The 143,354-nt window shown below is 44.6% G+C and overlaps 6 protein-coding genes across 12 annotated transcripts; 2 read left to right on the top strand and 4 right to left on the bottom strand.

The window, feature by feature from the left end:
- Positions 1–8,066: 8,066 nt before the first annotated feature.
- On the top strand, positions 8,067–39,138 carry LOC129832098 (unconventional myosin-VIIa-like). The gene is made up of 48 exons (XM_055895866.1): positions 8,067–8,592; positions 10,483–10,596; positions 10,753–10,905; positions 11,842–12,026; positions 12,128–12,249; positions 12,934–13,076; positions 13,286–13,399; positions 13,488–13,641; positions 13,759–13,835; positions 14,415–14,534; positions 14,616–14,758; positions 15,750–15,960; positions 16,973–17,108; positions 17,664–17,770; positions 19,687–19,824; positions 19,932–20,090; positions 20,384–20,476; positions 21,341–21,435; positions 21,584–21,668; positions 21,893–22,111; positions 25,051–25,134; positions 25,676–25,909; positions 26,065–26,268; positions 26,571–26,747; positions 28,257–28,346; positions 28,607–28,734; positions 28,827–28,953; positions 29,143–29,262; positions 29,425–29,598; positions 29,800–30,027; positions 30,493–30,660; positions 31,008–31,125; positions 32,735–32,861; positions 33,185–33,354; positions 33,427–33,617; positions 33,691–33,818; positions 34,228–34,385; positions 34,609–34,762; positions 34,959–35,114; positions 35,300–35,405; positions 35,743–35,856; positions 36,158–36,245; positions 36,348–36,454; positions 36,739–36,924; positions 37,141–37,257; positions 37,384–37,467; positions 38,110–38,229; positions 38,336–39,138. The coding sequence occupies exons 1-48, from the start codon at positions 8,488–8,490 to the stop codon at positions 38,426–38,428; spliced, it is 6,624 nt and encodes a 2,207-aa protein (XP_055751841.1). The 5' UTR covers positions 8,067–8,487; the 3' UTR covers positions 38,429–39,138.
- Positions 39,139–41,371: 2,233 nt separating this feature from the next.
- LOC129831583 (glycerophosphodiester phosphodiesterase domain-containing protein 5-like) lies at positions 41,372–53,138 on the bottom strand. The gene is made up of 17 exons (XM_055894935.1): positions 53,135–53,138; positions 51,823–51,883; positions 51,469–51,574; positions 50,638–50,741; positions 49,601–49,694; positions 48,555–48,614; positions 48,347–48,445; positions 48,114–48,207; positions 46,994–47,139; positions 46,491–46,573; positions 45,674–45,824; positions 45,346–45,564; positions 45,029–45,186; positions 44,798–44,942; positions 44,305–44,387; positions 44,080–44,159; positions 41,372–43,479 (listed from the first exon to the last, which is right to left on the bottom strand). The coding sequence occupies exons 1-17, from the start codon at positions 53,136–53,138 to the stop codon at positions 43,391–43,393; spliced, it is 1,776 nt and encodes a 591-aa protein (XP_055750910.1). The 3' UTR covers positions 41,372–43,390.
- A 10,984-nt stretch (positions 53,139–64,122) lies between these two features.
- Positions 64,123–82,756, bottom strand: LOC129832099 (serine/threonine-protein kinase PAK 1-like). Of its 2 annotated transcripts, none has more exons than XM_055895867.1 (14): positions 82,580–82,756; positions 73,546–73,758; positions 73,285–73,379; positions 70,210–70,357; positions 70,064–70,101; positions 69,214–69,324; positions 68,386–68,602; positions 67,289–67,352; positions 67,012–67,173; positions 66,615–66,732; positions 66,342–66,441; positions 65,957–66,153; positions 65,669–65,806; positions 64,123–65,105 (listed from the first exon to the last, which is right to left on the bottom strand). In XM_055895867.1, exons 2-14 carry the CDS (start codon positions 73,730–73,732, stop codon positions 65,019–65,021), a joined length of 1,662 nt encoding a protein of 553 aa, XP_055751842.1. In that variant the 5' UTR covers positions 73,733–73,758; positions 82,580–82,756; the 3' UTR covers positions 64,123–65,018. The 2 variants fall into 2 exon arrangements, with proteins under 2 accessions (XP_055751842.1, XP_055751843.1); XM_055895868.1 differs by having other exon boundaries at positions 73,546–73,752.
- A 642-nt stretch (positions 82,757–83,398) lies between these two features.
- On the top strand, positions 83,399–93,335 carry LOC129832096 (aquaporin-11-like). The gene is made up of 4 exons (XM_055895858.1): positions 83,399–84,025; positions 87,914–88,224; positions 88,317–88,433; positions 88,868–93,335. The coding sequence occupies exons 1-4, from the start codon at positions 83,703–83,705 to the stop codon at positions 88,954–88,956; spliced, it is 840 nt and encodes a 279-aa protein (XP_055751833.1). The 5' UTR covers positions 83,399–83,702; the 3' UTR covers positions 88,957–93,335.
- Positions 93,336–93,387: 52 nt separating this feature from the next.
- Positions 93,388–101,305, bottom strand: LOC129832097 (methylosome subunit pICln-like). Of its 5 annotated transcripts, none has more exons than XM_055895859.1 (7): positions 100,621–101,305; positions 99,248–99,384; positions 99,035–99,145; positions 98,657–98,767; positions 98,231–98,512; positions 93,776–93,842; positions 93,388–93,612 (listed from the first exon to the last, which is right to left on the bottom strand). In XM_055895859.1, coding segments are annotated over exons 1-7 (828 nt in total). In that variant the 5' UTR covers positions 100,740–101,305; the 3' UTR covers positions 93,388–93,611. The 5 variants fall into 5 exon arrangements, with proteins under 5 accessions (XP_055751834.1, XP_055751840.1, XP_055751839.1 ...); XM_055895865.1 differs by having other exon boundaries at positions 98,450–98,512; XM_055895864.1 differs by having other exon boundaries at positions 98,231–98,404; positions 100,621–101,304.
- Positions 101,306–106,953: 5,648 nt separating this feature from the next.
- On the bottom strand, positions 106,954–125,833 carry LOC129832094 (remodeling and spacing factor 1-like). 2 transcript variants are annotated; one of them, XM_055895857.1, is made up of 17 exons: positions 125,625–125,833; positions 124,375–124,466; positions 124,198–124,290; positions 119,475–119,680; positions 118,233–118,405; positions 116,581–118,096; positions 116,143–116,269; positions 113,504–113,698; positions 113,191–113,295; positions 113,041–113,120; positions 112,870–112,918; positions 112,664–112,770; positions 110,399–110,466; positions 109,685–109,859; positions 109,304–109,527; positions 108,991–109,164; positions 106,954–108,607 (listed from the first exon to the last, which is right to left on the bottom strand). In XM_055895857.1, exons 1-17 carry the CDS (start codon positions 125,776–125,778, stop codon positions 108,072–108,074), a joined length of 4,074 nt encoding a protein of 1,357 aa, XP_055751832.1. In that variant the 5' UTR covers positions 125,779–125,833; the 3' UTR covers positions 106,954–108,071. The 2 variants fall into 2 exon arrangements, with proteins under 2 accessions (XP_055751832.1, XP_055751831.1); XM_055895856.1 differs by having other exon boundaries at positions 112,664–112,767; positions 125,625–125,805.
- Between the last annotated feature and the right edge of the window lie 17,521 nt (positions 125,834–143,354).

The raw sequence follows: 143,354 nt of genomic DNA, 5'->3' as shown, positions 1-143,354 counted from the left end.
TGTGAGCACATCCTGGCTAATCATTATACACTCTATATACATCTCTCTCTTCTATCAGTTGATACATTTATCAGAGTCTGACAGTTTTGGTGTTGCGTGAGAGTGTTGATTAGAATTTCGTTTTAATTGGAGCAGTGGGGGTTAGCCTAATATCCTGTATCCTGTCTCTCTCTGTCTCTCTCTCTGTCTCTTGGCCTCTGCCTTTCTGTAGAGTTATTTCAGGAAGTATAGGGTCTCGGGGGCAGTATGTACAGCTGAGGAGAGCCCAGAGTCAGTCTCTCTTCCTCTGTCTATCTCTTCCCCTCATTCCGTCTCTGACCAATAAAACAAAAAAAGTCTGGGTCCTCACTGGTGGAGGCGATGGAATTACAGACAGGCTGTTTCTCAGAAGCCCACACTCAGGTGATCAACAACAATGACTGGCGTCGTTCAGAGAACGAAGGGAAAGGATTATATCTTCTTCTTTCCTTCTCTCTCTCCTTCTCTCTCAAATTTTATTTTCATCTGACTTTCTCTCCTCCCTTTCTTTCTCTCTCTTTTCTGTATATGTATGTTGTACAAGAAGCTGTAGATATTCATGTTTTCCAGAATTGCTGTTCTATATCTGTATTTTCATATTCAAACACATACATACACACTTACGCTAGGCCTCCTTGGCTGCAATCTTTATCCCATACCGCTTCTGTGGAAATTAGATGCTAAAATATTGACGGAAAGCCGTTACCCTTTCTAACCATACCGCACGTGTTTGTGTGTGTGTTTGTTCTCAGCAGTGGTTAAATCAGAGAGGCTTGGGGGCATAGAGCCGACATCTATATACTGCAGGAAACTAACCAATGAATGGCTTTTTCCTGTCTCCCCCAAACATCCCTCCATTCCCCTCCCCCTAAACCTCCCTGTCTCCCCCAACCCTCCTTGTCTCCCCCAAACATCCCTGCCTCTCTCCAACTAATGCTGCAGAAATTTGCTTTAAAGCAGTATCCAAATCCATTAGATGTAGGGATCCCATTATAGTAGCCATATGTAGGAAAACCAAAGTTCCAAAGGCTGGGCCTAATATACTGTACAGTAAGTTTTGTAGTCATTCCTATCTTGTTGATGTAAATACTATTTGTTGGTCTGTGTGTAATGAGGAGCAACCAGACGCTGCACTTGACACATTTATGAAATTGCTTAACCCAGTTACTAATAAGCACACACCCATTAAGAAAATGACTGTAAAAACTGTTAAATCCCCGTGGATTGAAGAGGAATTGAAAAATTGTATGGTTGAGAGGGATGAGGTAAAAGTAATGGCAAATACGTTTGGCTGCAAAACCAATTGCCAAACGTACTGCAAATTGAGAAATCATGTGACTAAACTGAATAAAATGAAGAAACTATACTATGAAACAAAGATAAATGATATAAAGAATTAATGTAAAAAGCTTTGGGGCACCTTAAATGAAATCTTGGGCAAAAAGGCAAACTCAGCTCCATCATTCATTGAATCGGCTGGCTCATTCATCACAAAACCCACTGATATTGTCATTTACTTTAATTATTTTTTCATTGGCGAGATTACCAAACTGAGGCATGACATGCCAGCAACAAATGCTGGCACTACACATCAAAGTATAACTGATCAAATTATGAAAGACAAGCATTGTAATTTTGAATTCCATAAAGTGATTGTGGAAGAGTTTAACAAAATATTGTTGCCTATGAACAATGACAAGCCACCGGGGTCTGACAACTTGGTTGGAACATTTCTGAGGGTAATAGCGGACGATATTGCCACACCTATTTGCCAGATCTTAAATCTAAGCCTACAAGAAAGTTTGTGCCCTCAGGCCTGGAGGGAAGCAGAAGTAATTTCGCTACCGAAGAATAGTAAAACCCCCTTTACTCGCGCAAATAGCCGACCAAACAGCCTGTTACCAACCCTTAGTAAACTTTTGGAAAACATTGTGTTTGACCAGAATGCTATTTTACTGTAAACAATTTGTCAACAGATTTTCAGCACGCTTATAGGGAAGGACATTCAACAAGCACAGCACTTACACAAATGACTGATGATTGGCTGAGAGAAAGTTATGATAAAAAGATTGTGGGAGCTGTTTTGTTAGACATTAGTGTCTTGAGTAAAGCCAGTGTGTCTATGTGTGCTACTACAGTTAATTAAATCACTGCAACACAGGAATAAGTTAATCCTAAATATTTCAAAAACTAAAAGCATTGTATTTGGGACAAATCATTCACTAAACCCTAAACCTCAACTAAATCTTGTAATAAATCATGTGGAATTTGAGTTGAGGTGACTAAACTGATTGGAGAAAGTCTGGACTGTAAATTGTCATGGTCAAAACATATTGATACAACAGTAGCTAGGATTAGGAAAAGTCTATCCATAATAAAGCTCAGCTCTGCATTTTTAACAACACTATCAACAAAACAGGTCCTATAGGCTCTAGTTTTGTCGCACCTGGACTACTGTTCTGTCGTGTGGTCTGGTGCCACAAAGAGGGACCTCGGAAAATGAACAATGGCTCAGAACAAGGCAGCACGGCTGGCCCTTAAATGTACAAGGAGAGATAACAATAATATGCATGTCAATCTCTCATGGCTCAAAAACGAGTTGTTTTTGTAAGAAGTGTTGACAAGCTGAATTCACAGAGCTGTCTGTTTAAACTACTGGCACACAGCTCAGTCACCCATACATACCCCACAAGACATGCCACCAGAGGTCTCTTCACAATCCTCAAGTCAAGAACAGACTATGGGAGGCGCACAGTACTACATAGAGCCATGACTACATGGAACTGTGTTCCACATCAGGGAACTGATGCAGGCAGTATAATCAGATTTTTAAAAAGGATAAAAATACACCTTATGGAACAGCGAGGACTGTGAAGAGACACAGACACACATACACATGATAAGACATGCACTCTACACATGTACACATGGATTTTGTGTTGTATATATGTGATAGTAGAGTAGTGGCCTGAGGGAACACACTTAGTGTGTTGTGAAAAGTGTTTTGAAATATAATGTCATGTAATATTTGAAATTGTATGTAACTGCTTTAATGTAGCTGGACCACAAGAAGAGTAGCTGCTGTCTTGGCAGGAACTAACAGGGATCCTTAATAAATACAAATACAAAGCCCCTCCCCCTAAACCCCCCTCTCTCCCCCCAACTCCCTGTCTCCTCCTACTGCGTGTGTAGCAGGAGGGGTGTATCAAAAGCTTAACTAAAGTACAGTTAGGGTGGGTGAATGCTTTTTCTACATCTACAACACATTGACAGAGGTGGGAACACAGTGACACTGGTCGTGTCATGCGGGTCATGGAGGACCTGTGAAGGGTGTGTCTAGGTGGATAAAGGATGGGGGTGGTGTGTGTGTTTTATGCAGTGAGAATGTACATGGAATTTCGAGTGAGTGGCCAACTTCAATACAAAGGCAGTTTCAGTAACCTTAATTAATATGCATATGAAAATGTAGTTGGTCATTTTCCAGAGTAGCCGACCGACCGACTGACTGGCTGTGTCCCAAATGGCACCCTACTCCCTATGAAGTGAACTACTTTTGCCCTGTGGGCCCCGGACAACAGTACTATACTACATTGGTAAAAAGGTGCCATTTGGGACACAACCACTGTTACTGACTTTGTCATTGTGACTTGACGGCTGGCTGAGTTGCTAGCTGCTAACAATATAATTTTCTCTCTTTCTTTTCCCCTCTCTATGTTTGAGTTTCTGTCTCTCCTCTCTCTCTCTCTGTCTCAGGGTGGAGTCTTCTGATGTCCAGGAATAAGCTCAGGAACCAGAGTCATGGTCATTCTGCAGCAGGTGAACACACACACACACACATTCTCTCTCTCTCNGGCTACAGAGGAACTAGGAGGACCTAGGAGAACACAGTCTGAGGCTCTGGGGGACTGTGACTATGAGAAGGGATCATCTGGCTACAGAGGAAGGACCTAGGGAGAAACAGTTGAGCAGGTCTACTGAAGGTTGGGAGATTCTCAGACAGGCAGCAGCCCAGAAGAAGGAGCTAAAATTGTATAACAGTGAAGTTGTAAGAATCTTGTGAAGAGATCAACAGGAGGCCACGGTAGCAGCCAGAGGAATGTTGCTGAGAGAGGAACAGATTGAACACACACACAGCCTGATATGAGTTTACAATGGCGAAATTAGCAACGACTTCAGCAGAGCCTTGGCCAATCGAAGGCTGGGACAGCAGTGTCCGTCGCCTCAGCTACATATGCCCCACCCTCATACAGGTAACTATAACTACCCTCATACAGGTATTGTTACCATGGACACAGTAGCCATCAGACCTGAGTCAAGCACTGTCAAACACTGGCAGATTTATCACTCCTGTGACTATTAAAGCCAAACCAAGCTCAGCTAGTCAGAATATGGTGCCATGTGAGGTTTATATTGTAGTTTATGGTGACAGTGTGTTGTCACCATGGTAACCGTGTGCTGCTCAGTGTTGTTGTTGTTGTGTTCTGCTCACATTCTTCCCTGATGAGAGACTGGCATCCATTAATCTCTCTCACTGACCAAACACAAAAGAGAGGACAGGAGAAGGAGGACTCCGACTGAGTGAGTGAGTGTATGTGAGTGTGTGTGTGTGTGTGTGTGTGTGCGTGCGTGCGTGCGTGCGGTTGATCACTCTGCACAGGTGGTGTTGGGGGGCTGACGCATGAGTATGGTATCTGCATTGAGAGCTGTGTGTGTGTGTTAGACCAGCAATAACAGTGTTAAAAGTGTGTGTTGGATGTCTTGTTGAGTGTTTTTAGATGATATATGCAGTGTTAACTGAAGCAGAAAGCAGAAGGCTGGCTGGTTTTATTGACCAGTGTTAACTGAAGTAGAAAGCAGAAGGCTGGCTGGTTTTATTGACCAGTGTTAACTGAAGTAGAAAGCAGAAGGCTGGCTGGTTTTATTGACCAGTGTTAACTGAAGCAGAAAGCAGAAGGATGGCTGGTTTTATTGACCAGTGTTAACTGAAGCAGAAAGCAGAAGGATGGCTGGTTTTATTGACCAGTGTTAACTGAAGCAGAAAGCAGAAGGATGGCTGGTTTTATTGACCAGTGTTAACTGAAGCAGAAAGCAGAAGGATGGCTGGTTTAATTGACCAGTGTTAATTGAAGCAGAAAGCAGAAGGATGGCTGGTTTTATTGACCAGTGTTAACTGAAGCAGAAGGCTGGCTGGTTTTATTGACCAGTGTTAATTGAAGCAGAACGCAGAAGGCTGGCTGGTTTTATTGACCAGTGTTAATTGAAGCAGAAAGCAGAAGGCTGGCTGGTTTTATTGACCAGTGTTAATTGAAGCAGAACGCAGAAGGCTGGCTGGTTTTATTGACCAGTGTTGATTGGTGTCAATTGTCTTTTCAATCAGGCAATCAATGCCTTTTGCTGTGGCCTTTGACTCTATCTAAATGCAAATGAGCTGAGGTCTCATTGCCTGCGTAAATCACCTGTTATTGAGACATCACTCGAATGTCGTGGCCCAGGGTACCAGTAACATGGTTGTGTTACAATAGCACCCTATTCCCTTTACTATGCTCTGGTCTAAGTTTGACTAGAGCCCCTATGGGACCTGGTCTAAAGTAGTACACTAGGGAATAGGGTGCCATTTGAGAAGCAAACAGTGACTCTTGGCTTGGTAGCTCAGGCCCTGAAAATACATATATTGGTTTGGACCAATGTTAATCTGGTAATTTCTTATGCTGGAGCTGTTTATTGTAGTCAAATGAGCTGTGGTTTGTGGTGTAATACTACTGGAAACCCCAAGGGGGCAGAATGGTACCTGGTCTTCTCTGGAGCGTGGGTCTGTAGGGGGTAGGGTTGTTATGTGTCTCTAATAAATGCAGCGACAGCTCTCAGTGAATTATTTACCGGCCTGGGAAGAGAGCGGGACACCCGTGCCGTGTGAGTAGATGGCGATTGTCCACACAGTGTGATGTCAACTCTGACATTACATCATCGTCCCGCCGCACACAGCACCCAGTCACCTGTCGCGCCCGTGTCCAGTCCTGATACGGTCCCCGGGTGCTGCCCGGTTCCCCAGGTGCCGCCCGGGTCCCAGGTGCCGCTCAGTTCCCCGGGTGCCGCCCAGGTCCCCGGGTGCTGCCCAGGTCCCAGGTGTTGCCCAGGTCCCAGGTGTTGCCCAGGTCCCAGGTGTTGCCCAGGTCCCAGGTGCTCTGTGGTTAAGTTGGTAAAGATAGAATTCAAAAAAGGCTCTTGGTGTGTTTTATATTGTTTGTTCGGGACATTGTGGCTGTTCCCCTTCAAGCTCTACAATGTCCATCTCAAAGCTAGTGAAAAAGTCAACCCTGATGCTGAATAGAATTGTCCCACATTAATATTACTATTGCTATCCTACTGTATGTAAGACACCTATCTGATAAGGCAAATAGGAATGACAGAGAGAGCGGGGCGAGAAGAAGAGAAAGAGAGAAATAAAGAGAGAGAGAGGGCGAGAGAAGAATGGAGAGGGATACAGAGACACCCAACAGATCTGCTAGGCTTCATGAATTATTGAGACTGTCATTGCTGATAGTGGTTTTGGCCCTGGTGACAGGTGTGTGTGTGTCTGTCTGCCTGCGTGAGCATAATTGTGCGTGTGTGACAGCTGTGTTCTGTGGTGTAGTGTTCAGTCCAGCCCCAGGTCATTTATCAGAGGGGTATTTCCCTAATTAAACAGACATATAACACACAGAGGGAATGATGTTACCACCCAGCCCCCATCTCTCTCTCTATCTCTCCACCCAACACTCCTCCCCCATCCCTCTCTATCTTTCCACCCAACACTCCTCCCCCATCCCTCTCTATCTCTCCACCCAACACTCCTCCCCCATCCCTCTCTATCTCTCCACCCAACACTCCTCCCCCATCCCTCTCTCTATCTCTCCACCCAACACTCCTCCCCATCCCTCTCTCTATCTCTCCACCCAACACTCCTCCCCCATCCCTCTCTATCTCTCCACCCAACACTCCTCCCCCATCCTTCTCTCTACCTCTCCACCCAACACTCCTCCCCCATCCCTCTCTCTATCTCTCTACCCAACACTTCTCCCCCATCTCTCTCTCTATCTCTCCACCCAACACTCCTCCCCCATCCCTCTCTATCTCTCCACCCAACACTCCTCCCCATCCCTCTTTCTATCTCTCCACCCAACACTCCTCCCCCATCCCTCTCTATCTCTCCACCCAACACTCCTCCCCATCCCCATCCCTCTCTCTATCTCTCTACCCAACACTTCTCCCCCATCCCTCTCTCTATCTCTCCACCCAACACTCCTCCCCATCCCTCTCTATCTCTCCACCCAAAACTCCTCCCCATCCCTCTCTCTACCTCTCCACCCAACACTCCTCCCCCATCCCTCTCTCTACCTCTCCACCCAACACTCCTCCCCCATCCCTCTCTCTATCTCTCCACCCAACACTCCTCCCCCATCCCTCTCTCTATCTCTCCACCCAACACTCCTCCCCCATCCCTCTCTATCTCTCCACCAACACTCCTCCCCCATCCCTCTCTATCTCTCCATCCAACACTCCTCCCCATCCCTCTCTATCTCTCCACCCAACACTCCTCCCCATCTCTCTCTATCTCTCCACCCAACACTCCTCCCCATCCCCCTCTATCTCTCCACCCAACACTCCTCCCCTCCATTCCTCTCTCCACCCAACACTCCTCCCCTCCATTCCTCTCTCCACCACTCCTCTTGCTGTCACTGCTGTGACAGGTATTCAGAACCATTGACCACATGTGCTGTGGAATGACACGTAGAGAGAGAGAGAGAGAGAGAAGGAGAAAGAGGAGGGGAGGGACAGAGAAAGAAAAGCGAGAGAGGGATGAGTAGAAATAGAGAGAGAGAGAGAGCAGTGATGGTGTGAGTGGATCAGGAAGACGAGAACAGACGGCTACACAGCACCAGGACCTAGATAGAGTTTCCTCAGGAGCAGAGGAACAGAAAGAAGAGAGGAAGGAAGGAGGAGGAGTTGAGCTACCCAGGGGTCTTGTTTCATCCTATAGCTGTGTCTCTCAGGAGGTCCTCTACCCAGTCACACAGACAGCCTTCTCTCTCTCTTGTTGCTGTTGTTTTTATCCCTCTGTGTGGGTCTGAGCCTGTAGGAGCAGTGTTGGCCGGAGGCGGGGAGGACAGTGGATTGTTATGTTTTTATTATTACTCGCTCCTTTTCTCAAACTTAGAACCAGAGAGGAAGAGGCAGAGCCAATATTCATTGCACCATCTTTGATATCAGAACACATCTGGACAGGAAGTGACATCACATTACCGTTGGCAACCACTTGGTGTGGAGTTAGTGGGATGTGTATAGGACTTGAGGTTTGGACTACTGGGCAAATTAGGGTTGGATGGTGGAAGACTTTGAGAAGGTGTGTGTGAGGAATAGAGTACTGGAGGACTGGGGTTTGGCCAGTGGAAGACATTGAGGGTTGTCTGTGTGTGTGGACTAACAGTGACGATGTACAAACGTCGTGACTATGTGGACCTGTATGAGAAAGACCAGGCTAAATGGGCTCTAGTACGAAACGTCAACACTGTCTTCAAGCACTCTACACTGCTACCGGTAGGACTACAGCACTGTGTGTGTGTGTGTAGGACTGTGTTTAGTATTGTGAATGGATTGCAGGTAATCCTCCCTCTATCAGAGGAGTTTAGACAGTGTTATAATTGGTTTACCACATAGAAGCCATGTTTACAATACAATAAAACTTTGTCCCCAACGGAAAGATTGTATAAGACACTTACTTCTGCTGTAAATGAAAAAGAAATCAGGTACAAGAGGCAGAGGTATATTGTAAATAATACATCACAACTAAGGGCTGTTGTTAGGTCTGATGCACAGCTGTTTGTGTGTGACACTGATGATGTCATTGTTTAATATTGATTATGACACTGAACCATGTCAGTACTGCTCTAGGACATCATCTCTATCAACCATATCCCCACCTCTTATATGTCTGCTATACATCTTCTGCTTTAATAATTCTTTGCCCTCTCTCTCTCTCTCTCTCTCTCTCTCTCTCTCGCTATCTCTCTGTCTCTCTCTCTCTCTCTCTCTCTCTCTCTCTCTCTCTCTCGCTCTCTCTTTCTCTCTCTCTCTCTTTCTCTCTCACTCTCTCTCTCGCTATCTCTCTGTCTCTCTCTCTCTCTCTCTCTCTCTCTCTCTCAAATTCAAATTCAAGCTGCTTTATTGGCATGAAAAACATTGTGTCAATATTGCCAAAGCAATATACATTGTAATAAAATTATAAACAATGACAAATAGTAATATAGAATTGCAGTAAATAATAATACAAAATTAAATATAAAAATAGTAACAATAAAATGGTAACAGTCAATAATCGAATGTAATGTAATAAAAAAATGAAACTATAACTAACTTATAACTAAATAACGGTCATCTTCACCATTACATCGGTACTACAACTACTATCATCATTACCACTACTACCACCACCACCATCATTAAACTGCTATCATTACCATTACCACCCATACCATTACTACTTGCAATGATAAACAACAATAACAATAATAATAGTAATAACAATAACAGTAATAACAATAATAGTAATAATAAGTAAGTTACTGCTTACTATGCAGATGTTATTATTCAGTGTCTCTCAGGCTATGGCAGGCAAATACATATTTGGCTGCAAGAGGAGCCATTGCTCCTTTGCCCATGAGTATTTTTAGTTTTTCCTCTGGGTTTAATAAGTTAAAATTTGGAATAAATGTAATCATTTCTGTGAATAATGAATCTCCTGATGAGGAATATTTATTACAGTAAAGGAGAAAGTGCATCTCTGTTTCTACCTCTCCTGTCGTGCAGTGACCACATACACGCTCCTCTTTGGGTAGCCATGTCTTTTTATGTCTGCCGGTTTCTATTGCCAATCGGTGGTCACTCAGCCTGTACTTGGTAAGGATCTGTCTCTACTTCGTATCTCTGACAGAGTAGAGATATTCAGCCAATTCATATTCTCTGTTTAGGGTGAGATAGCAATTTAGTCGGCTTTGGGATTTTGTTTCGTTTTTCCAATGTTGTATATATGAGTCTCTCTCTCTCTCTCTCGCTATCTCTCTCTCGCTATCTCTCTCTCGCTATCTCTCTCTCTCTCTCTCTCTCGCTATCTCTCTCTCTCTCTCTCTCTCTGTCTCTCTCTCTCTCTCTCTCTCTCTCTCTCTCTCTGTCTCTCTCTCTCTCTCTCTCTGTCTCTGTCTCTGTCTCTCTCTGTCTCTGTCTCTCTCTCTCTGTCTCTCTCTCTCTCTCTCTGTCTCTCTCTCTTTCTTTCTCTCTCTCTCTCTTTCTTTCTCTCTTTCTCCCTCTCCCTCTCGATATGTGGACATGTAAATATACTAGCTCCGTTCCAAATGGTGCCCTATTCCCTACATAACAAGTGCTCCATGTATTGTGTTGGTTTGAGGGGTTGTTGTATATCTCCTCTCCTAGGGGGACTATGTGTGGTTGGACCTGAAGGCGGGCCGGGAGTTTGTGGTCCCCATCGGAGCCGTGGTCAAACTCTGTGACTCTGGACAGATACAAGTTCTGGATGATGAGGGGAACGTGAGTCTCAAACATCCACACAATACATTTATACAACATTCACACAATAATTTACACAGCATTCTCTCAACTTTCACACAAAATACTAATTTGTGGAGGCTAAAATGATGCAGGCATTTGTTCCAGCCTGACAGAAACAGCCCCTTCTTTCTCCAGGAGCATCGGATATCCCCCCAGAATGCCACCAACATTAAGCCCATGCACCCCACCTCCATCCATGGGGTGGATGACATGATCCGCCTGGGAGACCTCAACGAGGCCGGTATCCTCCGCAACCTGCTCATACGATATAGGGAACACCTTATATATGTGAGTGATACTTCTGTACTACTACCATACTAAACTACTATTGTAATACAACCTGCTCATACGATATAGGGAACACTATATATGTGAGTACTAATACTGTACTACTACTATAATACTACTGCAATACTACTACTATACAACTACTGCTAGGATCTGTAGCTGTCACCCAGAACCCAGTCTGAGGCCCGCCCAGAGGTCTCTGTTCTCTCTGTTCTCTCTCTCTCTCTCTCGCTTTCTCTCTCTCTCTCCTTCCTTTCCTTCTTCCTTCACTCTATCTGTTTGAGTCTCTCCTGCTCTCAGTCAACCTGTGCTTTTGCCTTGATTTTCTCTGTTTCTCTCCCTTCTTCCTCCCTCACTCTTTGTACCTCCTCTTCCTCTTTCCCCCTCTCTCTCTTTCTCATTTTCTCTCCTCCTTCCTTTCTGTAGACTAACTGTGGTGGGAGAGTAAGTACAGGGGCATCATGCATGGTTGCCTGAGAAACTCACCACCAGTGTGTGTGTCTGTCTGTCTGGGTGTGTGGGTGTATGAGTGCATGTGTTAGTGTTCGTATGAGCTACTAGTTTTACTCATGGCTGTCCGGGCTCCAGTGACCGTTATTGATACTCAGTTGTCACTGACTGCACCCTCTGAGAGATGAACCCCACGTCACCTCTGCTCCCATCACACACGTACACACAGACTTCATCCTCCCCTCATTTTCATGTGGCAGGTAAATGAGAACGGCCAACTATAAAGTACTTCTGTCCTGCTGCAATGTGCCCTGTGTGTCTGTCCATTTAAACTGATCACAGAGTGCAGAGTTGATGTACTAACGTGCATGTCATCTCTACTGCAGCACTGCACAGCACTGCATGACCCATCTTCGCTTTCCATTTGTAGGATCTTTGATTTGGTGTCCTACCTTGCCCTTTGCCCTCTACCCCCGTCCCCTCCAGACGTATACAGGCTCTATCCTGGTGGCAGTAAACCCCTACCAGGTGCTGCCCATCTACACAGCTGACCAGATCCGCCTGTACACCAATAAGAAGATAGGAGAGATGCCTCCACACATCTTTGCCATTGCAGATAACTGTTACTTCAACATGCAGAGGAACAACAGAGACCAGTGCTGTATCATCAGGTGTGTGAGAGGGAGAGGGGTGTGCGTGTCTGGGTGTGTGTGTGTTCTTAGAAGCGCGTGAGAACACCAAGTCGGATCTAATTTGATGTGTGTGTTCTCAGTGGTGAATCTGGAGCAGGGAAGACCGAGAGCACCAAGCTGATCCTCCAGTTCCTAGCAGCCATCAGTGGACAACACTCTTGGATAGAACAACAGGTTCTGGAGGCTAATCCTATACTGGAGGGTAGGGCACACACACACACACACACACACACACACACACACACACACACACACACACACACACACACACACACACACAGTCTTGTACAGCTTACCTTGTGGGGACATACAATTCGGTCCCATTCAAAATCCTATTTTCCCTAACCCCTAACCCTAAACCTAACCCTAATCTTAACCCGTACTCTTACCCTTACCCTAACCCTAACCTTAACCCTAACCCAAAAACCTAAACTTTATCCTAACCCTAAACCTAACCCTAGCTCCTAACCCTACAACTAACCCTAGCTCCTAACCTTAATATTTAACTTAATTCTAACACTAATTCTAACCTTAACCCTAAACCCCCTAGAAATAGCATTTGACCTTTGGGGACTAACAAAATGTCCCCAGCTGGTCAACTTTTTGTTCGTTTACTATTCTTGTAGGGACTTCTGGTCCCCACAAGAATAGTTAAACACGTCCACACACACACACACACACACACACACACACACACACACACACACACACACACACACACACACACACACACACACACACACACACACACACACACACACACACACACACACACACACACACACACACACACACACACACACACAAACACAAAAACAAACAAAATAATAAACCCTATAGTAGTTCTAGTCGTGAGTGTTGAGCGCTTTGTGTTGTCTGTCCGCAGCGTTTGGTAACGCTAAGACGATCCGTAATGATAACTCTAGCCGCTTCGGGAAATACATTGACATCCACTTCAACAAGAGAGGCGCCATAGAGGGGGCCAAGATAGAACAGTACCTGCTGGAGAAGTCACGAGTCTGCAGACAGGTATGAATTCAAGGGGTGGGGTTATAGGGTCTGCAGACAGGGTTGGATTCATTAGTGTACACCATAGCAAAACGAAGCAAAACGTTTTGGAACAGGCAGTGTTAGCTAGCAGAAGTAAGCAACTGTCCTATATCCTGTGATACAGTCTACAAGCTGTGTTATTTTGGTCACTATCGTGTCATCTCTATTCCCCTCCCCCCTCCCTGCAGGCTCGTGATGAGAGGAACTACCATATCTTCTACTGTATGTTGAAGGGCATGCCTTCAGACCAGAAGAAGAAACTGGGACTAGGGAAAGCCACAGACTACAGCTACCTTACCATAGTAGGACAACACTTAGCTCACACTTTAACAACGCTATCAGAACAGTAGTGAGAAAATATCATTCAACTAAAGTTCTCCTCTCCTCCAGGGGAAGTGTACTGTGTGTGATGGTCGTGATGATATGAAGGAGTATTCAAACATCCAATCAGCCATGAAGGTGTTGATGTTCTCTGACACTGAGAACTGGATGATCTCCAAACTATTGGCCTCTATACTACATATGGGGAACCTGCGTTATGAAGGTAATAGGTACACACATACACACACACTCACACATACACACACAGACATACATATTTGAATGACATCATACTGACTTCACTGTCACCTACCTCCAACCTCTGACCTCTGACCCCTAGCTCGTACTTATGACAACCTGGATGCCTGTGAGGTGGTCCGCAGCGTAGACCTGACTTCTGCTGCTACACTGCTGGAGGTAACACACACACACACACACTGTATCCATAAACCTACCGTACATATACACACCTACTCTATCCACTGAGTGGTTGTACAGCAGTAACCTGAACTAGTTATGTCACAGCTGCTGGAGAACTACAGGTGAGTCCTAGACCACTGCGGGAGGGAGGGAGAGGGAGGTGGAGGGGAAGACAGGGAAAGACAGGGAGGGAGGTGAAGGGAGGGAGGGAGAGCGGAGGAGGAGGGAGAGCGGAGGAGGAGGGAGGGAGGGGGAGCGGAGGAGGAGGGAGGGAGGGAGTGGGAGAGAGCTAACAGTGTTTAGTGAATAACACGGCAGTGAGCACCTCCTAGTGGCAAACTGGTGAAACACACAAACTTGGACTGTTGTCGACATTGGTTGATGGTGTGAAAGAAGTGTGTTTTCTGACTTAATGTTGCTGTGTGTGTGTGTGTGTGTGTGTGTGTGTGTGTGTGTGTGTGTGTGTGTGTGTGTGTGTGTGTGTGTGTGTGTGTGTGTGTGTGTGTGTGTGTGTGTGTGTACGTGTGCGTGTGTGTGTTTGTGCACGCGCCCGCCTGCCTGCTTTCGTGTGTGTAGGTGGACTGTAAAGACCTGATGAACTGTTTGACCAGTAGGACTCTGATCACTAGAGGAGAAACAGTCTCCACTCCCCTCAGTATAGAGCAGGCACTGGACGTACGGGACGCCTTCGTCAAGGTAACATACACATTAACATGCTCTCTGGTGTGTGACACACTGTTTCAAACACTCTCTAGCATATGTATATTGTGTGTGTAGGGGATCTACGGTCGTCAGTTTGTGTGGATTGTAGAGAAGATCAATGCAGCGATCTACAAGCCTCCGTCCCACGAGCCCAAAGCCCTCAGACGCTCTATAGGACTACTAGACATCTTTGGCTTCGAAAACTTCACCATCAACAGGTACACACACACACACACACGCACGAACGCACGAACGAACGAACGAACGAACGGAATAGAGACACACACCTGAACACTGCAGTTTGTGTCGGTTTTCCTGCCCTGCGTTCATATAAGAAACATTAATGTGTTGAAAATCCCAAATTGTTTGCATATGTCAGGCTGGTGGGTGTATAAAGTCAGGCGCAGGAGAGCAGAGAGGAGTGAAACAACGCACTTTACTCGACAGCACAAAGTAAACGATTTACAAAGTGCAAAAACAACCGTTGCCAGAAAGCATGGGTGATAAACAGCACCCGGTACAAACCAGACGGAACATTCCGACCTGAACAAAGAACAATCACACACAAAGACATGGGGGAAACAGAGGGTTAAATACATGACCAGTAATTGGGAAATGAAAACCAGGTGTGTGTGAAAACGAGACAAAACAAATGGAAAATTACAAATGGATCGGCGATGGCTAGAAGACCGGTGACGTCGACCGCCGAACACCAACCGAACAAGGAGAGGCATCAACTTCGGCTGAAGTCGTGACAGCATAGTCAACTTACACACGGCTCTGACACACAAGCTTACCCCACCAGACATGCCACCAGGGGTCTTTTCACAGTCCCCAAATTCAGAACAAGTTCAAGAAAGCGTACAGTATTATGTAGAGCCATTATTGCATGGAACTCTGTTCCATCTCATATTTCTCAAATAAAAGGCAAACCTGGTTTCAAAAAACAGATGAATCAACACCTCACGGCACAACGCCTCTCCCCTATTTGACCTGGATAGTTTGTGTGTATGTATTGATATCTAGGCTACGTGTGCCTTAAAAAAAAATGTAGTTCTGTCCTTGAGCTGTTCTTGTCTATTAATGTTCCGTATTATGTCATGTTTCATGTTTTGTGTGGAACCCAGGAAGAGTAGCTGCTGCTTTTGCAACAGCTAATGGGGATCCTAATAAAATACCAGAAATGTGTGTGTCTCTCCCTATCAACAGTTTTGAGCAGCTGTGCATTAATTTTGCCAATGAGAACCTGCAGCAGTTCTTTGTGAGGCATGTGTTCAAGCTGGAGCAGGAGCAATACAACCTGGAACACATCAACTGGCAACATATCGAGTTCACAGACAACCAGGACGCCCTGGACATGATCGCTATCAAACCCATGAACATCATCAGCCTCATAGACGAGGAGAGCAAGTTCCCCAAGGTATTGATGATAGTATAACCTCGAGGTAGATGAGGATAGGGGGTGGGCGAGAGAGGGACGAGAAACATGATCGCTATCAAACCCTTGATCATCATAAACCTCATAGACGAGGAGAGCATTTCCCCCAATATAACTGCATTATAGATAGATACGGTACATATACAGATGTAGGATCTTAATGTCAAATGTGTAGTGTATTTGAGTTTCAAAAAGACTTCTGAAGTTTTTAATTTCCAGATAGAAATTTCAGACCTGATTTTCCCTTACGAAAAATGTATCAATAGCTACAAAAATGGCCATTAATTATAATGCACATGGCCACCCGAGTGTCTCTGCTGGTGTTGCAGCCGGTCGCAACCGGGAGACCCATGGGGTGTCGTTCGGGTTAGGGGAGGGTTTGGCCGGCAGGGATGTCCTTCTCCCATCGCACACTAGCGACTCCTGTTGCGGGCCGGGCTCAGTGTGTGCTGACACAGTCGCCAGGTGTACAGTGTTTCCTCCAACACATTGGTGCGGCTGGCTTCCGGGTAAAGTGGGCATTGTGTCAAGAAGCAGTGCGGCTTGGTTGGGTTGTGTTTCAGGAGGACGCGCGGCTCTCGACCTTTGCCTCTCCTGAGTCCGTACGGAAGTTGCAGCGATGAGACAAGACTGTAACTACCAATTGGATACCACAAAATTGGGGAGAAGAAAAATTATAAAAAATATAAAAGAAATATGAAAAAATAAAAATTTATTATAATCCACATAATAATTCACATTTCCTGTTGCTGCAGGACTATTTTCCTGCTGTAGCAAACTGACTCAAAATAAGATGCTACATCTGTTGTCCCCTGACGTAGAAGGAAAATGAGAGAGGGAAACATGGATACAGTATAATGGGGAGAGAACAAATATCTAAGCAAATATTTGTGTAAACTTACTCTGTCAGTTCCCAGGGTACTTAGTTAGATCATATCTCCCTAACACATCCCTCTCATCCACCCCCCCCCCCCCCCCCCCTTCTCTGTCTCAGGGTACAGACACTACTATGTTGAATAAGTTGAACTCTCAGCATAAGTTGAACACCAACTACATTCCTCCTAAGAACACTTATGAGACCCAGTTTGGCATCCAGCACTTTGCTGGGGTGGTTTACTACGAGACACGAGGTACGTGACAACATTATGGCAACATGATTATCACATACTGAATGACTGATTATCATATACAACATGGTGACCAAAATCATCAACTCTTGGAGGACAGTGGAAATTGATAAAATGCTTATTTAATGTTAAAACCAACATGCTTTGATTTTGTAATGACCAACCTCAATGAAAAAGTCACTGTAAAGGGTTCTTCTCAGGACTAATAGAGGATAGGACACACTAGACACAATGTCCTAAACAATAACCGATAGCCTTATCAATAACCAAGAACCAAATCAAGAACCAAGAGCCATATCAATAACCAAGAGCCTTATCAATAACCAATAACCAATAGTCTTATCAATAACCAAAATCCTTATCCATTACCAATAACTAATAGCCTTATCAATAACCGATAACCAAGATCCCTATCAATAACCAATAGCCTTATCAATAACCAATAACCAAGAGCCTTATCAATAACCAAGAGTCCTATCAATAATCAATATTCGTATCAATAACCAATAACCAATAGCCCTATCAATAACCAATAACTAATAGCCTTATCAATAATAGGTTTCTTGGAGAAGAACAGAGACACCCTGCACGGTGACATCATCCAGCTGGTTCACTCCTCCAGGAACAAGTTCATCAAGCAGATCTTCCAGGCCGACGTTGCCATGGTAATGCACCCTCCGTCACCCAAGCAACCATTCGCCCTAGCACCACACAGTCACTCAACCCACCACTCCTCACTACACCTTGATGACATCACAGATCACTCATTACCTGTTGTCTAGTTTCTCTGCGTGGTCATCATGAAGCGTTCCAGACAGACGGCTGTGTCTGTTCTGGTTGTCTCGTGGTTTGCATCCCAAATGCCACTCTATTTACGTAATAGTGCACGTAGGGCTCTGGTCAGAAGTAAATATGGAATAGGGTTTTCTCTGCATGGCATGTTGCTTGCACTCTTCTCCTCCATCTGTCTCTTCAGTAATGTTTTATTTTTATTTCACCTTTATTTAACAAGGTAGGCAAGTTGAGAACATGTTCTCATTTACAATTGCGATCTGACCAAGATAAAGCAAAGCAGTGCGACACATACAGCAACACAGAGTTACACATGGAGTAAAACAAATAATACAGTAGAAAAATAAGTCTATATACAATGTGAGCAAATGAGGTGAGATATAAAGGCAAAAGATATGTGGCAAGATGCTAACATTACTCTGTCTTTCCTCTGTCTGTGTGTTTGTATCTGCATGTCTGTGTGTGTGTGTGTGTGTGTTTGTATCTCTGTGTGTGTTTGTATCTGCGTGTCCTGTGTGTGTGTGTGTGTGTGTGTGTGTGTGTGTGTGTGTGTGTGTGTGCGTGCGTGCGTGCGTGCGTGTGTATGTATGTGCGTGTCTGTGTGTGTGTCTGTGGGTCTGTGTGTGTTTGTATCTGTGTGTGTGTTTGAATCTGTGTGTATGTGTGTGTGTCTGTGTGTGTTTGTATCTGTGTGTGCGTTTGTATCTGAGTGTCTGCGTATCATATGGGCATGCACACATATTTATGTCTGCCTTGGTCTCTGGTTGGCTACTTGCCGGGTGATAATATGGGCCAACCTGACACTCCGCTGAAGGTAAAAGAAGAAAGAGGAGGAATAATCTCCTTCTCCCTCCCTCCCTCCCTCCCTCCCTCCCTCCCTCCCTCCCTCCCTCCCTCCGCTGGCTGTGTATAGCAGACATAACGTCCATCGTTCAGTGGAGCCCAGGTTGCAACTCGCTCTCTCTCTGTCCATAAACTTGGTGGCCATGTTTTGGTGACATCCCTTCCTGTCTACTTATTGGTTCCCTCTCACCTCTGCAAAGATGATGGATAATGAAGATGTCGCATAATGGCCGTTTACCATTGACAAAAATGGTCAAGGTTCTTGTCTGTATAAGGGCAAAGGGGGGGGGGGGGGGTGCAACTCAATATTAGGAAGGTGTCTCTAATGTTTTGTACACTCAGTGTATTTAGACATTGAGTTTTAAAGAACAATAGCTTTGATGGAACTGTTGTTGGCATTACTTTAAAACAGTTCTAACCTTGACACAGTTCTTTTTACAATGAGACATGTAGAACATTTTAAACACTGTCAAAATATATCTGTCACAATATGAGCTACATTTAGCCAGGTTTCCTGTAGAGGGAATTAACGGGAACTTAACAGAGCGAAAGAGAGAGTGGAAAAAGAAGAGTGAGAGAGAGAGGAAAAGGGATAGAATCCATTGTTACTAACCCATGTTGATGTGTGTGTGTGTGTGTGTGTGTGTGTGTGTGTGTGTGTGTGTGTGTGTGTGTGTGTGTGTGTGTGTGTGTGTGTGTGTGTGTGTGTGTGTGTGTGTGTGCGTGTGTGGTGCGTGTGTGTGGTGCGTGTGTGTGGTGCGTGTGTGTGTGGTGCGTGTGTGGTGCGTGTGTGGTGCGTGTGTGGTGTGTGTGTGTGTGTGTGTGTGTGTGTGTGTGTGTGTGTGTGTGTGTGTGTGTGTGTGTGTGTGTGTGTGTGTGTGTGGTGTGTGTGTGTGTGTGTGTGTGTGTGTGTGCGTGTGGTGTGTGTGTGTGTGTGTGGTTGTAGGGGGCGGAGACCAGGAAGCGCTCTCCCACTCTGAGCAGTCAGTTCAAGCGTTCTCTGGAACTGCTGATGAGGACTCTGAGTGTGTGTCAGCCCTTCTTCGTACGCTGCATTAAACCCAATGAGTACAAGAAACCCATGGTGAGTGTGTGTGTGTCTGCATGTGTTTATGTGTGTGTGTTTGTGTGTAAAAATGTAATTGTTGTATGTGCGTCTGTCTCTGTGTGTCTGTCTGTTATCTCTCCCAGCTGTTTGACAGGGAGCTGTGTGTTCGTCAGCTGAGGTATTCAGGCATGATGGAGACCATTCGTATACGCAGAGCTGGTTATCCAATCAGATACACCTTTGTTGAGTTTGTGGACCGCTACAGAGTCCTCATGCCAGGAGTCAAACCTGCATACAAACAGGTACGTGACTGTTAGAGTTTAGATGTGCCAGTCAAACTAAAGGCCTTCTATGGGGGGCTCATCTGGGTAAAGTCATCTAGTCCAAAAAGAAAAGGTGATGGTATTTCCCAAACTGACGGCAAAAACAACGTGTTTTCAATGCATGGTGCTCTTATTTATTTAAAAAAGATCTTCATCAGTCTTCGCCAAAGCTTGCCTTGTCAGTGACCGTTGTCAATGGTTACTTGCCCACTGATGTCCGATCCCTGTGTGTGCGTGCGTGCGTGCGTGCGTGCGTGCGTGCGTGTGTATAGGAGGACCTGAGGGGAACTTGTCAGCGAATAGCGGAAGTTGTTCTGGGGAGAGATGATGATTGGCAGATGGGAAAGACCAAGATCTTCCTCAAGGTAACTAACTCCTGGGCTGAGTCCCAAATGGCACATTATTACGGTGCCTGGTCTCTGTGTGGGCGGCAGGTAGCCTAGCCGTTAAGATCATTGGACCAGTAACTGAAAGGTCGCTGGTTTGAATCCTCGAGCCAACTAGGTGAAAAATCTGCTGATGTGCCCTTGAGCAAGGCACTTAACCCTAATTCCTCCTATGAATTGCTCTGGATAAGAACATCTGCTAAATGACAAAAATATTCAAATAAAACATGTAGATGGTCAAAAGTAGTGCACTATATAGGGAAAAGGGTTCCATTTGGGAGAAGCTCTACATTTTTGGATAGGGTTTTTTAATCTGAAATATGCAAGTTGTCTACAATACCCTCTCTTAGTAACAGGGAGAGCAATTTGCTATGAAGTGGAACTCAACCACAGTTGTGCCTCTGTTGACAGTTAAACGGGGACAGCACTAGGAGTGGGGTCAGTGGTGGGCTGGTTGCCACGGTGATGGTTATCATAGCTGAGGTCGTTATCAGAGTGACCAGCTGGTCGGACAGGAAGTAAAACAGGAAGTAAAATCAGTTAAGTGAAGCCAGGTCAGCGAGGGCAGTGCCCACACTTCCCTACAGGAAACAGACAGATCAGAGGAGGAGAGGAAATGGACAGAAGTGAGGGATGTCATGAAAATAAATCAGAGGGTCTTTAGAATGTCTGTTTGGAATCTATTGATGATCACATCTGGTGTGTGTGTGTGTGTGTGTGTGTGTGTGTGTGTGTGTGTGTGTGTGTGTGTGTGTGTGTGTGTGTGTGTGTGTGTGTGTGTGTGTGTGTGTGTGTGTGTGTGTGTGTGTGTGTGTCTGCACATGTGTGCGTGTGTTTGTTAAGGACCACCATGACATGCTGTTGGAGATAGAGAGAGACAAGGCCATCACGGACAAGGTCATCCTTATCCAGAAGGTTGTACGAGGCTACAAGGACAGGTGAGGCCGTAGTCATAGCAACCCGGTGAGGCTGTTGGCATAGCAACCTGGTGAGACTGTAGTCCTAACAACCAGTTTAGACTGTTGGCAAAGCAACTAGTTGAGACTAGTCATAGCAACGAGCTTTGAGTTAACTTGGTCTCAACAGGTCCAACTTCCTGAAGATGAGGAAGTCGGCCATGATGATCCAGAAGACGTGGCGAGGATACCACTGTCGCAAGAACTATGGAGCTGTGAGTTTTAAAAACTTGATCACTTGAACTGTTCCTTGTATCATTAATCAAATTACAATTTCTCCTCCATGTCCTCTCCTCTTCCCCTCCCCTCCCCTTCCTCCCCTCCCCTCCTCCTCCTCCCCTCACCTCCTCCTCCTCCCCTCCCCTCCTCCTCCCCTCCCCTCCTCCCCTCCCCTCCCCTCCCCTCCTCCTCGCCTCCCCTCCTCCCCTCCTCCTCCTAGATGCGGGCAGGGTTCACCAGACTGCAGGCGTTGTATCACTCCAGGCGGCTGTACGTAATGTACCACGTGGCCAGACAGAGGGTGATGGGTCTGCAGGCCAGGTGTAGAGGCTGTCTGGTCAGAAGGGCCTTCAGACACCGCCTATGGGCCGTCATCACCATCCAGGCTCACACACGGGGCATGATCGCACGACGCCTCTACAAGAGACTGAAGGGAGAGGTGAGAAAGAGACAGACTCACGCAGTGCAGACTGAAAGAAAGCCTCAGTCCCTTTCACTCTCTCATCCTTTTCTCTCACTCTCTCACCCTAACCCTCTCTCTCACTCACTCTCTCACCCTAACCCTTTCTCTCACTCTCTCATCCTAACCCTTTCTCACACTCTCTCACCCTAACCCTCTCTCTCACTCTCTCATCCTAACCCTTTCTCTCACTCTCTCATCCTAACCTTTTCTCTCACTCTCTCATCCTAACCCTTTCTCTCACTCTCTCATCCTAACCGTTTCTCTCACTCTCTCATCCTAACCTTTTCTCTCACTCTCTCACCCTAACCCTTTCTCTCACTCTCTCATCCTAACATTTTCTCTCACTCTCTCATCCTAACCCTCTCTCTCACTCTTTCATCCTAACCCTTTCTCTCACTCTCTCATCCTAACCCTCTCTCTCACTCTCTCACCCTAACCTTTTCTCTCACTCTCTCATCCTAACCTTTTCTCTCACTCTCTCACCCTAACCTTTTCTCTCACTCTCTCATCCTAACCTTTTCTCTCACTCTCTCATCCTAACCTTTTCTCTCACTCTCTCATCCTAACATTTTCTCTCACTCTCTCATCCTAACCTTTTCTCTCACCCTAACCTTTTCTCTCACTCTCTCACCCTAACATTTTCTCTCACTCTCTCATCCTAACCCTCTCTCTCACTCTCTCATCCTAACCCTTTCTCTCACTCTCATCCTAACCCTTTCTCTCATTCTCTCATCCTAACCTTTTCTCTCACTCTCTCACCCTAACCTTTTCTCTCACTCCTTCACCCTAACCTTTTCTCTCACTCTCTCACCCTAACCTTTTCTCTCACTCTCTCACCCCAACCTTTTCTCTCACTCTCTCACCCTAACCTTTTCTCTCACTCTCTCACCCTAACCTTTTCTCTCACTCTCTCACCCCAACATTTTCTCTCACTCTCTCACCCTAACCTTTTCTCTCACTCTCTCACCCCAACATTTTCTCTCACTCTCTCACCCTAACCTTTTCTCTCACTCTCTCCCCTAACCTTTTCTCTCACTCTCTCACCCTAACCCTATCTCTCACTCTCTCATCCTAACCTTTTCTCTCACTCTCTCCCCCTAACCTTTTCTCTCACTCTCTCATCCTAACCTTTTCTCTCACTCTCTCCCCCTAACCTTTTCTCTCACTCTCTCACCCTAACCTTTTCTCTCACTCTCTCACCCGAAACTTTTCTCTCACTCTCTCCCCTTACCTTTTCTCTCACTCTCTCACCCTAACCCTATCTCTCACCCTCTCACTCTAACCTTTTCTCTCACTCTCTCACCCTAACCTTTTCTCTCACTCTCTTATCCTAACCTTTTCTCTCACTCGCTCCCCTTACCTTTTCTCTCACTCTCTCACCCTAACCCTATCTCTCACTCTCTCACCCTAACCTTTTCTCTCACTCTCTCACCCTAACCTTTTCTCTCACTCTCTCAACCTAACCTTTTCTCCCACTCTCTCATCCTAACCTTTTCTCTCACTCTCTCACCCTAACCTTTTCTCTCACTCTCTCACCCTAACATTTTCTCTCACTCTCTCATCCTAACCCTCTCTCTCACTCTCTCATCCTAACCCTTTCTCTCACTCTCTCATCCTAACCCTTTCTCTCATTCTCTCATCCTAACCTTTTCTCTCACTCTCTCACCCTAACCTTTTCTCTCACTCCTTCACCCTAACCTTTTCTCTCACTCCTTCACCCTAACCTTTTCTCTCACTCTCTCACCCTAACCTTTTCTCTCACTCTCTCACCCTAACCTTTTCTCTCACTCTCTCCCCCTAACCTTTTCTCTCACTCTCTCACCCTAACCTTTTCTCTCACTCTCTCACCCGAACCTTTTCTCTCACTCTCTCCCCTTACCTTTTCTCTCACTCTCTCACCCTAACCCTATCTCTCACTCTCTCACCCTAACCTTTTATCTCACTCTCTCACCCTAACCTTTTCTCTCACTCTCTTATCCTAACCTTTTCTCCCACTCTCTCATCCTAACCTTTTCTCCCACTCTCTCACCCTAACCTTTTCTCTCACTCTCTCACCCTAACCTTTTCTCTCACTCTCTCACCCTAACATTTTCTCTCACTCTCTCACCCTAACCTTTTCTCTCACTCTCTCCCCTTACCTTTTCTCTCACTCTCTCATCCTAACCTTTTCTCTCACTCTCTCACCCTAACCTTTTCTCTCACTCTCTCACCCTAACCCTTTCTCTCACTCTCTCACCCTAACCTTTTCTCTCACTCTCTCACCCTAACCCTATCTCTCACTCTCTCACCCTAACCCTTTCTCTCACTCTCTCATCCTAACCTTTTCTCTCACTCTCTCACCCTAACCTTTTCTCTCACTCTCTCACCCTAACAGTTTCTCTCACTCTCTCACCCGAACCTTTTCTCTCACTCTCTCTCGCATTATTTTTCTTGTTCAATCTCTCACCCTAACCTTTTCTCTCACTCTCTCACCCTAACCTTTTCTCTCACTCTCTCACCCTAACCTTTTCTCTCACACTCTCACCCTAACCTTTTCTCTCACTCTCTCACCCTAACCTTTTCTCTCATTCTCTCACCCTAACCTTTTCTCTCACTCTCTCACCCTAACCTTTTCTCTCACTATCTCACCCTAACCTTTTCTCTCACTCTCTCACCCTAACCTTTTCTCTCACTCTCTCACCCTAACCTTTTCTCTCACTCTCTCATCCTAACCTTTTCTCTCACTCTCTCACCCTAACCTTTTCTCTCACTCTCTCATCCTAACCTTTTCTCTCACTCTCTCACCCTAACCTTTTCTCTCACTCTCTCACCCTAACCTTTTCTCTCACTCTCTCATCCTAACCTTTTCTCTCACTCTCTCTCGCATGATTTTTCTCGTTCACTCTCTCCCTCTGTTTCCGCCCTCTCTCTCTTAGTATCGGAGAAGGTTGGAGGCAGAGAAGCTGCGTCTGGCTGAGGAGGAGAAACTGAGGAACCAGATGAGCGCTAAGAAGGCCAAGGTCTGGAACACACACACATACGGGCGTCATGCACCCCAAAAATTGGAGGGGGCACAAAGTACGTGAGGATGGCTAGGGATGGTCCGTAGGGGGGCCAGGCCCTGCAATCTAGAGCCATAATCATTATACTTAATTCTATGTAAAGAAATATGTCAATTTTTCTGCATATCTAAGCATACCTCTTGAGCTGTCTGTATCCTCCTGACTGGTGGTTCTGAATTTAAAGAAACTAAATATGCTTCTCTGCATCTCTGCTAAAATCTGGGTAAAATATTGAGTACATTTAGTTATTGCTAGCTTTTCTAAAGTCTACCAACCTTGCCAGCATGCATGCCAGCTAAGATACTTAGATAAGCTAGCTACTCTAACTTGATAGCCTGAAATGGCTCCATCATAAAATTACTAGCTGGCTAGTAGTGTTACAGAAAATCAACAATTGTTTTTAGGACAATTCTGAGGGGGCACGCACGCACACACACACGCACACACACACACACAGGCACACACACACGCACACCCATTAACACCCAGTCTTCTGTAGGTAGAAGCAGAGCGTAACCACCAGGAGAGACTGGCCCAGCTAGCGAAGGAGGACACGGAGAGGGAGAAGAGAGAGAGGGAGGAGGTGCGTAAGAAGAAGGAAATGGTGGAGCAGATGGAGAAAGCCAGACATGAGCCGGTGAACGACTCTGACATGGTGGATAAGATGTTTGGCTTTCTGGGAACAACAAACTCCTTCCCTGGCCAGGAGGGGGCGCCACCAGCTGGGTTTGAGGTGAGAAGGTTGCCACCTGGTGGACAGACAGACACTGCTACAGTTAACACAATCTGCTCTGGGCTACTTTCAAATCGTTCACTGAGTGTCTTTGTGTGTGTGTCTGTGTGTGTGCATAAATGTGTGTGTTTGCGCATACGTGCATCTGTTTGTAGGACTTGGAGCGTGCCCAGAAGGAGCTTGAGGAGGAGGATTTAGACGATGTTGTTCCTCTCCCTGAGGATGAGGAGGATGACCTCTCAGAGTATAAGTTTGCCAAGTTCGCTGCCACCTATTTCCAGGGCACCACCACACACACCTATGTCCGACGGCCGCTCAAACAACCGCTGCTGTTCCATGACGACGAGGGCGACCAGCTGGTAGGTCACATGACCTCTCAACTCTGACCCCTGACCTCTAACCCCAGTAGACCATGGGTGTTTGTCAGACTGTCCTTTCAGGCAGACTCCTTCTACCCAACTGTACTTTTTATAATTGCAGCAACAACACTGTTAAGGGTTGCAAAGATCCAGTATTTTTCCCTACTTTCCCCGGTTGTCCAGAAATGCAGATAGGAAGATTCCTGGAATCAGGAGGGAATAAGCAGGAAATCCAGGATTTATAGAAAAAGTAAGTAATTCAAAGGTTGCAACCCTAACACTGATGGTTTCTCTCCACCCAGGCGGCGTTGGCGGTGTGGATTACGGTGCTGAGGTTCATGGGAGATCTCCCGGAGCCCAAGTACCACACGGCCATCACCGACGGCTCGGAGAAGATTCCTGTGATGACCAAGATTTACGAGACGTTGGGCAAAAAAACCTACAAGAGGGAACTACAGGCCCTGCAGGGGGAGGGAGAGGTGAGAGGAGGGGGGAGGGGAAAGAGAGAACTACAGGCCCTGCAGGGGGAGGGAGAGGTGAGAGGTGAGAGGAGGGAGGAAGGGGAGAGAGAGAGAACTACAAGCCTTGCAGGGGGAGGGAGAGGTGAGAGGAGGGGGGGGGGGGGAAAGAGAGAACTACAGGCCCTGCAGGGGGAGGGAGAGGAGGGGGGAGGGGAAATAGAGAACTACAGGCCCTGCAGGGGGAGGGAGAGGTGAGAGGAGGGGGGAGGGGAAAGAGAGAGAACTACAGGCTCTGCAGAGGGAGGGAGAGGTGAGAGGAGGGAGGAAGGGGAGAGAGAGAGAACTACAAGCCTTGCAGGGGGAGGGGGAGGTGAGAGGAGGGAGGGGAGAGAGAGAGAACTACAAGCCTTGCAGGGGGAGGGGGAGGTTAGAAGAGGGAGGGGAGAGAGAGAGAACTACAAGCCTTGCAGGGGGAGGGGGAGGTGACAGGAGGGGGGGGGGGGGGGAGAGAACTACAGGCCCTGCAGGGGGAGGGAGAGGAGGGGGGAGGGGAAATAGAGAACTACAGGCCCTGCAGGGGGAGGGAGAGGTGAGAGGAGGGGGGAGGGGAAAGAGAGAACTACAGGCCCTGCAGGGGGAGGGAGAGGAGGGGGGAGGGGAAATAGAGAACTACAGGCCCTGCAGGGGGAGGGAGAGGAGGGGGGAGGGGAAATAGAGAACTACAGGCCCTGCAGGGGGAGGGAGAGGAAGGGGGAGGGGAAATAGAGAACTACAAGCTTTGCAGGGGGAGGGGGAGGTTAGAGGAGGGAGGGGAGAGAGAGAGAACTACAAGCTTTGCAGGGGGAGGGGGAGGTTAGAGGAGGGAGGGGAGAGCGAGAGAACTACAAGCCTTGCAGGGGGAGGGGGAGGTGAGAGGAGGGAGGGGAGAGAGAGAGAACTACAAGCCTTGCAGGGGGAGGGGGAGGTTAGAGGAGGGAGGGGAGAGAGAGAGAACTACAAGCTATGCAGGGGGAGGGGGAGGTTAGAGGAGGGAGGGGAGAGAGAGAGAACTACAAGCCTTGCAGGGGGAGGGGGAGGTTAGAGGAGGGAGGAAGGGGAGAGAGAGAGAACTACAAGCTTTGCAGGGGGAGGGGGAGGTGACAGGAGGGAGGAGAGAGAGAGAGAACTACAGGCCCTGCAGGGGGAGGGGGAGGTCAGAGGAAATGTTTTGCTGTGCTGTGAGGAAAAATGTACTTACTATGATTGTGATATGTGGTTGTCTCACCTAGCTATCTTAAGATGAATCCACTAACAGTAAGTCGCTCTGAATAAGAGCATCTGCTAAATGATTAAAAGAAGATGAGGGGGGAAGTAGTCGATAATAACACTTAGCTATAATCTCATTAGGTTAGATGATAACTGAGTTACACCCTCATGGTCTGATACACCTGTAGTGTTGCTCTGGGTAGCACAGTACAGTCGTGCTTCCTCGAAGACGTTTCCTATCTGATTTATAAGCTGTGTCCTGCTGTAACCCCTCCCCTTAAGACCCCCCATTCAGACAGCAACAAGAAGAACAGTGTCCGACACAAACTAGTGTCCCTCACCCTGAAGAAGAAGTCCAAGATCACTGAGGAGGTAAGAGAGAGGAGAAGGAGAGGAGGAGGTTTTGGAGTTAAAAGCATTCTAGAAGTGGTGGCATTGCCCTTAGCATCTGGGCACTTTGTCTGCATCCCAAATGGCACCCTATTCCCTATAAAGTAAATTACTTTTGACCAGAGCCCTATGCTCCATGGTAAAAAAAGTAGTGCACTATATAGGGATAGGGTGCCATTTGGGACCTAAAGAATATGTAGATCAGATAGAATGTCCAGTGTTGATGATGTGTTTTCTGACAGGTGGCGAAGCGCCTGAACGACGGAGAGATTAGTCTCCATGGCAACAGCATGTTGGAGGACCGGCCCACCTCTAACCTGGAGAAACTCCACTTCATCATCGGCAACGGAATACTACGACCTGCCCTGAGGTAGACCCACACACACAAGCACACGCATACACACCCACACGCATGCTCGCCCACACACACTCTCTGACCTGTGCTGTGTGTGTACTCTGTAGGGATGAGATCTACTGCCAGATCTGTAAGCAGTTGAACCAGAACCCGTCTAAGAGCAGTCACGCCCGCGGCTGGATCCTCATCTCCCTGTGTGTCGGCTGCTTCGCTCCCTCTGAGAAGTTTGTCAAGGTCAGTCAGAATACACATACTACTATAGACTCTCTGTCTGCGTCCCAAATGACACCCTATTCCCTTTATAATCCACTGTTTTGACCAGGGCCCACAGAGCCATTTGGGACGTAGACATTCTTAGACTCTATACTTTCTCTATAATTACATCACTTCCTCTATAAATGCATCACATCCTGTCTCCTCCAGTACCTGCGTAACTATATCCATGGCGGTCCTCCTGGCTACGCCCCCTACTGCGAGGAGAGACTCAGACGCACGTTTGTTAATGGCACCAGAACACAGCCCCCGTCCTGGCTGGAGCTACAGGTACACAGACACACAAACACACACAGACACACAGACACATCCCTTACCTCTCTTTTTCTCTCCTCTTTCCACCTCTCTTCTTCTCCCCCCTCCCGCTGTCCTCCCACTCTCTCCTCCCCCGTCTCTCTCTCCCCCTCTCTCCTCATCTTTCGTCTCTCCCAGGCCACTAAGTCTAAGAAGCCCATCATGTTGCCAGTAACCTTTATGGACGGCACCACTAAGACGTTGTTGACAGACTCAGCTACTAACGCCATGGAGCTGTGTAACGCCCTGGCAGACAAGATCAGCCTCAGAGATCGCTTTGGATTCTCTCTCTACATTGCCCTGTTTGACAAGGTAATACACACACACACACACACACACACACACACACACACACACACACACACACACACACACACACACACACACACACACACACACACACACACACACACACACACACACACACACACACACACACACACACACACACACACACACACACACACACACGTGCAGTATTCCAGTATGAGCTATGTGTGTGTCTACCTCAAGGTCTCCTCCCTAGGCAGTGGTAAGGACCATGTGATGGACGCGGTGTCCCAGTGTGAGCAGTATGCCAAGGAGCAGGGTGCCCAGGAGAGGAACGCCCCCTGGAGACTGTTCTACAGGAAGGAGATATTCACGCCCTGGCACAACCCTGCAGACGATGCTGTGGCCACCAACCTCATCTACCAACAGACTGTACGAGGGGTAAAGTTTGGAGAGTACCGCTGTGACAGGGTGAGTTTTACACTTATACCAAATGACCTCTCAGTTACAAGGTGGCACTGTTTTTATGGTTCTCTGAGCCTGATAGGAACAACCTCTCTTCTTGCTCTTTTCCAGGATGAAATGACTATGTTGACTATGGGTCAGACCCTAACCTCTCTGTCTCTGTTTCTGTCTCTTAATTCAATTCAATTTAATTCAAATGGCTTCATTGGCATGATTAACAAAGCAAATGGAATAGACAATAAACAAAAGGGTAAATAAACAAGGGAAACATCAATCTCTCTCTCTCTCTCTCTCTCTCTCTCTCTCTCTCTCTCTCTCTCTCTCTCTCTCTCTCTCTCTCTCCCCCTCTGTCAATACGACGACTTGGCAGAGTTAGCCAATCCGCAGTACTTTGATGACTATGGTTCTGACCCTAGCTCTAACCTCTCCCCCTCTCTCTCTCTCTTTTTCACTCTCTCTCTCTCTCTCCAGGATGACCTAGCAGAGTTAGCCAGTCAGCAGTATTATGTGGACTACGGTTCTGAGATCCTGACAGAGCGTCTGCTGAGCCTGATCCCATCCTACATCCCCGACCGAGAGGTCAGCTCCTCCCGGAGTGTGGAGAAATGGGCCCACGTTATCATGGCTGCCCACAAAAAGGTACTGCTGGCTGGGGAACGGTTGGCCAGGCTCCCTTCTAGGGCTCTCTCTGGATGTCACTGGTTCTGATGTTTTATCTAGTAAACTACCAAACCTTTAAGAAGAAGGTTTTACTTTCAGTTATTTTGATTGTAATATGTGATTGTCTTACCTAGTTATTTAAATACACTGATTGTAAGTCACTAAGGATGTGTCCCTAATGGCACCATATTTCCTACATTGGGCAGTACTTTTGACCAGAGCCCTATGGAACCTGGTCAAAGGTAGTGCACTGTATAGGGAATAGGAGGCCATTTGCGACAACTGAACTGTGCGCGTCTCCCCCCTCTCTGTCATCTCCACCCCAGGGCATCTACACCCAGCAGAGGTTTGACCCCCAGAAGGTGAAGGAGGAAGTGGTGGACTTCGCTCGCTACAAATGGCCGCTCCTCTTCTCACGCTTCTATGAGGCCTTCAAGCTCTCAGGTACGTTACTCTACCTGCTGTAACGTACCTGTTGTACCTGCTGTACATGCTGTACCTGCTGTAATGTACCTGCTCTACTTGCTGTAATGTACCTGCTGTACCTGCTCTACTTGCTGTAATGTACCTGCTGTATCTGCTGTAATGTACCTGCTGTAATGTACCTGCTGTACCTGCTGTATCTGCTGTAATGTACCTGCTGTACCTGCTGTATCTGCTGTAATGTACCTGCTGTACCTGCTATAATGTATCTGCTGTAATGTACCTGCTGTATCTGCTGTAATGTACCTGCTGTACCTGCTGTAATGTACCTGCTGTACCTGCTGTACCTGCTGTATCTGCTGTAATGTACCTGCTGTAATGTACCTGCTGTAATGTACCTGCTGTACCTGCTGTATCTGCTGTAATGTACCTGCTGTACCTGCTGTATCTGCTGTAATGTACCTGCTGTAATGTACCTGCTGTAACGTACCTGCTGTACCTGCTGTAATGTATCTGCTGTAATGTACCTGCTGTACCTGCTGTAATGTACCTGCTGTACCTGCTGTAATGTACCTGCTGTACCTGCTGTATCTGCTGTAATGTACCTGCTGTATCTGCTGTAATGTACCTGCTGTATCTGCTGTATCTGCTGTAATGTACCTGCTGTACCTGCTGTATCTGCTGTATCTGCTGTAATGTACCTGCTGTACCTGCTGTATCTGCTGTAATGTACCTGCTGTAATGTACCTGCTGTACCTGCTGTACCTGCTGTACCTGCTGTAATGAACCTGCTGTAATGTACCTGCTGTAATGTACCTGCTGTACCTGCTGTAATGTACCTGCTGTAATGTATCTGCTGTAATGTACCTGCTGTACCTGCTGTAATGTACCTGCTGTACCTGCTGTAATGTACCTGCTGTACCTGCTGTAATGTACCTGCTGTAATGTACCTGCTGTAATGTACCTGCTGTACCTGCTGTACCTGCTGTAATGTACCTGATGTACCTGCTGTAATGTACCTGCTGTACCTGCTGTACCTGCTGTAATGTACCTGCTGTAATGTACCTGCTGTACCTGCTGTAATGTACCTGCTGTAATGTACCCACTGTACCTGCTGTAATGTACCTGCTGTAATGTACCTGCTGTAATGTACCTGCTGTACCTGCTGTAATGTACCTGCTGTACCTGCTGTAATGTACCTGCTGTACCTGCTGTAATGTACCTGCTGTACCTGCTGTAATGTACCTGCTGTACCTGCTGTAATGTACCTGCTGTACCTGCTCGACCAACTACCTTCTTTAATACCCTTCAGTCAGTCTGTTTGGTGCTGTACCTCATCATATCTCGGAGGAATTATTCTGAACTTGTGAAGGTTGTTCCTGTAAACTTGGTATACATGTGATGTAGGCTTAGTCCTAGTTTCCTCACTCCTCACAAAGTGTGCACTTGCACCCGTCATGGATTTACAAGCATTGGATTGGTGTACTCATTCACTGTAGGGAGTTTCCACCATTGTTAAACCCATGACAGGGCGTGTGAAATGGCACACTTTGGGAGAAGGACGGAGAATCGGGACACAGCCCTAGTCACGTGTCCATACTCTGATTCCGCCCTTCTCTCCACCATACAGGTCCAAGTCTGCCTAAGAATGATGTCATTGTGGCAGTGAACTGGACAGGGGTCTACTTTGTAGATGAACAGGAGCAGGTGCTGCTAGAACTCTCTTTCCCAGAGATCACTGCAGTCTCCAGCAGCAGGTGAGGCATGATGGGATTTGGAGTCCATCCTAACACTGTTGCCCTCTCGACCATAAACATAACGGCAACTCTGTTTCTTTTTCTTAGGTTTTCTGGTCTTTTCTTATATCCTCTTTTCTCCTGAGCTACTAATTTCAAGAAGCATACTTACTATGTTGCCTGTAATAATAATTCCTTTAATTTGTAGAGTTAGTTAGTCATCCTCCTTACTTGGGCTAGCTACTCTGTTTTGTTGGTGGACACCTCAACCCCCAATGGTTAGCTACACCGCACAGCGCATGAGCAATTCTTTGAGCATTTTTTCTTCCTCTGTGTGTCAATAGAGGTGGTAAGCTGCAGGGGCAGAGCTTTACGTTGGCGACCATGAAGGGCGATGAGTTTACGTTCACGTCAACCAACTCTGAGGACATCAGAGAACTTGTGATAACGTTCCTAGAGGGCCTGAGGAACCGGTCCAAGTACGTGGTGGCTCTGCAGGACAACACCAACGCTGGTGAGTAGAGTACACACACAAACACATAAACATAAACACACACCCCCACAAACTGTACCTTTTCCCCTCCAGTTGGGGAGGAGTCTACGTTCCTGTCGTTTCAAAGGGGAGACCTGATCCTATTGGACCAGGAGACAGGTCAGCAGGTCATGACCTCAGGCTGGGCCCACGGGGTCAATGAACGGACCAATCAGAAAGGAGATTTCCCTGCTGACTCCGTCTACGTCCTGCCGACTGTTACCAGACCTCAGGCTGATGTAGTGGTGAGACATACACACACACAGCCTACACTGTAAGGGCTCTATTTGCATGATCCTCAATCCTCTCTCTCTCTAGGCGTTGGTTACCATGACACCAGACCAGCGACAGGAGACGGTCCGTTTGTCTCAGCTGGTTCTCCCGGAAACTGGAGAGGAGAGAGTTAAACCTTACACACTGGAAGAGTTCAGCTATGACCACTTCAGGTAGACACGCACGTATGCATTTATAAAAAAACAAAACCTTTATTTAACTAGGCAAGTCAGTTAAGAACACATTCTTATTTGCAATGACAGCCTAGGAAAAGTGGGTTAACTGCCATGTTTAGGGGCAGAACGACAGATTTTGACCTTTGCAGCTCAGGGATTCGATCCACCAACATTTTGGTTACTGGCCCAGCGCGCTAATCACTAGGCTACCTGCCGCCCCGTGCATGCAGGCACACACACATACACACACAAATGCACACACAATACAAGTTGTAACTGTGTGGGGGTTTTTGTCTGAGGAAAATGTAACCTTATCTATACCTATCACTAACCTCTCTTTCCCCCTTTATTTCTCCTCCCCCTTCTCTATCTCTCTCTCTCTCTCTTCATTCCCCCCTCTCTCCAGACCTCCTCCCAAACACACTCTGAGCAGGGTGATGATTACTAAGAACAGAGGGAAGGCCTCAATGTGGAGCTGCACCAGAGAGCCTATCAAACAGCCTCTACTGAAGAAGGTCCTCAGCCATGAAGACCTGTCACAGGACGCCTGTATGGCCTTCATAGATATCCTTTACTGGCTACTAGCTAACACACACCATCTGTAGTGTGTGTGATTCAGACTCACGATCTTGTGATTAGGTAAATGTGCCTGCAACTTAAAATCCACCTCGGCCAGAGATGGAATTTCCTCTTGGTCTAATGGTGAAGATGTTGGTTTCCCAGGAGACGAGGGTTCAGATCCCACCTGTGACATTTGTGTGATATGTAAACTCCTTGACCGTGCCACCTATGATGAAGTATATGGGGGACTACCCGTCTAAGCGAATGCGTTCGGTCAACGAGCTGACGGACCAGATCTTTGAAGGAGCCCTGAAGGCCGAACCTCTAAAAGATGAGTTATTCTGTCAGATACTCAAGCAACTCACAGACAACCACGTCAAGTAAGATCACACACACACAGGAAATTTCTTGCAGATTCCGCTCTGTTGGTTAGCGTTCTGACCACCGTGTGTGTGTGTGTGTGTGTGTGTGTGTGTGTGTGTGTGTGTGTGTGTGTGTGTGTGTGTGTGTGTGTGTGTGTGTGTGTGTGTGTGTGTGTGTGTGTGTGTGTGTGTGTGTGTGTGTGTGTGTGTGTAGGTACAGTGAGGAGAAGGGCTGGGAGTTGCTGTGGCTGTGTACAGGTCTGTTCCCTCCTAGTAACATGCTGCTGCCTCATGTCCAGCGTTTCCTTCAGTCCAGGAAACACCACCCTCTGGCTCACGACTGTATGACACGACTACAGAAGGCCTTACGGTAACACACTCACACATACGTGCTCGCAAACACACACACATGTGGCACGCACACACACACACACATTCACATACACTCACCCACCTCACACAGCATTAGATACACTCTGTTAATGATACACTCCTCTACATCTCGTAACCTTGGTGATGTTGTTGTTATCATTGTTGGTGTTGTTGTGGCGACAGGAATGGCTTGAGGAAGTACCCTCCTCACCTGGTAGAGGTAGAGGCCATCCAACATAAGACCACCCAGATCTTCCACAAGGTCTACTTCCCTGACGATACTGATGAGGTACACACACACACACACACACACACACACACACACACACACACACACACACACACACACACACACACACACACACACACACACACACACACACACACACACACACACACACACACACACACACACACAAACTATCTTTCTAACTGTATTTTTGCTTGTGATTGACAGCCGTTTACCTTGATATGATTGGCTGCTGTTCGTGAATGACAGGTGTTTACTGTGCTGTCATTGGCTGGTGTGTGTGTTCTTGACAGGTGTTAACTGTGCTGTGATTGGCTGGGTGTGTTATTGACAGATGTTTACTGTGCTGTGACTGGCTGGTGTGTGTAATTGGCAGGCATTTGAGGTGGAGTCCAGCACCAAAGCTAAAGACTTCTGTCTGGCAATCTCTGCTCGCCTGCTGCTCAAATCACCCGAAGGATTCAGCCTGTTCGTAAAGATCTCCGACAAGGTGATAGACACACACACACATATGCACACTAACAGCTAGTTCGTCATTGCAGCAGATTTTGCAGGCAATAGCCAACTGAGTGATCTACATATCACCTTGGATCATAAATAACTACTCATTATTATTTGTTGTTCAATCAGTCAATCACAATTTACCCACAATATATCACAGATTTGATGCTCTCGAACATGCCCCAACTCTTCTTTGTGTGTGTGTGTGTGTGTGTGTGTGTGTGTGTGTGTGTGTGTGTGTGTGTGTGTGTGTGTGTGTGTGTGTGTGCGTGTGCGTGTTGATGGTGTAGGTGATAAGTGTACCAGAGGGAGATTTCTTCTTTGACTTTGTCAGACACCTCACAGACTGGATCAAGAAGGCCCGGCCCTCTAAAGATGGTATGTCACAAAACTATGATTTATAGTGAACTATCCCTTTAATATAAACGATTCCTTTAACATGATCTATCCCTTTAATCACTTTAACGTGCGTGTGTGTAGGTATCATACCGTCTCTGACCTACCAGGTGTTCTTCATGAAGAAGCTGTGGACCAACACTGTTCCTGGTAAAGACTCCTTCGCTGACTCCATCTTCCACTACTACCAGGTGTGTGTGTAATGGAACTGGTTCCGTTTGCATTGACTAAACCTTCCAGGTTCAAATACTGACAACGTTCATATACTAAGGCTGGGATTCAATCAAAGGTGCGTTGTTTGTTGTTGTGGCTTCAGCCGACACCTACAGCGTTTACCATGAATGTGATCTCCAGGAATATGGAGGAAATGTCTTTTAAAAGGCACATTGTCTGTAGAGCAATGCACTTGGCGCCTCTGATAGAATCCAGGCCTATTGTTCACTACTAAATGGTCACTTTGCCCTCCGGTTGCTAGGAGCTGCCCAAGTATCTCCGTGGTTACCATAAGTGTAGTCGTGATGAGGTGTTCCAGCTGGGAGCGTTGATCTACAGGGTGAAGTACGAAGATGACAAGTCTCACTTCCCCTCAATACCCAAGATCCTCCGGGAGCTGGTACCGCAGGACCTGATTCGCCAGCTCTCCCCAGATGACTGGAAACGGGTGAGACAAGACTTCTCCCATCTCTCCTGGGCTCTGATTGGCTGCCCTGGCTCTATTCTATGTCCTTATTGGTGGCCTTTCTCATGATTGACAACAACATTCATCTGTATCTGTGACCTAATCAACTGTTTTATGTCTCTGCTTTTTGGTGTGTGGCTGTGTGTCTTTGTAACTTTGCGTACATGCGTGCATGTGTGTGTGTGTGTGTGTGTGTAGTCTGTAGTAGCGTATTTCAATAAGCAGGCTGGTAAGTCCAGGGAGGAGGCCAAACTCCACTTCCTGAAGATCATCTTTAAATGGGCCACGTTCGGATCTGCCTTCTTCGAAGTCAAGGTAACCATGCCGCTCAGTGATGTCATTCTCAATCTCACCTTGGGGTCACGTTACTGTCTGTCGGTCTGTCTGTCTTTACAGTATTATGTATCTCCTCTCAGTCAGTGTGATATTCTCTCTGTTCAGCAAACCACAGAGCCCAACTTCCCAGAGATCCTCCTGATTGCCATCAACAAGCATGGAGTCAGCCTCATAGACCCAAAGACCAAGGTGTGTGTGTGTGTGTGTGGGGGAGGGGGGGGGGGGGGGGTCCTTTATTCCCAAGGGGAAATTTCCTGTGTGTGTGTTACCTGGTATTTCACTGATGCGTGTAAACATGTGTTACCTGGTATTTAACTGATGCGTGTAAACATGTGTAACCTGGTATTTCACTGATGCGTGTAAACATGTGTTACCTGGTATTTCACTGATGCGTGTAAACATGTGTAACCTGGTATTTCACTGATGCGTGTAAACATGTGTTACCTGGTATTTCACTGATGCGTGTAAACATGTGTTACCTGGTATTTCACTGATGCGTGTAAACATGTGTAACCTGGTATTTCACTGATGAGTGTAAACATGTGTTACCTGGTATTTAACTGATGCGTGTAAACATGTGTTACCTGGTATTTAACTGATGCGTGTAAACATGTGTAACCTGGTATTTCACTGATGCGTGTAAACATGTGTTACCTGGTATTTAACTGATGCGTGTAAACATGTGTTACCTGGTATTTAACTGATGCGTGTAAACATGTGTAACCTGGTATTTCACTGATGAGTGTAAACATGTGTTACCTGGTATTTCACTGATGCGTGTAAACATGTGTTACCTGGTATTTCACTGATGCGTGTGAATGTCTACTACAGGACATCCTGACCACCCACCTGTTCACTAAGATCTCCAACTGGAGCAGTGGCAACACCTACTTCCACATCACCATCGGCAACCTGGTCAGGGGCAGCAAGCTGCTGTGTGAGACCTCACTGGTGAGACAAACACACAATCACACACACATAAAAAACACACGTGAGCCCTCACGTAATCACTCACGCACGCACGCACTCACTCACTCAGATGTGTGTGTGTTTTCAGGGCTATAAGATGGATGACCTCCTGACTTCCTACATCAGCCAGATGTTGACCACCATGAGTAAACAGAGAACTGGGCGGGGCCACAGCAAGTGAACTTCCTATTGGCAGGAAGCTGCAGAGCTTATTAGAATACTGCGCCCTGTTGGCCAGCCCTGCAGCTGGGGGCGGAGCTTCTCTAACCAGGTGTGGAGGATGAGCCGGAGCCCCTCCTCTAGCACTGCCTCCAGCTATGCCCATAGCAACGTCTATAGCAACAACCCTAGCAACGATCCTGATGACGAGCCCTCCAGTGAGGATGACTACCTCTGAACCCCTTTATCCTCCCAGAGACACTGTACACACACACTGTACACACACTGTACACACACACTGTACACACACACACACACACACACACACACACACACACACACACACACACACACACACACACACACACACACACACACACACACACACACACACACAAAGGTTGTGAACACACATACAATGGGTGTTTTTAAACATTGCGTTTAGACTAAAGAATTAGCAGTTGGCAGTCTGTTACCAATGAGACGCTAGTTATTCATCAATCATAGGATGGACAGAATGAATGGAGAGCCATGTGATTGGGTACTTTAGCTAGACAATTAAGTAGTTACTGAAAACATTTATTACGTTAACTTACTGAGTAAAATAATCATAAATAGCTTTAATATATTGTTTTCTTCCAGGTCTGTTCATGACAGAGGTTTGCATGCTCTTACTGTAGCTGAATAGATTTTTACTGAACTGTCAATACATTTTTTCGAGTTTTGTCTAAAGCCTTAACAGTTTTTTCTTATTTAATGTGGCTTTTAAGCCAGTTGCCTCTGTTTGTAAAGCAGCATAGTAGTCTATGTGACAGACCGCTGCAGTTCTGGTCAGATGTCTGATGTTGTTTTTTTATATATTATTCTTGTGTCTGTTTTGTGTCTCTTATCATCAAAGTTAAAGCTAATTTATACATAGCCTATGCAAGTACACAACTCAAGCTTTGCAAAATGGCTGTTCTGCGTACTTGAGTAGAAAAAATATGCAAACCAGCAGCCTCGGAAGTTGTAAATCAACACATCAACGCAAGATCGCCATTTTGCACAGCTAATTATGTTATTGTGTTTCCTACTTGCGCATGGTATAATTAGGTTTTAGCTGAGAGGTCTGTCTGTGCTGTAAGCCTCAGGTGTGGACTTGCCTGCTGTGGAGTTTTAACATTTAGTGTTTGACCAGAAAGGATCATTATCTGTTGGTATTTGGCAGGTCTATGTACTGTAGCTCTATGAGACTAGTGTTTAACTCACCAATGGCCTTTGTCATACTCACTAGAACTAGGGATGCAAAGCTCCCTACATTCCTTAGTAGAACCAGGTCCAGACCTGACTCAGCTGGAAAACAACTGATCCATGGATGATTCTGAGTTCTGCATGAAGAGTTCTATACCCTGTGTCCCAATTGTACCCTATTTCCTACATAGTGCTCTTGTCAAAAGTAATGCATTACTAAGGGAATAGGGTGTCATTTGGGACGCACCCTATGCGTTAGTTGTTCAGACTGGATGCTGATGTTACTGTCTGTTTCTCCTGTTCTGCACAGAAGAGCTTGACATCACTACAAACACCTCCTTCCCGCCATCACTAACTAACCTGTCTGTTGAATTTGTTAAGTTTTGTTTAAGAGTTATGGTACTTATTTTATATTTACATTGTGTAAGGTATCTGTCCATGTAGTGAAATTAGGGTTTGTATGAGGAATCAGTCTATATTCTGCAGGCGATAGTTTACATTAACAACACTGGGTAAAGTTCTGGGTAAATTTGAACTAATTAGCTCAACCTATGGTTCACAACAGTGTGGATGTGTCCCAAATGGCATCCTATTCCATATATAGGGCTCTGGTAAAAAGAAAATAAGGCTCTGGGCAAAAGTAATGCACTGTTTAATTAAATAGGGTGCCATTTAGGATGCACAGTGTCCCCGGTCTGTCTGGGGGATATTACTACAGCATTACTACAGCATTACTACAGCTTTACTACAGCATTACTACAGCATTACTACAGCATTACTACAGCTTTACTACAGCATTACTACAGCATTACTACAGCATTACTACAGCATTACTACAGCTTTACTACAGCATTACTACAGCATTACTACAGCATTACTACAGCTTTACTACAGCATTACTACAGCAGCTGTGTTGCTCTACTGTCTGGACAGAAGATATGATGACGGTGGAGCTACTGTCAGAGATGCCGTTAGTCTAGTTTTCTTTGCCTCGCCCGCCTCTGCACCCCGAATGAGGGCCAAGATTAAATCGGAAACCATACTGTAGTGTGCTAGACATTTAAAGGGAATTTCCAATGCACCCGACACCTGCAGTAGTTACCTTGAATACGATCTCCGTGATGAGGTAACGTTGCCTTTAAAAGCCGCATTGTTGCCTCCAGAGTGGCACAGCGGTCTAAGGCACTGCATCGCAGTGCTTGAGGCGTCACTACAGACCCGGATTCGATCCCAGGCTGTGTCGCAGCCGGCCGCGACTGGGAGACCCATTTGCCCCAGCGTCGTCCGGGTTAGGGGAGGGTTTGGCTACCCGGGATGTCCTTGTCCCATCGCGCTCTAGCGCCTCCTTGTGGTGGGCCGGGCGCATGCACGTTGACTTCGGTCGCCAGCCGTACAGTGTTTCCTCCGACACATTGGTGTCAACACTGTGTTTCGGAGGATGCATGGCTCTCGACCTTCGCCTCTCCCGAGTCTACGGCAGTTGGAGCAATGGGACAAGACTGTAACTACCAATTGGATATCACGAAAAGGGGTAAAAAGTACCAAAAACAAACAAAACAAAGCTGCATTGTAGATTAGAACCCTCAGATTGGATCCTGTCTGTTTTTATAAAAACAATAAAGATGATTGGATGGAGACAGTGGCCGATGTCTTTTTATCAACTGGAGTAACAGAAGTAGCGTTATACTGTGGACATGGAATCAAATGGGTTAATCAATGAATGCAACCAACTCAATCCTTTAAAGATTTTTAATATCAGGTAATACCATTTACAGTCAGAAAATAGTAACAGAACATAGAGAAGGATCATATACATTAAAACAAAACGGTCGTCCTGTTATACAGAAAACAACCAGAAATACTATGTATCCTTTTGCTATTTAACAACAATTACATTCTGAGTTTTTGATACCTTTGAATCATTGTTGGGACCAAATGTAGGTTTCGATTCCTGATAGCATGGTATTTGTATAGCCTAGCGGTCTCTAATGCAAGCAAGGCGGAGTGCAATTCCACCAATGGCAGAAGATCATTATTTTACTCTCTGGTCATCAGGATGTCAACTGCTCTGTTAGTTGGCTTACTGTGAACATACAGATTGTCAACATGTATTTTCTGTCTTGGAGAGTTTTAGAATGGCTTGTGAGAATGTATTAGGACAGTTCTAGAATGTCTTTGCGTGTTCTAAAATGCCCTGGGATAGTTCTAGAATGTCTTGGGAGGGTTCCAGAATCTCTTGGAGAGTTCTAGAAGGCTTCAGATAATAACAAAAGTTTTGTAGAAGCCCATAAAATCTCTCTCCTCTCCTCTGTATGGCTGGCCAGTGGCTTGTGGACATTGTGTCTCCTATGGCACTTAGATCTCTTGTCTCCTGCTCAACACTGTCCGCAGAGCCATTACCAACCAACCAACCCACAGACTAACACCTGAAACCAGCAACTTTCCACACAACACTTGAAAGTCATACACAGCTTCTACAACCTCAAAATAAACCATTATGATTTAGGAGTAAATCTCATGATAGATAGATACGTGTGTTAGCAGAAGCAGACGCTGTATTCACTGCCATGCTAAAACCCTAGGCTATTGCTTGGTCATACATTCAAATATAAATAGCAACTCCTGATCATTAAAACCGTATCAAACTAAAACCACAGTACAGTCAGTGTTCACCTGCATCCACTCACTCACACAGAAAATATAAGACACTAGTTAATACATTCCTCTAATGCAGCTGATGTCATTACAGTTATGAGAATAAAAACAATATACTGAACCAAAATATAAACGTAACATGCAACAATTTCCAAGATTTTACTGAGTTACAGTTCATATAAGGAAATCATTCAAGTGAAATAAATTAATTAGGGCCTAATCTATGGATTTCATATGACTGGGCAGGGGTGCAGCCATGGGTGGGCCTTGGACGGCATAGGCCCACCCACTTGGCAGCCAGGCCCAGCCAATCAGAATGAGTTATTACAGACAAATACTCCTCATTACCCCTCACTCCAAACCCATCTCAGATAATCTCGCCGGTGATGAAGCCAGATGTGGAGATCCTGGGCTGACGTGGTTTCACGTGGTCTGCAGTTGTGAGGCCAGCTGGACGTACTGCCAAATTCTCGAAAACAACATTGGAGGCAGTTTATGGTAGAGAAATGTACATGACATTTTCTGGAGGACATCCCTGCACTCAGCATGCCAATTGCACGCTCCCTCAAAACTTGAGACATCTGTGGCATTGTGTTGTGTGACAAAACTGCATATTTTAAAGTGGCCTTTTATTGTCCCCAGCACAAGGTGCACCTCATACCTCTTGATATGCCACACCTGTCAGGTGGATGGATTATCTTGGTAAATGAGGAAATGCTCACTAACAGGGATGAAATAAGCTTTTTGTGCATATAGAACATTTCAGGGATTTTTTATTTCAGCTCATGAAATATGGGACTAACACTTTACATGTTGAGTTTATATTTTTTGTTCAGTGTATATTTCATATTCCAGCAATTCAGTTCTGCAGTTCCTGTGGTCACCAGAGGGGGTGTGAATGAGCTGGTCAGGTGAGGACACAGGAACAACAGTCTTAGTCAGGATTATCAAAATACTGGCTTATCTTTCACATTACATCAGCCTCTTCCTCTTTTTACACATTCAGTTCATCCTCTTGTTTTCCTTCCCGCTTCCCTATGCTCATTCTTGTGTGGTCACACTTTGTGTGTGCGTGACTGGGTGAGTGTGTGTGTGTGTGTTACTCCTCTGTGATGGTGTGGAGGGTACTGGGGGTCCGTAGTTCCGTTCGGACATTCCCACTGGATATGGACCAGACGTCGCTGAGCTCTGCTGGGCAAAGGTTAAGGGTTAGAGGTCAGGGGTGTGGTAGTTGGAGTTCAGGTGAGGGGTTGGTGCAGGGTTCATGTGTGGGTTGAAGTCCAAAGATTTGGGGTTTGGGAATGGTTCATGGGAGGTTCATGAGTTGAGTTCATGGGTTGAGGTCCAGAGGGAGAGAGATGAGAGCTCTAGTAGGTGACTCTGAGTGGAAGGGATTCCATCGACCCCACCCTGATTCCACAGGATCTGAGGCACAGACGGAACACAGAATCATTTATGATACGCCGGTATTCCGAGTAAAAGCTTAAATCATCCCAGAGGAACACGAATGTACACTGCCTTAAAAATGCACTAACATACTGCCTCTGATGAAACAGGCTTTTTAATGTCCAATAAACTTGAGGGTTAGAACAACACTGGCATTGAGCAGAGATTCTTTCAGAATTTGAAAAGAATGTCAGAAACTAACAGCTATTCCAGCTCATAAACTGTACAGTTTATGCAAGAGATGAAAATGTTGGTGCGCCTATGTGTTCCACACAAGTAGAAGATTAGTCCAGTGGGAGTGGGCCATAGTGATGTACAGTATGACGTTGTTGTTGTCCTTACCGGTCCTGAACTTGCTATAAGGCCCAGTCTCGTGTGTCTGTTGACTGCCTGACCAGAAGTGTAGGCCTCGCTCACGCCACCTGTAGGACAGGGAGACACACACACACACACACACTTTCACCTTACATACCTTACATACCTTTATCTAATTAACCCATTATATTTTCCACTGTAATCGCCTCAGTCACACACTTTTGACATGTATGTAGAAACGTGTGAACTCACCAGTGGAATATGAAGACACAGACGATAAGAGCAGCAGAGACCAGGTCAATCAGAACCCATATCACACTATACTGCTCTGGAGTCTGTAGGGAAACACGTGAAGACATTAGTGTGTGTTTGTGTGCCTCACCATATGGAGAAGCTGTGTGTGTGTGTGTGTGTGTGTGTGTGTGTGTGTGTGTGTGTGTGTGTGTGTGTGTGTGTGTGTGTGTGTGTGTGTGTGTGTGTGTGTGTGTGTGTGTGTGTGTGTGTGTGTGTGTGTGTGTGTATCACCATGATGAATAGCGATATGTGTGTATCACCATAGGGAGTAAATGTGTGTGTGTGTCACAGGAGGCTGCTGAAGGGAGGACGGCTCATAATGGCTGGAATGGAATGGTATCATATCATGGAAACCATGTGCTTAATGAGTTCTATACCATTCTATTTATTCCGTTCCAGCCATTACTACGAGCCTGTCCTCCACTTCCTGTGGTGTGTGTGTGTGTCTCACCACAAGGAGCAGCGGTGTATGTATATCTCTCAGCAGCATGTTGTTGGTGGTAACAGAGGATGCTCCACTGCACCAGGCCAGAGAGTAGAGCCACGGCTGGTTCACTACATACAGGTTCACACTGATGTTCACCGACCTGTACTTACTGAAACGCACACAAAACCCACATACATACATGGTGGGTGAGCAGAGAGACATTTTATAGTACATCATGTGTGTGTGAGTGTGTACCTGACGTGTTGTAGAGACATGGTGCTGTAGTGCAGGTTGAGGGTAGTGATGTGGTTGTCCTGTAGTTCCTGAATAGAGGCAGTCTGTCCTGCTGTCTGTTGCAGCTCTGAATCCACCTGCTGTATCTCCTCTCTCTGATCTGATGGCAGCCACAGCACCTACACACACACACACAAACACACACACACGCAGTATTAAAAAAGGCTGCCCCTTATAAGAGCAGGGAGACACCATTGAACGGCAGCAGGCCTTTCTAACATGGTCCTTTGAGTCGAAGGTAGGAACTACCACGGTGACCCCCCCATCCACACACGTGCCTGGCTGGAGTTGATGTGTGTGTGTATGAGGTCCAGGGTGATGTTGAGGTAGTTGTCTCTGTAAGGGTGTCCAGGAGGAGGTTGTCTCAGGTCAAACAGCACTATCCTGCCCGTCCGATTCGCTACATCCAGAACTTCATCCAGGGAGGGAACCGTCTGATTGGCAGCTAGCGCTCGCTGCTTTGGTGACAGAGAGGACAACGTGCCAAACGGATCCCACTGGGAGGGGGTGGAGAGAGAGAGAGTGTGATGGTTAAAAGAGATCTTTAATACAGTTACTAACTAACCGATGGTGCTAAAGTCAGCTACTGTGTGTGCGTGTCCTTACAGAGAGGAACCAGGCCCCGGCATTGAGCTGCTGTATATCAGACCAGGTGAACAGGGCAGCAGGTGTGTGTGTTCTGTTAGGAAACACCTCCTCTACGTTAGTGGTCCTCTGCAGGGTGAGGTCATGCATCACAAACGGAACGCCATCAGCACTAGGAGAGAGGGGAGGGGAGAGAGGGGGAGATTAGGTCCTGGCGTTCACATGGTCAAGACAAACATGTGGCAGGTCTCAGGTGAAGCTACACTAGGTCTGCTAGCTATAGTCCTGCTACCAGGCCTGGGTTCAAATACTATTTGAACTCTTTCAAAAAATTTGAGCGTTTGCTTTAGCCTGCCTGGAGTGCCTGATGGGCCAAGTTTGCAGTTTTGCAACTATTCTATTGGTTCCATTACACCAGGAAAACTCCATTACACCCTGGCCCCTTCTCTTTCCCTCAAGCCCAGCTAAAGTATCTGATATTATTCGAAATAGTATTTGAACCCAGGGCTGCATGCTACATGCTAATGCTAAAAGCCACATAGAGAACACAGCCAGCGCCAGGCTAGCAGGCCTGGACAGGAGTATTAACAGCTAACTGGATTAGCTAGGATGCAATCACATTAACTGGGAGGAGTGGAAGGACGCTAACGCTAATGTCTGATCTCTAGGATTATTACAAGGCTAGCCAGGACAGGACAGGGCAGGACAGGGGTCAAGGCTAGCCAGGACACAGGGCTATTACAGGGATCAGAAGGGGACAGACAAGACAAGATAGACAGACAAACGGACAAACAATCCAAGACAGACAAGACAGACAGACTGACAGAGTGGTGTGTACCTTATAGTGACGTCAGTCTCAAACCCGTCCACTCCAGCCTCCACTGCGCTCTCAAAAGACATTAGAGTATTCTCTGGGGCAAGCTGTTAGAGGTCAGACATGCACGAGAACAAACAAACAAACAAACAAACAAACACACACACACACATCAACAAGTGTATTTTCCAGTGTCAGACTTTAATCAGGAACTCTCTCTAACTGACTCTCTAAAGTAACATGAGGCCAGAGCCTCTGTGTTAAAGTTATGTGACTGAATTTACCTGTATATTGTATGTCGTAGTATTGATAGATAGTGAGGTTATTGATATATTTTTTATAATATTGATAATGATGTTATTGATAGATAGTGATAATATTGATGATGATGTTATTGATATATAGGGATAATATTTGTCTTGATAGTGTATGATAGTGTGATTGGTCATATCATGCTGGTCTGGGTGCTACTGAATCATTGAGTAGTATGAAGCTGTAATGATAGATGTATGATAGGTTGGTCATACCATGGGAGCTCCTCTGTGTCCGAGGAGTGTTGGTTTTGGCCCCAGGGTTCCAGCTTCTCTGATGCAGGGAGAATACATGGCCAGAGGAACCAGGTACAGACTGAACAATACACTCATGTACACACCCAACAGACACACCTGATGCACTTGAGAGAGAGAGAGAGAGACAGAGAGAGACAGAGACAGAGACAGAGACAGAGACAGAGACAGAGAGAGAGAGAGAGAGAGAGAGAGAGAGAGAGAGAGAGAGAGAGAGAGAGAGAGAGAGAGAGAGAGAGAGAGAGAGAGAGAGAGAGAGAGAGAGAGAGAGAGAGAGAGAGAGAGAGTATTTCAAAACAACCTCTTACTGGAACAAGTCTAGCCGGTCCAGTGTTCTAATTCCAGAGTTATAAAAGTCTTAATGATGAAATCAGAGCTTAAAGGGGAAATCTGTGATTGCTAGATCACGCTATTTTTTTAAAACTTTAAAATGTATGTTATTTACACATTGATTGCTTGAAGAATTTATAAATGCCTCATGAATGTATAAAAGCTTGGTCTATGAATGTAATGAGAGTGGTTACATTTCTCCAGCCCCATCCTTTAGATGTTTACCAAAATAGGTGGCGGGTGGGTGCTTTGTTATTGTGTGAACTGCAGATTGCCCCTTTAATCAGACTACTGTACACCTGATAGGGCTCTAGGTGTGTGTGTGTGTGTCATTATCCTCCACAGAGAGGCCAGACATGAGTCAGCTAGTCCACCTACAGCTTCACGTCACCACGACGACTCAGAACAGTGACCATGGAGATGACAGAGAAACAAGAGAGAGCGAGAGGCGGAAGGAAAAAGAGACAGAGAGAGAGTGAAGAACAGTGTGCGTAATGGCAGTGTCTACGCAGGCTTTTATAACTCTGAAAAGGTCCCACTCAGTCTAAGTCAATAGAGGTTGCGTTCCTCTGCTCAGACGTTGCATACATCAATCAATGGTTGCATGCCACGTCATTGACCATGCAGTCGGGCACTAGGTTGCTATAACATACATGTAGATGTGATTAGCTGATGCATACAATACCTGTACAGGCTTTGAACCACGACCAGAACCTGGACTTGTTTTACAGCAGCCAATCGGAGCACTTACCTCTCTTGTTCATACGAAAAAAGTGCAGCGCAATTGGCCAGGACAGGAGAGTCATCAATAAAACCCCGCCTACCTGAAGAAAGGGGGCTGTGACCTAGCCAATCAGGAGGGGGATAGAGAAGGGGAGGGCGAGAAAGGTTCATATCACAATGCAGACAACTGAACATACACATTTCACATTGTTCCTTTGGGTCGCTTGATGTGATTGGTCTGTGACGGCTAGACTGGCCAACCTGCAGGGAGAGGAGAAGGGTCTTCCACTCTTTACTCCACACCTCAGAGAGAACGGCCATGGCACTGACAGAGAAAGCCATGGTCACCACGATCCCCATCTAACACAGAAAAATAACAAAGGACTAATCAACATGTGTCATCCTGATCAGTCTGTGCTGCTTCACAGATGTTGAATGTGTGCTGTACTACATGGAGGATAGGAGATACCTTGTGACTCCAGTGAAGGTACAGCCTCTGTCCCTCAGACAGTAAACACACTGCTAGTACCTGCAAGACAACAACAGAGAGACGTAGATTAACAGAGCAGGAGTAGTACTGTTGTATAGTAATGTAGTAGTATTGAAGAGAGCAGGAGTAGTACTGTTGTATAGTAATGTAGTAGTACTGAAGAGAGCTGGAGTAGTACTGTTGTATAGTAATGTAGTAGTACTGAAGAGAGCAGGAGTAGTACTGTTGTATAGTAATGTAGTAGTATTGAAGAGAGCAGGAGTAGTACTGTTGTATAGTAATGTAGTAGTACTGAAGAGAGCAGGAGTAGTACTGTTGTATAGTAATGTAGTAGTATTGAAGAGAGCAGGAGTAGTACTGTTGTATAGTAATGTAGTAGTATTGAAGAGAGCAGGAGTAGTACTGTTGTATAGTAATGTAGTAGTACTGAAGAGAGCAGGAGTAGTACTGTTGTATAGTAATGTAGTAGTATTGAAGAGAGCAGCAGTAGTACTGTTGTATAGTAATGTAGTAGTACTGAAGAGAGCAGCAGTAGTAGTATAGTGATAGTACTATAGTTGTCACTAGCAGCAGTATAGTAGTTATAATATTATAGTAATAGTAGTAATATAAGTATAGTAGTATTTATAGTAGTATTACTAGTTCTCACCAACAGCAGAGAGATGTAGGTTAAATGAACAGCAGTAGTAGTATGGTAGTAGTGACAGTAGTAATAGTATAGTAATATCAGTAATATAAGTATAATAGTATTTATAGTAGTAGTATTACTAGTTCTCACCAACAGCAGAGAGATGTAGGTTACATGAACAGCAGTAGTAGTAACAGTAGTAATAGTATAGTAATATCAGTAATATAAGTATAGTAGTATTTATAGTAGTAGTATTACTAGTTCTCACCAACAGCAGAGAGATGTAGGTTACATGAACAGCAGTAGTAGTATAGTATTAGTAACAGTAGTAATAGTATAGTAATATCAGTAGTATAAGTATAGTAGTATTTATAGTAGTAGTATTACTAGTTCTCACCAACAGCAGAGAGATGTAGGTGAACAGAGCAGCAGCAACAACCAGCAGCACCAGAGACCAGGGGAACCAGAATCCCAGAGTCTCAAATTTAAACCTGCAATACATACATATAAACTCAATCCAAATAACTTCCCAGATCTTTCCCATGCTTGTTTATGAACGATAAACAATGAATGAACATGCACCTGTGGAACGGCCGTTAAGACACTAACAGCTTACAGACGGTAGGTAATTAACAGGTATGAAAACTTAGGACACTAAAGAGGCCTTTCTACTGACTCTGAAAAACACCAAAAGAAAGATGCCCAGGTTCCCTGCTCATCTGCGTGAACGTGCCTTAGGCATGCTGCAAGGAGGCATGAGGACTGCAGATGTGGCCAGGGCAATAAATTGCAATGTCCGTACTGATCTTGTTGTTGTTGCAGGCAATCTCAATACTGTGCGTTAAAGGGAAGACATCCTCCTCCCTCATGTGGTACCCTTCCTGCAGGCCCATCCTGACATGACCATCAAGCATGATAATGCCACCAGCAATACTGCTCATTCTGTGAGCTTGCAGGTGCCTTGGTGGGGTAACATCTCAAAGCAAGAACTGGCAAATCTGGTGCAGTCAATGAGGAGAAGATGCACTGCAGTACTTAATGCAGCTGGTGGCCACACCAGATACTGACTGTTACTTTTGATTTTGACCCCCCCTTTGTTTAGGGACACATTATTCCATTTCGGTTAGTCACATGTCTGTGGAACTTGTTCAGCTTATGTCTCAGTTGATGAATCTTGTTATGTTCATACAAATATTTACACAAGTTAAGTTTGCTGAAAATAAACACAGTTGACAATGAGAGGACGTTTCTTTTTTTTTGCTGAGTTTAGTACAATCAGTGTGTGTGTGTGTGTGTGTGTGTGTGTGTGTGTGTGTGTGTGTGTGTGTGTGTGTGTGTGTGTGTGTGTGTGTGTGTGTGTGTGTGTGTGTGTGTGTGTGTGTGTGTGTGTGTGTGTGTGTGTCGTGCGCTCGTGTATGTGTGTGTGTGACCCACCAGTCAAAGTCATTGTAATCGTTGTGAGCCTGGCTCCAGAAGTAGAGGAACAGAGAGGAGAGAAGGAAGGTCAGGACCAGGACTACCACGCTGCCACACTCCACCTGGAGGAGAGAGAGACGGGGGAGAGGGGATGGGAGGGAGGGAGGGAGGGGGGGGGGGGGGGGGGGGGGTCAGAGAGAGAGAGAGTGAGAGGGTGTCAGAGAAAGAGTGTGTTTCCTATAAAGACATAGTTCAGTAAAATGACAAACACACACTGCAGTATGTCAGCAGAGAGAGAATGATTGAGAAAAGAGTGGTTATCAGCTGATCAGAGCGAATGATGATGTAAATATGCTAGCTAGCTAGTTAGCTAAGCTGTCAAAACAAAATAGTTGTTACTTGATTTGACTTTGTTCTGCTGCTAACATCTGCCTCTTACTAACAAGCAGTCAAATTGCTCCATTTCCCGCCTGGCGCCCACAGACAGTCGCCCCTGCATGCAAGTCAGACACGAGCGCCCTCTAAGAGTGAGAAGGCAGGGAAGGGGGTATTTTCTGAGATTCAAGAGTTTATGAAATTAGCTATTTTGATGTTACATTTCAAATTACAACAACAGAATGAAAAAGTAGGCTGCAAGGACACTTTTTCATAAGAGGACACTGGTTGAGCCCTATCTGTGTGTGTGTGTGTGTGTGTGTGTGTGTGTGTGTGTGTGTGTGTGTGTGTGTGTGTGTGTGTGTGTGTGTGTGTGTGTGTGTGTGTGTGTGTGTGTGTGTGTGTGTGTGTGTGTGTGTGTGTATGTGTGTGTGTGTGTATGTGTGTATGTGTTTCTGTGTGTGTATGGCCTACCCTGCTGCAGCAGCTCTCCCCAGGCTGTGACTTGGCCCTCTGGTAGCGTCTCCATTGACAGCCATATAGACCAGCCAGACATGACACAAACGGCTGGTGCTCATACCTAGATAAAAGCACAATAATACTATAATATAATGCAATATACAAGAATATACTACAATAATACTATAATATAACGCCATGTACAAGAATATACTACAATAATACTATAATATCACCTGAGAACAACACACTATAATACTATAACGATACTATTATACCTGTTAACGACAGGTTATACTATAGTACTGTATCATCTATCATTTAGAATGGAATCTTCTACACAAGACAACACAGACACTAGTAGTTTACCTCTGCAGCAGCTGCCGCCGCACCACCTTCAGCTTCCCCAGCTTCAGACTGGACACGGACCCTCACCCACAGCCTCACCCACAGCCACTCATCACAGAGAGAGAAGGAAAGGAGGGGGGAGAGAGGGGAAGAGAGAAAGAAAGGAAGGGAAGGAGAGAGAGACAGACGGGACAGGGAAGATGGAATGGTGACTTTCTTTGGTCCCAGTAGTTTATTCGGTATTGGAGGAGAGCTGTGGAATGAGAGAGAGAGAGAGATGGGAGCTTAAAAGGGCAATCTGTAATTTCTACATACGTTTTTGGACTTTAAAACGTACGATATTTACCCATTTATTTCTTGAAGAATTTATAAATGCCTTATGAGTTTAATTCAACTGTTGTACCCCATCACAACCCAAAGCATAAGCTTAGAGAGACTTTAGTAGATGATGCAGGCAATACATAAGTTTACCAACAGACCAGGATTTACCAGAGGAAAGCTAGTAGACTTAGGGCAAGATTCAATTCAATTGCCCCTTTCAGCTATGAACATTTTAAAGGCGATGTTTCTGCGTTTGGAAAACCGCATTCGCAGTACAAGCTGTATATGCTGGCTCAACTGGAAATGAATTACCTTTAAATGTCAATAGCTCTATCACGATCTCCCATGGTCCGATTTGAATCTAAGCCCTACTGTATCTTTGGACACATCCAAAATGGCCTCCCTTCTCCAGCCCTGAGCTCCATTCATCAACACTGAGCTGCATCCACCTCCTTTTTATACACTAACAAACTGTATCTAGTCTACTTAAAACCAGGTCACCGAACAAACATCTAACGCACTCTACACTGTCTCCACTGATCTAATATTCCATCTACAGCACTCTACGCTGTCTCCACTGATCTAATATTCCATCTACAGCACTCTACACTGTCTCCACTGATCTAATATTCCATCTACATCACTCTACACTGTCTCCACTGATCTAATATTCCATCTACAGCACTCTACACTGTCTCCACTGATCTAATATTCCATCTACAGCACTCTCCACTGATCTAATATTCCATCTACAGCACTCTCTGTTTCCTATTCTACGGGCATACCGGGAATGAATACAAACGTATCATCAGCATAGCGACTGGTTTCTTCTCTTCTTTCCTACTAGCCACGTGTGGAATATCATTCACCTATTTACCTTACAGCCTATAAGCACAATAATGAACATTCCTCATGCTTGCTGTTTAACCTATTGGCTCACTCTTGCAATTATTACCTTCCTCTCTCTCAACCAATGGACGTAAATCTTGGGATGTTTTGTATGTCAATTTACCCATGTTCTCTCATTTGCAGTTTTTCAGCAACAGCTTTCGCCAGCCATCCATCTCCCCGCCACCACCAGCCATAATAACCTTAAGGCCTGTAAATAGAACTCCTTTCCTCCAGTGGTGGGGTTTCCATGCCAGTAGTTACGCGTAGGGCTACCTGCCATCACATCATCTGCTCCGAGGATCTTCCCTCGAAGACGAGGCCATTCCCCAAACTATTTAATAAAATGTCTTATTGCATTCCATCTTTGTTGGTCTTTCAGTTAAGCCTGTACTTGTGGAGGAAATTATTTAATTACCTACTATGTTGTTTAATTAGACATACTATGCTGTTACTTGTCCATTGTTATATGTTAGTTCTTTGCTGATACAGGCTTGTCTTGTGTGACTTACTCATAAGTCTGGGTGTGCATATAAGAGCTGTTTATAAGAGCTGTTTAGGTGCGACTGCAGTATGTGACATCTTGTTTTCACAGTCTACAGGAACTTAAATATGTGGAAACATGCAGGAAGGAACAGACACTGGTGGCAAATTCAGCTAATCTGCACAGACAAGCTAAATGAGCTTTTACACACCATGTTCCCTCCCTGTTTCCACCCATCTGCTAAACTGCCACGTAGACAAAATAGGTTGTACTTTTTCTATAAGGGGAGAGAGACAACTCTGTTCGTTGGGCTTTCCTAATGATGCACTGTTGAGTGGTTGTTATTGATTGCTTCATTTTTGCTAATCTTATAATAAAGTTGTTTTGAAGAATACAGTCTCTCTCCTTTTGGTTAGAATTACCACGACAATTGGTGACGAGGATAGGATGCTAACTCCGCTTGCTGATTGCTCCCGGGGAGACCGATGTTAACTGGGCGCAGGGGCTGCATTAGACGTGGCTCAGGGTAGCCCACACTCCGCTTAGGGGAATCAGGAGGCACCCGCCTCGGACCTGGCGTCAATGAGTGAATACATCATTCCGGACAGATAAGATGAAATAACCTTTATTGAAAATCCTGTTCTGGGAACAGGTTGTGCACAACTTTTTTTGGAGCAAAAACACCCTTAGTTAGAAACTTTGTTGTAGCAGAGTTATTTCTAATAGGGGAGCGCTAGAATATTTAATTAGGAACTCTGTTATATCTTTAATTAAAGAAGTATTTCTAGGGCAAACAGGGACAGGGACGTCGCCAATTGGGATATTTTTGTTGAAGCAGAGGTATCCTGGTCAGAGACAGGGGTTGTGTTTCTATGTTGAAGCAGAGGTATCCTGGTCAGAGACAGGGGTTGTGTTTCTCTGTTGAAGCAGAGGTATCCTGGTCAGAGACAGGGGTTGTGTTTCTCTGTTGAAGCAGAGGTATCCTGGTCAGAGACAGGGGTTGTGTTTCTCTGTTGAAGCAGAGATATCCTGGTCAGAGACAGGGGTTGTGTTTCTCTGTTGAAGCAGAGGTATCCTGGTCAGAGACAGGGATTGTGTTTCTCTGTTGAAGCAGAGATATCCTGGTCAGAGACAGGGGTTGTGTTTCTCTGTTGAAGCAGAAGTATCCTGGTCAGAGACAGGGGTTGTGTTTCTCTGTTGAAGCAGAGGTATCCTGGTCAGAGACAGGGGTTGTGTTTCTCTGTTGAAGCAGAGGTATCCTGGTCAGAGACAGGGGTTGTGTTTCTCTGTTGAAGCAGAGGTATCCTGGTCAGAGACAGGGGTTGTGTTTCTCTGTTGAAGCAGAGGTATCCTGGTCAGAGACAGGGGTTGTGTTTCTCTGTTGAAGCAGAGATATCCTGGTCAGAGACAGGGGTTGTGTTTCTCTGTTGAAGCAGAGGTATCCTGGTCAGAGACAGGGGTTGTGTTTCTCTGTTGAAGCAGAGGTATCCTGGTCAGAGACAGGGGTTGTGTTTCTCTGTTGAAGCAGAGGTATCCTGGTCAGAGACAGGGGTTGTGTTTCTCTGTTGAAGCAGAGGTATCCTGGTCAGAGACAGGGGTTGTGTTTCTCTGTTGAAGCAGAGGTATCCTGGTCAGAGACAGGGGTTGTGTTTCTCTGTTGAAGAGGAGGTATCCTGGTCAGAGACAGGGGTTGTGTTTCTCTGTTGAAGCAGAGGTATCCTGGTCAGAGACAGGGGTTGTGTTTCTCTGTTGAAGCAGAGGTATCCTGGTCAGAGACAGGGGTTGTGTTTCTCTGTTGAAGCAGAGGTATCCTGGTCAGAGACAGGGGTTGTGTTTCTCTGTTGAAGCAGAGGTATCCTGGTCAGAGACAGGGGTTGTGTTTCTCTGTTGAAGCAGAGGTATCCTGGTCAGAGACAGGGGTTGTGTTTCTCTGTTGAAGCAGAGGTATCCTGGTCAGAGACAGGGGTTGTGTTTCTCTGTTGAAGCAGAGGTATCCTGGTCAGAGACAGGGGTTGTGTTTCTCTGTTGAAGCAGATGTATCCTGGTCAGAGACAGGGGTTGTGTTTCTCTGTTGAAGCAGAGGTATCCTGGTCAGAGACAGGGGTTGTGTTTCTCTGTTGAAGCAGAAGTATCCTGGTCAGAGACAGGGGTTGTGTTTCTCTGTTGAAGCAAAGGTATCCTGGTCAGAGACAGGGGTTGTGTTTCTCTGTTGAAGCAGAGGTATCCTGGTCAGAGACAGGGGTTGTGTTTCTCTGTTGAAGCAGAAGTATCCTGGTCAGAGACAGGGGTTGTGTTTCTCTGTTGAAGCAAAGGTATCCTGGTCAGAGACAGGGGTTGTGTTTCTCTGTTGAAGCAAAGGTATCCTGGTCAGAGACAGGGGTTGTGTTTCTCTGTTGAAGCAGAGGTATCCTGGTCAGAGACAGGGGTTGTGTTTCTCTGTTGAAGCAGAGGTATCCTGGTCAGAGACAGGGGTTGTGTTTCTCTGTTGAAGCAGAGGTATCCTGGTCAGAGACAGGGGTTGTGTTTCTCTGTTGAAGCAGAGGTATCCTGGTCAGAGACAGGGGTTGTGTTTCTCTGTTGAAGCAGAGGTATCCTGGTCAGAGACAGGGGTTGTGTTTCTCTGTTGAAGCAGAGGTATCCTGGTCAGAGACAGGGGTTGTGTTTCTCTGTTGAAGCAGAGATATCCTGGTCAGAGACAGGGGTTGTGTTTCTCTGTTGAAGCAGAGGTATCCTGGTCAGAGACAGGGGTTGTGTTTCTCTGTTGAAGCAGAGATATCCTGGTCAGAGACAGGGGTTGTGTTTCTCTGTTGAAGCAGAGGTATCCTGGTCAGAGACAGGGGTTGTGTTTCTCTGTTGAAGCAGAGGTATCCTGGTCAGAGACAGGGGTTGTGTTTCTCTGTTGAAGCAGAGATATCCTGGTCAGAGACAGGGGTTGGGTTTCTCTGTTGAAGCAGAGGTATCCTGGTCAGAGACAGGGGTTGTGTTTCTCTGTTGAAGCAGAAGTATCCTGGTCAGAGACAGGGGTTGTGTTTCTCTGTTGAAGCAGAGGTATCCTGGTCAGAGACAGGGGTTGTGTTTCTCTGTTGAAGCAGAGGTATCCTGGTCAGAGACAGGGGTTGTGTTTCTCTGTTGAAGCAGAGGTATCCTGGTCAGAGACAGGGGTTGTGTTTCTCTGTTGAAGCAGAGGTATCCTGGTCAGAGACAGGGGTTGTGTTTCTCTGTTGAAGCAGAGGTATCCTGGTCAGAGACAGGGGTTGTGTTTCTCTGTTGAAGCAGAGATATCCTGGTCAGAGACAGGGGTTGTGTTTCTCTGTTGAAGCAGAGGTATCCTGGTCAGAGACAGGGGTTGTGTTTCTCTGTTGAAGCAGAGGTATCCTGGTCAGAGACAGGGGTTGTGTTTCTCTGTTGAAGCAGAGATATCCTGGTCAGAGACAGGGGTTGTGTTTCTCTGTTGAAGCAGAGGTATCCTGGTCAGAGACAGGGGTTGTGTTTCTCTGTTGAAGCAGAGATATCCTGGTCAGAGACAGGGGTTGTGTTTCTCTGTTGAAGCAGAGGTATCCTGGTCAGAGACAGGGGTTGTGTTTCTCTGTTGAAGCAGAGGTATCCTGGTCAGAGACAGGGGTTGTGTTTCTCTGTTGAAGCAGAGATATCCTGGTCAGAGACAGGGGTTGTGTTTCTCTGTTGAAGCAGAGGTATCCTGGTCAGAGACAGGGGTTGTGTTTCTCTGTTGAAGCAGAAGTATCCTGGTCAGAGACAGGGGTTGTGTTTCTCTGTTGAAGCAGAGGTATCCTGGTCAGAGACAGGGGTTGTGTTTCTCTGTTGAAGCAGAGGTATCCTGGTCAGAGACAGGGGTTGTGTTTCTCTGTTGAAGCAGAGGTATCCTGGTCAGAGACAGGGGTTGTGTTTCTCTGTTGAAGCAGAGGTATCCTGGTCAGAGACAGGGGTTGTGTTTCTCTGTTGAAGCAGAGGTATCCTGGTCAGAGACAGGGGTTGTGTTTCTCTGTTGAAGCAGAGGTATCCTGGTCAGAGACAGGGGTTGTGTTTCTCTGTTGAAGCAGAGGTATCCTGGTCAGAGACAGGGGTTGTGTTTCTCTGTTGAAGCAGAGGTATCCTGGTCAGAGACAGGGGTTGTGTTTCTCTGTTGAAGCAGAGGTATCCTGGTCAGAGACAGGGGTTGTGTCCTTGGGATGATATGACACGGTTCCGAGTTATGTGATCCCAGGGCACAATCCTGAGATAGGAAAATTTAAAATGTTCTGCAGGTAAAAATACATTTAAAACCTACATGGGAAATTTGCATAGGAACTACCTTGTGGGTACAACATGTAAAATTACAAAGAGCAATCAAAAAATATTTTGATGAAGAAGCAATTGCTCTTATTAAATTATGAGAAAGGAAGATGTTCCTAACCAAATAGTGTTTGTTTTGTTTGTTTGTTTTGTTTCCTGAGTGTGTGTCTGTTGACGAGAGATTTATATTATGGACAGACTATGTACCGTATTTTGGTAATATGTGTTGTCAACAACAGTGTTATGTGAAGCGTGAGACTGGTATAAGACATTAGGTCTCCCATATTATCCAGTAGTAAATTGTCAGAGCTTCAGTATTGGTTCTAATACAAGGTATCAGGTGTTGTGAACAGTTAAAAAGGCAGAAATAACCATCATAGAAGAGGTCAACTATAGCAAAGCCAAAGAGGCACCAAAAGAGGCGCAAGAGCATTCTACCAATGCGGCTCGAATACGGGGAAAAAATCGAAACCATGGATCAAATTTGGCAGCATTCCAATCTAATAAAGAATTCAGAGATGCTATTGTGAGTTGGCACAATGACATAAAAGAAAAATCTGAAACTCAATACATCAGAGTTCATGTCAGCGTTCTATCAACAGAAAAGAAAAACCGATAAAACCAAGATTAGCAGAGGTACTCAGCATAACCGCACTAACCATACTATTTGGGAAGTAAATTGAGTATGTAGTATGCTTATTGGTCATAGATACAAATTCATTGCTTTAACTAATTATGACAAATGTTAAGAAAATGTTAAACAATGTTTTAAAATAATGATTTTTCATATAAACTTATGTTATACGTTATGTTGGATGACAATTTGTTGGTAAGCTATCCTTATGAACGGCATAGCATATCATTGCATCGAAATTGCTAGTATATTAACTACCGTTGAAGTCTGAAGTTTACATACACCTTAGCCAAATACATTTAAACTCAGTTTAATGCCAGTAAAAATTCCCTGTCTTAGGTCAGTTAGGATCACCAATATATTTTAAGAATGTGAAATTGAGTCAGGTTTGTAGGCATCCTTGCTCGCACACACTTTTTCAGTTCTGCCCACAAATTTTCTATAGGATTGAGGTCAGAGCTTTGTGATGGCCACTCCAATACCTTGACTTTGTTGTCCTTAAGCCATCTTGCCACAACTTTGGAAGTATGCTTGGGGTCATTGTCCATTTGGAATACCCATTTGCGACCAAGCTTTAACTTCCTGACTGATGTCTTGAGATGTTGCTTCAATATATCCACATAATTGTCCCTCCCCATGATGCCATCTATTTTGTGAGGTGCACCAGTCCCTCCTGCAACAAAGCACCCCCACAACATGATGCTGCCACCCCCATGCTTCACGGTTGGGATGGTGTTCTTCGGCTTGCAAGCCTTCCCCTTTTTCCTCCAAACATAACGATGGTCATTATGGCCAAACAGTTCTATTTTTGTTTCATCAGACCAGAGGACATTTCTCCAAAAAGTACAATCTTTGTCCCCATGTGCAGTTGCAAACCGTAGTCTGTCTTTTTCATGGCGGTTTTGGAGCAGTGGCTTCTTCCTTGCTGAGCGGCCTTTCAGGTTATGTCGATATAGGACTTGTTTTACTGTGGACATAGATACTTTTGTACCTGTTTCCTCTAGCATCTTCACAAGATCCTTTGCTGTTGTTCTGGGATTGATTTGCACTTTTCGCACCAAAGTACGTTCATCTCTAGGAGACAGAATGTGTCTCCTTCCTGAGCGGTATGACGGCTGCGTGGTCCCATGGTGTTTATACTTGCGTACTATTATTTGTACAGATGAACGTGGTACCTTCAGGCGTTTGGAAATTGCTCCCAAGGATGAACCAGACTTGTGGAGGTCTACAAAAATGTTTCTGAGGTCTTCTGAATACCTATGTCATGCAATAAAATGCTAATTAATTACTTAAAAATCATACAATGTGATTTTCTGGATTTTTGTTTTAGATTCCGTCTCTCACAGTTGAAGTGTACCTATGATAAAAATGACAGACCTCTACATGCTTTGTAAGTAGGAAAACCTGCAAAATCGGCAGTGTATCAAATACTTGTTCTCCCCACTGTATGTGTAATGTTTTTCCCACCTCTAGTTTTACATGAAGAAGTGTATTGCTGCTGTTGTGTTGTTTGTTTGTTATTGTCTTGTTTTCATAACAAATCTCATCAGATTTGGTCTGCTGTATGGTCGGGATGTCTCCCTAATGATTGGCCACCTAACTCCCTGACCCTGTAACTTTGCAATGAGATCGCCAAGATGATAGGGGCGTATAAGCCAATTTGGGGATTAAAAAAAAAAAACTGTGTAATCTTATTCTCTTTGACATTTGTTTTAGAAATCTGTATTAAGAATATTGCTAGTAGTAATAATTTGCCATACAGAAATAATTTGTCTGGATTTCCTGAATCAGAAATACCCTAAACTAAATTGTTGTTCTGGTCTGTCCTCTCTCGAGGTTATGGCGAAGGTGACCACAGATGGTGTCTAGATGCATGGAAGGGATCATTTAACTTCTTAGGGATAGACCCCTTTTTTTTAATTTTCACCTAAAATGACATACCCAAATCTAACTGCCTGTAGCTCAGGCCCTGAAGCAAGGATATGCATATTCTTGGTACCATTTGAAAGTAAACACTTTGAAGTTTGTGGAAATGTGACTTGAATGTAGGAGAATAAAACACAATAGATCTGGTGGAAGAAAATACCAACTGTATTTTTTTCCTACCACCATCTTTGAAATGCAACAGAAAGGTCCCACGTCTGTAATTGCGATGGTGTCCACAAGATAGCAGCAGTGTACGTGCAAAGTTTCAGACGGATAACTTGAAGTTTGAGCGAACTACATGACATTTAGTGTGAAGTCACCCAGGTACATTTGGGCAAATCGTGAAGGTGCCATACCGGGTCAATGGATTAATGCTCTCTATGGTAAAATAAAAAAAAAGAGATTTGATATCAAAAGGAGAGAAAGAAACAGTGACTAAGCTGATCTGAAGTCCAGGTAAAGATTGGATTGAGGTTTATTGTCCTATAAGAGGAAATTCTTACAGCTCACTCATTACATACACAAACCCCGTAGAAACACAGCAGGAAACAAACAGCAGCAAACAGTCAGATATACTGTAAATGGTAGGATGGGCTGGTGTTGTACCAGCAGCTATAGGATGCAAGGTCAATAAAACCCTGAGAGAACTGGACCAACAAAACCACTAACCCAGAGAGGACAGAGAGACCTAGAAAAGAGATATGAAGGAAGATGTGATGTTTTGCTCATCGTCTGCATGGATACAGTGGATGATGTTTCTATGTTTGTATTAATGTATCATAGCATCATCAATTATGCCAGTTGACTAGTAGAAGTAGAAAGATTCTGTACTTTGTAGAGTAGCCTAAACCGTATAATTAGACTGAGTAGAACAGACATGGAACTCCTGACCTTGTCAATGACTGGTAAACTCATACACTCACAATGCCTGACATTGAAAGGGGATTCCCGTTCTACCCATTCTTATTATTATATGGCCTACTATACACCATCTGCCCTGTACAGTAGGCTTAACAATGACCTTAGGCAAGGGCTACAGACAGTATGTGTGTGTCTATAAATAAACAGTGTTAAACTTAACAGTGACTCTCTGTTGTCTCCGTTGTTCATTCATTCTCTCCCAGCATCACCCCATCATCATCACCAGCTGTACCCCAGCACCAATAGGCCTCCCATCCAAGCTGAGCACCAATACACCAGGCACCAATACAAATCTTTGAGGCAGTTGACCTACCCCAGCACCAAGACATAACACAGCACCAATGCAATATTTAACCTAACACGGAACCAATGCAATATTTAACCTAACACAGCACCAATGCAATATCTAACCTAACACAGCACCAATGCAATATCTAACCTAACACAGCAACCAGGCTATTCGTGGACAGAGGAAGGGACGAGAGAGAGCGCGAGAGAAATATCTGTAGGCTATGCTATGTACCCTCATATTCCCGGGCTGTCACATACCCAGCAGAATCAAAAAAGCGCGGACCCTGAAACAAACAGACCGTTAGATAGATCTTGTAAATCTAGAAATCTCCCGGCCAACTTAACGGTCTGGTCATTCCCTCCGTGTGTCGGTCACCCCAGAGACAATGACGGATCTACACAGCCTGCAGGCAGCAGACGCAGTCTATCAATCTTCATTCAATCAACTGTTATGATCAGAGTGTTCAATGGTCAACCTACAGCCTATTAATGAATACTAACGAATAGTCAGTCATCGTTTTATTGATCTATTTGTAGAATAGCCCAGTAAACTACTGTTTTTCCGTGACAGTGTTGCAGTAGGTTGTCTCTAGCGCAAGAGATGATGATCTGCCTTTATATGCATGGGACTCGTTAACCAAAACAAGAAAAAACAAGAATCCTATTACCACCGTTTACCAGGCAACAATATATTCCCGACTTACCGGACGGTGATTATAACAGCTACTCGTCCGTTGTTATTATGTAATTATTTTCTCTGTCTGTTTATCCGTTTAGAAAAAAAGCACGCGATCTGTGTTGCCGCAGCCTCCTGCAGTCTGGTGGTGGTATAATAACAGCCGCGTCTGTCTCGCTCCAGAGAAAGAACCTTAGCACACAAGAGAGAGAGAGAGAGAGAGCCACTCCCACCTGTCGCTAACAGTACATGCATCTATAATTACACAATAAGGAATAATGATCCAAATAGGCTGAAACTATTACGCTCGTTCTTTGGCAGCGAATGAAAAGGTTGTTGTTTGAAGCTCAGACTAGAGGGATGCAACATAACGGATTTAACCACCGAATGTGATTTTAAAGTGTTATAGTCTAGTTTATCATTCATTTGTAGCCTAGGCTAAAGTGTGTGGGTGTACCTCTAATCTTGGGAAGTGAAGCTCTTTGTAATCTGTAACACATTCATGTAATGACAATCGGACATGGGTGATGGAGAAGGCCAGAGGGGTTAAACCTCTGGCTTTCTCATCCAATGGATTTTGAGTAGGAGGCAAGGAGTGAGGATGCAAGGAGTATGCAATTGAGATTCTCCCAGAGATCGAGGAATAGACAGACAGATAAATGAGGCAGTGAGAGGGAAAAAAGGGTTAGAAATAAAGAGCTGGTGGGTTGCGACACAAACCCTTTGTCTAGCCAGGCAGATTAAGACTGTGGCAACAGTAATTACCCGTTTAATCAGTGTCTTGAGTCTTATTTCCCATTCAGATAACAACCCCACCCAGAGGAGCAGAACCACTTACAATAAGACTTTATATAAACAGACCTAACCAGGGGTATACCCAACAGACCTAACCAGGGGTATACCCAACAGACCTAACCAGGGGTATACCCAACAGACCTAACCAGGGGTACACCCAACAGACCTAACCAGGGGTATACCCAACAGACCTAACCAGGGGTACACCCAACAGACCTAACCAGGGGTACACCCAACAGACCTAACCAGGGGTACACCCAACAGACCTAACCAGGGGTACACCCAACAGACCTAACCAGGGGTACACCCAACAGACCTAACCAGGGGTACACCCAACAGACCTAACCAGGAGTATACCCAACAGACCTAACCAGGGGTACACCCAACAGACCTAACCAGGGGTACACCCAACAGACCTAACCAGGGGTACACCCAACAGACCTAACCAGGGGTACACCCAACAGACCTAACCAGGGGTACACCCAACAGACCTAACCAGGGGTATACCCAACAGACCTAACCAGGGGTACACCCAACAGACCTAACCAGGGGTATACCCAACAGACCTAACCAGGGGTACACCCAACAGACCTAACCAGGGGTACACCCAACAGACCTAACCAGGGGTACACCAAACAGACCTAACCAGGGGTACACCCAACAGACCGAGACAGACTCTCTCCATAATAGAGATTTGTCTCATTCAAAATAAGACTTTTATAAGCATCATAATTATGTCTCCAATACACAGGAAGAGAAGACTTCAATAACTATCGCCACCCTTATCTGAACTGGTCTGAACCAGTTCAACCCAGTCTAAACCGGTCTAATTTGGAGGTTGTCTAGCCTCTTCTCACAGCCGCAGGAGCATGCAGAGCACTCCGATTCTGGTGAGAGACTAGAGGTTGTCCAACTGTCTGCTACCAGTCTTCCACCGGTGAGACAGTTTAAGGCCAAAGGTAGTTAACGCTACATTTTAAAAATAGAACAAAGCCAAACCTCCTGGTAGAAAGTATACTTCTTATTGGTACCTTGGTATTCTTCAGCTCCATCTGAATAAGGAAAAACACCTTGCTAAACAAAGAAAGCAGACAATATTTTTTCTGGTTGTTTTAGTTGGATTATTTTGCAGTTTTTTCACATGTAATGTACATACTCTCTTCAGAAGGTTGGGACTAGGATCAGTCCAACATTGTACCATAACGATTGTACTGGAAAAATAGGATTTAGATATGTTCTTCTATACTGTATCATACACAGGCATCCTTCATGTACCATAATTATGATCATCATCATCACCAATTGTATTATTATTATGATTTTAGACATTCCATAAAAAAGGTATCATGCGTGTCATCTCAGTCAGCCAGACAGAGAGAGAAAGTGGGAGAGCGAGAGAGGAGTAGAGATAAGGAGAGAGATAAGGAGAGAGATACGTTTGACTTGCCAACGTTTGATCAGACTGAGACTGTCCCAAATGGCACCCTATTTTTTGATAAAAGTAGTGCACTATTTAGGGTCTATGGTGCCGTTTGGGACTTAGACAATAACAGTACCACTTTGCGTCTCTTCATTACACTGTAATCAACCAATCACTTCTCCCCAAAACAAAACACCTAAGAAAATATCAAACCAAAATGCACTTTTTCAATACATGAAAATAACAGTCAGACATAAACAAACAAACAGTTCAAAGGTCAGATCAGATCCAGTCCAGAGCCACTGTCCGTAGAGAGTTCAGACACTTTCCTGCTGAAACTACAACTCCCATGAGTCTTTGGGCCTGGAACTCTTCTCCAATCCGATCAGTGTATTTGTACCAGCAATGACATCAGTAAGAGCGTCCTTCCCACAGTCACCATGATACGTCAAGGGTTTGAGGGGGATGGGACACCCTGAAAAACCCCGTCTGGGTCCAGAGGGGAGAGGAGGGGTCTTTTTTGCCCCGGAGGGAGGGGAGGGAGTGATTCGTTGTGCTAGCATCTAGCAGGTTAGCGGTTAGCCTTGGCTGCTTCTTTGGCTGCCAGGATGAGAGGAGTCAGACTGGATAAAGGCTTGGCCACCTTCAGGAACTGGTGCTGTGGAGGAGGAGAGGAAAGATAGGTTTAGTTTAATTAGTGGTAAAACTAGTCATGTGGTTTGATGAAGAAACCAACCTTCGGCCTCTCCCTCTCTCCCTCTCCCTCTCCCTCTCCCTCTCCCTCTCCCTCTCCCTCTCTCTCTCTCTCTCTCTCTCTCTCTCTCTCTCTCTCTCTCTCTCTCTCTCTCTCTCTCTCTCTCTCTCTCTCTCTCTCTCTCCCTCCCTCCCTCCCTCCCTCCCTCCCTCCCTCCCTCCCTCTCTCCCTCTCTCCCTCTCTCTCCTCTCTCTCTCTCTCTCTCTCTCTCTCTCTCTCTCTCTCTCTCTCTCTCTCTCTCTCTCTCTCTCTCTCTCTCTCTCTCTCTCTCTCTCTCTCTCTCTCTCTCTCTCTCTCTCTCTCTCTCTCTCTCTCTCTCTCTCTCTCTCCCTCTCTCTCTCCCTCTCTCTCTCCCTCTCTCTCTCTCTCTCTCTCCCTCTCCCTCTCCCTCTCCCTCTCCCTCTCCCTCTCCCTCTCACCTACCTACCTACCTACCTACCTACCTACCTACCTACCTACCTACCTACCTGTAGTAGGTCTTTAGCGCTCCCTCTCTTCTCCACATCCATCTCCAGGCAACAGGTGAGGAAGTCTCTGAAGACTGAGGACAGTTTCTCTGGGTTCTGAAGCTCTGGAGTCCCGTTGGTCGCAATCAGATACAACGCCTAGGAGATAGGACAGGGCAGACAGGGGCCGTTAAGACAGAGAGAGAGACACACACACACACACACACACACACACACACACACACACACACACACACACACACACACACACACACACACACACACATTCGCTCTCTCTCTACCTCTTACCCTGAGTGGGTTCTCATTGAGGTAAGGGGGTTCTCCCTCCACCATCTCTATAGCCATGATGCCTAGAGACCAGATGTCAACTTTAGGACCGTAGGCCTTCCTGGTCACCACCTCTGGAGCCATCCAATAGGGAGTCCCCACCATGGTGCTCCTCTTACTCTGCTCTGGAGTGATCTGGGCACAGAACCCAAAGTCAGCTAGAGAGGAGAGAGAGAACACACATGTTAGAATAGGACATTGCACACTAATGTACTATATAAGACTAAATATGCAATGGCACAGTGGTAGTGCTGCATTAGAACACAGACTATGAGCTCCCTCTGCTGGTCAAATGGAGACACTGCATATTAATGCCCCCATCTCCAACCCTAAGTGTGTTACATACTGAGTTTCACTGATCCGTCCATTCCCAGAAGGATGTTGTCACTCTTGATGTCGCGATGAATCACCTGGTTAGAATGGAGGAACTCCAAGGCCTGCAGACACTGGAGAGAGAGAGAGAGAGATGTACAAAAGTGCTCAAGGCATCACTTTCTGAATTAGAAAGCAGGCCGACAAGCAATGTACACACACACACACACACACACACACACACACACACACACACACACACACACACACACACACACACACACACACACACAGCAGCAGCACTGACCTCTCGGCACACAGCAGCGATCTGAGCCTCGTCCATACATGTTTCCGTGACAACGTCAGTCAGAGAACCTCCAGCCAGATACTCCATTACCACCCATAGCTCCTCCCCCACCAGGTAACTACAGAAACACAACAACCACACCCATGTCACCATGGTAACACCAAATATGACCACTGTACCAGTTCGTCAATGGTAAGGGGAAGATAGAGGGTGTGAGGGACGGTTAGAGTGTGTCTGTGTGTGGAAAAGAAGAAGCCGAAAGACAAGATGAAGATATCTAGTCCTCACAACTAATGTGTGTGTTAACATGTCAATGTGTGCGTTTAGGAGTGTGTGTGTTTGTATACGTGTCTCACCTGTCTAGTAAACGATGTGTGTGTGTGTGTGTGTGTCTCACCTGTCCAGGTAGTTAACAATGTTGGGGTTCTTGTTTTCCCTCATGACCAGGATTTCATTGATGATGAGCTCCTTCTTGGGCTGCTGCTGCAGGTTCATCTGTTTAATGGCCACCTCCTGGCCTGTAGCGATGTCTATGGCTGTATATACCGTACCTGACGCACTGGAGGGAGAAGGAAAGAGAGGAGGGGAGAGAGAGACTTCTTTCATTTCAAAATGAAGAAGTGAAGTGTGTGTGTGTGTGTGTGTGTGTGTGTGTGTGTGTAGTGTAGACTCACCCCTGTCCAATCTTCTCAAAGCGCGTGTATTTCTTCTTGGGGTCTCCCACACTGACTATACTCCCTGAGAGGAGGGAGGAAGGGAAGAAGGGAAGAAGGGAGAGAAGTGAGGTTAATAAATGAAACAGAAAGACAGAGTGAAGAGTCAGAGAGAGAAAGAGATAGACAGACAGACAGGGAAACAGAGAAGAGGCATAGAGGCAGAAGTAGGACCATTACAGTACAGAGACTCTCAGAGATTTCACTTTAAAACCACTGTAGGACCACGGCTGTCAGGGTCAAAGACATGCTGGTCAGACTCAGACAGATGGTGAGAGAGGGAGAGAGAGAGAGAGAGAGAGAGAGAGAGAGAGAGAGAGAGAGAGAGAGAGAGAGAGAGAGAGAGAGAGAGAGAGAGAGAGAGAGAGAGAGACAGTAACAGACAGAACATCTTGTTAGGTCCACAGTAGGAGGTGAGACTGTCAGATTCTCAATTTAACAGAATCACTCAGTAACTCCAGGAGATTGGACAGTAGAGAGAGAAGAGGACCAATCAGATGCCAGGGTTGGACAGGAGGGTAGGAGGGTAGAAGGATGTCTGAGTGACAGTATTGTTTCTTACCAGTAGAGGGAGACCTGAGTACATCTGAGGCATGGAGCATCATAGGATGATATAGTTGAACTAGTTATACACACACCCGTGCACACACACACACACACACACACACACACACACACACACACACACACACACACACACACACACACACACACACACACACACACACACACACACACACACACACACACACACACACACACACACACACACACACACCTCACCCAATGGGTTACAGAGTACACACACCATTCATCACTACAGAGTACCTTACGGCACAATGACAGGAGATGGTACCTGGGATCTGAAACCAGCAGCCAGTGCAGTTCACTTCTATTGCAACTTTCAGACGACCTGTGTGTGTGTCTGTGTGTGTCTGTGTGTGTGTGTGTGTCTGTGTGTGTGTGCGTCTGTGTGTGTCTGTGTGTGTGTGTCTCTGTGTGTGTGTCTGTGTGTGTGTGTGTCTGTGTGTGTGTGTGTCTGTGCATGCGTTACTTACGTAGTTTCTCCAGTATCTCTTCATCAGACATCTTCTTCTTGCGTGTTTTGTCTGCGGGGCGTGGCACGGAGGGGCCAGGAGCAGGACTAGGGGTGGGGCTAGTGGGGGGTGTGATGGCGGAGGTGGCACCCTCCGGAGGTGGGGGGGAGATAGGCGACGTGGCAACGTCTCTGGTGGGAGGAGCTGGGAGGGGATCTATCACAGAACGAGTGTATATCTGAGGAGGGAAGGAGAGAGGGAAAGAGAGAGGAGGAGGGAAGGAGAGAGGGAAGGAGAGAGGAGGAGGGAAGGAGAGATGGAAGGAGAGAGGGAGGGAGAGAAGGGGTGTTGGAGAGGGAGAGAGTGAAAGAAGGGAGAGAAGGACAATGTTAGCCTTCTGAGCTATAGCTTATGCAATTGGAGGTCCACCAAACCAACTCAGTTACAGTTACTGTTCCTTATTTTACTGTGTCTGTGTGTCCCAGTCAGGTGCGCTAAGCTGCTAAATCACCTTGGCAACAGTGGCGCCATGGCAGTAGCCCTGTCTGAGACGCCACTTCAGTTCGGACCGAAAGAAAAGACCCCTCTCAGCCAATCAGAGAACAGACTTCTCTAGGGGATTTCTCTGGTGTGTGTGTGTGTGTGTGTGTGTTTTCTGTGACAACAGAGTGAACAGAGAGGCAGTGTGAGTTTAGTATCTAAATTCAGCCCCCTGCTGCCGCCCATGATCGCCACATACACACACACACTGCTGAGTCTGTTAGTGAGAAGCAGCACAAGGATAGTGTGACTTTATTTACCTTGTCTGGTGCCAGGAGGCTGAGTGTATGTGTGTGGCGTGTGTCTTACTGATTTGGTGTGTTCTGGTCGGGGAGCGACAACAGGAGGGGGCGTGGCCTCATCTTCCTCGTCCTCAGATACGGTTGCTATGGCGGGCGTCTCTGACACAGCCTTGGAGCTCTGAAGAGGATGTGACATCACTTTCAGTTAGCTCACTTTCTTTTCCTGTTGGTAATACTCACTCCTTCTCCATCTCCCTTTCTTCTCATTCTGACTGACTGACAGCCAGGCAGATAGAGAACGTGAATGGAGGAAAATATACTGATTCCCAGACAGTGCAGACAAAGGGAGAGAATGAGGGATGGAGAGGTAAAGAGAGAGGGAGTAGAGCCAGGGAAGAATGTGTCTCAAGGACTGTTGATTGGTACACCTCTCCTCTCCATTTCGTCCTCTGCTCTCTCTTCCACCATCTCTTATCCTCTCATTCTCTCTGTTTATCCCCTATTTTTCTCTATCCCTCCAATCCTTTTTGCCATTCTTCATCTATGGCAGATGCTCTAAACACACATTGATAGTTGAGATATGTTCCTATCAAAATGCACCCTATTCCCTATATAGTGCCCTACCATGGCTCATAGGGCTCTGGTCAGAATTGTGGTGATGGGCCCTGATCAAAAGTTGTGCACTATATATGGAATAGGGGCTCCCGAGTGGCGCAGCGGTCTAAGGCACTGCATCTCAGTTCAAGAGGCGTCACTACAGTCCCTGGTTCGAATCCAGGCTGTATCACACAATTGGCCGAGCGTCGTCCGGGTTTGACCGTCATTGTAAATAAGAATTTGTTCTTAACTGACTTGCCTAGTTAAATAGAGGTTAAATAAAATATGTGAAATGAAATCGGGTGTGTCAGGAGACTTACGGCAGTGTTGGAGCAGCTGTAGTTGTCTGAACTCTTGTCTGTAGAGGAGAAGGAAAACAGGATAAAGGAGGAGGAAACAAGACTAATAGTGTGTGTGTTAACATCTGAATGTGTGTGTGTATACATGCTAGTGTGTGTGTGTGTACCTGTAAAGCTCATGTATTTCTGGCTGTTGTTAGTCTCCTTGGAGTCATAGAATTTGAGAACATCAAGGACAGCCTGAGGATTCTTCTTCTGTTCCAGCTTAGTGATGTTAGAGGTCTGGAGCAACCGAGCCCATTGCTCCGGCATGCCCTACACACACAATGTTAGTAACAAGAGAAAGACGTTGTGTCTGCAGTGGTCAGAGAACTGGGTCATATCTCCATCCTACAGTATCATCCCCCACTCTGCTTCCCTCTCCCTCTCCTCACTCGCTCCATTCCTCCTAACATCTCCCCCTATTACAAGACAGGGAGAAAGAGGCATTGAGGGAGAAAGAGGCATTGAGGGAGAAAGAGGCATTGAGGGAGAAAGAGGGATTGAGGGAGAAAGAGGGATTGAGGGAGAAAGAGGGATTGAGGGGAAAAGAGGCATTGAGGGGGATAGAGGCATTGAGGGAGAAAGAGGGATTGAGGGAGAAAGAGGGATTGAGGGAGAAAGAGGGATTGAGGGAGAAAGAGGCATTGAGGGAGAAAGAGGCATTGAGGGACAAAGAGGCATTGAGGGACAAAGAGGCATTGAAGGAAAGAGGCAGTGAGGGAGAAAGAGGCATTGAGGGACAAAGAGGCATTGAGGGAGAAAGAGGCATTGAGGGACAAAGAGGCATTGAGGGAGAAAGAGGGATTGAGGGAGAAAGAGGGATTGAGGGAGAAAGAGGCATTGAGGGAGAAAGAGGCATTGAGGGAGAAAGAGGGTTTGAGGGAGAAAGGGCCCATAGGACTCTAGTCAAAAGTAGTGCACTAATATATATATATATATATACACTGCTCAAAAAAATAAAGGGAACACTTAAACAACACAATGTAACTCCAAGTCAATCAGACTTCTGTGAAATCAAACTGTCCACTTAGGAAGCAACACTGATTGACAATAAATGTCACATGCTGTTGTGCAAATGGAATAGACAAAAGGTGGAAATTATAGGCAATTAGCAAGACACCCCCAATAAAGGAATGGTTCTGCAGGTAGTGACCACAGACCACTTCTCAGTTCCTATGCTTCCTGGCTGATGTTTTGGTCACTTTTGAATGCTGGCGGTGCTTTCACTCTAGTGGTAGCATGAGACGGAGCCTACAACCCACACAAGTGGCTCAGGTAGTGCAGTTCATCCAGGATGGCACATCAATGCGAGCTGTGGCAAAAAGGTTTGCTGTGTCTGTCAGCATAGTGTCCAGAGCATGGAGGCGCTACCAGGAGACAGGCCAGTACATCAGGAGACGTGGAGGAGGCCGTAGGAGGGCAACAACCCAGCAGCAGGACCGCTACCTCCGCCTTTGTGCAAGGAGGAGCACTGCCCGAGCCCTGCAAAATGACCTCCAGCAGGCCACAAATGTGCTACAACCTAGCCTATGAATGAAAGTTTACGACGTAGGTGCACACAGGTCGAGAGACAAATTTGAGGTGACAGACAGTGACACATGGACAGTGACATTCAATACCGCCTTGCACACTCTTGCCTGCATCTAGCTGATAGTGGGTGTAATCATTAGTCCAATAAAAAACACGAGCTGGTGCACACCCAGAGAAAATGATTTTGTGTGTCGGTGTTGACTAACGGCAAATAAACTATAAGATATGAAAATAAATTGATTCACACACTCTATACATAAACTCGCAGCAATTTATTAGGTAAATCACCAACGTTCCGGCATCACTGTGCCTTCTTCAGGGTACATTTATTTACCCAATAAATGACTGGGAGTTTATATATAGTGTGCGCCTCTTTATTTATATAGCTTATAATGTAATCATTAGTCCAACAGTTGCAAGCATGAGTTTCTATTGGACAAATTCAGGTATGTTTATTCCTGTTTTGTTCTGTATGCTTCTGTTTAAGAAACGTTTTCAACAGAATTGCCGGAATGAATAAACCCCTGATCACGCGTTAACACAGTTTCAAAGCTGCCATGTTGTATTCCTTCCCCATCTCCTTTCACCGCTTCCCTTCGCTTGTGGACTTCAATGCAAAACACAACAGCTGTATGTGACCAGGCGAAAAACCTTTGCAAGCCAAACCGCTACAGTACACACAGCCTACATCGTTGTCACCATATGAGCTAAAGTAAAGTCAAAGTCAGCATAGCTAATAGAACTAACGGGTTAGGAAACCCGCTACAATAATACAGTAACGTTACAGTGTGCAGTCAGTAAGCAGGTACACCGGTGGGCCCAGGTGGCAATAAATTAGTTAAACCAAAAGCTTACCTTGACTTGGAAGAGTTCCAATGTTGTGTTGGATAGTCATAGCCAGCTAGCTAACATAGCATCCTTCTGTTTGAGCAAGGTGTTTTAGTAGGCTAAAAGCTAGCATTTCCTAGCTAACTAAATGAAACTGAAAGTGGAAGAAAAAAAATAACAATCTTTATTTCTCTCTTGTTTCTAAATTTAAGAAGAAATTTGTTTAAAACTGTTAAATTATTTTATTTCTATCTTTGAGTCAACTACTCACATTTTATGCACTGCAGTGCAAGCTGTAGCTTATGCTTTCAGTACTAGATTCATTCTCTGATCCTTTGATTGGGTGGACAACATGTCAGTTCATGCTGCAAGAGCTCTGATAGGTTGGAGGACGTCCTGCGGAAGTTGGCAATTACTGTGGAAGTCTATTGATGGGCATGAGCCTCCTAGGTTTTGTATTGAAGTCAATGTACTCAGAGTAGGACAGAAGCTAGCTGTCCTCCGGCTACAACATGCTGCTACCCTACAGAGTGCTGTTGAGGCTCCTGTAGATCTTCTTTGCAAAATGGTGTATTTTAATAAATTATTTAGTGACGTGATTATATTTAGTTTAGTTTTATCTAAAAAGGATAACTTTTTAAATGTTTGTTACATTTTTTATTTAATGACATTTACTGAGGAGGATGGTCCTCAACTTCCTCCTCTGAGGATCCTCCACTATCCTACACAGGCCATAGTTGATCAGCTGAATCATTGTTAAACACCCTACTAGATACAGACCCTAGATCTCGAGCATGTAGACAGACCCTAGTAGAGTATAGATGTAGAACACATGGACTCACTGTGAACTCTCCAGTGACCGCATCGAAGCCCACATGGATGGTGTGTTCAAAATCAGAAGGCAGAGAGATCTCTGGACGCTCCTTCTTCTTGTTGGCTGAGAGAGAGATAAAGAGAGAGATAAAATTAGGAGAGAAAGGGAGAGAGGAGAGGCTCATGGGAAGGCTAACCATGCAAGCTACCGCAAGGGATCCTGGGGGATTTGGATGTCTGTCTTCCCCCTGGTTACCTCCCTTCGTTGTGCGCGCGCACACAGGACTCACTCTTGTCTCCTCCTCCTGTCAGGATGGACCTGATGGAGCGATCTTTCTTCTTCCTGTCCTCTGGGTTGGGGGGGAGGGGCTTGGAGCCATGGGGGGCGGGATCTTTGCTGCAGGAGCCAATCAGAGTGCTGGTGTTCCTCATGGGCGGGGCTGGGGGCTTGTCCTCAATGTCCCCATTATCAGACATCTTCACCAATTACACGCCGGCTGCTCCTGGAACAACCAATCAACATTAGGTCACAGAACATTACCAGTCTACCAGCCTATCAACTAACATGACAGTAGTCCACTAGCCAATCAACTGTCAAATAATTTAGCCAATCAGCTGACAGGACAACACCAGTCCACTAGCCTGTCAGCTGACAGAACATTAGTACTCTAGCCAATTAGCTGACAGAACATTATTCCACTAGCCCATCAGCTGAGAGAGCATTAGTCAACTAGCCTATCAGCTAACATGACACAGGTAGTAGAGCTACCAGTCCATAGTTGACTAGCTGGCATTCTGTTTGATCTGCAAACACACACATAATTTACAGGCCAGTTTCCCAGAAACAGAGTGTGTGTGTGCACGCTGCAAACACTGACCACTGAGTCACAATCCAGGAAGAGAAAGACACACAACCCTGCTGCCTCTGCTCACAAACTAATTCTAAGAGCCATTGAACTGAGGAGAGAAAGAAACAAGCTAATGACTGGTTGTACCACAAACATCTAAAAACGGCACACACACACAAAGTCATTCACATAGGGGATGTAAGCTTACCTACTATAGTGAATACTCTGGTGGACGCAGTCTACCAAAGGGAACAACTATCTGGGTCAGATACACACACACACAGGACAGTTTTACAGAGTTCACGTCATGAGAAGAGCTTACCAAGAAAAACGTCCAAAAGGACTAATTTGAGGTAGAAAGTTGGAGCACTAAACAAAAAAAGCAGATGGATTTAATTTAGCTCACTTTAATCCACTGTACAGGAGAATAACAGAGTTCATGTCATCTCAATGCAGGAATGAATCATAACTTCCACATGTTAAATAATATGACATTTACATCTGATTTGTAATCATCTGGTACACTGACCTCATCATATCTGAGGGTTAGTGTAACAGAGTTAAGATCATATACTGTAATTCCACAACTTGAAATGTCTCCCTTCGTGTCGCTGAATTGCTAGCTATTCGGTGGTGTAGCTGGCTAAGCAGTTGTCAAGCGGGCAGTCTCTCGTTTGCGAACCACTTGTTAGAGCGCAGTAAGAGGACTGGGACAGTGAAGGAAGCTACAGGACACTTCTATACAGGCACAGTGTGTTACATTAGCAGTGGCTAGGTTCTGTCTAGGTTCTGTCTGGCCTCACCCAGGTCTGTCTGTCTATCAGGCTGGAACTCTGATCTTAGCTTCAGCTTCTGTTTCCTCAGTCCTCCTCGAACTGCAACAGCTAGTCCAAGTCCAAATACCATGCAGTGTGTGTGGGGGGGGGGGGGGGGGGGGGGGGGGTGAAAGAATGTGAGAGTGTGTGTGTTTGGACTTGAGTTCTGTTCTGCTGCCTTTCAGTCATAATGAGGTCACAGCCTGTGATGTCAGAACGAGTCATGGGGTAGGAAGTGGGGTTTGTGGCTCACACACACACGTCATGAAAGTGTGGAACTACAGTATATTTGTCACACAAACACTAAACAGATGTATGAACAAATGCACACACAGTCTACAATCACACACCTCTTCACATTTACAGCTCTGGTGACTAAGAGAGCAGCTGGCCACAAGGTGGATCACACACACATACTGTACTTGATATGGTACTGTAATTCTAGAGCACCTTTGTCACCTCCTCCCTTCTTTCCATCTTCACTCCCTCCTTCAGACATCAAACACATCCTCCCCCGTCTCAACTCCCCCCCTTCTCCCCACCCAAATCCTCCTCTGGCGAGCAGACACAAGGGAGGTCTCACATTTTTAGTTTACACACACAACCCTGTCATCACACATCACCCTACTAACACACACACACACTGAGCAGAAGACTTATAAAAAGTTACATCTTGATCTACGTCCCAAATGGCACGCTATTCCCTTTACAGTGCACAACTTTTGACCAGAGCCCATAGAGCTCTAGTCAAAAGTAGTATGCTATGTAGGATATAGGGTGCCATTTGACATGCATCTCTGGTGCTTTCCACTGACTGAGCTGACGCCATAGATATCAAACAGGGTTGGACTCAGATTACAACCCTGTCTCACCCCTGTCTGAATTTTTTTTCTTCTTTTGTGACCAATTTTAAAAAGTACAAAACACACACATATTGTTTTGTTGTCTGACAGAGACAGTAGGTTAGCCTGTTGGTGTTCCTCCCTGCTGATCAGCTGAATTAGCTAAACCTCCACAGCCAGCAGGGGAGGAGAGGGGAGGCCTCAATACACCAAGCCCAGAAGACCTCACTATCCCTGGTAAGTTGAGGAGACAGAGACCCCCTCCTGGTGGAGCTAATGACTAGACAGATCGAGCCTACGCTCATCGTTTTGTGTGTGTTTGTGTGAGATGACATTTTTTTCAGCAAAAGAAAGAACAATATCAAGAGAAAAAAATTAAGAAAGGAAGCAAGAAAAAGATAAATAGTATTCCTGTCCCACCATGTTAATGAGCCAGCCCCTAGGGCAGAGAGAGAGACTTCAAATGCATATTTTACCATATTTTAAACACACACACACACCAGGTTTCAGTCTTTCATGTAGATGAGAGCAGACTGTTCTCTCTGATACATTAGCTTCTTGGTTTATTTAAATTCTCAAACAAAGTGGAACACAAAAAAGATCGGAATTATCATCATTGTCAGGAAAAGATATCAACGTAATCACAACATAACCATGCTTTTATCATCTAAGAAATATAGCTAGGTCACTGATCTGGAGAAAGTTATTCATGCTTTTATCGTAACTCTTTGTATACACTCTTTGTCAATCAATCACTCCATTGTCTACAGTTAGTTCTAAATGCTGCTGCTCGCTCGGCTTTTAACAGGCACCAGAAAATGTAACCATGTCAGCTTCTCTGGCTACCAGTCACTTTTAGAATAGATTTTAACACTATTAATCATGTTTAAAGCAAGACTCGGTTTAGCCCCAATTCTATATATCAGCCTGAGATCCTCTGGCAGGACACTGTTGACCATTCCAAAGTCTAGGTTGAAAACTTAAGGAGACTGGGCATTTGCCATTAGGGCCCCTAGATTTTGGAATGGTCTGCCAGAGGATTTCAGGCTTGCAGATTCACTGCCTCTTTTTTTAATCCCTGCTGAAGATACACTTTTAGAAAGATGATTTTAATGTAGGCCTTCAATATATGCTTTAATTTGCTATTTTTTTCTATTCTCCTTCCTCCTGTCTTTGTTTATTTGTTAGTACTTTTATTTTATTATTTTATGATGTGAAGCACTTTGTTACTTGTATTGAAAAGCACTATACAAATACATGATTATTATAATAATGACTGTATGAAAAAATAGGACAGAATGCTTATTATTTGAAAATAGGTCGGTTTATAAAGAGAACTTGAAGGTGTGTGTGTGTCCCACTCCCAGGAGTCCCGCAACAGGCCCAAGCAGATGGCAGAGAGGACATGGCCAAACACACAATTAGAGAGAGAGAGAGAGAGAGAGCAGCATAGCATAGCGCCTGCTGGCTGGCTGTGGGGGGAGGGGGGGAGGCAGAGGAGGGTACATTTTTGCATGAGTGAGGAACAAGCCAAGCCTGAACTGGACATGCAGTGAGAGACAGCGAGATATTGAGAGAGAGACAGTGAGAGAGAAACAGCGAGAGAGAAGGTAAAGAGAGAAAAAAAAGAGGTTGTGGTACTGCCATAGCGCACTGTCCTGCCCCTTCTGGTTGCCTGGGGTTACAGTGTTGATGGATGGACAGTGACAGGAAGACTCTCACTCTATTCACACACAATTCAAATGACCAAACTCACACAGACCAAAACCTGAGAGCTCCTGCTCTCGCTCCTTCTATTTCCATCCCCCTCTCTCTCTCACACACACACACACACACACACACACACACACACACACACACACACACACACACACACACACACACACACACACACAGTCTCACTACAGGCACTCCACCATGCAGAACGGATGACAATTGATTCCAAGAGACATACCCCTGTGTGTGTGTGTACCAGCTGGTCTATGATACTGCAGTGTTCTCTCACGCCTAAGAGCAGGAAATGAAGCCAAACAGAGAAAATTAACAACACTCTCTCATCCATGACCGACTGACGACATCACCAATGTCACCATGACGACCTACTACATCACCATGACCAACAAACTATACTGAACAAAAATAAAAATGCAACAATTTAAAAGATTTGACAGAGTTACAGTTCATATGAGGAAATCAGTCAATTAAAGTTAATTAGGCCCTAATCTATGGATTTCACATAACCGGGAATGAATATATGCATCTGTCCAGAAACAAAAAACTTTCTTCTGAAACTCGTCAGTCTATTCTTGTTCTGAGAAATGAAGGCTATTCCATGCGAGAAATTGCCAAGAAACTGAAGATCTCGTACAACTCTCTGTGTACTATTCCCTTCACAGAACAGTGCAAACTGTCTCTAACCAGAATAGAAAGAGGAATGGGAGGCCCCGGTGCACAACTGAGCAAGAGGACAAGTGAATTAGAGTGTCTAGTTTGAGAAACAGATGCCTCACAAGTCCTCAACCGGCAGCTTCAATAAATAGTACCCGCAAAACACCAGTTTCAACGTCAACAGTGAAGAGGCGACTCCAGGATGCTGGCCTTCTAGGCAGAGTTTGTCTGTCCAGTGTGTGTTCAGAAACAAGGACATTTCTAAGTGACCCCAAACTTTTGAACGGTAGTGTATATTTCCTTCATTCTTTCATTCACTGGAGGACATTAAGTGCTTACAATCCAAAGATGCTTTGCAGCCCGGCACTGTGAGAGGTCGGTCCTCCTAATAACTCTAAGTGAGCTTAATGTCAGCTTAAGAGAAAAACACACACAGCAGCCAGCGTTGATAAATCAGTGTATGTTGGCGTCTTAAAAATGTCAACCTGAGAAGGCTTTCAAATACACTTTAACATACACTCTGGCTATGTGTGTGTGTTTCGGAATTGATGATGACAACAGTCAAGATTCCCAGTGTACTCATAGGGCGTATCCTAGTGCGTGTGTGTGTTCAAGTTTATGACTAGCCTTCCTCACCTTTCATCAATGCACTGTGTGTGTGTGTGTGTGTGTGTCGCGGCTCTCCACGGGTGCCTAGAGATATCACAGGAACCTAGTCGCCAGCAGATTCTTAGGGTGGGGTGCATCCCAACATTCTACTGTGGCTCCCCCTTTTCCTCTCCTCCTTGACACTCCATCACCATGACATCATCATGAGTTCCACCAGGCGATTGTTTGAATCACAAAGAAGAAAAAGATCCATCTTCTGTCTCTCTGTCTCCCTTTGCATCGCTCTCTTTACATCTGCTGTCTGTTCGTTTAACCGTGCTTAGAGAGACACTCACACTGACTGCGTTCTCCTTTACCTCTGAAGATTTGTGTGTGTGTGTGTGTGTGTGTGTGTGTGTGTGTGTGTGTGTGTGTGCGCGCACGCGCGTGTGCACGCATTGAAGAGGGAAGGGGGTGAGATGGATAGAGGAGTAGAAAGCAAGGGAGCGAAGCAGAGAGAAAGAGAACAATGCCAGTCCTGAGGAATACTAGGAGCTCCATTATTCACAAAAAACTGTTTGAAGCTGATCCCTCTATTTTACCCCCTCTACCCCTTGCCCTCTCTCACCCTATTTCTTTTTCTCTGAGAAAAAAGGGAAGGGTGTGTGAGAGAGAGAGAATTGAATGAGAGCTGTGAGCCACTGACTAGTCTAAGTACCCAACACATATAATCTCTCTCTCCTTCTCCCCCTCTCTGTGCCTGTCCAGAGTAAACTACAGGGAGAGGGCTGGTCAGTGACCTCACCACTGAACTACTCACTCCTCATATGATAACTATTAAACACAGAGCTGGAACAGACACACACACACACACACACACACACACACACACACACACACACACACACACACACACACACACACACACACACACACACACACACACACACACACACACACACACACACACACACACACACACACACACACACACAGGTATGAGGGTCTCTGCCCACCAGCTGTCTGGCCCTGCCCACCAACCCAATCACCAAGGCAACACCATAAATAATGCATGTTGCAAAGCCTGCTGGGAGCCCAGAGCTGCTCCACCCCCGGGAAGAGGAATGATATAACTAGACAAGTGTGTGTGAGTACAAAAACTTATATAGCCTAACTAGAGAACAAAAGTTCAGCATGGTAGCAGGAGGCCCTTAACTATTCAACTGGTAAATATTTAAACTCCAAGCACTGTTCTGGTTTTATAAATGCATTGTATGCACGCATGGGTGTGTGTATATGTGTGTCTTCATTGAGTATTGCTAGCTGCAGAGCTGTCAGTGATTGTTAGCAGATCTCCTGAGAGAGAGAGAGAGAGAGGTGTAAAATAGCCAATAGCTAGCATGATAGCCAAAGAGAGATCAAATAAGGACTTCTTCCATATTCTAACTGACTATAGCAAACTACCTTTTTGCCACCAAACCTTAACACTAAACTCACACCCAAACTATCCTACTCCAGACAGTTTGTGTTCCGCTGCTCAGACATTGCATGCATCAACCAATGGTTGCATGCCATGTCATAGACTATAACATATGTGGTTAGCTGATACGTAAAAATACCTATCCCGGTTTTGTAAGATCTGGCATGCATCAGCAATGTCTGAGCATGGGAACACAACCTATCTATTTAACACCCAAACCTTCCCTTTAACACCAAACTATCAGACTCCTCAGACATGCCACCACACCGCCAGCCGACCAGATGGCAAACCAGCAGGGTGTGTGCGTGTGTGTGTGTGTATTTGAGAGGATAATGGTTATCAATGGAGGTCATCTGAGGTCGAGAAAACAGCTAAATTAATATAGAAAGGAGGTGAGATTCCTACTGCAGCTGTTCACGCATTCACACTCTAAGCAAGAAAAAAAGAGAGCAAGAGAGAGCAAGAGGACTTAACTACAGGCCCATAAGGTCAGTAGCAGGATGGGAACTTAAAGGATCTTTAAATGCTAATGCAGCACTACCTGTCACTGTGTGTGTGTGTGTGTGTGTGTGTGTGTGTGTGTGTGTGTGTGTGTGTGTGTGTGTGTGTGTGTGTGTGTGTGTGTGTGTGTGTGAGAGTGTGTGAGTGTGTGGAGAGGGAAAGAGAGAAAGGGGAGAAGGTGTAGGAAGAGTAAAGTGAGAGAAAAGGATAACACTTACAAAAGAAGAGGGGAAGAGAGAGAGATTTATAGTTGATAGTATTATTCTTGCTTCAGTGGACAGGTTAGCTCTGATGCCAGTATTCTGTTCTCTACAGTACTACACTAGAAGGAGAGAGCTCAGGGTAGAAACAAATGACGGAAATACTCCCCCCCTCTATGTGTGTCAGAGAGAGAACATACATTTACATTACATTTAAGTCATTTAGCAGAACACACACGCATGCACACACGCACACACACACACGATTAAACCTTGGCCTGGCTAAAGTGTCCAAACCTAAACAGTCTGTTGGGTATAAATACCTGACAGGTGAGAGACAATGCAGCCAGGAGACCACACCCACGTTCTTACTCCCTTTACACCCCCACATCCTCCAACATCTCTTCATATCACATAGAAGAGGCTAATAATAATATTATTACACTGTTTTGCACTTGTACATAACATGCACCCATCCCACTTTCCTCCAGCCATCCAATCACATCTCACTTATTCCTCAACATATTGATGCCAATAAACTTTTATGGGGCACGAAGGTCAATGTTGACTCAGGCACATTAACAGAATTGAGACAAGACCAGTGGTGATAGAGACGACACTAAGGTGGGGCTACATCCCAAATAAAAACACTATTCACTATATTGTGCACTACTTTTGACCAGAGACCCCCAAATAGGAAAAAGGGTGCCATTTGGGATGCAAACTGTGTTGTTTCCTCAACCCAGATTAGCCTAGTCTTCTTGGTTAGCCTGTTATTCCTGATGTGTCATTTATTCAAAGTGCCAAGTCAAACTGAGTGAAAGCTGTGGAGCACTGTCACTAATCAGACAGCTACAGCTACACTTATCTAGCCTACCCTCTCTCTCTGTTTCTCCCAGTCTTTTTCTCTTTCTGTCTGTCGGTCTCTCCCTCCCTCTTTCGCTCTTTTCTACCCTCTCTGTCTCTCTATTCTCTGTCTGTCTCTCTATTCTCTGTCTGTCTGTCTGTCTGTCTGTCTGTCTGTCTGTCTCTCTCCCCCGTAAGTGCTATACGGGATCCTTGGGACGTCCCTACCCTAAACCCTAATCTTAACCCCTAGCTTTACCATACCCAACCCTAACCATTTGAAATGTCAACTTCAATGGGGTAGGGACACCGGAAGGATCGCAAGGATCGGATGACAATGACATTTTTTGCCAATTTTCCTCCAGGCGATCAACACACGGAGTTTATTTCATTCAAATGATAACTGTATATTCCCAAATGTTTCATTCATACCGTTCGACCCTGAAGCGACAGACAACTGGTCCGCGCGCGCGCGCGCGCACACACACACACACACACGCACACGCACACACACACACACACACACACACACACACACACACACATGAGCTCCACCACCACACACATAAAGCACCCCGTTCCTTTCTCCCGGGGGCAACATCAGTGTAACGATAAATCTGTGTCGCGGCCCCAAGTCCAACCACTGATATAGCTACTGTATGTACGTTCCCTTTCCGTTACACTGGAGCGCGGTGAGCACGCTCCTCCTGTCTGCCTGGTGGTAACAGTCCTGTAATGTACCGGTAAAGGAAGGTAAAACTAAAAAGACTGTCATGCCCGGTTCTGTCTGTGGATAAAGGAATAGGAGAAACTCACCTCTCGTCGTGTCTTTTGAAAAATTCCTGATGGCGATCCGATCTCTTTGCCAGCACTCACACACATGCATTCGCTCAAATCGCTTCAGTTTTTTCTTTCTGCCCAATTTGCCAAACCCTTCTTCTATCGCTCTGCCCAGGTTCTGCCAATCCCTGGCTATTGTTAGATACACACCACCCTGCTACATAGCAACGCCCGCCCACTATACTCGTTTATAGAATGCCAATGGTCAGACTGAAGCTCAGTCGTGTGCTTATTGGTCTGTCTGGCTGTTTGTTTGACTGGGAGGTGAGGTGGGTCTCACCATGAGTTTCACCGATTACTTTTTGGGGCTGCGTCTCAATAGTATATGTATATTGCTTCCTATCCTTGTGTTCTCTCCTTGTGTCCTTCTCTCATTGGGCCCACTTTATTCATCTGTAGGCTACAGACTTGACAGGTGCAAAGGTCAATCACTGTGCTGGATTTTACATTAGCCTTAACCAGATTTATCAGCATCATTTATCATCAAACTAATCACTGAATCTGCTGAAGGAGAGGATATAAGGAAATGAGGAGAGAAAAAGTGTGTGTAATTGAGTGAGGGTGATGGGCATAGACATGGGCCTGTCTCAAATAGCATTATATTCTCTTTGTAGTGCACTACTTTTAACCAGGGCCCATAGGGCTCTGGTCAAAATAAGTGCACTATATAGGGACCTAGGGAATAGGGGGTCATTTGGGATTCAGCCATACAATACATGTATATGGTATGACATCATTGAATCTGTATAACTACTGTTCTCTCTGGTGGTGGGTGGGGGGATCACACCACACAGCCTGGCCACGTTATAGCAGCAATAGACATGGGGGTAGCAGCGCAGTGTAGGGAGAGACATAGAGGAGAGCAGGGAGCCAGAGAGACAAGAGAGGAGGGAGGGAGGCAGCCACTTCCGCACCAAATGAGCTCAAGCTCATCATCATCTACAGCAGAGCACATCTCTGATCACACACACACGTGCACACACGGTAGCCTGCTGCAGCCATAAGAAAACAGAGCCAGAGGAGCACGCAGGAAGACACATAAAGAGAGAGAGGGGGAGAGACCGAGACTGAGGAGAGAGGCAGACATCTGCAGATAGAGATGTCAGGCGTTGTGGTGTCTCTGTGTTTGCTAGCGTTCTTTGTGCTGCTGTGTGAGCTGAGCAGGAGAATCTTAACCAAGCTACTAGCTCCCAGAGGGCTGTGTCTGTCTGCTGTTTACGCCGTGGAGCTGGTCTCTACGCTGCAGTTGTGTATCTGCAACCTAGAGCTGCGTCTATTGGGGGAGGTGGGCCGGCTGCAGCCTCAGTTCTGTCTCAGCCTCACATATCTGGCATCTGTGGTCCATGGCCTCACCTTCCATGGAGCCCTGGGGAACCCCTGTAGCACGCTGGAATACACGTACCGGGGACGCCTCACTGCCAGGTTATATTCTATTCTACTGTATTCTATTGTTGTCTCTATCTAATGGATACATTATCTATTCTATTGTTAATTATATGTAATGGATACATTATCTACTCTATTGTTGTCTCTATGTGATGGATACATTATCTACTCTATTGTTGTCTCTATGTAATGGATACATTATCTATTCTATTGTTGTCTCTAATGGATACATTATCTATTCTATTGTTAATTATATGTAATGGATACATTATCTACTCTATTGTTGTCTCTATGTAATGGGTACATTATCTACTCTATTGTTGATTATATGTAATGGACACATTATCTATTCTATTGTTGTCTCTATGTAATGGATACATTATCTATTCTATTGTTGTCTCCATGTAATGGATACATTGTCTATTCTATTGTTGTCTCCATGTAATGGATACATTATCTATTCTATTGTTGTCTCCATGTAATGGATACGTTATCTACTCTATTGTTGATTATATGTAATGGATACATTATCTATTATATTGTTGTCTCTATGTAATGGATACCTTATCTACTCTATTGTTAATTATATGTAATGGATACATCATCTACTCTATTGTTGATTCTATGTAATGGATACATTATCTACTATATTGTTGTCTCCATGTAATGGATACATTATCTATTCTATTGTTGTCTCCATGTAATGGATACATGATCTACTCTATTGTTGATTCTATGTAACGGATACATTATCTATTATATTGTTGTCTCTATGCAATGGATACATTATATATTATATTATTAATTATTAATTGTTAATGTTAATTGTTAATTATATGTAATGGATTTTAGTCTATTTTAGTCTATTTTTTATAATGGAGGGTATTGGATGAAAAATCTATTATATTCTATGTAAAATGTACACTACCGTTCAAAGGTTTGGGGTCACTTAGAAATGTCCTTGTTTTTGAAAGAAAAGCAATATTTTTGTCCATTAAAATAACATCAAATTGATCAGAAATACAGTGTAGACAATGTCTAGGCCCATTATCAGCAACCATCACTCCTGTGTTCCAATGGCATGTTGTGTTAGCTAATCCATGTGAAGCATTTTAAAAGGCTAATTGATCATTAGAAAACCCTTTTGCAATTACGTTAGCACAGCTGAAAACTGTTGTCCTGATTAAAGAAGTGATAAAGCTGGTGTAACGGCGATCCTCCTCCTCTCCATCTTCGGAAAAGGAGGAGTATTGAGGGAACCAAGGCGCAGCGAAGTTTGAATACATATTTATTAACCAAGACGAAAAACGAACACGAACTACACTTGAAATGATACAAAATAACAAACGACGTAGACTGACCTAAACATGAGAACTTACATAGACACGAAGAACGCACGAATAGGAAACAGACTACATAAACCGAAACAGTCCCGTGTGGTACGAAATAACATACAGACACGGAAGACAATCACCCACAAACAAACAGTGAGAACGCCCTACCTAAATATGACTCTTAATTAGAGGAAAACGCAAACCACCTGCCTCTAATCAAGAGCCATACCAGGCAACCCAAAACCAACATAGAAACAGATAACATAGACTGCCCACCCAAAACACATGCCCTGACCATAAACACATAAAAAACAACATAAAACAGGTCAGGACCGTTACAGCTGGCCTTCTTTAGACCAGTTGAGTATCTGGAGCATCAGCATTTGTGAGTTCGATTACAGGCTCAAAATGGCCAGAAACAAAGGACTTTCTTCTGAAACTCGTCAGTCTATTCTTGTTCTGAGAAATTAAGGCTATTCCATGCGAAAAATTGCCAAGAAACTGAAGATCTCGTACAACGCTGTGTACTACTCCCTTCACAGAACAGCACAAACTGTCTCAAACCAGAATAGAAAGAGGATTGGGAGGCCCCGGTGCACAACTGAGCAAGAGGACAAGTACATTAGAGTGTCTAGTTTGAGAAACAGACGCCTCACAAGTCCGCAACTGGCAGGTTCATTAAATAGTACCCGCAAAACACCAGTCTCAACGTCAAGAGTGAAGAGGCGATTCCGAGATGCTGGCCTTCTAATGGATACATTATCTATTCTATTGTTGTCTCTATGTAATGGATATATTATCTATTCTATTGTTGTCTCTATGTAATGGGTACATTGTATTTTCTATTGTTGATTATATGTAATGGATACATTATCTATTCTATTGTTGATTACATGTAATGGATACATTTGTCACATTTTCCTGACCTGTTTTCTCTTGTTTTTGTATGTGTTTAGTTGTTCAGGGCGTGAGTTGGGGTGGGCATTCTATGTTATGTGTTTCTATGTTTAGGTTCATTGTCACTTAGCCTGATATGGTTCTCAAACAGGGACAGGTGTTTTACGTTTCCTCTGATTGAGAACCATATTAAGGTAGGTTGTTCACACTGTTTGTTTGTGGGTGGCTGTCTTCAGTGTTTGTGTCTGTGCACCACACGGGACTGTTTCGTTTGTTCGTTCGTTTGTTGTAGTCTGTACCTGTTCGTGCGTTCTTCGTGTTATATGTAAGTTCTCATAGTTCAGGTCTGTCTACGTTCGTTTTGTTATTTTGTAATCATTTCAAGTGTTCTTCGTGTTTCGTCTTTTCGTTAATAAACGTAATTATGGATTCAACATACACTGCGCTTTGGTCCAATCCCTATTCCTCCTCTTCGGACGAAGAGGAGGAGAACAACCGTTACAACATTATCTATTCTATTGTTGATTATATGTAATGGATACATTATATATTCTATTGTTGTCTCTATGTGATGGATACATTATATATTCTATTGTTGTCTCTATGTAATGGATACATTATCCATTATATTGTTGTCTCTATGTAATGGGTACATTATCTATTCTATTGTTCATTATATGTAATGGATACATTATATATTCTATTGTTGTCTCTATGTAATGGATACATTATATATTCTATTGTTGTCTCTATGTAATGGATACATTATATATTCTATTGTTGTCTCTATGTAATGGATACATTATCCATTATATTGTTGTCTCTATGTAATGGGTACATTATCTATTCTATTGTTCATTATATGTAATGGATACATTATATATTCTATTGTTGTCTCTATGTAATGGATACATTATATATTCTATTGTTGTCTCTATGTAATGGATACATTATATATTCTATTGTTGTCTCTATGTAATGGATACATTATATATTCTATTGTTGTCTCTATGTAATGGATACATTATCCTTTATATTGTTGTCTCTATGTAATGGATACATTATCTATTCTATTGTTAATTATATGTAATGGATACATTATCTATTATATTGTTGTCTCTATGTAATGGATACATTATCTACTCTATTGTTGATGCTATGTAATGGATACATGATCTATTATATTGTTGTCTCTATGTAATGGATACATTATACAGTATATTATATTGTTAATTATATGTAATGGATACCTATTTTAGTCTATTCTTTATAATGGAGAGTATTGGATGAATAATCTATTATATTCTAAGTAAAATGTACACTACCGTTCAAAAGTTTGGGGTCACTTAAAAATGTCCTTGTTTTTGAAAGAATAGGAAAAACAATTGTCCATTAAAATAACATAAAATTGATCAGAAATACAGTTTGTTAGACATAGACATTGTTAACGTTGTAAATGACTATTGTAGCTGGAAACGGCTGATTTTTAATGGAATATCTACATAGGAAACAGACGCCCATTATCAGCAACCATCACTCCTGTGTTCCAATGGCACGTTGTGTTAGCTGAACGATAGTGTTATATTCTATGGGTACATATTCTATTCTATGCATAATGACATTCTATTGCCGTCTTTCTATAATGGATATGTATTATATGGATACATATTCTATTCTACTCTATTGTATTTAGGAGCGGTGTGCTGAGGATGGTGTGCCAGTTCATGGCAGCTAGCGTGGCTCGTACTATGCTACAGGGGCTGTGGGCCCTCGGTCTCTCTGACCTGCACCTGAGACACACACTCCAGGGCTTCCAATGCATTAGCCCCATCCACACAGACACACACACCAGCCTGGTGCTCCCCGGCCCTCTGGTCACCGCTGCAGCTCTGGAGCTAGCAGGGGCCTTTGCCATGCAGACCGCCTTCACACACACACACACTATGGACCAGAGGTACCGGGTACATGCCATAGCAGCACTCACCGCTACCCTGACCTATGCAGGTGGGTTACCGTGTTTAACCATGTGTGTGTGTTATTGTTGCAGGTGTCAGAGATAGGAGCAGTGTTTAACCCTTTGTGTGTTTGTGTTGCAGGTGGCAAGATGACGGGGGCTGTGTTTAACCCTGCGTTGGCCCTCTCCACCCAGTTCTCCTGCAGTGGGCACTCCTTTCTGGATTACTGCCTGGTCTACTGGCTGGCTCCTCTACTAGGTACTAAGATACACACACACACACACACACACACACACACACACACACACACACACACACACACACACACACACACACACACACACACACACACACACACACACACACACACAGGTGAACTATGGGGTCTTTTCTGTTTTTCTGACATTACTCCCACTCTCTTCTTCCCACCTCCCATCCTCTTTCTCCTTATTCCTCCTCTTTTTCTGCCTAATCTCTTTCCTTGTCACTCCTCCAATTCTTTCTCTTTTTCTGCCTAATCTCTTTCCTTGTCACTCCTCCAATTCTTTCTCTTTTTCTGCCTAATCTCTTTCCTTGTCACTCCTCCAATTCCTCCTCTTTTTCTGCCTAATCTCTTTCCTTGTCACTCCTCCAATTCTTTCTCTTTTTCTGCCTCATCTCACTCTCCTCTTCCCATCCTCTCTCTCCTGCAGGTATGATGTGTTCGGTCCTGTTGTTTGATCAGATGTTGTCTGGTAGAGCTTCTCCCTACCGCCCCCTTCTGGCTAACAAGAGGAAATGACCCTGGGTCATTTTCATTAGTGCACACGTAGCAAAACCGTTTTGCAACAGAAAACATTTAACTACAAAAACAAGTCTTTAATTAGACAAGTTCAGGTAGTTCCTCCCCTTTTCGGTTCGTTTTCTTCTGTTTGGTGTCTACGGCCCTGGACCCACCATCAATCCCTACGAACCGAAGACCCTGATGCATAGTGACCTCTTTAAAACTAAGCACATTCAAACAAAAAAAAAGACTATATATTGAGATGTTTTTTAATCTAGTATGATTTGTGCAGTGGTGGCTGGTGGCACTTAAAAATTGGTCTGAAACGTAATGATAACATTTCATTTACTTTAATCCAGACATTTTTATGAGCTGTCTTCCTCTGGATTGATGTAAGAAAAAAAAGGATTTCGGTAGTTAGTAGTGTTAGTAGCATATTTAAAACACTTTGAGATAGTAATTTATGTAGAGTTCTTCAATAGATATGCCTATGGCCAACTTGAGGAGTATTGTCAACCTTCCCAAGTCACCCCGCTCCTCCGCAGTCCACACACTCCACTGGCTTCCAGTCAAAGCTCACATCTACTACAAGACCATGGTACTTGCCTACAGAATAACAAGAGGAACTGCCCCTCCAATCTACCTTCAAGCTATGCTCAAACTCTACACCCCAACCCGAGCACTCCGTTCTGCCACCTCTGGTCTCTTGACCTTCCCCCACCCCTATGGGAGGGCAGCTCCCGCTCAGCCCAGTCCAAGCTCTCCTCTGTCCTGGCACCCCAATGGTGGAACCAGCTAGGACAGCAGAGTCCCTGCCCATCTCCAAAAACATCTGAAAACCTACCTCTTCAAAGAGTATCTAAAATAATTCCACAGTATCCATCTCTTCGCACCCCCCCACAAAAGCCTTTTGTGAACTAACACTCGCACTTTACTTTTCTCCCCTTACTAGCTCTGACTTTGCTGAAAGCTACTTTGAGGAAAAACATGCTTGCTATTACTGTGATATGTGGTTGTCTCACCTAGCCATCTTAAAATGAATGCACTATAAGTAACTCTGGATAAGAGCGTCTGCTAAATGACAAAAATATAATCTAAATGTACGCAAACTGGGTCAGACCTAGGTGAATGATAAAAAAGGTGCTCTGAGAATATTTTTGATGATTTAAGTTGTTGAAATTAACAGTTGAAATGATCAGAGTTGGTTGCTTTTCCAATCATTAAGCTGTGAGTGAGTGTAGCTCCGGTGGCCTGCTACACCAGACACATAACTTTTGCAGATCAAGAGTTGCTCCTATTTATTTAAATGAAACATGGACATAAACACTCTGTGAGAGGCTTGTGCTGCTCAGCGTAAAATCATCGCAACAATTATGCAAAATGAACAATATCTATGGGATAAAAAATCTAAATTAAAAAAGGAACTGATGCAGGGGCGTCGCCAGGGATTTTGGGCCCCATGAAAAGATATCACATTGGGCCACACCACCACAGGCCATACCAACACTGTGCAATTGCTGTAACCACACACCTCCAGAACCCAATCGACCCATTCAAAACTTTAAATAACTCTAGCTTTGCACGCTTGCAACTCTCTTATAGTCCAATATTTACTGACAGTGAGCTGTGAAAATATAACACTGTGCAGACATGCATGCAACATTTGCATACAGTGGAATTCACTATTTGATGCAAGACTGATACCCTCTATAAGAAATGTGCTAAAGGCTATATTTTACAGTCTAAATGGAATGTTAATGGTAAAATTCTTGAATGGAGAATTCTCTTAACATTAATGAATAACTTAAAATAAATATAACTTAAATATACATTAATCTCTTCAATTAAAATAAATTAACATTATCATCTATAGAATGATATAACAAACAAAATAATAAAACTTAAAATAAATATAACTTAAATATACATTAATCTCTTCAATTAAAATAAATTAACATTATCATCTATAGAATGATATAACAAAATAATAAAATCAGAAGCAGATTTTTGAACTGTTTTCAGTCTGTTCTCAGTCTTGTTCTCAGCCTGTGGGCATCATGTGTGTAGTGATCCAATAGCCATAGCCATGCCATTTAACAGTTATCACTGGGCCTTGCTCAGCGTTGCTCACCAAGAGCCCAGCGCCAAGCCTTTTTGCTAGCAAAGTCACTGATCAAGTCTTTGAAGTCCAGCTTTCTAGCTAACTGACTTTCAATGGACAGCATGGCAAGACTGCAAAGCCTGTCCTGGGACATGGTGGACCTCAAATCGTTTTTAGCTACCTGAAAGCTCTTTCGCCACCAGCAACAGTCACAGGCAGTGTGCAAAATATACGTAAAACAATGCACACTTCTCCAAAAATGATTTGCAGCTGCATCTTACAAATTGCATTCAGGAGATCAAGAGGAGACAAGTTAGGGGGGAAAGTGGCAGCATATACAGTGTTCAGGTGTCTTACTTCCTTTTGAAACTCAGGTGTAAGATCTCTGGAAAGCCTCATGATCAGTGGATGACACACAGAAGGGACTTTATCCTCACTAATCTGCCCAACTTTCAGAACAGCAGAAAATTCTTCTACAATTTTTGCAGTGGTGTGGAACCTAGTGTCCAAGTCATTTATGTTGTCCATAGCAGTAAAAAACAGTGTTCCAAAACATCTGCACTGTCCTGAGCCGTCTCCTGTTGAGGTCTCATCGTGGAATCTCCTCCTTTTCCTCTGGTGGCTGTGTTCCTTGCTAAATTGAGGTGCAACATTCATTTGCGTAGCAATCAGTGTTGCCTCAAACAGGAGAGACTCCCATCCATCTCTAAGAGCCCGCATCTCTTCCTTTAAGGCTCTGATATTGGCTGCCTCTGTGTCAAGTGAGCTGTTTCCTCACTGGATAATCACATTCCTGCCCTCAATGAATTGCAGTACCTGCAATTATGCTAACTGACATGTCATTCAACACAATGCTGCTCACCTCCTTCAGTTGGGAGTAGGGCTGGTTCAGGGGTATGGGGATACAGGGCTGCTGAGCCAGAAGCTGCATCTGTTGGGCTTGGCACCAGGCAGGGGCAGGGACAACTGATTTAGTATTAATAGCTTGCTAAAAGTTTGCCTGCATTGATTACATCTCGGCTGAAAGATGCGCGAAATGTAAACACTCAGAATTTTCTTTGACGATATTAACTAACTAATGTTAGAGGATCAAAAGTCGCCTATTTCACTACGGACTACGCTAACAGGTTACTTTCCACCACTCACAGACTACACCCACCGTCCTTTGTGAAAAATTGGGTGACATAATGTCGCCCTTCCTTTTCGTTTATGGAAACCAGATTTTTCTTTAGGAAGCTGAAACATTATGCTCCACCGGCACTCCTCACTCGCAATTCACTGCTAGCAAGTACCGTTCGCGCCTGGTTTGGGGGCAGAGGCTCTCTAGATTTGTACTTTTTGCCAAAAACAAGAAAAATAAACCGTTAGTTTTATTAGTACATTGTAAATAAAAATATATTCATGCTGATAGGTTAATAGTTTGATGTTGAATTTGTCAGTCATAGGCCCATAGAATCCTCCTAACTTTTCCCACACGTATGCAGCCCCTGAATTGATACACTACCCATTTTTGAAATTGCTCCTTGTGCATTCTACATTTCAAGTGTAAGTTTAAAGCCAGACTGAGACCCCTCGCACCAGTTTGGGAACCACTTGTCTAGCGGTCTAGGCTGCTGCCTCTGGTGCTCATTTACAGCTTACCGTTTCGAATCCAGCCCAAAGTAATTTCAGCACACTCCTATCTATAATGAACAAAAACAAACACAACATGCAACAATTTTAAAGATTTTGCTGAGTTACAGTTCATATAAGGAAATCAGTCAATTGAAATGCATTTATTAGGCCCTAATCTATGAATTTCACAACTGGGCAGGGGCACAGCCATGGGTGGGCTTGGGAGGGCATAGCCTCCCCAGGTGAAGGTCTTGGGCTGGTGTGGTTACATGTGGTCTGCGGTTGGACATACTGCCAAATTGGTAGAGAAATGAACACAAAATCTCTGGTGGATGTTTCTGCAGCCAGCACGCAAATTGCATACTCCCTCAGCTTTAGACATCTGTGGCATGGTGTTGTGTGACAAAACATCACATTTTAGAGTGGCCTTTGTCCCCATCACAAGGTGCATCTGTGTAATGCTGTTTAATCAGCTTCTTGATATGCCACACCTGTCAGGTAGATGGGTTATCTTGACAAATGATCACTAACAGGGATGTTAACAAATTTGTGCTTATGGAACATTTCCGGGATCTTTTATTTCAGCTCCTGAAACATGGACCAACACTTTGCATGTTGCTTTTATATTTTTGTTCAGCATAATAAAACAGACTTCAATATTAAAACATTTGTTGACACCTCAGCATAGCTCCTATATTACTCCTCTGGAATGTGCACATAACGCAAACACACTGTTATTCATACAAAAACAATTTATTTATTGAAGAGATTTCATACAAAGACAACACTGCTGTTGGGGAAAACTCAGTAGAACTGGTCTTCAGGTACAAAACACGAGAGGAATATATGTGTGTGGAGATGAACAGAAAATGATGCCTTGGGGACAGGAATTGGAGAGGTTGTATTCTCCTATCTCACAATGTACCACAAGTGCTTTGACTGGCTGAGTTGAGTTCCATCTGAGAGAAGAAAAGGGAGCAAAAAAGACAGTGAGAGACTTAACTACAGTATAGTAATGCAGGTCCATAAGGTTGACAGCAGGATGTGGATTTAAAGGTGATCACACAAAACATCACACTAACATAGTGATAATTATAATGTAGTATTATGCTATGTTTTTACTAGTGGTCTACGTCTGCATCTTCAAACTGTCCGGCCACCGTCGACCCTGCATCCACCTCCATCCCATCTGCAAAGACAGACATAGAAATAGAATGACTAAAACAGCCAATATACTGATTATCATGAAACACATGCAGCTTTCTTCATGCTCATGTGTTCATAACAGGTATGGGCTATGCTCTGAACTACATACCTGCTAGAGTGAAAAAAAGAAAGTTATTATTATTTATTTTTTTCAAGATAGAGATAGGGGCTCTGAATGCCTTGAAAGACAAAGTACATGTGACCAAGTCACACAGGAAAAAAAACATTCATACTGGAAATTCCAGCAGTGTGTGTCAAACAAACCTGGCCAGATTGATTTACTGAGTTATATTTACTTACTACGTTAAGTTACAGCACATTCAGAAAGTATTCAGACCCCTTGACTTTTTCCACATTTTGTTACGTTACAGCTTTAGCGCCAGAGGAGATGGCTGCCGTTTTACGGGCTCCTAACCAATTGTGCTATTTGGAGTGTTTTTTGCATTGTTTGTAACTTATTTTGTACATAATGTTTCTTCCACCTTCTCTTATGACCGAAAATAGCTTCTGGACATCAGAACAGCGATTACGCACATTGAACTGGACAAAGATTTTTTCTTTAATGAGTCTGTCGCGAAGAATTTACTCCAGATACCCGACCAGGCTCAAAGAAGAGAAGACGCCAGTACAGGGTACACAGGTCCATGTCTCTTGTGATAATTTGTCGGCGAGTGGGTAACCCGCCTCTACCATCCGTCCTATTGGCCAACGTGCAATCATTGGAGAATAAACTGGATGAGCTAATGGATAATATACAGTTGGATAATGGATAATAATGGATGATATATACAGTTGGCTGGTTTTTCTGTGCATCGGCAAGACCGAACAGCTGGGTCCATTAAGACAAGGGGTGCGGTCTGTATCTATTTGCCAATAACAGCTGGTGCGCGAAATCAAATATTAAAGGAAGTCTTGAGGTTTTGTATCATGATAGTTGTAGACCACACTATTTACCAAGAGAGTTTATCTATATTTTTCGTAGCTGTCGATTTACCACCACAAACTGATGCTGGCACTTAGACCGCACTCAACGAGCTGGATATTGCCATAAGCAAACAAGAAAATGCTCATCCAGAAGCGGCGCTCCTAGTGGTCGGGGACTTTAATGCTGGCAAACTTAAATCTCTTTTACCTCATTTCTACCGGCATGTTACATGTGCAACAAGTAGAGAAAAAAAAAACAGATATACATTTTTAAAAACCTCTAGACCACCTTTACTCCACACAGAGACGCGTACAAAGCTCTCCCTTGCCCTCCATTTGGCAAATCTGACCATAATTATATTCTTCTGATTCCCACTCATAAGCAAAATCCTACAGTGACCGTACCTACATACCCCAACCAGAAGCCATGGATTACAGGCACCATCTGCACTGAGCTAAACGGTAGAGCTGCCGCTTTCAAGGAAAGCGACTCTAACCCAGACGCTTATAAGAAATCCCGCTACGCCCTCAGACGAACAGTCAAACAGGCAAAGCGTAAATACAGGACTAAGATTGAATCCTACAAGACCAGCTCCGACACTGTTCAGATGTGGCAAGGCTTGCAAACTATTACGGACTACAAAGGGAAGCCCAACCGCGAGCTGCCCAGTGATACAAGCCTACCAGACGAGCTAAAGGACTTTGAGGCAAGCAACACTGAAGCATGCATGACAGCACCAGCTGGTCCGGACTACAGTGTGATCACGGTCGCCGTAGCCGATGTGAGTAAGACATTTAAACAGGTCAACATTCACAAGGCCAGACGGATTACCAGACCGTGTACTCCGAGCATGCGCTTACCAGCTGGCAAGTGTCTTCACTGACATTTTCAACCTGTCCCTGGCCAAGTCTGTAATACCAACATGTTTCAAGCAGACCACCATAGTCCCTGTGCCCAAGAACACTAAGGTAACCTGCCTAAATGACTACAGACCCGTAGAACTCACATCAGTAGCCATGAAGTACTTTGAAAGGCTGGTCATTGCTCACAACACCATTATCCCAGAAACCCTAAATCCACTCCAATTTGCATACAGCCCCAACAGATGACGCAATCTCTATTGCACTCAACACTGCCCCTTCCCACCTGGACAAAAGGTACACCTATGTGAGAATGCTGTTCATTGACTACAGCTAAGCATTCAGCACCATAGTGCCCTCAAAGGTCATCATTAAGCTAAGGACCCTGGGACTAAACACCTCCCTCCGCAACTAGATCCTAGACTTCATGACAGGCCGCTCCCAGTGGTAAGGGTAGGCAACAATATAACACAGGGGCCCCTCAGGGGTGCGTGCTCAGTCCCCTCTATGACCAAGCACGATTCCAACACCATTATTAAGTTTGCCGACAACACAACATGATAGGCCTGATCACCGACAACGATGAGACAGCCTATAGGGAGGAGGTCAGAGACCTGGAACTGTGGTGCCAGGACAACCTCTCCCTTAACTTGATCAAGACTAAGGAGATGATTGTGGACTACAGGAAAAGGAGGGCCGCGCACACATCCATTCTCATCGACAGGGCTGTAGTGGAGCAGGTTGAGAGCTTCAAATTCCTTGGTGTCCACATCACCAACAAGCTAACATGGTCCAAACACACCAAGACAGTCTTGGCATGGGTCCTCAGATACTCAAAAAGTCCTACAGCTGCACCATCAAGAGCATCCTGAATGGTTGCATCACCACCTGGTATTGCAACTGCTCAGCCTCCGACCGCATGGCGCTACAGAGGGTAGTGCATACGGACCAGTACATTACTGGGGACAAGCTTCCTGCCACCCATAACCTTTATACCAGGCTGTATCAGAGGAAGGCCATAAAAATTGCCAGACACCAGCCACCCTAGTCATAGACTGGCTACTATATTTATAAACTCTTCTTTTTCTTAAAACTGGATTGTTGGTTAAAGGCTTGTAAGTAAGCAGTTGACAGTGTATGTCAGAGCAAAAACCAAGCCACGAGGTCAAAGAAATCGTCTGTAGAGCTCCGAGACTGTGATTGTGTCAAGGCACAGATCTGGGGAAGGGCACCAAAACATTTCTGCAGCATTGAAGAAGTTTGGAACCGCCAAAACTTTTCCTAGAGCTGGCCGCCTGGTTAAACTGAGCAATCGGGGGAGAAGAGTTCCAGTGGCAACAGCCTCCTGGGACTAGACAGCGCTACTGGGGGGGTTCATGTATCATGAAAGAAACCAATACGGTACTCTGGTGAATGTGATCGGCGTGCAGAGCTGGATGTGTGTCCCTGCTGAGGATACCTCAGACAAGGTTAAAGGTCAACTGAAGGGGAGTGTGACCCTGGCCGAGGGGGGTTGGACCCCTTGCCTTCCCATTGGTCTACTCTCTGGGGTTGCCTTTCGTCAGGAGACACAAAGTGGTTGTGGAGAAGCACCTAGAGTGCTGGGAGGAGGAGTGGAGTCGCACCATGGTTCTGTCCTCCAGAGGAGAATGGCTACCCGGTAGGGGGACCACTATAGAAGAACACATTCAGTCGGCCGGGTCTGAGCTCAGATGGGCCTTAGAGAAATGTGGGAACAGGTACCATGTCAACAACAAGGAGAAAGAGCTACCACAGAAGATCAAAAAGTAGGTAGCAAATAGGGAAGAGATGGAGGGAGAGAGATGATGGTACAAGAGAGAAAAGATAGAAGTGTAAGAAGAGTGTGCGACAGAGGGAAGAGATTCTAGCAGATGTATCCTTCTCAGAGAAACACTCTTTTGTAGTGATAAGTCAGCGGCAGGCAGAGAAGTTGGAGAACCATCCGGTGCTCAAGAGAAGGACTAACTGTACTGGCTTATTAGTTGCCAGTATCAGGCTGACTTCAATGCTCTTATTTTAACTTCTAGAGGACTCCATGGCTAAGCTCCATCATCTGACAGAGATGCTTGTTCCATTCAAGCCAGTCAGAATATTCTAAGACCAAGGAGCTAGCCTGGTAATATTTTTGTAACCTATATCAATGTTTTTGCATGCATCTTTTATTGATTTATGTTACGTTCTCTTTGTTATGTAGTGACTATGTAGAGCGGGATCATTGTCCTCAAGTGCCATCCAGGCTGTATCACAACCGGCCGTGATTGGGAGTTCCATAGGGCGGTGTTCAATTGGGCCAGCGTCGTCCGGGTTTGGCCGTCATTGTAAATAAGAATTTGTTCTTAACCGACTTGCCTAGTTAAATAAATCTTGTGGTTATTACAATACACACCACATCTAACAAGCAGAGACGAGAAAGTCAGTTTCAAGAACCTCCGCTGTATATTATTTACATCCCGTTCATGAAATTTTGCCTGTGAGGTTCTACTATTTCAGCGTGTGTGTGACCTATCCTTGTATCCTGTGTTAGACTATGTATGTGACCTATCCTTGTACGTGTGTGTGACCCACCGTCAAACTCTCCATTGGTCTCATCAGTGCGGACCCCAGCCATGTGAAAGGTGTTTGCGACAGACTGAGCTAACATGCCCTCCAGTCTCTGTAGAGTGGCCTGGCCTTCAGCCCTCAGCCCCGACACACCCTCCTCATATGTACAGAATGACGGGATATCACCCTGACCATGCTCTGGAGGACAGAGAGAGAGAATACCACCTGTGAGTGCGCGTGTACCTGTGTGTGTAGTTGTAGCAGCTGATAGGGTGAGTGCGTAGTTGTTAGGCTTTTTACCTGCCTCTTTTCCGTTGAAGGGAGAAAGAAGGTGGAGATACAATGTTAGTATTATCTTCTTGATTACTCCATCTATGCGAGTTCGTGAACTGTATGTTAAAGTGTGTCTGTGTGTGTCTGTATGCTTGTATAAATGAGTGAGTTACACACCTGCCTCCTCCACATCGTACTCATCTCCATCAAAATCCCCGTTGGAGTCTTCGTCATCTGGGTCTGGGTGCAGGGCCTGACACTCACACATCGCTGAAAACATAGACTCCACTGGACGGACACACACACACGTTAGGGAAATCCTAGCTGGCATAGTGTTTCCAAACTAGAGCTGCATGTCAAAAAACTGGAGAGCCAAAAGCTTTAAACATTCCTAATGCATGTGTGTATAGAGATGTTTGAACTTGTTATTGGCTATTGTACAGCACTGGTTACATTATATGTGGAAGATGTTATTATCTGTGACCTGCTTAATAAAGATGCATTGACTTAAATTTAGCCCTGCACAACTAGACATCCCTCTCCCCTCACACTTACATGCTGCCTTGTCGCTAGGGACGAAGCGGATCTCTGTGATACCCTCACACGCATCTTCCTCACTGCTCTTATCCTCATCCTCCTCATCATGGGCATTCTCCTGCATCTCATCTGGGGAACACACAGACACACACTTTAAGATCTTCTTACTCGATCACAAGTTTGTGTTTCACTGCGAGTTTGATATTGACACTGGACAGGTGTGTGTCTCACCGTTGAGTTTTGCGTTGACCATGACGTATAGATGTTCCTGTGGGTAGGCGCTGAGGTCTCGTGAGATGGCGTGAAGGCTGATAGTGGGGTACTCCAGAGAGAAGCCCATCCCTGACCCGTCAAACCACGACAACCGCCTGGAAAACACAGGAAAGCAGCATTCTCACTCAACGTCAACAAAAAGGAGATGATCGTGGACTTCAGGAAACAGCACACCCCTATCCACATTGACGGGACCGCAGGGGAGCGGCATACACATCACTGACAAACTGAAATGGTCCACCCACACAGATAGTGTGGTGAAAAAAGCGCAACAGCGCCTCTTCAACCTCAGGAGGCTGAAGAAATTTGGCTTGGCACCTAAAACCCTCAAACTACCTGCCCAAAGGGTGGTGCGGTCTGCCCAACGCATCACCGGTTGCAAACTACCTGCCCTCGAGGACACCTACAGCACCCGATGTCACAGGAAGGCAAAACATTTTTAAATCAAGGACAACAACCACCTGAGCCACTGCCTGTTCACCCCACTACCTTCCAGAAGGTGAGGTCAGTACAGCTGCATCAAAGCTGGTACCTAGAGACTGAAAAACAGCATCTATCTCAAGGCCATCAGACTGTTAAATGGCCATCACTAGCACATTAGAGGCTGCTGCCTATATACAGACTTGAAATCACTGGCCACTTCAATGGAACACTAGTCACTTTAACAATGTTACATATCTTGCATTACTCACTCTATACTATTCTACTGTATCTTAGTCCATGCTGCTCTGACATTACTCATCCATATACTTATACATTCTTAATATCATTATTTTACGTAGATGTGTGTGTATTGGGTATATGTTGAGAAATTGTTAGATATTACTGCACTGTCAGAGCTAGAAACACAAGCATTTCACTACACCCGCAATAACATATTCTAAACACATGCATGTGACCAATCAAATTTGATGACTACTATATGGTGAAAACTCATTGTATTTCCTTGATTCATCTTGTCCTCCCTCCTTGCCTCAAAACGGAGGAACCTCAGATCTTCCCGGCCAATGTGCTTTGAGAAGGAGACAAGGAGGAAGGATGTGAGGCAAGGAGATGTGATTAATCAATTAAATATAATTGAGATCCACGTCAAGTCATTGACTAGTTAGCTAACATGATGCAACATTCAAGTTCAAGGTGCTCAAGCTGAAGTTTATAAAAATAAATGTTAAGTTTATATTTTCAAAGCAAAAACACTAAAACATGTAAGTCTTGAAACTTCCTGATTTTAGGGCTTTAGAAATTAGCAAGAATGCTAACTAACAAATGTCAACTGGCTAAACAATGCTAGCTAACTAACTAGCTAGCCACCACACCAGAGCGTCACATACGTTTCAGCAACGTAGAGAGTCCCTGCGCCGAGACCCTTCCCGTCCAACACCGCCGTCGTCTCGCCTTGTTCATGCCGGACTCCCTCGCTGGGTCGGGGGACACTCCTTAGCAGAACCATCCTCGGAAATTGATGGAGGACGGCAGAGAGAACTCTATTTTGGGTCGGTCCGGAGCGGTCAACAACACTGCACTTCTGTGACGTGGTTGGCTAACTTCGTTTCCCAAAACTGCCTATTTAACTCTACTGTCTGAACAGAAACGGATAACTAGATGTCTGTGCAGGCAAGACAAACGAAAAGACGATATAGCCTGAAGAGTTAACGAGTCGGAATATTTATTTAGTAGACATTCCCCTGAAACGTTAGTGCCATTAGCTTGCTCGGTAGCATTTACTCGACCCAGCTCCCACGCTGCTTTCACAGCTAGCTAACAGGTAGCTAACGTCACCGTTCTTATTATACCTCAGTGGTAACAACTACGCATCCCCGCCAACAAAATAAGCTGCGACAAAGTAAATATGGCTCGTAATAAAACAAAATGTAAGCACTTATTGGTCTTATTTTTTAGGTTAGGGTTCTTTATCATAGCTCAGAGTTAGGGTTTCAAATAGATACATTGTAGAAATAGGCGAGGGTTATGACGCTGTGGAAACGAGTGACGACCAAGAGAAGAGAAGGAACAGCGGCAAGAAAACATTACCGCCTGCTACAGGTCGGGGGGTGTACGAGGAAGTGATGATTTTCCTCTTCCTACTAGCCGCGCGAAAAGTTAAAAACAACATAACTACTTGGCCAAAGGTATGTTGACACCTGCTAGTCAAAAATCTAATTCCAAAATCATGGGCATTACTATGGAGTTGGTTCCCCCTTTGCTTCTATAAAAGCCTCCACTCTTCTGGGGCGGCTTTCTACTAGATGTTGGAACATTGCTGCAGGGACTTGTTTCAATTCAGCCACAAGAACATTAGTGAGGTTGGGCACTGATGATGAGCAATTAGGTCTGGCTTGCAGTCTGCGTTCCAATTCATCCCAAAGGTGTTCAATGGGGTTGAGGTCAGGGCTCTGTGCAGGCCAGTCAAGTTCTTCCACACCGATCTCAATAAACCATTTCTGTATGGACCTCGCTTTGTCATGCTGAAACAGGAAAGGTCCTTCCCCAAACAGTTGTAACAAAGCTGGAAGCACAGAATCGTCTAGAATCAGTGGTGGAAAAAGTATCCAATTGTCATACTTGAGTAAAAGTTACGATTCATTATTAGAAAATGACAAGTAAAAGTGAAAGACCCAGTAAAATACTACTTGAGTAAAAGTCAGTATTTGGTTTTATTTGGTATTTGCTAAAATATACTTAAGCATCAAAATTAAAAGTACAAGTAATCTAATTTTCCTTATACTAAGCAAACCATTTTACATGTTTTAATTTACAGAAAGCCAGGGGCACACTCCAACATACATACATAATTTACAAATTAAGCATTTGTGTTTAATGAGTCCAGAGGATCAGAGGCAATAGATGATCAGGGATGTTATCTTGATAATTGTGTGATTTGGACCATTTTCCTGTATTGCTAAGCATTCAAAATATAACAAGTACTTTAGGTGTCAGGGAAAATGTATGGAGTAAAAAGTACATTATTTTGTTAAGAAATGTAGTAAAGTAAAAGTTGTCAAAAATATAAATAGTAAAGTACAGATACCCCAAAAAACAACTTAAGTAGATACTTGAAAGTATTTTTACTTAAGTACTTTACACCACTGTCTAGAATGTCATTGTATACTGTAGCGTTTAGATTTCACTGGAACTAATGGGCCTAGCCCAAATCATGAAAAATAACCCCAGATCATTATTCCTCCACCACCAAACTTTACATTTGGCACTGGGTAATAGGGAAGGCAGCGTTCTTCTGGCATCCACCAAACCCCGATTCATCTGTCGGACTGGCAGATGGTGAAGCATGATTCATCTCCGGAGTACAATGGCTGCAAGCTTTACACCATTCGAACCGACGCTTGGCATTGGGCATGGTGATTTTAAGCTTCAGTGTGGCTGCTCGTCCATGGAAAACAATTTCATGAAGCTCCTGACGAACAGTTCTTGTGCTGTTGTTGCTTCCACAGGCAGTTTGTAACTCAGTGAGTGTTGAAACCGAGGACAGATGATTTTTATGCTCTTCAGCACTGACGAACTGACTTGTTGGAAAGGTGACATCCTATGACGATGCCATGTTGAAAGTATCTGAGTTCAGTAAGCCCTGTCGTGGCTGAATCAGAATTAGTTAGGTAACATATATAAATAAGATGTTTTAGATATCTTTATGCTTGTCATTAGAATGTCTTCTTTTGGACTATACTGTTGGCAGTTGCATTGGCCTTTCTCTCTAGGGAAAAGTCACTTGGGGCCCAGAGAGGGGAGGAGTATGGCAGTGTCTGGAACCATTGTATTACCCCTCTGTTGTGTTTAACTTATCTTTCATGGTATATGACCTAGAGAATCACTCCCCTTTCTGAGCTTGTCCAGGAGGGGGTGTATTTGAGATGGGAGTATCTAGAATTGACAATTGATATATGCCATTGGATGAGGTAATGTTTTCGTACTAAGTGGTACCAAGAACGAGATTACAATCTGAACGATAATTTATAGCTAATGCTATCTAGCTATGGGATACTCCTCTTTCAAGTAAAAGGTTCTTTGTAATGTTCCTAAGATCTGTTATTCGTCATGTAAGTTGAGAGGGGTGTATCTTTTCTATAAAGGAAACTAAGAATTGTTTTGTAAGCACTCTCAGAGAATTCATTTATAGACACTGAATTGATCTGAGAGTCAAAAAAGGGCTATGGGGGGCCTCCTGGGTGGCACAGTGGTCTAGGGCACTGCATCGCAGCGCTAGCTGCGCCACCAGAGACTCTGGTAACATATATAAATGTTTCGGGTTGGAGGCGCGCTGTGTTAAGAAGCAGTGCGGCTTGGTTGGGTTGTGTTTCGGAGGACGCATGGCTTTCGACCTTCGTCTCTCCCGAGCCCGTACGGGAGTTGTAGCGATGAGTCAAGATAGTAATTACTAGCAATTGGATACCACGAAAAGTGGGGAGAAAAGGGGGTAAAATTAAAAACTTAAAAAAGGGCTATGGTGAAGCTCATATATAATTAAAGATGGACTTTACAATATAACTCTGACTTGTGTGTGGTTTGCCCTCTCATCATTGAGTAATACAGGAAATAACCTGGGAGGGCGGGTCTTCCAGCGCCAGTACCCCTTGCAAGTCTTTTGATGTAAAATTCTTGAGTCCCAAAAACTTTTCAGCTGCAGCCACAATGTCTAGTTTCTTCGACTTCTTTGAGACTTGCGCTGTACAGTTTATAACTGTGGCAATGAACGCAATGAAATCCACCTTAACAGGGCATCTTTTGTCTGGAAGCAAACATTTACTACAGGCTGTGGTGTATCCACTAACATCTCTTCACTAGAATCACTTGTTTTCTTAATTCTTTGAATCTGCTCCGCATGGAGATTCGATTGACCGCTCTAACTTTTAACACCTCAATTTCCTTCACCCTTACAGGGCTCTCCAGAACTCAGGATCATGATCCCCACCACAATTGAAACACCGCCGTCCTTTCTTCCATATACTCTGTTTATCTGCACACACTTGAAACATGGCCAAATCCTTTACAATTCTTACACTGCAGTGGTTTGGGGACGAAAGCTCTTACAACATATATTACATAACCATTTGCTCTTTATCAAAAAACAACAGGACCGTCAGACTTTATTTTTCTCCATTCACCCAGCGGGTCAGACGCCGGGCACTAACCACACCAGGAATTCTCTTCAGGTATTCAAGCTGAACATCCGTCGTCAACTCCATTGACTCCATACTCCGAAGTTCAAAACACAAAACTTATGTTGTCCGGATTCTTTTGAGGCCCACTGCAATCTTCCTCTGCTCTTCAGAAATACAATTAATCAAAATAAGACCACTCCTGGTTACTCTGACATACTCCACTTTTTCAAGTGCATACTTCAATATTTGACACCTCAAACATGTTTCCCCACATACGCATCCTTACTCATCAAACGCTTTCCAACATTCGTTATAATTTACACGCGTATCCTCCACTCCAATTTTAGGCAATTGTCTTTTTGTTCCAGTTTTTGATATTACTGTTGTTCATTCAGAACATTCGTCCTCACCAAATGTACTCGACGCGCTGCTTAATTCCAACTCAGCATCCACTTCAGCCATCTTCCTCTCCACAATTCCTTCCTCTGACATGCACTGTCAACTGTGGGACCTTATATAGACAGGTGTGGGCCTTTCCAAATCATGTCCAATCAATTGAATTTACCACAGGTGGACTCCAATCAAGTTGTAGAAACATCTCAAGGATGATCAATGGAAACAGGATGCACCTGAGCTCAATTTCGAGTCTCATAGCAAAGGGTCTGAATACTTATGCAAACATGTTTAAAAACCTTGTTTTGCTTTGTCGTTATCGGGTATTGTGTGTAGATTGAGAGGAAAAAATTATGTAATCCAGTTTAGAATAAGGCTGTAACGTAACAATGCACTTATATATAGGCTATCAGGAGTCCAGCAGGCCCGCTGCCATCTCCTCGGCTCAACCTAAGTCTTCGTATGCGCCCCAAAATGGCACCCTATTCCCTATAGTAGGGCTCTGGTCCAAAGTAGTGCACTATATAGTGAATAGAAGTGCCTTCATCTTCCTGGTTTAAGATCTCTTCAGCTTTCTTTTGTCCAGATTTAGAGTTGTTTTCCTGTGGAGGAGTGGTTGTCTTAGTGGTCTGGCAGAACTGTGTTGCGGTTACCATGGCCATAGGTAGTGGTACTGTCTGAGTTTACTGGGTTCTATACTTTGCTCTGGTGCATATTAACTTAAATATGCACCAGAGTTCCTCTGTGGAGATGGGTGAACCTTCCAGAAGGACAACCATCTCTGCAGCACTCCACCAATCAGGCCTTTATAGTAGAGTGGCCAAACGGAAGCCACTCCACAGTAAAAAGGCACATGACAGCCCACTTGGAGTTTGCCAAAAGGCACCTAAAGGACTTTCAGACCATGAGAAACAAGATTCTCTGGTTCGATGAAACCAAGCTTGAACTCTTTGGCCTGAACGCCAAGCGTCACGTCTGGAGGAAACCTGGCACCATCCCTAAGGTGAAGCATGGTGGTAGCAGCATCATGCTGTGGAGATGTTTTTCAGCAGCAGGGACTGGGAGACTAGTCAGGATCGAGTGAAAGATGAAGGGAGCAAAGTACAGAGAAATCCTTTATGAAAACCTGCTCCAGACCACTCAGAACCTTAGACTGGGGGCGAAGGTTCACCTTCCAACAGGACGACACTAAGCACATAGCCAAGACAGGAGTGGCTTTGGGACAAGTCTCTGAATGTCCTTGAGTGGCCCAGCCAGAGACCGGACTTGAATCCGATCTAACATCTCTGGAGAGACCTGAAAATAGCTGTGAGGCAACACTCCCCATCCAACCTGAGAGAGCTTGAGAGGATCTGCAAAAAAATGGGAGAAACTCCCCAAATACAGGTGTACTAAGCTTGTAACATCATACCCAAGACAACCCGAGGCTGTAATCGCTGCCAAAGGTGCTTCAACAAAGTACTGAGTCAAGTGTCTGAATACTTATGTAAATGTGATATTTCAGTAGAATTTTTTTTATAAAATTGCTAAATATTCTGAACCTGTTTTTGCTTTTTCATTGAGTATTATTGCATGTAGATTGATGAGGAAGAAAAACAATACATTTTAGAATAAGGCTGTAATGTAACAATGTGGAAAAGGTCAAGGGGTCTGAATACTTTCCGAATGCACGGTTTACACTGTAGTCTTTATCTGATACGGCATTATCAGTCAAATGTTTTTTAAAAACATTACCATAGGGCAGGTAGCCTAGTGGTTAAGGGCGTTGGGCCAGCAACCTAAAGGTCGCTGATTAGAATCCCCAAGCCGACTAGGTGAAATATGTGTTGATGTTCCCTTGAGCAAGGCACTTAACCTCACTTGCTCCTGTTACGTTGCTCTGGATAAGAGCATCTGCTAAATGAATTCAAATGTAAAAATCAAGTAGAACATAATCACAAATAATTTGTAGACCGCAAGAAGTACAAACAGATATAATATTTGACTCAAACAATGACTAAAACTATTTCAAACCTTGCTTACATTTGTATACGATCATTTGTATACGATACATGGGAACAGATTTCCAAAATTAAAGCCACTTCAAACTGATTGGGGGGGCCAAATAAAACCACCATTTGTATAGTAACAGATTTCAAAAGCAGATGACAAGGTGCATTTGTGAGATGCTTGAATATTGGTTTTTAATAACTTATAAAACACCTATGTTACAGCATCAACTATAAACATACTGTACATACACTGTGGATGAATAACAGGGTGATTTCTTTTTTTCAGACTGAACATTTCAAAATATTTGATATTTTGGGGGGGAACATAAACATGAACAATGAGCTGGAATGATAGAATCTACAAGAGGTTCAGATGGAACTCTGAGGATGAAAACAGAACAGACAGTGGACTGAGGACCAGATACAGCATTCACACCTGGGGCCATATTCATTAGGGCACACAGCAGCAAAATATTTTGCAAGTTCAGGTAGTCCCTCCCCGTTTCAGTCCTTTTTCTGACTTATGAATTTGACCCCATCTTCTCAAATAGTAGGAGGTTGTAGAATGTATAGACTGGACTGGAGAGTAGTAGACTACTGTGGATAAATTATTCAGTCCTCACTGAGTGAGAGAAGGAACACTTCAACTAACACATAAAAGTCAACAGTGAATTGATTTACTGAACATAGCTAGTTAGATAGTTTGCCAGTGTCCATCTGCCAGCCCCCACTGTAGTTGTAACTGTGGTCAAATCTGCAAAGTGTAATTTGAGATGAATCAGCCTGTATGAATCTCTTTCTGGTAGTTATCTTCCTGGTTCACAGCAGAGCAACAGGAGCAGCTCTTCCATTGGTTTAAAACATCCAACTCACTATTTTATGGGATAATTAAACGCTCCAGTCCATTCACTCTCTCCTTCATGGTATATAGAACACAATTTTAGAGGGAGACAGAGAAGGGAACATCTAGTATTTTACAGGATCAGCAGCCGAGCAGAGAGAGTATCTATGTACAGTCCAGAACAGCTGGAGAACAGCTAAGGAGGGTGTCTGTCTGGTGCTCAGGACAGTCCTTCACCCTCTGGCTGTGTATTGTGTTGTGTGTCTGTGTGTTGGATGGCGCTAGTGCGTTTGGTCCAGTAGTTATTCATCCTGTTTAGAGGAAGGGAGGAGGAGGGAAAGGAGAAAGGGAAGGAGGGATGATGAGGTAATGAGAGATCCAGTTGAAAGGTTGTTGGTGAAAGGCAAGAAATTAAAACAAAATATAACTAAAGGTCTATGTCATCATGCGTCTGACTGGTCAGGAGGTGGGGGGCTGTTAGACCTGTTCTGCCCAGCTCTGGCTGCTCTGTCCCTGGGTAATGCTGCACTCTCAGACCCAGGCTGTGTTGAGCCTCTAGAGGGCTGCTGTCCATTAGGGCTGTTTGATTCCTTGTCTTTTGATGACGGCTTTCTCAGCTTCTTCTCCTCCTCTTCATCATCTTCTTCCTCGTCCTCCTCATTTTCCCCCTCTTTCTCCTCCTCTTCATCAGAGTCGATGCGGTTAAGTCGTTTGCGGATAGGACGATCTTCCTCGGATGACGACTCCGATTCCCCTTCATCGTTATCATCCTCATCATCTTTAGTGGAGGGTCTGCTTTTCTTCAGCAGAGCTAGACGTTTCTTCCGCTGTTCTATCAACACCTTCCTCCGCTTCCCTCTGCCCATCTTCTCTCCTCTCCTCTTCTTTCCCCTTGTTCTACTCTCCTCCACCTCTTCTTGCCGCCTCTTTCCCCTCATTCTCTTCTCTTCCTCCTCAGACTCTCTCGAATGGGAGGATTCTGAAATAGAGGGAGCGAGCGGCGGATTCATACAGCAGCAGGAGTTAACCCCGCATTCAGACACTAGCGGCAAAAACGTTCCTTTGCCCGGTGCAATGGAATCGATGGCTCTATTTTCTCTGTGTCTGGTGACGTGTTTTCCGCTTCATCCAGCCAACCAGAAAATGTTGGTTTAGGGACAGTGGTCGGTTTAGATTGGTTTAAATTTAGGAGGGGGAGGGGTGGAACGTTATCGGCACGCTTTCACTTGTAGAAGCGTTTTTTTCCGCTAGTGTCTGAATGCGGGTTGGTTATGAGTTGTTTACATTGACTAAATGACAGTCTGTCAAGTTCCACATGGACCTCCCTAATTGGGGGCAGGGATGGTAACCATAGTAACTGACCATCGCTGTTTGAGCTGGAGAGACGACGGCGGCGGGGTTTGGCCTTATCCTTATTGGTGGTTGCCTGGGAACACTCGGATTCTGACGTCTCGCGGTAGTTCACCTCCCGCTTCCGGCCCCTCCTTAAACCACACCTCTTCCTGTCTCCATCGCTGTCACTCAAATCACTGGTCTCTACAAAGAGAGAGAGAGAGAGAGAAGCAGAGAGAGAGTTGTTTTACTTTCAACGGAACATGTTCTTTAACATCCAGCACCAAACCTCTGGATTTCTGTGTGTCTTCTTTTCTCAACTCATATTCCAAGCCTTTCTCACCCATCTCCTCTTCCTCTTCACTCTCCTCCTCCTCCTCCCCCCATCCTCTCCTCCGTCTGCGTGGGCGTTTCTTGCACTTTGCTGCGGTCCTGGAGGTTCTCTGTTTAGGTGCCCGTCTCTGTGCCCGTGTGGACTGGCTCACGAAGCCCGGGTCGCTGGCAAAGCTGTCCACATCACTGGCTGCTTCCTCATCACCTGACGCTACAAACTCCTCCTCCTCCGTACTACACACACACACACGCGTTAAAAGTTTGCATTTATAGTGCTCAAACTAAATATTACTTTACAATATGGAGTGTAGCTCCAATGAGTATCACCCACCCATACATATATCCACAGAATTACTAGGACTGACTTAAGGCCAGTCAGGCACAAACACACCTGGCGCTGAGCTGAAACTCCTCCTCGCTCTCTGCAGCCGTGCTGTCGCTCTCCAGGTCGTTGAGTCTCCGTCTCTTCCTGCTCCTGGTGGGAGGGGCCTGAGCTGTGGTTGGTCCTCGTTTCTCCTTCCCCTCCTCTGATAGGATGGTGGCCATGTCCTTACCCCGCCCCACCTCTACACACAGGACCACAGGGTTACACACTCACAACAACAGGAACACAGGCAGGCCACTATTCTGTCATCTAAACCCTCTTGTTCCTCATATTGAATGCATCCAAAGTGACACTATATTCACTTTATATAGCGCACTACATTTGACCAGGACCCTTAGGGCTCTGGTCAAAAGTAGTGCACTATATAGGGCAGGGTTCCCAAACTGGCATCCTGCGGGCCAAATTTGATTTGACCCCTAAAAAAAATATTTCCCCAATTATTCTCACGCATAATAGAGAGACAAGTGATCGTATACAAATGTAAGCAAGGTTTGAAATGATGATGTTTTAGTCAAATATTATATCTGTTTGGGCGTCTTGCGGTTAATTTGCAATCTACAAATTATTAGTAATTATGTTCCGGCCCCTGACCATCCGCTTAAGAAAAAAATCGTCCCACAGCTGAATCTAGTTGATGATCCCTGATATAGAGAATACGGTGCCATTTGAGACAGCCATTCAGTCCTCAGTCTACACATTCACTCCCTCTCTATTTCTCACCTCCTCCATCCTCATCTCTGACGTCTTCCTCTATCGCTTCATCAATGGCGTCATCAAAGTCATCAAACCTGGAACACACGCAGACACCACACACACACACACACACACCAGGGTTTACGTTTTCCTAGTCGGTCCTAGGAAAACGTGGAGCCGGACACGCAGTGGAGAATGACTCCCCCCCTCTCATTGAAGAGAGAGGGGGCAGTTGATTTACAAACAGAAAGTTAATACTGTTAATATTATCTAGCCTACACAGTACATTGTGTACTTATAGTAAGCCCTCAGCAGTTGAAGTCATCCCTCTCCCCAGCCCTGAGTTGCCTCAGAGCCATAGCCTGTACCCGATACGCATAAATAAATGTTTTAATATAAAGACCCATTCTGTACGGACCCAAGGGCAACTAGACCCATTCCGTAAAAGACCTGGTTGGATCCAGACCCGGTCCGAGTGAGGAGAGCAGCAGAAAAGAAATGTTTTAAGCTACATTATTAACCGGAGATGATAAAGCTTGAGAAGAGGGAAAGATGTACCACTCTAGGAAGGAGGGAGGGAGAGACAGCAGGGTAGCCTATCTTTCTCCTTTAACTTTTAATTCATTTTAGATATCTCCTAACTTTTGCCACACACAGAGGTAGGCGCTATGATGGTAGCCTGTAGTATATTGCTGCTCTGATGACTTATGATGGGCCATCAACAAGCTACACACGCCATGCTCCACTCTCGTGAAAAGCAAGAGCAGCAGCATCAATTATTCAATTTATCTCTCTACTGCAGCAGTCAGATATGAACGTGCCCTTCCGGACAAGTCAGTTAAAATTACACATACCCGAGACCCATGACAATCATATCAGATCCGACCCAGACCCATGATATTATTTATAATTCTGGATCCGGACCTGCTCAGGTCCCAGATCGGGTCTCGGGTATTCGGGTACAGGTGAATCCGTGAAGATCTCTAGCTCAAACTGAGCATGTTATGTCTCCATGAGATGCCATCTTAACTGACTTCACTTGGTTTCAATGCGCTATAGAGTCTTCACATAGGAATGAATGGTGTCATGTGATTGATGGCTTTGTCCATTCATATATACAGTCATTGGGACGTGACCGAGAAGATTTGAATTTTACCGGCCATTTGAGAAATTTACCAGACCCATATGCTTTGGGTGCGTAACCCATTAGGGCGTCCACCAACAGTGCTCGATTAAGCAGCCAATAAAACATCATTTTCAAACATTTGCCAAAATGCAATTCGTAGGAAAACGCCATTCTATACAGCCCACCTGGTGCGAGCAGTTTCATATGTGACAGAGATGAACATCTCTGTTAGAAACTTTGAATGAAGGGGAATCTGAAGACGCAACTAGGATGGGACACTAAAATGACTAGGAATGTGCCTTTGGCATCTACACAACAAAATAAAGTTCATATGAAAACCAATATAACAGCAGAGAAATGCTGGTTTCAATGGCATATGAGGAAGTCTTTATAAAATAATTGCCTCCACGTTTCTATAGTGTGATTATTCCTAGGCTACTTTGAAGCAAGGTAAGACATGCCTCATAATATAGAGTAAAACATTCAGGTTTCAAAAAATTAAGTATATGTTTTCAAAATGCATACTGCCTCCAGCTCACATTGTAAAGTAGTGGGTGACATGCTTTTAGCCTGCCTACCATAGCCCATGCACTTGAATGGGGAATGGGAGGCAGCGCTTCAATTACCAGTTGAGAAAAAAACAAATAGTAGCTCTTTATAAATCGTGGCCAACAAAACTGTTTTTAACACACAACTGCATTTAGAATTGTTGCGCAATGACACGTTTCACTCTAGCAGCAACAAGTTTGACAAGTGACATGCCACTCATAGCATGCTGTGTGATAAATAAACACATGGCGACTAACAAAAATACACACTCCCCAATTTAATTTCACTAAATTTAGCAAATTAACCTATAGACCGATAAGCATGACAGTCAAATGCATTTACAGCGACTGATATTTCCATCAATGAATTCAACTAAATTTCAATTGGATTGTTTTTTCGGCTATATTTTATTTATTTTTCCTCTGCCAAAAGCCGCCAATTACGGAAACCCTTGCACACAAGCTCACTATGAGACGGGAGTGTCACCATGACAACATGTGACTCATCCATTTTATTTGAGCTGTGCAGTCACTTCTCTTTCACACACACACACACACACACACACACACACACACACACACACACACACACACACACACACACACACACACACACACCTGTAGCTGATACACTTCCTGGTTCTGGTAGACCTCCTTCCCAGGTTTTTGGTATTTTTTGCATCTTTCTTCTTCACCAGTTTCTCCTCTTCTTCCTCCCCTTCCTGCTAGAAACACATAACAGACAAACACAATTTCAGATTATGATAATTTATTTGGCCTTCTAGACTAATTTTGCCTGATAGTACACACACAATTAGGCTTACAGGAATGATGTTCTCCACACTGATTCCCACATACACCAGACGCTCCCTCCTACAAAGACAAAACACACAGGAATTCCACAACCATTTCAGTGTGTTAGGTGTGTGTGTGTATGACAGTGTGTGAGTGAGACTGCGTGTGACGTGTGAGACTGTGTGTGGTCTGTGTGTTACCTCCTCTCAGCTCGGTCTCTTTTCTTCAGAGCGCAATCCAGATTTTGCAGCTGCTCCTCTAGTCTGTCACACAGCAGTTTCTACATAGACCAGGGACAGTGTTAAAACACGCACGCACGGACAAACACACACACACTCTCTCTCACTTACGTGTTGGCAGGGCGGGCAGAACCATTCTCCCTCAGGTATGACCATGAGAGGGGGTCTGAGGCAGGCGGTGTGGTAACCACTATCACATGAATCACACAGCAGGATCTGCAGCAGAGAAACACACAGGTTGGTTTCAAACGGAGTGTACGCACATTCAGGTGCTGGGGGGAAATAAACTCATGAAATCAAGAATAGATAGTGATCTGCAGGGAAACAGTTGGCTTCACAGTAAAGCACACATAATATACCATAAGTCATTCAGATGCAGAGCCAAAAACAAAAACAAAAAATCTCCTCCACACACACATCTCACCAGTTCGGGGTGGTTGGGGAGTCCACAGTGGCTGCAGGGATCTTCATTAGGCATCTCCTCTGATTGGCTAGATTCATCTGAGTCACAAATACTTCCCTCCCTCCCTCTCTCCTCCCCCTCCTCTCCTCCCTCATTCGGTTTGCATCTCTTCGCTCGAGTGTTTGACCAGCGGGCGCCTCGTTGTCTTCGTCTGCTCTGTAGACACACGCACAAACGGTTACAATCAATCACATTGATAAACAACATTTTCTTGACAATGATCATTTTGATATTCATACAAAGCCTTACACATTACTTACATCACTTAGATCTTATCTGTCGGAAAGATATCAATTTGTCTCTGTGTTTGTCCTCCGACAAATCAACTGTAAATTTCTGTGTTCCTCAAGGTTCTGTTTTAGGACCACTATTGTTTTCACTATATATTTTACCTCTTGGGGATGTCATTCGGAAACATAATGTTAACTTTCACTGCTATACGGATGACACACAGCTGTACATTTCGATGAAACAAGGTGAAGCCCCAAAATTGCCCTCGCTCGAAGCCTGTGTTTCAGACATAAGGAAGTGGATGGCTGCAAATATTCTACTTTTAAACTCGGACAAAACAGAGATGCTTGTTCTAGGTCCCAAGAAACAAAGAGATCTTCTGTTGAAGCTGACAATTATTATTGATAGTTGTACAGTCGTCTCAAATAAAACTGTGAAGGACCTCGGCGTTACTCTGGACCCTGATCTCTCTTTTGACGAATATATCAAGACTGTTTCAAGGACAGCTTTTTTCCATCTACGTAACATTGCAAAAATCTGAAACTTTCTGTCCAAAAATGATGCAGAAAAATGTATCCATGCTTTTGTCACTTCTAGGTTAGACTACTTGACTAGAACCCCAAAATTTTATCATATTACTCCAGTGCTAGCCTCTCTACACTGGCTTCCTGTTAAGGCAAGGGCTGATTTCAAGGTTTTACTGCTAACCTACAAAGCATTACATGGGCTTGCTCCTACCTATCTTTCCAATTTGGTCCTGCCGTACATACCTACACGTACGCTACGGTCACAAGACGCAGGCCTCCTAATTGTCCCTAGAATTTCTAAGCAAAGAGCTGGAGGCAGGGCTTTCTCCTATAGAGCTCCATTTTTATGGAATGGTCTGCCTACCCATGTGAGAGACGCAGACTCGGTCTCAACCTTTAAGTCTTTACTGAAGACTCATCTCTTCAGTAGGTCATATGATTGAGTGTAGTCTGGCCCAGGAGTGTGAACGTGAACGGAGTAACGAACCGCCCTTGCTGTCTCTGCCTGGCCAGTTCCCCCCTCTCCACTGGGATTCTCTGCCTCTAACCCTATTACAGGGGCTGAGTCACTGGCTTACTGGTGCTCTTCCATGCCGTCTCTAGGAGGGGTGCGTCACTTGAGTGGGTTTTAGTCACTGACGAGATCTTCCTGTCTGGGTTGGCGCCCCCCTTTGGGTTGTGCCATGGCGGAGATCTTTGTGGGCTATCCTCAGCCTTGTCTCAGGATGGTAAGTTGGTGGTTGTAGATATCCCTCTAGTGGTGTGGGGGCTGTGCTTTGGCAAAGTGGGTGGGGTGACATCCTGCCTGTTTGGCCCTGTCCGGGGGTATCGTCGGATGGGCCCACAGTGTCTCCCGACCCCTCCTGTCTCAGCCCCCAGTATTTATGTGTCGGGGGGCTAGGGTCAGTCTGTAATATCTGGAGTATTTCTTCTGTCTTGTCCCGTGTCCTGTGTGAATTTAAGCAAACCCCCGGACCATGGACTCAGGACTACCTGGCCTGATGACTCCTTGCTGTCCCCAGTCCACCTGGCCGTGCTGCTGCTCTAGTTTCAACTGTTCTGCCTGCGGCTATGGAACCCTGACCTGTTCACCGGACGTGCTACCTGTCCCAGACCTGCTGTTTTCAACTCTCTAGAGACAGCAGGAGCGGTAGAGATACTCTGAACGATTGGCTATGAAAATCCAACTGACAATTACTCCTGAGGTGCTGATCTGTTGCACCCTCAACAACCACTGTGATTATTATTATTTGACCCTGCTGGTCATCTATGAACATTTGAGCATCTTGGCCATGTTCTGTTATAATCTCCACCCAGCACAGCCAGAAGAGGACTGGCCACCCCTCATAGCCTGACCTCCCGGGTGGCGCAGTGGTCTAGGGCACTGCATCGCAGTGCTAGCTGCGCCACCAGAGTCTCTGGGTTCGCGCCCAGGCTCAGTCGCAGCCGGCCGCAACCGGGAGGTCCGTGGGGCGACGCACAATTGGCATAGCGTCGTCCGGGTTAGGGAGGGTTTGGCCGGTAGGGATATCCTTGTCTCAGTATGTAAAATGTAATAAAATGTATGCACTCTACTGTAAGTCGCTCTGGATAAGAGTGTCTGCTAAATGACTAAAAATGTAAAAATGTAAATGGTTCCTCTCTAGGTTTCTTCCTAGGTTCTGGCCTTTCTAGGGAGTTTTTCCTAGCCACCGTGCTTCTATACCTGCATTGCTTGCTGTTTAGGGTTTTAGGCTGGGTTTCTGTACAGCACTTTGAGATAGCTGATGTAAGAAGGGCTTTATAAATACATTTGATTTGACTTATAAATTAGTAAATTGACTTTTAAAACAAAGTAGTTACCTTTACAGTCCTGCTTTGTCCCTCAGGGTTTGCTCTCTTCTTTTGCCATTGAGCAGTCTTCACCTCCTCTTCTTCCCTCCTCACTCCTGGGGGTGCATCTTGGCTCTTCACCTTGTTTGGGCTGGGTCTGTAGGTAGGGTTGATCAGTAAAATATCTAAATATCAAATTACAGAACAATAGACCACTCCAAACACCACCAGCAGAGCTGGGGCACAGTTGGAGAAGATGGCCAAAGACAGTCAGAAGATGAGAGCCTTTGTTGCTGCTCTATAAGCTAGCAGGCACGACGGAGTGAGTGATATTACAGCAGAATATTGTATCTATTGTTCAGCTCTACATGATAAATTGTCACCTCAGTTGTTGTGATGAAAGAAGTTATGTTATGGTAATAATCATTGAGAAATTGTGATAGAATCTCTTTCCATCATGGACCTTACCTGCAGATCCGAGCCGATCTCCGCAGAGACCTCCCATCTCCCTGCTCCTCCCCCTTCTCCCCCTCTTCTCTCACGTTCTCTATCCTCTGGTTGGGAGGGATCTTTATCTTCAGCCTGATGCCTTCTTTCTGCAGCTCAGAGGAGGCCTCAAGGGGACCCGGCCGGTCTGCTGCTCCATGCCCAGCTCCCCTCACCCCGGCCTGGGCTGGTGTGTCTGTGCTGAGGGCCTCTCCCTGGTCCCTCTGTCCTTCTACAGTCTGGCTGCTCTTTGACTCCTGCTCCTTCTCTCCTGAAGTACTCTTCTTCTCCTCTTCCTCTGTTCCATGGCATCCCTCGCTTTTCTCCATATGGAGGGTGGTCTTTTTCTCTTTCTCTTCTATTTCTTTTGGGTTGTCATCCCTCTCTGCATCTAACCTCTCCCTCGCTTTCTCTCTTCCATCCTCTCCTAACCTCTCCCTTGATCTCCCTCCTTTCTCCTTCCTTTCCCTCTCCTCTCTTCCTGCCTGTCTCTCCTGTCCTCTAGGCTCCAGGGGTGTTGGAGCTTCAGTCTCTCCCCAGCCAGGACTCTTCCTCACCAGGACTGACTGCCTGCTCCTCTCCTTGTCTGGAGCTCTGGCCCTATCCGCCCCCTCCTCTGCCCCAGGTTTGGTTCTGTCCGTACAGAATGATCCGCCATCTTGTTGCTGTGAGGCCGACCTGCAGATGACCCCCACATGACCTATACCCCCTGTGAGCCCTCCAAGCCCGTTTAGGGGAGCCCCCCCATTGGTCAACTCCTCTGGCAGTGGGACAGCTAGGCCCCCAGGTGGCGCTGACTGCCTCCCCAGCTGCTCCTCCTTGGTATGTGTTACTGAAGGGTTACGGACAATGATGCTACTGCTAGTACTGCTGCTATGGCTGTTGTTGTTGTGTTGGTTGCTGTGCATGTCATTGTTGTGATGTGTGTTGCTATGGTGACGGTTAGCGCCAAAGAGCTCTCTCTTCTTCAGTGGTATCTTGGCCTGCTGGTCGGTCCTCAGGGCCCGCTCCGCTTCCTCCTTCACAGGAGGAACTTCCTGTTTTGTCGTTGCCGAGACGGGCGCCATGACGACAGAGACAGCATTGCTAGGGGAGTTGTTAAGCGTTTGGGTCTCCTCTTTGACGAGCGCGGTGATGGTGCTCACTCTGTTGTCAATCACTTCTGACCTCTCCTCCTTCCTCACACTCTGTGTCTCTCCCTCTTCTTTCTCCTCATATTTTTTAATTTCCTTTTCTTCCTTCATCTCAACTGCAATGTTTTCCTCTTTCACTGAGAATAACAGTTCAGGTTTGGTTGGGTTTTCCTTCTCTGCTAACGATGCCATGTTGTCATCCGTCCTAGTGGATTCTGGGTAGGTAGATGATCTACTCTTTTCTCGCTTATCCTCCTCTTCCTCCTTCTTCTCTCTCTCTTTACTCTTGTTCTTGTCTTCCTCAGCCTTCCTCTTCTGTCTTGCCTCCTCCTCTTCCTCCTCCTTTACCTCTCCTCCAGCCTCGCCTTGAAAAATCATCACAGATGTTGACATATTATATTGCAGCTCTGGTTCCAACATTCATTTATAATCAGTAGTAACAACACAATCATAATACTAGTAACTACACCATCATATTACTAGTAACAACAGAAATCTTACCCTCCTCTGTGTGTCTTCTCCCCCTCTCCACAGGCGTGGCAAAGTTGGATCCTCCCTCCTTCTCTTTGTCCATCTCTTTCTCTCTCTCGGTCTCTCCCTCCTCTTTCTCCTTGTGTTCTGGGTCCAGCTGGGTCTTCAGAAGGTCCAGAGCGTCGGCCAAGTCGTTCCGGGTTCTGAGGACAAACAGAACATTCTGATAGAATATTCTGAACATACAGTGCGGTAAAAAAGTATTTGCCCCGTTTCTGATTTTCTCTATTTTTGCATATTCTTTGATAATGAGCGTTATCAGATCTTTAATCAAAACCTAATATTAGATAAAGGGAACCTGAGTTTACAAATAAGCACCAAAAAAATGTATACTTATTTTATTTATGTAAGTGACAAAGTTATGCAACACCTAATTCCACTGTGTGAAAAAGTAATTGCCCCCTTACACTCAATAACTGGTTGTGCCTCCTTTAGCTGCAATGACTGCAACCAAATGCTTCCTGTAGTTGTCGATCAGTCTCTCACATCGCTGTGGAGGAATTTTGGTCCACTCTTGCATGCAGAACTGCTTTAACTCGGCAACATTTGTGGGTTTTCAAGCATGAACTGCATCTCAATTGGGATTAGGTCTGGACTTTGACTAGGCCATTCCAAAACTTAAAATGGATTGCTTTTTAACCATTTTCATGTAGACTGATTGTGTGTTTTGGACCATTGTCTTGCTGCATGACACAGCTGCTCTTTAGTTCACAGACGTTTTGGAATGGCCTAGTCAAAGTCCAGACCTAATCCCAATTGAGATGTTGTGGAAGGACTTGAAACGAGCAGTTCATGCTTGAAAACCCACAAATGTCGCAGAGTTAAAGCATGGAAGAATGATCCAAAATTCCTCCACAGCGACGTGAGAGACTGATCAACAACTACAGGAAGCATTTGGTTGGAGTCTTTGCAGTTAAAGGTGCAACAACCAGTTATTGAGGTCACAATTACTTTTCCACAAAGTGGCATTGGGTGCTGCATAACTTTTTTTATGAAATATGTAATTGTTGTGTTATTTGTTCACTCAGGCTCCCTTTATCTAATATTAGGTTTAGGTTGAAGATCTGATAACATTCAGTATCAAAAATATGCAAAAGTAGAGAAAATTAGCAAGGGAGCAAATACTTTTTCACAGCACTGTACATATATCCTTTCTCTTCTTAGATGCTCCAACTAGGGTTGCAAAAAATCTATGCATCCATCCATCATTACCTGACGATACATCTCCAGGTGGATCCGTCCCAGTCGTCCTGTTCCTCTGTGTACAGGCGAATGTTGTGTTGGGCGTCAGTCTGCAGCCAGTACATCAGGCCCTGTCTGTCTCTGCCCAAGGGCTGCAGCCTCATTGCCTCCGCCTCCTCCTCGTTCACCAACGTCTTGAACTTCAGGTTGTCATCAAACTGGATCTCACACAGGTACTGGGGTCAGAGAGACGAGGGGGTTAGGGTCAGACAGAGAGAAGAAAACAGTACAGTGCCTTCAGAAAGTACTCACAGCCCTTTACTTTTTCCACATTTCATTGCCATTTTTTTGTCAACGATCTACACAAAATACTCTAATTTCAAAGTGAAAAAATAAATAAAATGATTAATGGAAAACAAATATGTTAAAAGAATCACCTTCAGCAGCAATTACAGTTGTGGGTCTTTCTGGGTTAGTCTCTAAGAGCTTTGTAAACCTGGATTGTATAATATTTGCCCATTTTTTTCTTTTTTAAATTCTTCAAGCTCTGTCAAGTTGGTTGTTGATCATTGCTGGACAGCCATTTTCAAGTCTTGCCATAGATTTTAAGCCGGATAAGTAAAAACTGTAACTAGGCCACTCAGGAATATTCAATGCCATCTTGGTAAGCAACTCCAGTGTATAATTGGCCTTGTGTTTTAGGTTATTGTCCTGCTGAAAGGTGGATTTCTCTCCCAGTGTCTGTTGGAAAGCAGACTGAACCAGACTTCCCTCTAAGATTTTGCCTGTGCTTAGCCCTATTCCGTTAATTTTTTTTTTTTTTTTAACTCCCTCGTCCTTGCCGATGACAAGAATACCCATAACATGATGCAGCCACCACCATGCTTGAAAATATGAAGAGATGTATGCGTTAGATTTGCCCCAAACATAATGCTTTGTATTCTGGACAAAAATATAATTTCTTTGCCTCATTTATTTCAGAATTACTTTAGTGCCTTATTGCAAACAGGATGCATGTTTTGTAATATTTTTTTATTCTGTACAGGCTTCCTTCTTTTCAATCTGTCATGTAGGTTAGTATTGTGGAGTAACTAAACTCAGCAAAAAAAGAAACGTCCTCTCACTGTCATCTGCGTTTATTTTCAGCAAACTTACCATGTGTAAATATTTGTATGAACCTATCAAGATTCAACAACTGAGACATAAACTGAACAAGTTCCACAGACACGTGACTAACAGAAATTGAATAATGTGACCCTGAATAAGGTGGGGGGGGGGGGGGGGGGGGGGGTCAAAATCAAAAGTAACAGTCAGTATCTGGTGTGGCCACCAGCTGCATTAAGTACTAGAGGTCAACCGATTAATCGGGGCGATTTCATGTTTTCATAACAATCGGTAATCAGCATTTTTGGACACCGATTTTGGCCGATTACATTGCACTCCACGAGGAGACTGCGTGGCAGGCTGACTACCTGTTATGCGAGTGCAGCAAGGAGCCAAGGTAAGGTGCTAGCTAGCATTAAACTTATCTTATAAAAAACAATCAATCTTAACATAATCATTAGTTAACTACACATGGTTGATGATATACTAGTTTATCTAGCTTGTCCTGCGTTGCATATAATCAATGCGGTGCCTGTTAATTTATCATTGAATCACAGCTTACTTCGCCAAACGGGTGAATTAACAAGCGCATTCGCGAAAAAAGTACTGTCGTTGCACCAATGTGTACCTAACCATAAACATCAATGCCTTTCTTAAAATCAATACACAAGTATATATTTTTAAACCTGCATATTTAGTTAATATTGCCTGCTAACATGAATTTCTTTTAATTAGGGAAATTGTGTCACTTCTCTTGCGTTCTGTGCAAGCATAGTCAGGGTATATGCAGCAGTTTGGGCCGCCTGGCTCGTTGCGAACTGTGTGAAGACCATTTCTTCCTAACAAAGACCGTAATTAATTGTCCAGAATTGTACATAATTATGACATAACATTGATGGTTGTGCAATGTAACAGCAATATTTAGACTTAGGGATGCCACCCGTTAGATAAAATACGGAACGGTTCCATATTTCACTGAAAGAATAAACGTTTTGTTTTCAAAATTATAGTTTCCAGATATGACCATATTAATGACCTAAGGCTCGTATTTCTGTGTGTTATTATACTATAATTAAGTCTAGGATTTGATAGAGCAGTCTGACTGAGCGGTGGTAGGCAGCAGCAGGCTCGTAAGCGTTCATTCAAACAGCACTTTCCTGCATTTGCAAGAAGCTCTTCGCTCTGCTTCAAGCATTGCGCTGTTTATGACTTCAAGCCTATCAACTCCCGAGATTAGGCTGGCAATACTAAAGTACCTATTAGAACATACAATAGTCAAAGGTATATGAAATACAAATGGTAAATAGAGAAATAGTCCGATAATAACTACAACCTAAACCTTCTTATCTGGGAATATTGAAGACCCATGTTAAAAGGAACCACCAGCTTTCATATGTTCTGAACAAGGAACTTAAAAGTTAGCTTTTTTACATGGCACATATTGCACTTTTACTTTCTTCTCCAACACTTTGTTTTTGCATTATTTAAACCAACTTGAACATGTTTCATTATTTATATGAGACTAAATTGATTTTATTGATGTATTATATTAAGTTAAAATAAGTGTTCATTCAGTATTGTTGTAATTGTCATTATATATATATATAAATAAAAATCTGTATCTGCTTTTTTTAGTCCTCCAATAATCGGTATCGGCATTAAAAAATTATAATCGGTCGACCTCTATTAAGTACTGCTGTGCATCTCCTCCTCATGGACTGCAACAGATTTGCCAGTTCTTGCTGTGAGATGTTACCCCACTCTTCCACCAAGGCACCTGCAAGTTCCCGGACATTTATGGGGGGAATGACCCTAGCCCTCACCCTCCGATCCGACAGGTCCCAGACGTGCTCAATGGGATTGAGATCCGGGCTCTTCGCTGGCCATGGCAGAACACTGACATTCCTGTCTTGCAGAAAATCACGCACAGAACGAGCAGTGGCATTGTCATGCTGGAGAGTCATGTCAGGATGAGCCTGCAGGAAGGGTACCACATGAGGGAGGAGGATGTCTTCCCTGTAATGCACAGCGTTGAGATTGCCTGCAATAACAACAAGCTCAGTCTGATGATGCTGTGACACACCGCCCCAGACCATGATGGACCCTCCACCTCCAAATCGATCCCACTCCAGAGTACAGGCCTCGGTGTATCGCTCATTCTTTTGACGATAAACGCAAATCCGACCATCACCCCTGGTGAGACAAAACCGCGACTCGTCAGTGAAGAGCACTTTTTGCCAGTCCTGTCTGGTCCAGCGACGGTGGGTTTGTGCCCATAGGCGACATTGTTGCCGGTGATGTCTGGTGAGGACCTGCCTTACAACAGGCCTACAAGCCCTCAGTCCAGCCTCTCTCAGCCTATTGTTGTTGCCATCCTGTACCTGTCCCGCAGGTGTGATTTTCGGATGTACCGATCCTGTGCAGGTGTTGTTACACCTGGTCTGCCACAGGACCATCAGCTGTCCATCCTTTCTCCCTGTAGTGCTGTCTTAGGCGTCTCACAGTACAGACATTGCAATTTATTGCCCTGGCCACATCTGCAGTCCTCATGCCTACTTGCAGTATGCCTAAGACACATTCACGCAGATGAGCAGGGACCCCGGGCATCTTTCTTTTGGTGTTTTTCAGTCAGTAGAAAGGCCTCTTTAGTGTCCTAAATTTTCATAACTGTGACCTTAATTGCCTACTGTCTGTAAGCTGTTAGTGTCTTAACGACCGTTCCACAGGTGTATGTTCATTAATTGCTTATGGTTCATTGAACAAGCATGGGAAACAGTGTTTAAACCCTTTACAGTGAAGATCTGTGAAGTTATTTGGATTTTTACAAATTATCTTTGAAAGACAAGGTCCTGAAAAAGGGCAGTGTCTTTTTTTGCTGAGTTTACAATGTTGTTGATCCATCCTCAGTTCTCTCCTATCACAGCCATTTAACTCTGTAACTGGTTTAAAATCACCATTGGCCTCATGGTGAAATCCCTGAGCAGTATCCGTACTCTCCGTCAACTGAGTTAGGAAGGATGCATGTAGCTTTGTAGTGACTGGGTGTATTTATACACCATCCAAAGTGTAATTAATCGCTTCACCATGCTCAAAGGGATATTTAATGTCTTTTTTTTTATCAATCTTCCAATAGGTGCCCTTCTTTGCAGTTTCGTTGTTGTATCTGTGCTTGAAATTCACTCCTCGGCTGAGGGATCTTACGGGTAATTGTATGTGTGGGGTACAGAGATGAGTCATTCAAAAATCATGTTAAACACTATTATTTCACACAGAGTTAGTCCATGCAACTTATTATCTGACTTGTTAAGCACATTTGTACTAATGAAGTTATTTAGGCTTGCCATACAAAGGGGTTAAATACTTATTGACTCAAGATATTTCAGCTTTTAATTTTGTATTAAATATGTAAATATTTCTAAAGACATTATTCCACTTTGACATTATGGGGTATTGTGTGTAGAACAGTGACACAAAGTCTACATTTTAAATTCAGGCTGTAACAACAAACTGTGGAAAAATTCAAGGGGTGTGAATACTTTCTGAAGGCACTGTATATTACCAATATGCTGTTCATACATAGAGTAGATGTCACAGCAGATGTAAAGAGGTGGACTAGTGTGATAGTCTGCACAAGGTGTGTGTGTCTTACTTTGAGGATGCTGGTTTTGCACTCCATGCTCAAATCCTGGTAGCCCTTGTGTTCCAGCTCCCATGCCCAGTTACTGTTGATGTCCTGGCATACCTGTGTGATAAATATACAGTCATTACAGGTGTACACACACACGCACACACACACACCACACACACACACACACACACAGCTCACCTTAGCCAGGTACCTCTCCCACTTGTCTGCAGACACAGACTTGCCAAGCTTCCTCAGGAGCTTGACATGCAGCTCCACCAGCGGCTTGGGAACTGAGAGAGATACACAGAGAGATAATACATTAGTTAATACATTATTTTGTTATAAAACTAAACACACGGTCATAACACCAGCTTGTATAACACTAAACACCTATTACAACACCCAATGTGCTGTGGGAATACAAAACAAAATCAACATTCTCCTTCATTTATTCTGATCGTCTGTGTAATTCACATTGATTCACACTTTCTTAAAATTATTCTCAAAGATCTAGCTAACAGTGGCACGGGTGGAGGTAAGATCAACAACAACTGTGATTCATTGTCATTTTTTGCATTAATATAAAAAACACGACGACGTTTTTGGTGAACAAGGGAGGGAATGTGGAAAAAACTAACAACGTTATCGCGGAAGTCTACATACAGTTAACTAACTAGCTAGCTAGTAACAACATATTTCCTACAGATACTGTAACGTTAGTAGCTAGCTAGGTACGCCACACACTGCTAGCCAGATAGCTAGCTGGCTAAATCGTGACAAGAAAGCCTCAGTAGCTACCATTGTCTCTAAAGAGGATTTAAATAGTTAAAAACTGTGGCAAATGTACAGTCTGAGGAATTTGAAATCAGCGGTATTTTATTTGAATGAATTGATAGCCACCAGCAAAACTAATGTTAGCTTGGTTTAGCATGAAGTTGGCTAGCACGGCTATATCACGCATTGCGCCTGCGCGAAATTGACAGTCAGCCACCCTGTACTTGCCAAGTAACGTTCGTGTTTTTATCGGACTATTTTGACAACTGTTTACGACACGATTTGCCACAATACGAGATCGATTCTATTCAAACAGTATTTACTCATACACAATGGGGCTGAGTTTGATACTTTTCTTGCACTAGTATGGGCAGGCAAGCATGGAAAAGTACACCTGATCACTAGCTAGCTAGCTAACAAAATGAAGCTAGCTAACTAGCTGGTTTGGTAATTCAAGCAGGAATGGCAAGTTAGCTACTTATCAAATAGTTAAGTAACGGTACATCTAGCTAGCTACATCAATCAGTAACGTTAGCCAGTTATACCCAGGCACATGTCACAGTGTGTGTGTGGAACCCCCCAGCCAGCTAGCTGTACTGGCTCCCCCCTGACCACCCAGCTAGCTAGCAAGTCAGTGATGAGGATGCTGAGACCCTCTTCCTCTCTCTTCCCACCTGTCGATGTGTCCCGGAGATACCTCTCCATCTGCGGAAACGTGAGTTCGGGGAGGTCCAGGGCTTGTCCGTAGCGCTCTAGAAACGAGCAGACCACTGCGAAACTGGGGCAGAGACCGGGGTTTGAGCCCTGCGCTGCCGCTAAAGCAGCCATTTTTCCAGCCGGGGAGTAGGATGAGAATGAACGGAGTTGGGAGGACAGAAAAGAGCCCAGAATTCAGCGCGCCAACATCGCATCGTGGGTGGCTCTGTGACCAGGTAGTCCCCCCACTTCTACCCCCCCCAGGGACGCAAGTTTCAAACATCAAGAATGTTAATGTTGTGGTTTATTATCTAGGCCCATATGATTACTAAACATTTCATGACCTAGTAGGAAAATGAGTCATATAGCTAGCAGGGATATTTTAGGTGCTCTACAGTCTATATGTTATAACGTTGCGGCCATCGTGCATAATATAGCTAGTCTTTTTATTTCACATAGCTACGATAGTTGGCGAATTACGTCAGTGGATACAATATTCACAGCAATGTCCACACTGTAACGTCACCCGTTTATGTAAAATACAAATGTGATTTGTGGAAAAAGACAGGAGGACCAGCACTGGTTGGATGCGGATCTTGCGCACCCCACCGGTGTAAATGCGGCGTGTGATTGGATAGAATATTTGACGGAGGGGGGCGTGTACAGACGCTAGAGGGAGGGTAGGCAACTCTACATACAGTGCCTTCATAAAGTCAATACTGGTGGGTATAATTTCTGGAACGTTCCAACAGGAATCTGTTCCATAACTTCGTAAATAACAAGGATGTCAACAAACAACGCATACAAAGTTGTATAGCGACAGAATGAGATACCAGGTAGGGAGTGGGCTATTTAATTACGTTTTTCACTCACCACGTTTATTCCGGAAAATGTCTGTCCTCACTCGGGTAGCCTATTAAGAATAAGCTACGTGGTGAGTTGATGCCTATTAGTCAACTAGTTGAATTGATCATGCTACTTTGTATGCGTTGTTTGTTGGCAACCTTGTACTTTACGCAGTTTTTGGAACAGATTCCTGTTGGAACGTTCCACAAATTAGAGTGAGAATCTGCGAGAATGTGAGAATCTGTCTCACTTGTTGTTTGAATGTAAATTTGTGTCAGAATTTTGTGAAAACCTTGAAAAATACTTATTTACCATTATAAACACTGGCCATGTTTTTGAAATGAAGGATTTAATATGTTACTATTGCAATGATAATAAGACCATTGAAATGATTGTGCATTATTTGTATTCTAATGGCCAATACTTTATACACAAACAAAAATTCAAAAATTCTATACCAAAATTACATTTTTTTAAATTGAATTTAACTATTTTATTAAAGCATTAACCCTAGTGAATAACAAGAATAACATTTTCCTTAGTCATTATAATAAGATTTTTTCAGAGTTATTACAATTGCACTAGAATTGTTAATTTTTTTATTACTTGATATTTTTTGTATGTTTTAGTATTTTCTCTTTAATAGTTGTTGTGTTTTGTATGATGTAACAATGTAGATTGTTGATTTGTATTTTGAATAATAAATGGGGGAAAAAAGCAAAAAACCAAAAGCAAATATATTGAAAATGAAATACAGAAATATCAAATTGATATAAGTATTCACAACCCTGAGTCAATACTTTGTTGAAGCACCTTTGGCAGCGATTACATCTCTAAGAGCTTTCCACACCTAGATTGTGAAACATTTGCACATTATTCTTTTCAAAATTATTCAAGCTCTGTCAAATTGATTGCTAATCATTGCTAGACAACCATTTTCAGGTCTTGCCATAGATTTTCAAGTACATTTAAGGTTAAACTGTAACTAGGCCACTCAGGAATATTCACTGTCTTCTTGGTTAGCAACTTCAGTGTACATTTGGCCTTGTTTTAAGTTATTGTCCTGCTGAAAGGTGAATTAATCTCCCAGAGTCTGGTGGTGTGGGGGGGAAACTATTTCTGATTGGCTGTGCCTGGCTCCCCAGTGGGTTGGCCTGGCTCCCAAGTGGGTGGGCCTATGCCCTCCCAGGTCCACACTAGGTTGTGCCCCTGCCCAGTCATATGAAATCCATAGATTAGTGCCTAATTTATTTATTTTAATTGAATGATTTCCTTATATGAACTGCAACTCAGCAAAATCTTTGAAATTGTTGCATGTTGCATTTATATTTTTGTTCAGTATATATGGTGATACTGATGTCAACATGTAGGCTAGAACATACATGGGCAACTAAACACTAACCCTCTGCTTATAGCTATCCGGATTTCAGACCTTTCAAAACTACAAACATCAAAGGGTTAGGGGGGGCCAAGGGGAAGGTTAGGGAGCAAATTGAGATCAGCTTTCTGTGTAGGCCTAGTCTACCCTACTCACATATTGTGGCGACCCTGAATATTTATGAACCGTCTCAGTGCTTCTCCTTCTAATAGGGCGCTTCCCCTTTAATTCCACATTAAATAGCCAGCATCAGCTGCGCAAAGGTGAAGTTGTGATTGAGACATGAAGGAGGATGTGTACTACCTTCAGTTTATGAAGCTTCGCCATTACGTTTGTTTTGTTGCCTTACAGTGTGTTTTGTAGCCTTAAAGCGAGTTTACCCAGGATTGGATCCACTCTGTGCGTCTGTGGACTACAACTCTCCGTTGGTTTTCGTGGACTTTTCTCCGCTGGAGATCTGTTGGCGGATTGTCTGACTGACCGACTGACTACAACTTTTTGTACACGGAATTTCATTTGTTTGGGGTGATGTATATTGTGATTTATGTAGTTGTGAGGACGTATTATTCTTTGGTTAGTCTTTGATACGCTTTATAGTTGTGTTACAAAATAAGTGTTATTTTGAGTGTATGAATATACTGGGTTTATGCTACGGACAAACGTTGCGTGACTAAGGTCACTTGAGTCACTGAACTTATTTACCGGGCTGGACTCTTTTTATGCCCGAGGTACAGGACATTTCTAAATGAACATAAGTGCATTAATTGTTATTGTGTGTGATCATTTATTTTGTTAATACAACCACGCAAAAGAATACACTTGTTTGAAGTTCTTTCCAATGTTTTAAGGGGTTTATGAAAAGTATATTTCCATCCTTACTTTTACATAAGTCCTTTGTATTGGTGTGACTTGACGGACCAGATGGGACTCATTCCCTCCCAAACTAAAAGGAGAAACCAATGCTTTCTCTGGTAGGCACAACCTACCTGCCACCCCTATAAATAACCTCAAGTCAAAACCGTTACAATATGCTCAGTTCGCAGGTCCTGCTCTCCTTCTTTCCTTAAATTGAGCCAGGAAAGGTAGCCTTAAGGAAACCAGCTTGATCTCGCAATAGCTCACATTCTGTTTCACTCTAAATTAAATGTGAGTGCAGCGATTGGTCTGATTGACCAGGCTAATGGAGAGGAGCAGTGGTCCTAAACTTGGCAGTGGCTAGTTGAGGTTGTAGTGACGTCTAAAAGTCCAGCAGGTGGAACCATTTTACTGATGTGTAGACTATTAGATCAGGCTAGATGGAAAACAAATCTCCACTACACCTACCCAACATCATCCCCAGAGATCTGACCTGGTTAGCACTGTGTTTGGGATGGGATTCACATGGCTGTTGTCCATAAATCAATGCTGTTGTCAGAGGGCTTTTTCTACTCTAGTCTGACTGTGTAATCTTTCCAAGTCTTGTTGAAGGGCGTCCATTTCTGACCAGACTGTCGTCAGCCTCTTCCAGCCTGATCAATTCATCAACCACAGCCAAATGCCTGTTACAATGTTATAGACCATGTCAACCACAACCATCCTCTACCTCTCTGTGCTACTTTTGACTAGAGCCCTATGGGCCCATATCAAAAGTAATGCACTACAGTACATAGGGACCCATTTGGAACACACACATTATAGAACCATCTCAACCACAGTCTACTCTATGGGCACAGCTAACCTGATTAGCCTACATTGTTAGCTGGCAGCAGGAGGCTATATGTGTATGACACATTTGTTTGCAGTAAACCAGCAGACTGTATGTTTACAGATCAGACTGACCTATGGCCATTCATCTCTATTATAATCCTACGCAGAGAGCAGACATACCCTGTAAACCTGACAATCAGACTTAAGCCAAGCTCTTTCCTCAAACCTCACATCTCATCTCAACCCTTAAATCACGTTATGACATTTTGATTCAGTCAGTGTTATGGGTTGTACATACAGTTGAAGTTAGAAGTTTACATACACCTTAGCCATATACATTTAAACTCAGTTATTCACAAATCCTGACATTTAATCCTAGTAAAAATTCCCTGTTTTAGGTCAGCTAGAATCGCCACTTTATTTTATGAATGTGAAATGACAGAATAATAGAGAACGATTTATTTCAGTTTTTATTTCTTTCATCACATTCCCAGTGGGTCAGAAGTTTACATACACTCAATTAGTATTTGGTAACATTGTCTTTACATTTTTTTAAACTTGGGTCAAACGTTTCGTGTAGCCTTCCACAAGCTTCCCACAATAAGTTGGGTGAATTTTGGCCCATTCCTCCTGACAGAGCTGGTGTAACTGAGTCAGGTTTGTAGGCCTCCTTGCTCGCACATGCTTTTTCAGTTCTGCCCACAAATGTTCAATGGGATTGAGGTCAGGGCTTTGTGATGGCCACTCCAATACCTTGACTTTGTTGTCCTGAAGCCATTTTGTCACAGCTTTGGAAGTATGCTTGGGGTCATTAGCCATTTGGAAGACCCATTTGCGACCAAGCTTTAACTTCCTGACTGATGTCTATGAGATGTTGCTTCAATATATCCACATAATTTTCCTTCCTCATGATGCGGTCTTGTGTTATTTTGTGAAGTGCACCAGTCCCTCCTGAAGCAAAGCACCCCCACAACATGATGCTGCCACCCCTGTGCTTCATTGTTGGGATGGTGTTCTTCAGCTTGCAAGCCTCCCCCTTTTTCCTCTAAACATAACAATGGTCATTATGGCCAAACAGTTCTATTTTTGTGTCATCAAACCAGAGGACATTTCTCCAAAAAGTATGATCTTTGTCCCCATGTGCAGTTGCAAACCGTAGTCTTTTTTATGGCGGTTTTGGAGCAGTGGCTTCTTCCTTGCTGAGCTGCCTTTCAGGTTATGTCGATATAGGACTCGTTTTACTGTGGACATAGATACTTTTGTACCTGTTTCCTACAGCATCTTCACAAGGTCCTTTGCTGTTGTTCTGGGATTGATTTGCACTTTTCGCACCAAAGTACGTTCATCTCTAGGAGACAGAACGCGTCTCCTTCCTCAGCGGTATAATGGCTGCATGGTCCCATGGTGTTTATACTTGCGTACTCTTATTTGGACAGAGGAACGTGGTACCTTCAGGCATTTGGAAATTGCTCCCAAGGATGAACCAGACTTGTGGAGGTCTACACATTTTTTTTCTGAGGTCTTGGCTGACTTCTTTTGATTTTCCCATGATGTCACGCAACGAGGCACTGAGTTTGAAGGTGGGCCTTGAAATACATCCACAGGTACACCTCCGATAGGCTATTGACATAATTTGAGTCAATCAGAAGCTTCTAAAGCCATGACATCATTTTCTGGAATTTTCCAAGCTGTTTAAAGGCATAGTCAACTTAGTGTATGTAAACTTCTGACCCACTGGAATTGTGATACAGTGAAATAATCTGTCTGTAAACAATTGTTGGTAAAATGATTTGTTTCATGCACAAAGTAGATCCTAACCGACTTGCCAAAACTATAGTTTGTTAACAAGAAATTTGTGGAGTGGTTGAAAAATGAGTTTTAATGACCCCAACCTAAGTGTATGTAAACTTCCGACTTCAACTGTACCTCAGCCAAATGTAGATTCATATATTTGAACTGCAGACCGCAACCAATAGTCCAGGGCTGGGTTTCCCAAAAGAATCGTAGACTAAGATCATCGTATTTCCATTGAAACAAAATGGACGAAAGATCTTCTTAGTGCTACGATGCTTTTGGGAAACTCAGCCCAGTTCTGAAGAATGTTGAAGGACAGACACACACACAATTTGCGTAACAGATCTCTCCTTCCATATGTTCACAAAACAAAAGCAAATCATGAGCTCTATTTAGCTGACGATTATATTAGCAGCAGCAGCTGATGATGATATTAGCAACAGGAACAGGCTGGAAATGACTTTGAAGTTTAAGGTTGGGATAAAATTGTCAGAACGCTTCCTCCAGTCATGTCCAGTAGAGGGCGCTGTGTCTCTGTTCTGCAGGTCATACTGAATTTGTCCCAAATGACACCCTTTTTCCTATTTTAGTGCATTACTTTTGACCAGGTCCCTGGTTGAAAGTAGTACATTATATAGGGAGGGAATAGGGTGCCATTTTGAACACAAACCTGGAGGTTCAGCTGATGTCTCCACGGAGGAGAGGAGGGGAAAGCTGTTAAAATGCATCGACATAGAGGGCTTAGCAGCAACACAGGGAAAACACAGGGATCACACACATACTAAAAATGTATATGCTCATTGTAATGTAAATTGTCTTGGGTAAAAGGGTCTGTTATGTGGCATTACGTTATATGTCTACAGGCCTATCGGTTCCTCTGAACTTTCTAAAGGGATAAGAAAAGGTTATGTTCAAAAGTTGTGTTCTGTTACTACTGAGTCTAGCATAGGGAGATGTAAATGAAAGTACGTAGGGAGCTTTCCACAGGAAAGGACAGTCAGTCAACATGATTTTAATGTACAAAATCAACATAGCACCTTTTTCCCCTTACATTCTGTCTTGAGAGAGGAAGAAAAGCGAGAGAGAGAGTTCTCGTCTTTAGTGTCTATCGTGTGAACCTAGGAGGGACATATGTTTGACATTAGTTTCACCACCATCAGACTAACTGTCTGCAAACATCATTCACAGACACATCTTCATGGCACAGACTAATGAGAAAACCAGTCATCTTACAAACCATTGGCTATAGACCCAGTATAGCACACATCATTGGTTATACAGTGGGTATCATAAGTATTCACCCCCCTTGGATTTTAATTCACGAGTAATTTTGTAACAAAATAAAATATGTCAAAGTGGGGTAAAAAATTAAACATTTCCTAAAGAGAAATTAAACACTAATATGCCTTGATTAGATAAGTATGCACCCCCGAGTCAATACATGTTAGAGACTATTGCTGCCAAAGGTGTTTCTAAGAGCTTTGCACACCTGGATTGTACAATATTTATATACACAAAAGTATGTCGACACCCCTTCATATTAGTGGATTCGGCTATTTCAGCCACACAGATTACTGGCAGGTGTATAAAATCGAGCACACAGCCATGCTCCATAGACAAACATTGGCAGTAGAATGGCCTTACTGAAGAGCTCAGTGACTTTCGATGTGGCACTGTCATAGGATCCTACCTTTCCAACAAGTCAGTTCCTAACATTTCTGCCCTGCTAGAGCTGCCCCGGTCATCTGGAAGTGCTGTTATTGTGAAGTGGAAACGCCTAGGAGCAACAATGGCTCAGCCGGAAAGTGGTAAGGCACACAAGCTCACAGAACGGAACCGCCGAGTGATGAAGCGCGTAGTGCGTAAAAATCATCTGTCCTCAGTTGCAACACTCACTACCGAGTTCCAAACTTCCTCTAGAAACAACGTCAGCGCAAGAACTGTTCGTCGGAAGCTTAATGAAATAGGTTTCCATGGCCAAGCAGCATAAGATCACCATGCGCAATGCCAAGTATCGGCTGGAGTAGTGTAAAGCTCACCACCATTGGACTCTGGAGCAGTGGAAACGCGTTCTCTGGAGTGATGAATCACGCTTCACTATCTGGCAGTCCGACGGTCGATTCTGGGTTTGGCGGATATCAGGAGAACGCTTCCTGCCCTAATGCATTGTGCGAACTGTAAAGTTTGGTGGAAGAGGAATAATGGTCTGGGGCTGTTCTTCATGGTATGGGCTAGGCCCCTTAGTTCCAGTGAAGGGAAATCTTAACGCTACAGCATACAATGACATTATAGACAATTCTGTGCTTCCATCTTTGTGGCAACAGTTTGGGGGAGGCCTTTTACTGTTTCAGCATGACAATGCCCCCGTGCACCAAGCGAGGTGCATACAGAAATGGTTTGTCGAGATGGGTGTAAAAGAACTTGACTGGCCTGTACAGAGCCCTGATCTCAACCCCATCATACACCTGGGATGAATTGGAACACCGACTGCGAGCCAGGCCTAATCACCCAACATCAGTGTCCAACCTCACTAATGCTCTTGTGGCTGAATGGAAGCAAGTCCCCGTAGCAATATTCCAGCATCTAGTGGAAAGCCTTCCCAGAAAAGTAGAGGTTGTTATTGCAGCAGAGGGGGAGCAAATCCATATTAATGCCCATGATTTTGGAATGAGATTTTCAACAAGCAGGTGTCCACATACGTTTGGTCATGTAGTGTACTTATAAAAATTATTCAAGGTGTTCGGGGTTATGGCTACCCAGCTAGCACCAAATGTTCCCACAACTTTAGAGAACATTCCCTTAGTAAATTACCTAACGTTTTCATAGGAATGTGGAGAATGGAGACCATTTCCTTAATGTCCAATACTACTTATTCAGAATGTGGTTACCATGTTCTCAGAATTTTAGATATGTTCTAGACACATTTCATGGGAATGTGCAAGAACATTTGTGTCCAGTTTTCTGAGGGTTAGGAGAATATTCCATCAATGTCCCCCCCAAACATAAACAGAACATGGTTGTCAAGTTCTCAGAACATAAAGATATTAATGTTGTAGACACATTTCATGGGAACATTGCAAGAACATTCATGTGCCGGTTTTCTGTGTGTGAACATTGATCTATTCATAGCTCTTTGTTTGTTGGCAAGGTTAGGGATACTCATACCCTTTAATATACAGTGTTTTCATCTTGACTTCAAAGTTTATTCAGCCTATTGCTTATACCTATCAAGTGTTTTCATCTACATAAGTGCCAAGGTAAGATGGTTTAGGGTTTCTTCTGGACAGGGCCTTTCTACAGTATACTGGCCCAATAAGCGCACACACACTAGAGATATATATCCCTTATTAGGAAAGTGGTTAGGGCGTTTGTCGCTGGTGGCCAGGGTTCGAGACCAGCTAGGGGAGTCACCCTACAGTCACCCTACTCTCACATTCTTAGCAATATACACTCACCTGCCAGTTTATTAGGTACACACATCTAGTACCTGGTCGAACCACCCTTTTGCCTTCAGAACATCCTGAATTCTCAGGGGAATGAATTCTACATGTCGGAAACATTCCACGGGGATGTTGGTCCATGTTAATGTGATGGCATCACAGTTTCTGCAGATTGGACGCCAGTACACCACTGACACCAGACAAGATGTGGTCATGGACACATGCTGCTTACGCCAAATTCTGACTCTGCCATCAGCATGATGCAAAAGAAACTGGGATTCGTCGGACCAGGCAAAGTTTTTCCACTCCTCAGTGTTAGTGATCACTTGCCCACTGGAGCCACTTTATTCTTGTTTTTAGCTGATAGAAGTGACTCACTGTCTGTAGGAGCTATCCATTTTCGTGAATGGGGTGGTGTACCTAATAAAACTGACCAGTGAGTGTATGCTAATGTCATTATTTGGCAACAGTTACAACACACCTATCTGATCTAATTAAAATGGTATATGTGGTGTATATTTCCAAAATATGATAGTTCTCTTTGAGATGCTCAGCTATGTAGAATGAATGAATTCTGATCATTTATGAGGTAGTGGAAATGTGTTTGCGGTTCAATTAAAAACTTGTTTTAATTAGATCTGAAAGGTGTGTTGTAACAGTTGCCAAATAATGGCATTGAGAGTAGGGTGATTCCCCCAGCGGGTCTTGAACCCAGGTCATATGTGTAACCGATGTGAAATGGCTGGCTAGTTAGCGGTGGTGCGCGCTAATAGCCTTTCAACCGGTGACGTCACTCGCCTTGAGACCCTGAAATAGTGTTACCCTTGCTCGGCAAGGGCCGCGGCTTTTGTGGAGCGATGGGTAACGATGCTTCGTGGGTGACTGTTGTTGATGTGTGCAGAGGGTCCCTGGTTCGCGCCATGGTCGGGGCGAAGGGACTGACGTAAAGTTAAACTGTTACATTGGTGACGTCACCGTTTGAAAGGCTATTAGCGCGCACCACCGCTAACTAGCTAGCCATTTAACATCGGTTACATCAGCACCAATAACGAACACCCTAAACACTGCCCCAGTAATGGATATCTCTAGGACATGTGCTTATTGGGCCAGTATAGTTAGTCCCTGTCCTTTCCATAAAAAAAACCTACCTCCCTAGGCACTTGTGTAGATCTGAAACAACTTTATAGGTGTACGACTAAGAACTAGGGTGATCAGGCAGGTCAAGAACAGGCAAGAGTCCAAACGGTACAGGGCGGCAGGCAGAATGGTCAGGCAGGCGGGCTCAGTGTCAGGACAGGCTTGAGGTCAAAACCAGGAGGAGTAGAAGAAACAGACTAGGAAAACCATGAACTCAGAAAACACGCTGGTAAGCTTGACAAGACGAACTGGCAAGACAGAACACAGGTATAAATACACTGAGGGTAATAGGGAAGATGGGTAACACCTGGAGGGGGTGGAGACAATCGCAAGGACAGGTGAAACAGATCAGTGTGACAAATGGAGAGGATTGAAGAGCAGGAAATAACTTTCTATAAACTCTTTGCTCAACTAAATACTGGAACAATGATCCACCTAGCACCACAGTCCATTTACTCTTATGTCATAAATTCTCTTCACCAATACCATAATAACAATACAGTTGACCCATAGGTGCAACCATTAGGGGACATGGATATTTCCTTGAATGCTAATTTCTTTATGATATTGTTCTTGAATCTGTGCTGTAGACTTGTAGCAAAAGGGTAATAACAGTAGTCCAGAAAAACACTGCCCTTCTCTCCCCCCCTCCCTCTGATATACAGTACATTTCCAGGTGATGCCTGCTGTCATAAGTCTCTGTGGTGTCCTAAGGTTGAAGTAGTGAGGGGGATGCAAGTGAGTTTAAGAAAGACGGTCCGTTTGAGAGCTAGTTTAGCGTTATGGTCTTCAGTCAGCCGTCTAAAAAGTGGTCGTGTCCCAAATGGCAGCCAACCCAGTGCACTATGGGTCCTGGTCAAAAGCTGTGCATTATATAGGTAATAAAACTTTAAGATTATCTAAGAAATCAGGAAATCTGTCAAACATTTTTACAGAAGAGATCTTAGTCGTCAATTTTACATTGATTCTAAGATGTTTGCAGTATTACCACCCTGCATACCACTGCTGGCTTGCTTCTGAAGCTAACCTGTTGGGGATGGGGGCGCTGTTTAGACTATTTATGCTAATGTGGCTAATTTTTTAAACGGCTTCCCACAAAATCCTTGATCGTACAATATGCATATTATTATTATTATTGGATAGAAAACAGTCTATAGTTTCTATAGGAGTTGAAATTTTGTCTCTAAGTGGAACAGAGCCCATTCTACAGCAATTTCCCTGACATGGAGTCAGATTTGAGAAACGTTGGCCACTTTTCTGAAGTCATTTAAAAGGGCACTGTCGTTGCTATGACTATACGGACACTTCTTACGTCTTCCCCTGGATGCCTTTACGTGATGACGATTCCAACGGGCTCGATTGCTCGTTCACAGGCCCTACAAATGAAAAAAACCTTTAGCTAGCAAGTCTTTTCTTGCTGCGTAACGCGCGTGGAAGACACCGACCCTCTCCTGTTCCAAGCGTTAGTTTAGCCTGTTATATTTCTCCGGTCATCTTTTCACTCGTTATAGGAGTTACAAACATCACAAAGTAGTTAATTTAAAGCGTTTTATAGCAATTTATATCCGTTTAGTGCGATTTTGGGACATTTATTTTTGCAACGATGTGAAAAGTTGGGCACGCTTTTCAGTTCATCCCGAACGTAGTTGACATTTCCACATGGCAAGAGGACAGCTTTCCACCAAAAGACGATTTCTCCCAAGAAAGGATCCTTTGCCCAAGATACTGATGGAAGAACAGCTCAAGGTAGGACATTTTTATTATGATAAATCGTGTTTCTGTCGAAACATTTTAGTGGCTTAGGACGCCATGTTTTTTGACGTAGCTTCGCTTGGCGCAAACTGTATTGAAAAGTAAGGATAAATTAAAAAATGTAATAACGCAATTGTATTAAGAATTAAATTGTCTATCAATCCCTGTCCACCCTATATTTTTTAGTCACGTTTATGAGTATTTATGTATAAGAGTAGATCACTGTCTAAGTGGCGCAAGGACGTTTTCTTTACCAGCTTGTCTACATTTCACATTGTCTAACCATGATTTTGGTGGCTAAATATAAACATTTTCGATCAAACTGTATATGCATGTTGTAATGTGATGTTACAGGAGTGTCATCGGAAGAATTCTGAGAAGGTTAGTGAAAAAATTAATATCTTTTGGCGATGTTGACTTTTATCGCTCACTTTGGCTAGAATCAATGCTGGGCTGCTAATTGCTATGTGCTAAGCTAATATAACGATTTATTGTGTTTTCGCTGTAAGACACTTAGAAAATCTGAAATATTGTCTGTATTCACAGGATCTGTGTCTTTCGATTCGTGTATGCTGTGTATTTTTACGAAATGTTTGATGATTAGTAGTTAGGTAAACACGTTGCTCATTGTAATTATTCTAGTCCATTTGTGATGGTGGGTGCAATTGTAAACTATGCCATATACCTGAAATATGCACTTTTTTCTAACAAAACCTATCCCATACCATAAATATGTTATCAGACTGTCATCTAATGAGTTTTTTTGTTGGTTAGGGGCTATAAATATCTTAGTTTAGCCGAATTGGTGATGGCTACTGGTGTTGGTGGACAAATAAAAGATGGTGGATTATGCTAATGTGTTTTTAGGTAATAGATGTACATCTTTACATATTGTGTCTTCCCTGTAAAACATTTTAAAAATCGGAAATGTTGACTGGATTCATAAGATCTGTGTCTTTCATTAGCTGTATTGGACTTTAATGTGTGAAAGTTAAATATTTAAAAAAAATATTTTTTTTGAATTTCGCGGCACTGGTTTTTCAGTGGGGGGGGGGGGGGGTGTGCCGCTAGCGCCACGCTGATCCTAGACAGGCTAAGCAGGGTTGGTCCTGGTCAGTCCCTGGATGGGAGACCAGATGCTGCTGGAAGTGGTGTTGGAGGGCCAGTAGGAGGCACTCTTTCCTCTGGTCTAAACAAAGATCCCAATACCCCAGGGCAGTGATTGGGGACACTGCTCTGTGTAGGGTGCCGTCTTTCGGATGGGTGTCCTGACTCTCTGAGGTCATTAAAGATCCCATGGCACTTGTCGTAAGAGTAGGGGTGTTAACCCCGGTGTCCTGGCTAAATTCCCAATCTGGCCCTCAACCATCACGGTCACCTAATAATGCCCAGTTTACAATTGACTCATTCATCCCCCTCCTCTCCCCTGTAACTATTCCCCAGGTCGTTGCTGCAAATGAGAACGTGTTCTCAGTCAACTTACCTGGTAAAATAACGGATAAATAAATTAAAAAAATTACATTTTCTCCAGTGAAGAAAAACGATTTGCAATTGTTAAATGACTACAAACACTTTATTTGAAGAAGCCCTACTGTTGACCAATCACAGATGAAGGGGCGTAGCTTGACTTACCTCAGTTTTTTGGGGTGTCCATGAATAGACCAAAAAACCTTGCAGAAGGCCAAAACGAACTGTTTTCAGATGGGAAGCAAGTGGACTATCAGGTATGAAGGTAAGACCCAGATGGAGACCACATCGAATAAACAATTGTTTAAAAAGTCAACGGGGGCAGGCGATAGACAGGTCAAGGCAGGCAGTGGTCAGTATACCATAGGTGGGGCAACTGTACTGGACCGCAGGCAGGCTCAGGCCAGTAATCCAGAGTGGGGCAAAGGTACAGGTCAGCAGGCAGGCAGAGTGGTCAGGCAGGCTCGGAGTCAGGACAGGCAACAGTCAAAACCAGGAGGGTGAGAAAAAAACCAGGAGGGCTGAATGACGACATGGATATTCAGCTAGCGGGATACACGCTGCACCGGCAAGAGATAACAGCACACTCCGGTAAGACAAGGGGGGAGGTCTGTGTATATTTGTAAACAACAGCTGGTGCACAAAATCTAAGGAAGTCTCTAGATTTTTCTCGCCTGAAGTAGAGTATATTGTGATAAATTGCAGGCCACACTACTTGCCTAGAGACTTTTCAGCTATACTTTTCGTGTCTGTTTTATTTACCACCACAGACAGATGCTGGCACTAAGATCGCACTCAGTCAGCTGTATAAGCAAACAGGAAATCACTCACCCAGAGGCGATGCTCCTAGTGGCCGAACACTTTAATGCAGGGAAACTTAAATCAGTTCTACCAAATTTACATCAACATGTTAAATGTGCAACCAGAGGGGGGAAAAATTCTAGATCACCTCTACTCGACACACAGAGACGCGTGCGTACAAGCTCTCCCTCGCCCTCTATTTGGTAAATCCCACCACAACTATATCCTCCTGATTCCTGGTTACAAGCAAAAAGTAAAGCAGGAAGCACCAGTGACTAGGTCTATAAAAAAGTGGTCAGATGAAGCAGATGCTAAACTACAGGACTGTTTTGCTAGCACAGACTGGAATATGTTCCCGGGATTCTTGCTATGGCATTGAGGAGTACCACATCAGTCACTGGCTTTATCAGTAAGTGGCATGAGGACGTCGTCCCCACAGTGACTGTACGTACATACCCCAACCAGAAGCCATGGATTACAGGCAACATTCGCACTGAGCTAAAGGGTAGAGCTGCCGCTTTCAAGGTGCGGAACTCTAACCCGGAAGCTTACAAGAAATCGTGCTATTTCCTGCAACGAACCATCAAACAGGCAAAGCGTCAATACAGGGCTAAGATTGAATCATACTACACCGGCTCCGACGCTCGTCTTATGTGGCAGGGCTTGCAAACTATTACAGACTACAAAGGGAAGCACAGCCGCGAACTGCCCAGTGACACGAGTCTACCAGACGAGCTAAATCACTTCTATGCTCGCTTTGAGGCAAGCAAAACTGAGGCATGCATGAGAGCATCAGCTGTTCTGGACGACTGTGTGATAACGCTCTCCGTAGCCGACGTGAGTAAGACCTTTAAACAGGTCAACATACACAAGGCTGTGGGGCCAGACGGATTACCAGGACGTGTGCTCCGGGCATGTGCTGACCAACTGGCAGGTGTCTTCACTGACATTTTCAATATGTCCATGATTAAGTCTGTCACGTTCCTGACCTTATTTCCTTTATTTTGTCTTTGTTTAGTCTGGTCAGGGCGTGAGTTGGGGTAGGCATTCTATGTTATGTGTTTCTATGTTGGGTTCAATGTATTAGCCTGATATGGTTCTCAATTAGGGGCAGGTGTTTTACGTTTCCTCTGAGAACCATATTAAGGTAGGCTGTTCTCACTGTTTGTTTGTGGGTGATTGTTCCTGTGTCAGTGTTTGTACCACACGGGACTGTTTCGTTTCATTTCGTTCGTTCGTGTGTGTGTTCCGTCCTGTTTGAGCGTTCATTTGTTTTGTTCTCAAGTTCAGGTCTGTTCACGTCGTTTGTTCAAGTGTTTTTTGTCTTCGTTTAAATAAACGTGATTATGTCTTTTAAACTACGCTGCATATTGGTCCGATCCTTGCTCCTCTTCAGATGAGGAGAAAGACGAGCGTTACAAAGTCTGTAATACCAACATGTTTCAAGCAGACCACCATAGTCCCTGTGTCCAAGAACAACAAGGCAACCTGCCTAAATGACTACAGACCCGTAGCACTTACGTCCGTAGCCATGAAGTGCTTTGAAAGGTTGGTAATGGCTCACATCAACACCATTATCCCAGAAACTCTAGACCCACTCCAATTTGCATACCGCCCAAACAGATCCACAGATGATGCAATCTCTATTGCACTTCACACTGCCCTTTCCCACCTGGATAAAAATAACACTTATGTGAGAATGCTATTCATTGACTACAGCTCAGCGTTCAACACCATAGTACCCTCAAAGCTCATCACTACGCTAAGGAACCTGGGACTAAACACCTCCCTCTGCAACTGGATCCTGGACTTCCTGACGGGCCGCCCCCAGGTGGTGAGGGTAAGTAGCAACACATCTGCCACGCTGATCCTCAACATGGAGCTGGGTGGGTGCTCAGTCCCCTCCTGTACTCCCTGTTCACCCACAACTGCATGGCCAGACATGAGTCCAACACCATCAAGTTTGCAGATGACACAACAGTGGTAGGCCTGATCCCCGACAACGACGAGACAGCCTATAGGGAGGAAGTCAGAGACCTGGCCGGGTGGTGCCAGAATAACAACCTATCCTTCAACGTAACCAAGACTAAGGAGATGATTGTGGGCTACAGGAAAAGGAGGACCAAGCACGCCCCCATTCTCATCGACAGGGCTGTAGTGGAGCATGTTGAGAGCTTCAAGTTCCTTGGTGTCCACATCAACAACAAACTAGAATGGTCCAAACACACCAAGACAGTCGTGAAGAGGGCACGACAAAGCCTATTCCCCCTCAGGAAACTAAAAAGATTTGGCATGGGTCCTGAGATCCTCAAAAGGTTCTACAGCTGCAACATCGAGAGCATCCTGACTGGTTGCATCACTGCCTGGTACGGCAATTGCTCGGCCTCTGACCGCAAGGCACTACAGAGGGTAGTGCGTACGGCCCAGTACTTCACTGGGGCTGAGCTGCTTGCCATCCAGGACCTCTACACCAGGCGGTGTCAGAGGAAGGCCCTAAAAGTTGTCAAAGACCCCAGCCACCCAAGTCATAGACTGTTCTCTCTACTACCGCATGGCAAGCGGTACCGGAGTGCTAAGTCTAGGACAAAAAGGCTTCTCAACAGTTTTTACCCCCATGCCATAAGACTCCTGAACAGGTAATCAAATAGCTACCCGTACTATTTGCATTGTGTGCCCCCACCAACCCCTCTTTTTACGCTGCTGCTACTCTCTGTTTATCATATATGCATAGTCACTTTAACTATATATTCATGTACATACTACCTCAATTGGCCGACCAACCAGTGCTCCCGCACATTGGCTAACCGGGCTATCTGCATTGTGCCCCACCCACCACCCGCCAACCCCTCTTTTACGCTGCTCTGTTCATCATATATGCATAGTCACTTTAACCATATCTACATGTACATACTACCTCAATCAGCCTGACTAACCGGTGTCTGTATGTAGCCTCGCTACTGTATATAGCCTGTTTTTTTACTGTTGTTTTATTTCTTTACCTACCTATTGTTCACCTAATACCTTTTTTTGCACAATTGGTTAGATCCTGTAATTAAGCATTTCACTGTAAGGTCTACTACACCTGTTGTGTTCAGCGCACGTGACAAATAAACTTTGATTTGAAGACTGTTGGAAAAGTATTCCAGGTGACTACCTCATGAAGCTGGTTGAGAGAATACCAAGCTGTCGTCAAGTTGTTTAACACTTTTTTTGGTTATTACATGATTCTATATGTGTTATTTCATAGTTTTGATGTCTTCATTATTATTCTACAATGTAGAAAATAGTAAAAATAAAGACAAACCTTTGAATGAGTAGGTGTGTCCAAACTTTTGACTGGTCTCCACCCGGCACAGCCAGAAGAGGACTGGCCACCCCTCATAGCCTGGTTCCTCTAGGTTTCTTCC

Source organism: Salvelinus fontinalis, chromosome 33 (assembly GCF_029448725.1).
Source record: "Salvelinus fontinalis isolate EN_2023a chromosome 33, ASM2944872v1, whole genome shotgun sequence".
Lineage (NCBI taxonomy): Eukaryota > Metazoa > Chordata > Actinopteri > Salmoniformes > Salmonidae > Salvelinus > Salvelinus fontinalis.
Note: the sequence above shows the minus strand (reverse complement) of the source record. Positions and strands in the feature narration are given on the sequence as shown.

Excerpts from the sequence above, each read along its gene's own strand:
- LOC129832098 (XM_055895866.1), top strand. The coding sequence starts at position 8,488 with ATGTACAAACGTCGTGACTATGTGGACCTGTATGAGAAAGACCAGGCT. Across the intron at positions 30,661-31,007 it reads TCATGGCTGCCCACAAAAAG|GGCATCTACACCCAGCAGAG; the intron begins GTACTGCTGGCT and ends TCTCCACCCCAG. Across the intron at positions 37,258-37,383 it reads CTGCCTTCTTCGAAGTCAAG|CAAACCACAGAGCCCAACTT; the intron begins GTAACCATGCCG and ends CTCTCTGTTCAG.
- LOC129831583 (XM_055894935.1), bottom strand. Across the intron at positions 46,574-46,993 it reads GACACAGAGGAGCTCCCATG|CTTGCCCCAGAGAATACTCT; the intron begins GTATGACCAACC and ends GACCTCTAACAG. Across the intron at positions 44,160-44,304 it reads TGTGTCTTCATATTCCACTG|GTGGCGTGAGCGAGGCCTAC; the intron begins GTGAGTTCACAC and ends CCTGTCCTACAG.
- LOC129832099 (XM_055895867.1), bottom strand. The coding sequence starts at position 73,732 with ATGTCTGATAATGGGGACATTGAGGACAAGCCCCCAGCCCCGCCCATG. Across the intron at positions 67,353-68,385 it reads AGAGATACTGGAGAAACTAC|GGAGTATAGTCAGTGTGGGA; the intron begins GTAAGTAACGCA and ends CCCTCCTCTCAG. Across the intron at positions 66,154-66,341 it reads GGACGGATCAGTGAAACTCA|CTGACTTTGGGTTCTGTGCC; the intron begins GTATGTAACACA and ends TCTCCTCTCTAG.
- LOC129832096 (XM_055895858.1), top strand. The coding sequence starts at position 83,703 with ATGTCAGGCGTTGTGGTGTCTCTGTGTTTGCTAGCGTTCTTTGTGCTG. Across the intron at positions 88,225-88,316 it reads CGCTACCCTGACCTATGCAG|GTGGCAAGATGACGGGGGCT; the intron begins GTGGGTTACCGT and ends TTTGTGTTGCAG. Across the intron at positions 88,434-88,867 it reads CTGGCTGGCTCCTCTACTAG|GTATGATGTGTTCGGTCCTG; the intron begins GTACTAAGATAC and ends TCTCTCCTGCAG.
- LOC129832097 (XM_055895859.1), bottom strand. The coding sequence starts at position 100,739 with ATGGTTCTGCTAAGGAGTGTCCCCCGACCCAGCGAGGGAGTCCGGCAT. Across the intron at positions 99,385-100,620 it reads ACTCTCTACGTTGCTGAAAC|GCGGTTGTCGTGGTTTGACG; the intron begins GTATGTGACGCT and ends TGTGTTTTCCAG. Across the intron at positions 98,768-99,034 it reads CCCTAGCGACAAGGCAGCAT|TGGAGTCTATGTTTTCAGCG; the intron begins GTAAGTGTGAGG and ends GTGTCCGTCCAG.
- LOC129832094 (XM_055895857.1), bottom strand. The coding sequence starts at position 125,778 with ATGGCTGCTTTAGCGGCAGCGCAGGGCTCAAACCCCGGTCTCTGCCCC. Across the intron at positions 112,919-113,040 it reads AGAGACCGAGCTGAGAGGAG|GAGGGAGCGTCTGGTGTATG; the intron begins GTAACACACAGA and ends TTGTCTTTGTAG. Across the intron at positions 110,467-112,663 it reads AGGAAGTGTATCAGCTACAG|GTTTGATGACTTTGATGACG; the intron begins GTGTGTGTGTGT and ends CGTGTGTTCCAG.